This window comes from Scardinius erythrophthalmus, assembly GCF_964197995.2.
Source record: "Scardinius erythrophthalmus genome assembly, chromosome: 15".
Lineage (NCBI taxonomy): Eukaryota > Metazoa > Chordata > Actinopteri > Cypriniformes > Leuciscidae > Scardinius > Scardinius erythrophthalmus.
The window spans coordinates 23,573,615-23,712,519 of NC_138235.1; the positions used below are offsets into that span (position 1 = coordinate 23,573,615).

The 138,905-nt window shown below is 38.4% G+C and overlaps 4 protein-coding genes across 9 annotated transcripts; all 4 read left to right on the top strand.

Annotated features, from left to right (window-relative positions):
• Positions 1-5,543: 5,543 nt before the first annotated feature.
• On the top strand, positions 5,544-14,669 carry ttc34 (tetratricopeptide repeat domain 34). The gene is made up of 7 exons (XM_081387393.1): positions 5,544-5,738; positions 5,837-6,059; positions 6,171-6,363; positions 6,690-6,856; positions 11,706-11,979; positions 12,134-12,348; positions 13,827-14,669. The coding sequence occupies exons 1-7, from the start codon at positions 5,668-5,670 to the stop codon at positions 14,361-14,363; spliced, it is 1,680 nt and encodes a 559-aa protein (XP_081243519.1). The 5' UTR covers positions 5,544-5,667; the 3' UTR covers positions 14,364-14,669.
• A 1,038-nt stretch (positions 14,670-15,707) lies between these two features.
• On the top strand, positions 15,708-20,913 carry LOC308703663 (putative oxidoreductase YteT). Of its 5 annotated transcripts, none has more exons than XM_081387396.1 (15): positions 15,711-15,917; positions 16,157-16,223; positions 16,345-16,449; positions 16,540-16,624; positions 16,716-16,789; positions 16,935-16,994; positions 18,310-18,417; positions 18,507-18,563; positions 18,643-18,773; positions 19,082-19,136; positions 19,246-19,338; positions 19,767-19,901; positions 19,995-20,096; positions 20,185-20,346; positions 20,444-20,913. In XM_081387396.1, the coding sequence occupies exons 2-15, from the start codon at positions 16,221-16,223 to the stop codon at positions 20,579-20,581; spliced, it is 1,308 nt and encodes a 435-aa protein (XP_081243522.1). In that variant the 5' UTR covers positions 15,711-15,917; positions 16,157-16,220; the 3' UTR covers positions 20,582-20,913. The 5 variants fall into 5 exon arrangements, with proteins under 5 accessions (XP_081243521.1, XP_081243522.1, XP_081243523.1 ...); XM_081387397.1 differs by having other exon boundaries at positions 15,713-15,912; XM_081387395.1 differs by lacking the exon at positions 16,157-16,223 and having other exon boundaries at positions 15,708-15,917.
• An 11,094-nt stretch (positions 20,914-32,007) lies between these two features.
• On the top strand, positions 32,008-38,153 carry errfi1b (ERBB receptor feedback inhibitor 1b). Its single transcript, XM_081387235.1, has 4 exons — positions 32,008-32,182; positions 35,124-35,316; positions 35,407-35,489; positions 35,794-38,153. Exons 2-4 carry the CDS (start codon positions 35,261-35,263, stop codon positions 36,738-36,740), a joined length of 1,086 nt encoding a protein of 361 aa, XP_081243361.1. The 5' UTR covers positions 32,008-32,182; positions 35,124-35,260; the 3' UTR covers positions 36,741-38,153.
• A 13,730-nt stretch (positions 38,154-51,883) lies between these two features.
• pax7b (paired box 7b) lies at positions 51,884-111,668 on the top strand. Of its 2 annotated transcripts, none has more exons than XM_081387653.1 (9): positions 51,884-52,113; positions 53,055-53,290; positions 53,540-53,684; positions 53,909-54,037; positions 73,001-73,197; positions 83,881-84,046; positions 84,728-84,924; positions 104,976-105,225; positions 109,656-111,668. In XM_081387653.1, exons 1-9 carry the CDS (start codon positions 52,029-52,031, stop codon positions 109,769-109,771), a joined length of 1,521 nt encoding a protein of 506 aa, XP_081243779.1. In that variant the 5' UTR covers positions 51,884-52,028; the 3' UTR covers positions 109,772-111,668. The 2 variants fall into 2 exon arrangements, with proteins under 2 accessions (XP_081243779.1, XP_081243780.1); XM_081387654.1 differs by having other exon boundaries at positions 53,540-53,669.
• Positions 111,669-138,905: the final 27,237 nt, after the last annotated feature.

The window sequence follows — 138,905 nt, forward strand, 5'->3', positions numbered from 1 at the left end:
GCCTGTCGAGCCTGCAGGGTCGAGAGAGGCAAAGATTCGCACTCACGGCAGCCGCCCTCGGCGAGCGTGTGATCCGCGTGGTCCTTTACCAGGCAGGAAGCGCACAGCTCGTGGCGGTCCCCGTCGCTGAGAATGGCTCTGCACGAGCCGCAGGACATGATGGGCATTGAAAAATGCCTTTGCTCTTTTAGTGAAAGAGAAACGTGCGTGTCGCAGCGGCGAACACACACGGAGAGATTGAAAAGGATATGAGCGCCGGGAGCGCAGCAGGTACGGCGAGCGAAGGTGGCGAATATCCAGCCGGGTCTTTCGCTGAAGGAGACGAAATCACTTGTGCAACCCGTGCATTGGGGTTTTATAGGCGAAGCCGCACCCTGTTCTGGCGGGCTATGACGTCAGCGCGGGAAGGCTTCCCATTGGCGCTGGAGTCATGTCAAGACGCACTGATAGGTTGCAGCAGTTGCCGCAGAGCAGCCAATAGGCGCGCGAGCTGTCTCGCCTATGTCTGCCTGCTGCAGCAAATGCGTTTTACATTCTAAAAATTAAAAGGATAATTTTTGCTTCAGTATTCTCTAGAAAAGGAGTTTTCCCGTAGCGTAAGCTAAACTTACGCAACACGAGAGTACTCTCGTAAGAGAACCAGACAGCGCCTGTCAGGCGTTGTCAGAGTTTTGATGACTGGATTATCTTTGAGACATAAAGTTTGCTTAGATAAGAGTTGTGTCATAATGTATTAATATTATGATAAAGGTGCAGTAAGTGATTTCTGAGAAACGCTGTTGATATTTGAAATTACCAAAACAAACCCACCCCTACCCAAAAAGATCACGCTCCTGTCTTGACAGCTCCTCCGCCCCCAAATTCACAAGCACACTATCCACACGCTCCCCTCTCATGAGTTGACACACCCCTTATTGCTGGTTGGCAACAAGTGTGTTTTGGTGGCTGTTTGGTGTTTTTAGCCCCCAACGGCGCCTTCCAGGCAGCGAGGAGATGGGTAGGTTTAAGGTTGAGGTTAGGGTTAGCTGACTGAAAGGAGCCATTGGGGGCTAAAAACACCATCAAGCGTTTTTGCGCTTGGTCAGATCCACTTTCAACCGCATTTCTCAGAAATCGCTTACTGCACCTTTAACTAACATGCCTTGTGCCGCCTACTATTTCCTCAAGTATTGCAGGACACGCTCTACAATCAATCATTTGTCAGTGATGAAGAAATCTGACATTTGACTGATGGAGAAAAATATGGGGGAAAAACAGACATAGTAACATTTTGTTCATGTTTCTGAGTTTTATTTTGTCTGTAAGTATTATAAAGACAGCTATAGATAATCAGGTCTTGCTGATGCTTAAGTCCAGTGTTACATGATTTTTCCTGTTTGTCTCTATTTCATCAGCACCTCTCTACTCTCTCTGCAGCCTGAGGACCCATTCCCTGAATCTGACCCACCAAAGAGCATTATCGAGATACTATTATAGTTTTTATTAATATTTTGAATTAGTTTTTTATTTTTATATATTTTTATTTGATATAGCCTATACATTCTTAATTTAATCTAGAGTGTTCCATTATCTCTACTATTTTCATTATTTTATGTTCAGTTTTATAATTGCTTTTGTCTAATCCTCTTTAACTGTCGCAATTTCAGTCATAATCAAGTTTGTGTATTTTAAAAGTCAATTTAAAAAACACTTTTGTGGACAATTTCGGTGCATAAACAACATGAATATAAGCAAAGTTCGTGGGATAATACCAACAGGATGTAGGCTACATAATAAGAACGTTTTCGAGAATGAAATTCTAGAACGTTTGTATAACCAGAACGTTTTCAAAACATTAAAAAAAAAAGTTGTAAACATTCCCTGAGTTTTTGGAAATAACGGTTCTATAACGTAATGGTTAGGAAATTTTAACTTAGACCACACATTGGTTGATCGTTTCCATAGCAACCAGTGAACACATGCAGCGCGAAGCGTGTTTGCCTAGAGCCAAAGTTTTTGGAATTTAGATGTTACAAAGTCGCGCAACAGGTGACCGAATAAAGACCCTGAAGACTTCATTACATTTTTGCCCTATACGTTGCTAAGATATTAGAAGATAAGTAGTTAATGAAGAAGACTGACGCGTTGTGTCACAGTCGTAAGTAATTATTAGTAGGCTATTCTTACTAGAGAACACACGAGCACCTGCCCAAGCCTATTCCTTAACGTTTTACATTTTGTGTTTTCTCTGTGTTAAAGTGTTTTGTTTTTCTTTGTTTCGTCTTCCTATCGTCTTTCACTTATGGGGTCGGCATATTGAGTTTCAGCAAGATGTTTTTTCGGGACCAAGCTTTTCTTTAACCAGAAAGTCGCCTCTTTTGACAGTTATTTTGAAGGGGGGGGGGGAGTCTACAAAGAATATTATGTGGTCCATCTAAATAGTGTTTAATATGCGGTACATCTCAGAAAATAATGTTTAACTCGTTTAAAATAAGACAGGAGAAGCCGACCAAAAGTGCGTGGACTGTACCCTCTCTCTCAGACTCTCACAGACACAGAAAGGTGAGTAAATTGTAGTACCCTGCTCTTTTCAGAAAATTTGTAATCTGTTTTGCTTTGGTGTCTGCTGGAAGCCATGTTAAAATGTATTGCTTAGAACTGATAATCCATCATTGACTACTGACTAGTATCTGTTTCAAAAAAGTTTCAACAATTCATTAGATAGCCAGTGCTTATACATACATTTGTTTAGTGGATATTAGTTCTTCATTTGCTGCTAGTCACTATCCTAAATAGAACTAGTAATATTTTTAATAAGATTCCTACTTGAACTATAAAGTAGCCTGACTAGCCATTATACCACAAGGAAACAAGTTAAATGGGATAAATGTTAAATTGGACAGATATAGTTACAAGCTACTACTATCTAATAAATAAACTACTAACAAAAAGATACTTGTCACTGGAATACTAGTAACTAGGGAATAAGTACCTGGTACAAATGGACTATTAATAGGTACCCTAGTAAATATTGGAATAAATAAATACTATTGTCTATGAACAGTTACTAGTAAAATAGAAAATTATACTTATCACTCTACTTTAAAAAATAAACATAAAAAATATACTAGTTATATTTTAAAAGTAAGAAATTTAGTGTCATTTATTTATGCAATGCATATTTATAGTAACTCATTCCATGCATGATATTAATTAGAGCAAGAGAAAGATGCCTTTTAATAATGTGCTTTCAAATTCTTTCAAAGGTCTTTGAGGACCCTTGTGGAGGAAATGTCCAAATGTAAATAGCATTACAGAGAAGAGAGATGAATGGCATGCATAAAGGTGCAGCTGAACTGTGCAGAGAGGGGGACAAAATATTGCTCTCTGGGGACCCTGGCAGAGCTGCTGCTCTGTACACCCATGCTTTTGGAAATCATGCAGGATCCACTGTAGGACACATGCGTGGCCTTAACACAGGTTGCTTAGAGGAGGTGATCTCTACTCTGGAGGCCTGGCTCGATGGCGTCTCACACAACTCAATTGAGGGCCTGAGCAAAGGTCTTGTTGCTGTATTTCTGTCTACATTATGCCCCAATAATATTTCTGCTTCTCTTTATAAAATGGAGTCTGTCCTGCAGGGGACAGGTCATGCCTCGGACGAGATTTTCGCACGGTGTTCCGCTCTTCTAGGGGGAAAACAAATGCCCCAACCTGCGGGTCACACACGGTTAGTTCTGGAGTTAACTAGAGCTCTAGCCTGCTTGCTCTCAGACCCTCAAAATCCCAAAGGTCCTCAGCTTTATCTGCAGGCCTTTAATGGAAATAAATCAGAAACTATTAGACTTGTTAAAGAAAGGCAAACTAAACATGTGGAACTATTAATTAAAGCCTTTTACCAGCAAATGTCTCTGAGATATTCCATACTTCATGCTAAGGGGCAGATAGAGAAAGCGTCGAGTCCTACACAAGCAAGTGACGACATGGATCCCACCAAAACGGTTGAGTTTTTACTTGCCATTTCACCTAATGACATCCAGGTGAGAGAGCTTCAGGCTGCAGTCTTGTTTTCATCAGGAAAGTTCACAGAAAGTGCAGAAGCTTTGTCGCTGGCCCTTAAACTAGATGAATCACAGACTGAACATGTAATGGCACCAGAGAAAAGAGCTTGTTTACTGGTGGGCAGAGCAGCTGCTCATTTTTCAGCAGGAGGACGAGCGAGAGAAGTCTGCAAAGACCTGGGTGACGGCTTTGCACTTCATCCAGCGACAGCAAGACAGCAATTCCAGAGCCTTTTTTCAGACAATGTCATAGGCTTGGCTGCCCGCATCCAGCTGCGCCAACAGGCAGAGAAGGGTGTCTTGGAGTTCAGGGATGCAGTTCTCATAAGGCCTGACCTTCGGTCTTCAAAAGGAGTGGAGTTGTTGGATCCCGTTATTGCTCAGCTGCGAGCTCTCTGCCACTTGGAGTCAGATGGAGGAGGTAGGGAACTGCGGGTGCGTCTGGCAGATTGCCTCCTCTTGCGTGGGGAACATAAAGAAGCCCTTTCCATAAGTAGCCAGCTAGCCGCTGTTGCTCCAGCCCAGCAGAGCTACCAGAACACCGTGCAAGTGCTCAGAGGGTTTTCCCGACTCTTCACCGAGGACCATAAAGGTGCTCTGGAAGATTTCCAAGCGGTTATTGAGCATAATACTCCTCACCCACCCAGCTGTGTCCGTGCACTCTGTGGCAGGGGTGTCCTGCGTATGATGGGTGGCTCACACTACCTTACTGCTCTAGATTACGTTACGGCGAGCCGATTACAGCTGCAGGACACCGCTGTAACTGTTCGGTGCCTGGTGCCATGGAACTACCGTGGGTTGCTGTGCACTGTGTTGCTGGAACAGGGAAGGGTTATGCTTGAGGGGACTGAAGAACAAAAAGCTGACTCAAACCCTTCAGCAAAACAAGAGCATGAGGAAGGTCACACCAACAACAAACAGAGGTACATTTGCATTTTTCAGATTCTGAATGAAACTTAATTGTCTTATATGCACTATTCATACTGTGAATTGTAATATTGTCATGTCTAAATACACTTTGTAGCATTTAAAATTATTTTAGTTTTTGGTGTTGAATTTTTAATGTATTTAGACAAAATAGAATAGAATCAGGCTTTACATGAAAATAATTATCGGCTTATCGGTGTCGATAAGCACTCCTGGAGGGGCACCTGTCTGCAGAGTTTAGCTCCAACCTAACTGACTAGAAGTTTATAGTTGCTGTGTCTCATTTCGAAAGCTGCACCCTCCAGAGGTCACATTCCAGAAAAGTAAACATTAGATTCCGAGGTAAGAAGTAAATTACAGTAATTTACGTCTCACAAGCAATAACAATACATTTTAGAATGGTTACTTTTCTGAAATGAGACAGCCTTGGTGACTTATGTTTCCGACATATGCAACCTCCCTAGGGTGCAGTCTACGAAATGAGACATAGCAAAAGATCCTGAAGACCTTGATTAGCTGGTTCAGGTGTGTTTAATTTGTGTTTTAGCTGTGTTCACGGCACGCCATGTCATAATTACTGTAAATAAAGCTGTGTATGCTTTGAAATTCGCTCTCGCGGTACTTTGATGTCGTACACCGATCGGACACACTTTAAATCTGCAGTGGTCAAATCTGCACAAGTCATAGCTCTCAGAAAATCATGAGTTTACACATTTTAATTTTCAAGTTATTCAAGCACGTGAAGGCTTTTTACAGTTCAGAATCGTTACGGTAATTACGACATGACCTGAACGCACCTCAAGACCATTGGCCTTCCCGAAACAGGATTGGACATCACTGTCTTATTCATTTTCCTGTGCTTCCTTCAGGTCTTCCGTTGGAGTGCACGCTCTTGCTCTTCTACTAATGGAGTTACAGCCCGGTGCCGACGGACCCCAGATTCTCACAGCAGATGCTCTGTACCAGTTGGGTCGTGTTGAGGAGGCTTACCGTCTTCTTCTCAACATTGAGCACACAGCCCCACGTCCACCGATTCTCGCACGTCTTGCAATACTGCAGCTGCATCGAGGCTTCCTCTATGATGCCTATCAGGTGCCAGATTATATTTCTTAGTTTTATCATATTTAAATTATTAAATATTTCTATGATAATAGTTTATTTATTTTCTGCTTCATATCAAGTAATATCTCTGGTGTCTTACAGCTACTAAAAAAGCTGATTAATTCAGGAGACACCAGCTGTCTACATCCCCTTCTCTCTGTAACATCTTTACAAGACCGAGCACTTCTAGAAAAACATTGTCACACCGCTTCCAAACGTATACTGTGTGGCCAACAAGCGGAAAGTGCAATAAGGGAAGCTGTGGCCTATTTGTCCATTGCCATTATGGCTTCAGGTATGTTAAATTCAGACACATGCAGTAATATATTAATTTAAATTACAAAATATATATGGTTATTACGGTCAAATGGAGAGGAAAAAGTGCAAATGCAAAGAGGAATTCACACTTTTGATATCTGATTGATGCAGTTTCTACGTAAAAAAAAAAGTTTCCTTTACTTTCTTCTGTAATTGATTTCCATTATATGATCTTTGCTTTCATGTTTCATGTAACTCTCATAATCACTTACAGCAATTATATTGTAAAGAAAGAGATAAAGGTAACTCAGAACAGAACACTGCTATTTTCTTAATTGAGTTCTTCTTCCGATTATTCTTTAGGTGGTGGCGCAATAGATTCCCTGCTGGAGAGAGCAAAATGTTATGCTCTATTGGGCCAGTGGAAGACGGCTATCTTTGACTTCACTGCGATCCTTAAAGAGCACCCAGACCATGTGCAGGCTTTGTGTGGAAGAGGATTCACGTATCTTATGCTGAACCAGCAGAAGGTGTGGTAGCAAAAACAAAGACCTCCACCTATGCGAGCCAAAAAGTGTTTTTAAAGATGGGTTCATGATTCAATAACACATTACAATAAGGTTAACGCATAGTAAATGCAATAGATCACAAAAAAAAAACCTTTGAATAATCTACATATACTAATACATTTTCAGACATTTTAATTTATATTTATACATATGACATTATTTATATAAAAAATAACTGAAATGCTGTAAACTGTAATGCATTATTTAATGTATATGTCAAGTTGAACTTAATTGTAAAGTGTTACCAATATTTCAAGATCAGTGGCTGAAATAACAGACACTTAAAGTAATATTTCCTACTAGTGCAGCAGATTAGTAAAAAAATCGTTCACTTTGGTATAGAAGCATGAAATTTGGCACAGATACTCTCTAAGGGCCACTATTTTGGAAAAAGGCGTTGGCCACTCAAAAATTCAATATGGCGGCCATTTTTCAAAATGGCCGCCATTGCTATTCAATGCTCATTATATCAATTATTCAAACAGTGATCCAAGCATACAATTTGATACAAATACTCTATAAAGGACATGTTAATAGAAAAAGAAGCTTGTCCCTCAAAAATTCAAGATGGCCACCATTTTTAAAGATGGCCACCGTTCCTGTCGAATATTAATTATTTCAAGTGTTCAAATGGTGATGCAAGCATAAAATTATGCAGAAATACTCTTCAAGGAACACTCTTTTGGAAAAAGGTATGTGCCACTCAAAAATTCAGGATGGCCACCATTTTCAAGATGGCCACCATTTCTGTCAAATAGTCATAATGTCTGCTTTGTCTGCCTCCTCTCCTTTGACCTGTCCAGCTTAGTTAAACTTGCCAGGGATATAAAATTCCCGTCGGCATAGGTCTCAGGTTCATTGGAGTACACAAGCCTCTCCACCACGGCAAGGTGTAGTCCACAGAGAGGAAGTGCCACTGTTAGAAAAAGGATACGCTGCTGGTACAGGTTGCACATTCAGTGGGGAGAACAAGTATTTGATACACTGCTGATTTTGAAGGTTTTCCTACTTACAGCATGTAGAGGTCTGTAATTTTTATCATAGGTACATTTCAACTGTGAGTGACGGAATCTAAAACAAAAATCCAGAAAATCACATTGTATGATTTTTAAATAATTAATTTGCATTTTATTGCATGACATATGTATTTGATCACCTACCAACCAGTAAGAATTCCGGCTCTCACAGACCTGTTAGTTTTTCTTTAAGAAGCCCTCCTGTTCTCCACTCATTACCTGTATTAACTGCACCTGTTTGAACTTGTTACCTGTATAAAAGACACCTGTCCACACACTCAATCAAACAGACTCCAACCTCTCCACAATGGCCAAGACCAGAGAGCTGTGTAAGGACATCAGGGATAAAATTGTAGACCTGCACAAGGCTGGGATGGGCTACAGGACAATAGGCAAGCAGCTTGGTGAGAAGGCAACAACTGTTGGCGCAATTATTAGAAAATGGAAGAAGTTCAAGATGACGGTCAATCTCCCTCGGTCTGGGGCACCATGCAAGATCTCACCTCGTGGGGCATCAATGATCATGAGGAAGGTGAGGGATCAGCCCAGAACTACACATCAGGACCTGGTAAATGACCTGAAGAGAGCTGGGACCACAGTCTCAAAGAAAACCATTAGTAACACACTACGCCGTCATGGATTAAAATCCTGCAGCGCACACAAGGTCCCCCTGCTCAAGCCAGCGCATGTCCAGGCCCGTCTGAAGTTTGCCAATGACCATCTGGATGATCCAGAGGAGGAATGGGAGAAGGTCATGTGGTCTGATGAGACAAAAATAGAGCTTTTTGGTCTAAACTCCACTCGCCGTGTTTGGAGGAAGAAGAAGGATGAGTACAACCCCAAGAACACCATCCCAACTGTGAAGCATGGAGGTGGAAACATCATTCTTTGGGGATGCTTTTCTGCAAAGGGGACAGGACGACTGCACCGTATTGAGGGGAGGATGGATGGGGCCATGTATCGCGAGATCTTGGCCAACAACCTCCTTCCCTCAGTAAGAGCATTGAAGATGGGTCGTGGCTGGGTCTTCCAGCATGACAATGACCCGAAAAACACAGCCAGGGCAAATGACAGACTTCTACATGCTTTGTAGGTGGGAAAACCTGCAAAATCAGCAGTGGATCAAATACTTGTTCTCCCCACTGTATCTGCGAGACGGAAGGCGGAAGGACCATCAGAATTGAGACTGGTTTCAACAATACAGGTGACCAGTTCAGAAAGAGCCATAGGAAAGATGGCTGGTTGAATCGTTTCACTCTGTGACTCTTTCTCAAGCCTTCGGAGGTGGAGTTTCTCTCTGTTGTAAAGATGAATGAGACACAAAAGATGGTATTTCAGCTCCTGTGCAATGGCATCAGCACCACTTAGTTGAGACAATAATTAAGCATCATTCAGTGTTTGTGCACATTCATGTAGTCTGTCATTCAGTTGCAGTGTCATTACCTGACGTAGGTCAGATTCAAGAGATATGTTATCACAAAGAAAGCAAACCTGATCATCTAGACTTTTTTGCATCATGGTTCTGCGATGCTTTGTTTGGCCTTCATCTGTCTCATTACATTGAGCATCGAATTGTTGCTTCTGGGCATGAAGTAACTTTGTGTTGTTGAACCGAAGTCGACAATTGTAGTGATACTTCGCTTGGTTCCTTCTCAAAGTAGCTTCTATACCCCCACCTTCATCCAGTCGTTCCAGGTCCAGGGTCATTGGCATTTTGTTCATCTTGTGAAAGAGTGGAATGTTGGTGGCAATCATTTTATAGCCATCATGTTGAGAAACATGATGGGTAGGTGGTGATTGGAGGGGTTCCTTTGTGTCTGTCTGACAAAGACAACATTTCATCCAATCAGTTGGCCTCTTGGCTGACATGGGATTTTCATTTGCCATTTTGGGGGTTTGTTGTCTGATTAAGGCCGAGGGGTTATCCTTTTACCACCTCAATCATAGACATAGTACACATTCAGGTATGGGATACATCCAGTGCCATTTAAGTCCTGTGTGATCTGTACACCTTCCAGGTAAGCATACATGAACAAGTCATGTATTGCTCACCCTTGGCTCGGCTCTCCCGCGCTGGCACAACCTGTCAATTCAGGTGCGGCTATCTAACTGTAGTGTGTAGTAGCCTTTATTGTCACTTAGTCACAACTACCAGCGAAATTAGCCATCAACCTGTCCATACAAACATACATACAATATGACAAGGGGGTAGACAGGACAGGTGAGGAGAAAAAAAAAAGGCAACCCCCAGACTATGCTCCTGTAAGGAGTACAGTTTGGGAACAGTAAAAAAACACCTCAGCAACATTAGCACATATCAGTACACTCTACAACATGAACACACAAGACTTGCAACAGTGGAGGGGAGTGGGGGATGGAGGAAACCCAGCACAGGCAAGCAGCCATCCGGTCCTGCAGCCATTCTCGGCGCTGGTCACAGACCCGCCTGTCAGACTGGGGGTACAAAGCGTTGAAGGCGAGGGTTGGTGGGGGGGGGGTGATTGCATATCTGTATATATGTAAGAGTTCGTGTATGTGTAGGCCTGGAGAGTCGCTACTCCTGGCATCATAATCTAAGTGCCTCAGTCCGCAGGATTGTCGCAGGAATTTACACGGCTATTCTCCTGGTCCATTTTGGTCTCCGAAACGATCCATTTGTCTTTGCAAAGCTATGAGCTTCTCCATGATGTTATCCATATTGTGGTTCATAGTCACAGTCTGAGTGCTGACAGCTCTGCCCACTGCTTCAATCATGACGGGCAGCCCTGTGGGACTTTGGACAGCTGTCACCGTCTTCTTAATTCCTCGATAAATCAGGGCAATGCCTAATCCAATCAGTAGAAGACCTGTTATCATGGTTCCGAATAGGTAGATATCTTCAATGTCCTCCACAGAAAGAGCCACCAGACACACGACCCGTGCAGAGAGAGTCTCTCAAAGTACAAGACAGTGGACTAGACGAGACGAGAGGAGCAAAGCAGGGGAGGTAAGGGAGAGGAGGGGAAGAAAATGTGACCGCCTTCGTTGCGAGCCAAAGAAGTGGCTCTTTGGCTCTCTAACTACGTCTATTACTAGCTAATTGATGAGGGGCTGTTAGGCAGCATTTGGGACACTAAACTTAGCTATACTATTACTACTAGTCAAGAACTACAGTGTAAGTAAAACTAGATCAGCTGACACTGAACCCCATGCTGAGTTCCACAGCAGTGAAGTCACCAGTGTGCCCTGGTTGTGTAATGACGTTCACTCTATTAAACAAAACCTTCCTTAATACATTAAATTGAGCTCTGACAGAAATGGTGGCCATCTTGAAAATGGTCGCCATCTTGAATTTGAGCGGCACACACCTTTTTCCATGATAATGTTCCTTGAAGAATATTTGTACCAAATTTCATGATAGCATCACCATTTGAAAAAAAAGATGTAAGGATTCAAGAGAAATGGCGGCCATCTTGAAAAATGGTAGCCATCTTGAATTTTTGAGGGACAAGCACCGTTTTCCAAAAAAAACATTCTGAAGAGAGTATTTTCACAAAATGTTATGCCTACATCACTGTTTGAACAATTGACATAATGAGCATTTGACAGAAATAGCGGCCATCTTGAAAAAAATGGCTGCCATTTTGAATTTTTGGGTGGCCAACGCCATTTTCCCAAAAAGGGACTCTTAGAGAGTATCTGTGCCAAATTTCATGCTTTTATACCAATTTGAACGATTCTCTTGAAATATGCCATCAATCTGCTGCACTATACATGCTTGTAAACTGACACTATTAATATCAATAATTCACCAGGAATGCACACTAGACATACTAGTTGCCCTTCAGTGTGGTGCTGAGGAGGTCACTCAGAGCATGCTGTCACTTAAAGACAAAGCAAAGAGACTGGTCAGTGAATGGTTAGGTCAGCACTGTCGCAGCAGCCTGTCAGAGACTCTGTTGGCTAACCCTGTACCCTGCCGGGAGGAGCACCTCCGAGAAGCCTTTTTGATTGGTGGAGCACTAATGAACACTGACTGCAGGGAACCCAGGTGGCACCTCCTGTACATAGATACACTATTTGCCAAAGGTAAGGGAGCAGTATACAGCATAAAAGAGTCAAGTATGTGGGCCAGTAGGTTGTTTATTCCACATCAAATGTGTTAGACAAATTAAAAATATATACATTATGTCTATGCAAAATGTGTTTTATAAAGTTGGCGTTTGAAACTATGCTTTTAAAGGGGAAGTGAATGCTGCAGGAGCGCACCTGAAGCAGGTGTTTGGTCAAGAGCCTCGAGATGTCGCAGCTAAGGCCAGGTGGGGTGTCGTGAAGGCCTGGCAGCAGAACTACAAAGTGGCAACCAACTATTTGAGTGTGGTGGCTGAGAAAGATCCAGCAAACCTAGACTTTCTAATCAGTCTCATGCAGTCAGCTCAAAGAAAACGCTTGGCACAGGTAATCACTAGTCATGTGTGTGTGTGTGTTTGTGTTTGAACCCGGTATTCCCTTCGTTATGGGGAATAAATTTCCCCACAAGGATTGTAATACCAGTAAATTTGACCTTATGGGGACATTTGTTTTGGTCCCTATGAGGAAAACAGCTTATAAATCATACTAAATTAAGTGTTTTGAAAATCAAAAAATGCAGAAAGTTTTCTGTGATGGGTAGGTTTAGCATAGTGTAGTGTAGTGTAGTTTGTACAGTATAAAACATGGAAACCAGTGTGTGTGTGTGTGTGTGTGCGTGTGTGCGTGTCTGCATGCGTGTGTGTGTGTGTGTCAATGTGAAACCATGGGAACTTATACAAACACAGGAAACAGAACTAAAACACATGCAAATACCACCCACAGATAAAGATAACCCATTACAGTTAAATTGCACATAAATTACTCATTTTATACTTGAAAACGGAAATGATATTGTTATTGTGCAGCACTGGGTCCTACTCCATGAAGACGGTTTAGGTGACTAGCCAGATATGTTTCAGTTTAGTTTGCGCCAACCCTGGGTTTTAGGCACCATGAAAGTAGTTTGGCTTTTAGCAGTGTTCATCGCCATAGTGACTAACACTCCACGGCTAACCTGGTCCGGGGAAGGTTATGTTCCAGGTAAGAGGTTGCAAACCGAACTTGGACCAGTCAGCTGTGAGCAAACTGACACACGTCTGATGCGATAAAGTCACTCCACCTGTTTCTACTCCAAATTAAAGGTCACTACATAGCAAATGATTTTTAAAGAAGACAAAATCATCTGGCTTTTAGTAACCCTTATTTAGAATAATAATTTTGTATGATTTAGATGTTATTTATGTAATTATTAATAGATCACACATGTACAATTTTAGTTTACCAATTATTACGCACAGTTTAAAGGAATGAATATATAAAAGGTAATATAAATATACACTTTAGAATCAATAGCTAAATCTATAAAATGACTGCAATTCTCTCTATACCTTTATCAACTGTATAAACTAACTTCGCAACTTTTACTTGCACTGATATATGAAGACTTTCTTTTAGTTGTTGTGTTTTATAGACAGCTATTTTCTTCTTGTTTTCTAGTATTCCTAATGTTTTTCAATCTCGTAATATTCTGCAGGAGAGAAGTGAATCGCATGTTCACTCTTTCTCAGCATGTGATTAGCTGTTCGCTACTGATGTCACACCTAAACTCCTAAACTCAGGATCAAAGCCTGAATTGACAGAGAAAGTTGATGATCAGCATCATGGTACTAACAAAGCCTGGTTGGATTGGTTTGGTTTTGTCAACTCGAAACTAATCCTGTAACCCTGAGTTTGTTCAACTACCTTCATGGTATAGGGCCCTGGCCTTGTTCACAGCCCTAGTACTTCTGTTCTTTTTCTATTTTCTCTTCTGTATTGATGACTTTACTTAACTCTACAGTCTTAAAATGATTCTGTGCTTCCAGGCAGCATCCCAGCAGGCCGCCATTGTGTCTGAAAGTGGCCAGTGGGAGCACGCTTTAGCCCTCCTCACGCTAGCAGTGCGAGCGGTCAGTGAGATGAAGCTTCAGTACCTCAGGCAGCGTGCAGCCTGCCTGGCCCACCTGGGCCTCCACGACAGGGCTGTGTCTGACTTGAATAAGGTCATTCAGGGCCACAATGCAGATGGCAGCGAGGAGCCAAAGGTTTGGGCAGAGGACCTTTGCCGCCGAGGCCGTAGTCTGCTATTGTGTTCCCGTGAAGAGTCTGGCTTACAGGACATTTCTCAAGCCCTGGATCTGCATGAGGGACAGGCACTGTTGTGTGTTGAGGCTGGTCTGGGAACACAACGCCTTGCTGAAAAGTTCCTGCGCTTTGCCCTGCAGAACTATGGAGAGCAGAAACTTGACAAAGCTTGGCTTCTGACAGAGACCGGGCTTAAAGTGGACAGTGGCCACGTAGAACTGCGCAGACTGAGGGCTAGAATAAAACGAGAAGTCTCTGGACCATGTACTGTCCACTAGAGATGAAACATGCTCGAGATGTTTAACTGTGAACTGATGGTGACAGAATGGCTCATGTCTTTATATTGATTTGTTTAATTAGGCAAACATTATGGCAAGAATTTTTATAGGGTTTTGTCAAAATTTTACTTTGGTGTAGTCTTGTCAGACATGTATACTACTGTTTGTTTGGGGCAGTATGATTTTTATGAAATGAATTAATTTATTTAGCAGGGAGTGACAGTAAATACATTTACAAGACATTTACAATGTTCCAACACAAATAACATTCAAATAAATGCTTTTCTTTTGAACTTTCTATTTATCAAAGAATATCAGATTTTTGTCTTCATCTTCAGAAATCATTCTAATATGCTAATTTGCTGCAAAGACAAAGTCTACTCAAGTTGAGTCATTAACGCTTTCTATCTTGTCTTTCTTGGAAGACATTCCACCCTCTGTACACCACATCTGTCTCTCACCTCTTTGTACCTCTCTCGAATGATGACTCCCACCCCCACTGTCTCGTTAGCAAATTTTATAAAGTGTCTGCTAGGTGTCTAGTGAGTGACACACTTGTGGGTGAGTTGTGAACAGTTAAGAGCTAAAAGAAATCCAGTGTATGGCATAGACAGAGAGTACAAAATAAATGTGCAGTTTTTGTTAAATTATTGCACCTTTTGAGTGTGAATGGATTATGTTAAAAACTAAATTAAAAGTCAATATTATACATCACAGATTCAATTCGGAGAGCTGTATGTATCACTACGTCCACAAGAGGGAGTACTGGTGAACTTGATGCAAAACCCTACATCTCTTTCATAAAACCGATACATTCATCCAGTTCACAAATGAACAAAGTTAAGTAATGACATGGACTGAAAAAGAAGTGGAAAAAACCTCTAGTATCAGATATGCATTTCCTGAAAAACAGTATTACAATAATATTTTAAAGAATATTTTAAGAACATGTAAACCTAGATATAGTTCGAGGGAGAAAAGGAGAAATGTGAACTTGGACAGAACAACATAAATCAATGCAAATAGAGGTAAAAAAAAAAAAAAAACCTTCAGTGCAAACGTCATTTAAAAGACCCGACTCAAATAGCATTACTACATAAACATCAACATTTTTCTCCAGATTTCAGTATATCGGTCTGTTCCTAACACAATTGGATTGTTACAAAGACTCATAACATAGGCCACGAACCGTGTACCGAAAGTGCTTTTACGATGTTTTTGTTGTCATTTTAGGCCAGGTCCAGGATGTTCTTAAAATTGTATGTGTTCCGTTGAAAAAAATGACTTGGTACATTGCATGTTCTTTCGAGCGTTGCTCTTGCGTCATTTGAACGTCATCGCTCAAACGTAAACAAGGAAGTAACAAATCCATCGTGAATGAGCCGAGCGCTCTAGTCCAGACGCTGTCAGCCTAAACTGTCTTTGTATTTTGTTTTACATATATTCATATATGTAACCACATGCGTATTCATACACGTAATCAAGCACATATATGATTGTAATCCGATTAAGGACCAAGACGTCCGTTGTGAGTCGCTGAGAGCTCGATGTAAGGTAACGCATGAAAACACGACGGCCGCCCCTTATTTCTTCAGATAATATCACAAAGCGTTTGATCTGTTTACAAAAGACAAGTCTCTGCCATTCAGATTCACAGTCTATTGTTTGTCTCTGCAAAGATTTGATTGATCAATACCATGCAAAAATGCCTCTTTGGACTTAATAATTTACTGCAGTTTGGTAACCAGTATCTAACCTATCATAAAGTCACTGTATTTTATAACCCTGTGAAGTTAAAGGGAGACAAACCTATAAAGCAAAGTCCCAACCACAGATCTTCAGTCTTAGGAATTTTGCATGGTAAGATGTCAAATACTATGTAATATACAGATCAAATTATGTACTGCTTATTTGGTTGTAGGAAGAATGAAACTATGAAACTTTAAAAAAACATTAAGTCTATATGTTGTTAAACCTGCAGGGATCTGCTATAATGCCATCGCCTGTGGATGTTATCGTGGTTGGAGCTGGTAACAGAGGAGAAAATTATTCAGACTATGCTGTGATTTATCCTGACCGCATGCGGGTATTATTTGTGTTTTAATCTCATATGGACAGTCAGCAACTCTGTTATTTCATCACAACCAGAAAAAAAACTATAACTATTTCCTCATAGGTAGTAGGAATTGCTGACCCCAGAGATTTTGCTCGAAAGAAGCTTCAGGCACATCACAAAGTAGCTGATCAAAACACTTTTAATGGTACGTCCAGCTTTGTTTCCCAGCTTTATGTTACAATAAAAGTGTAGGATTTGTTTCTTTTTGGAAGTACATTTGTTTGCTTTTTACATAGATTGGCGTTCTATAGTAGAGAGAGAGAAATTTGCAGATGCTGTATTGATCTGCACTCCCGATCGTCTTCACAAGGTTCGTTTGGTCAATGTTCACATTTTTTAAATCAGCATGGTGTGCTTAGCTATTTTTTACTCATTAATGAATGACAAAACTTGCACTTCAAGTGTTCTGCTTTAAATGGGTTCAGAGAGTGTCCAATCATTGTTTTGTTCTTCAGGACCCTGCTGTGGCTTTAGCTAAGAAAGGCTACCATGTATTGCTGGAGAAACCAATGGCTGTAAGTGTATTTTTGCCAAAAGGCTCCATGACTGATTCATTCAAAACGGCTTATTCATTCAGGGACGAAGCAAGTGACTGACTATATGAATGGGTCATTGAATCATTCACTCAACCGATTCTTTCCAAACACAAATTCATTCATGAATGAAATACCACTGTGTGTTGCTCGGAAATGCACAAAGGTTCTGACATGGCTTTGTTTAGAACTATTTTCGTTGGCGAGATAGAGCAAAAAAAGACAATATTGTATCTAAAATGTTACTTGTTTATTGAACTATTGTATAAAGTCAGTATCACATTTGCAATTGTGCTGATATTCGGGAAAACAGCATTCTTGCTCGTGTAAACTATTCATTTGAAAAAAAACAGTAAGGGGCATTATTTTGAATTTTGGTGGCGTTTTTGCCCAAAGCCATCCATTCATTTCTACCCTGCATACCGGTAACGTAAGGATGGAAATGATCCACAACCATGGGTCTATATATAGGCAATAGTGTGCATTTTTGAGGAATGCAGCAGCCTGGGGCCCCTGGTAGTTAAATGCCAAGGGCCTCTGATTGGGTTAATTGTCCATGACAACATTATGATTTTTTTTATTTATTTTTTGACGGGATCTGTTGATTGATTAAAAAATGAAAAAGAATTTCATACACTACATACATTATTTGAATACACCTCTTCTAGTATGAGTTTTTAATTTCTGAATTAAATTAAAATTCATTTTGATATTTTTGGGGGGTATAAAGTAGAAAAATGGTACAACTGTCCTGCTATCATCATGAAGAAAAAAAAACTCTAAAAAAACTATTATCAGAGTTTATAATTTTATATTATACTATATTATTATTATTAAGTAGTTTTGTCATAAACTTGTATTTCTTTTTTGTAACAAGACATCCCCCCATTTTTTTTATAAATAATAAATAATATTAGATATATAAAGAAAGAAATAATTCACAATATTTGCACACAAAAAAAGTACTATGTGAAATATTTGTTATCTATAAAATGTTTATTATACATCATCTATATTAATAAGTTGGAATGCGAGGAAAATTTATTGATGTTACACCACATGACATTTTTTTATAATCGCTAAATTTAAACTTCTCGAAAATAGTATATTAGGTTTTCAAAAGCATATTAAACCACCATTAATAAAAAGAGTGCATAAACAAGATTTTTCACTCTTACTATATTTCATTGACACACAAACCTCTGTGGTATTGTTCGTAATTTGTGTATCATTTTATTTTGCTATTAAATAAAAAAACTATTAATATTTGTATGATTATATTATATTGGTGTCTAAGGTTACAGAGGAGGACTGCACAGAGATTGTAGAGACTTGCATTCAGAGTGGTGTCATGCTCACGGTGTGCCATGTTCTCCGATATGACCCTGTGATCCACAAAATAAAAGTAGTTACACTTTCCTTTGAATCCTAATAAACAATCATATTAGCTCTCAGGCACAAGACAACATGTACTTTTTCTTTTCTTTAATTCAGGTGCTGATTGACAGCGGAGTAATTGGAGATGTCATCCACATTCAACATTTTGAACCGGTAGGTTGTGTTTAAATAAACTTGCGGTGTGCGTGTGCTGCGTGCGGTTGTGTTGTGTCAGCCCTGTCTTCTCTGATAGGTGGGGTTCTATCACTTTGCTCACTCCTTTGTCAGAGGGAACTGGAGAAACGAGGCAGAAAGCTCTTTTGCTCTGTTAGCCAAATCCTGCCATGATTTGGATCTGATTCATCATTGGGCTGGCGGACGAAGGTACACTTAATCTAACGTGACTTGCACACGTGCACTGCTGAGCTGAAGACAAAGTAATAGTGAATTGGTAGAAAGAATGTATGGAATGTCTTATCTTCTTTTATCAGTGTTTCTCTATATGTTCAAACAGATTGCATGGGATGGGTCTTTTTTAACCTCATGTTAGTGGGTCACTAATATAGAAAAGGCTCTCTTTTTTTACACTTCTTTCCGCAAAACATATTTTTTTCAATATTCATGACGTTTTAAGGTAGATCTTAAGGTTTAGATGGATTTGAAATAATAGTTTTTGGGATTTTATTTTACAGGTGTTTAAAAGTTTCATCATTTGGGTCACTTAGCCACTTCACAAAAGAGAACAAGGTTGGACTTTTTATAATGTGTTGTTATTTTTTTTTAACTATTAAATGAAAAACATCGCCATTGTGAGATTTCTGAAAAAATATATATAATTATTTCTCAATTTTCCTAGCCAGCAAAGGCTGCAAATCGCTGTTTAGACTGTCCTGTTGAGGGGGATTGTGCGTACTCTGCAAAGAAAATCTACCTGGATCGAGTGAAAAGAGTAATGTGTTTATGTACACTACCATTCCAAAGTTTGGGGTCAGTATGATTTTTTAAAGAAATGAGTCCTTTGATTCAGCATGGACACATTAAATTGCTCAAAAGTAATGTAAGGACTTCAAATCATCATATTAGAATGATTTCTGAGGGATCATGTGACACTGAAGACTGGAGTAATGATGCTGAAAATTCAGCTTTGCCATCACAGGAATAAATTACATTTTAAATTGTAATAATATTTCAATATTACTATTTTAACTGTATTTCTGAACAAATAAATGCAGACTTTGTGAACATATAATACTTCCTTTATCCCATTAAAATATCTTACCAACTCCAAAACTTTATTTACTCTGCTTTTTGAAGCTTATGATGCATATAACACAAAATGAACATTTACTTTATTTATTTATGTTATTCATAAATCAGGGGAATGATGGGTGGCCGGTTTCAGTAATTTGCCGCAGCTCGGTTCCTGATATTGAATCTGTGACTGAAGCCCTCAGAACAGGACCTTACGGCCGCTGTGTCTACGAATGTGACAATGATGTGTGCTCAAACCAGGTTGGTGAATCTCATACAGTTTATATATGCTTGTAATGATGTTTCCTGTCATTAACAAAGAATATTGTTGTATTATTAAATCATTTATTGCAGGTAGTGACCATGGAATTTGAAGGAGGCTTGACTGCCGCATTCACCATGGTAGCATTTACAGAGGAAATATGTAAACGCAGAACATCTATCCATGGTAGTAAGGTGGGACTTCCTGCTCAGTTGTGTCAATATTCCAACACTTTGAAGACTGTAAGGGGGTTTAACACCTATTTGTTTATTCTCTCACAAGGGGGAACTGTCCTATGATGGAAATGAGATCAAAGTGTTCGACTTCCTCACTAATAGGACCACAAAGCACACCGCCGACACGAGAGTTCCAGGTAACTTTGGTAAAGGAGGTCACGGCTCTGCAGATTATCACCTGATCGACTCCTTCATTGCAGCTGTGATGGTAAGACGATAGATCTGTAAGATCATTTTTCTCTGTATTTATTGTAGAATCTTGAGTAATTTGATCACTCCCAATGCTTCTCTCTTTCTCAATATAGAATAAGGACCCAGCTCTGATTAGGTCAGGTCCTAAGGAGACGTTAGCAAGTCATAAACTAGTGTTTGCGGCTGAACGTGCCCGTTTGGAAAACAGAGTTATGATTTGTGGGAACCCATGTGATGGCGAGAGCGGATAAATGTATATGAGAGAACCAAATCTGCACATTGTCGACTTCTTATATATTCCGTTCTAGACGTCACTTATATTCTTTTGTGATTCATTCAGTGATTTTCGAAATAGACCAAATGTGCTTTTTTAACGTAATCATGTCTGTTTCATTTAGAAGATTTATTAAACTACTTGTTGAATCACATTTCATGCATTTTATGTACCTTAAACATACCCGTATTTATTAATGTAAAACCTAATGTTTCATATTAAAATTGATCTAGATGAAGTTATGTGACCATGTATTCAAACTAATAATGTGGAATTATGAATAACCTAAATAAAAATAATCATTTTTTGGCCATTTTGTTCAGTTTGCATGGAATTTTTATTTTATTTTATTGTTTTAACAGCCATTCAAAACTTGAGGAAACAAAATATGGATTTTACAGAATCAATGGCAATTAAAGTGGTTTCCTCCAATGGTCTTCTGTGTTTGTACAAGAACAAAAGATGCATAACGTAAAAAAAAAATCTGTATTTTTGATGAAATAAAAAGCGAATATTTCTTAATTCAAAACATTTAGCACCATATTTTAAATCAATGGCAATGACAAATAATCATTGAAATACATTGAAATGTAAACACTGGTGGTGTGATAGTGAAATTGTCTATAGTTATATAACAAACGCTCACTATATGTAAATGTAGTTTCAGACTGAGGAGAGGTGTAGTGTCACAGTGAGTTGTAGGGTGTCGTAACCTTGCGGTCTGTCCACACAGTTCCCAACCTTGTTAGTTTGGTGACTTTGTGGGCAGGTTATCTCACTTGAACAGATTACAAGAGCATTGCATTTGACGTTCACAAAGGTAAAAACCTTTATGACTGTCTTTATGAACACCACGTACCACCTTTAAAAATGCTTTGTAAATAGGTACATTGTGACTGTTTTACAAAACATTTAGTTTTCTTAAATATGGGCCTTGAAACACTGGCAGAATGAACTTCATTAATCATACACTACATTCAGCAATGATGCATTAAATTGATCAAAAGTGACCTATAATAAACGGTTTCTATTTCAAATATACTGTTCTTTTGAACTTTCTATTCAATGAAGAATCCTGAAATAAACAAAAAATGGCATGGTTTCCACTCACACTCACAAAAGTTTAAGAAGCACAACTTTTTTTTTTTTTAATTTATGATAATAAATGTTTCCTTAGCAGAAAATCAGCATATTAGAATGATTTCTTCTATCATTCTAATATGAGGATCATGTGACACTGAAGACTGAAAATTCACCTTTGCCATTACAGGAATAAATTACATTTAAAAAAATAAAAATAATAATCATTTAAATTGTAATAATATTTCATAATATTACTGTTTTACTGCATTTTTGCTGAATAAAAATGCAGCCATGGTGAACATAACAGACTTCTTAAAATCTTACCGACCCTACTTCATTTGAATGTAAAACCATTCGTAAGTAAATAGTTGATGTCAATTCAATGGATGTACGAATGATTTACATGGTTGAGGTATAACTGATGTCCATATGGTAGAGCTCATGAAACTTTATTATATCTCTTTCCTAAGCTTTGTGGTTAAGGCCCACTGTTGAAGTCATTATTTCATTCTCTTGTATAGCGAGCCAGGAGAATAATCTTAGTGCATTTTGATACCTCTGCCCTAACTGACTCACAAAACATCAAATTAATACTCTCAACCTTGCCACAATGTCTAAAATACAGGATATGCCACATTGCGTCACTCTGCTCAGTGGCCACTTTTCAACAAGCATAGTTTCGTTATGACTGTGAGGGAGGGTGAGCACTGAACTCACTGTTGTGTAATGAATCGGATGACGGCTAGCTCCCACCTCTTAACATGAGCATTGCACAGATGGATTTGATTATTTAGCCAACAGAAAATGTTCTTTTCGCTATGACCATCTGACAAGTGAGGCCAAAACGTAGAACAAATGATTTCCACTCGAAACCAGCATGCATCATCATGAGCTCAGCTTTGAGAACCTTGTGACTCATAAAATACAGCTGTTGACTCAGACAAAAGCAGGCTTTTTATCCTTTGGAAGTACAATCGCATTCTTACTGAGCTGTGATATGCTTAGCTAGTTATCAAGGTTTAGTGATGTCACTAGGACGTGTTGAGGTGCATAACTTTCAAAGTTGCACACCTGTTTTTTCATCTGGATTATGTTGATTCATGGTTTCTATCGAGTACAAAAGTCATTCAAAACTGTACTTTATTGTGAAATTCTGTTTTTAAACTGAAAATTGCTTGCTCATAACAGAGTTGAAACAGCAAATCATCCATCCAGAAGTATTGTTTTTCTTGCGGTCAGTTCGTGGAAGCAGTGTGTGTTTTCTGAATAATTGGTTAGTGGGAGTTAAAAGGTTAAAGTATGGCAAACTATAAGCCACAGAAAACCCAAGTAAAAAAGAAGTCTCTGAATGACACTCAGAATCCATTCTTTTGATGTATGTAGGTCACGCTGATGGAATCAGGAAAAAGCCATGTCAGGAACTAATGTTACTGTTCAACATGACTCTGATATGGTGAGTCACAGGATGTAGCTTGTGAGGTGAGTGTTGGCTGAAAAACGTGGAGGCAGCGGCAGCAGATTCCAAAACAAGTTCCTGGCTGGGACCTCAGAGGAAATCTGTAGGACGGCATAGGCAGACCGCTTCCGTATTTACAACCGGATGCTCCTTTCCACATATGACTAGTCAATGCCTCGCACTTTTTTAATCTCTTCCGGCCTTCAGTAAGGATAAAGCCATAAACGCTAGACGGTTTTGTCGTTATGCTTTTTTTGAAAGTTGAAATGTCTCATGCTCACCAAGGCTGCATTTATTTAATCAAAAATAGGAAAAACAGTTATATTGTATAATATTATTCAAATTTAAATATAATATAATGTAATTTATTCCTGTGTTGGCAAAACTGATTTTTCTGCATCATTACTCCAGTCTTCAGTGTCACATGATCCTTCAGGAATCATTCTGATATGCTAAAGAAACATTTATTATTATTATTATGTTGAAAACAGTTGAACTGTTTAATATTTTTAAGGAAACTAATCATTTCTGTAATAGAAAGTTAGGCTCCAATTCTCAATATTATAACTAACTATTAACTACAACTTTTACCTCAATAAACTCCTAATTACTGCTTATTAATAGTTAGTAAGGTAGTTGTTTAGGTATTAGGATTAAAGGATGTAGAATATCGTCATGCAGAATCAGGCATTAATATGTGCTTTATAATGTCTATTAAACAGCTAAAATCCTAGTAGTATCCCAGATAGCATACATATCCGGGCCTCATCTGGGCCAACTATGGCACATGACATATGGCTCAGTTCTGGCAGCGGCAAAAATCATATGGGCTGTATCTGGCCCACACACATCAAGCCGGTTTTAGTGTGAGTTGTGGCTTGCTGTGTGTGGCCCAGATGTGACCCATGTGAACTTTACCTCTAACTGAGCCATATGTGGCATAGTTGAATATGTATACCCGGATATGTATGGTATTGCCAACCACACTCAGGTTGAGTCATCGCCGTCATTCTATGCGGTCGTGGGTCACAAGAGTGTGGGAGATGTGGGCCACAACTGGGCCAGATGTCATCTGAGATGCATGCTAATAAGCAACAGTTAAATGTGAGAATTGGACTCTTAACTAAAGTGTTACCAAAGCCATGTTTTACAACTTTTGTCTTTACTGCCACTTGATCAGTTTCATGCATTCTTGCTGGATGTTATTAATTTCCTTTAAAAGTTAATTAAAATAAACACAAACGGCATGTGTTTCTTATTATTTCTGCCTTTTCAACATCAGATAGAACTTAGCTGAGTTGTTGCCCCACACTGGTCATGAAGGGTGACAATATATCAGGTCATTTGAATGTTTTCTGTGGTATTTTTTATTTTCTGTGCACATTTTTGAAGTGATGACGCATTGGTACTAATATAAACGTCCTTAAAAGCACAACATTAATCTCAGTGTTTTACACTATAAAACGAATGCTTTTTAGCAGTCAAAACACACGCCCCAAGTAACCAAATTCCTTATAAATGATCCAAGGGAGTTTGTTCTCTCTTCTTATTCCTCTAGATCTGCCTCTTTTGTATTCCTCTCTGAGTTTGAGTCTCTGGAGCTCAGCCTAAAGACAAAAGGCACTTTCCGAGGAGATTAATGTGCTGGTCTTTTCTTCACAATGCACTGCGGAAACCTCCCCTCTGGGTGAGCAAACCTCACGGCCCCTCTGTTGCCTAGGACCGTGGGTAATTGAGTGACCCGTCCTTCTATTGCCGTATCCCAGGCAAACAGCAGTAATTACCTCTTTCTTTTCTACGCTCATGCCTAAATGGCCTTTCATAGTTTCTGTTACCATGAAATCATTTGTTTTTTGTCCTCAAATCATTCGCTACTTCCTAGCACACTTATTCAATTAAATGACTCCCTTTGTCTCAGTTCCCTTAGCATCCTGGGAAAGTGTGCGTGACTTGAGAATGGACGCCCTTGTATTCCTGTGACTGGAGCTCAGTGTTTGTGTGTGTGTGTTTGTCCCAGACTCCTCTTGAGAGTGGCCGTTGTGATTTTTGCAAGCTAAAGTACTTTAATGAAAGGGGCAATAGATAAGCATTTTGCCTCATGTTTTTGTTATCTATAATACAACCACTTTTTTTGTATGAGCAGCTGCTTTGGTATAAAAATACACATCTATACTTCCGTTTGCTCTTTGGTCCTGCTTGCGGTTGATAGTGCCGCACTTACTGTCGCCGCAGCTGCTCTCGCTGATCAAGGTCACATTCGAGTGACTCAGAGGAAACTGATCCTCCTCGCAAGTAAACCTGCTCGTTTATTGCAGGGACTCCTGTGTAGATTTAAACTTCCTTTTCATTAAATATTACAAGCCTGACAATATGTTGTCATGTGTTTCACGTTTTTTGTTAGTCGTTGGAGTTGTGTGCGGCAGCCTGCCACATCCCATCAACCTTTGTTCAATACACAGAACATGATGAAATGCAAATATTTCCAAATCAACCTTTGGGACTATTTAAATGTCCAACTTTGGTACCATTTGTCTTACAACATATCCTAAAAGTGGGGCTGTTTTGTTCATTAATGAAATGAGTAATACTTTTACAGCATTGATCCTGGTTCATTTTATTTATACTGATACGGGTTTTTAACATTTCAAGTTATTTTCAACGAAAATGAATTAACAATCAACTGTATATGTATAAATAATAATATACATGTATGTTATTTATGTATACTTACTACTGTGCAAAAGTTTGGGTTTTGTAAAGTCTCTTGTATGCTCACCAAGGTACAATCAGTAATATTGTTAAATAACTGTTTTCTATTTATATTTTAAAGCTTCATTACTCCAGTCTTCAGTCACGTGATCTTTAAGAAATCATTCTAATATGATGATTTGCTGCAAGCAACATTTCTGATTATTATCAATGTTGAAAACAGCTGTGCTGCTTAAAGGGATAGTTCACTTTGAAATTACATTTTGGTATGTTTTAGCTTACCTCAAGGGCATCCAAGATGTAGGTGTCTTTTTTTTTCCGCAGTAGTTTCAATTTTGATATTTTTAGGTCAAACTGTTTTTGTCTGTCAGTCGTATAATGCAGGTCTATGGTCACTGTCTCAAAGAGCATGCACAGAGTCCAAATTAAAACAATTTCCCATCGTCCAAATTAAACAATTCCTCATCGTAAGTACACATTGATGGCCTAAGACACGAAACGAGCGGTTTATGTTAGAAAACGAACAGTATTTATATCGTTTTTACCTCTTATTCACAGCCACGTCCAAATGATCTGAGGGTGCGCGCGCATCCTGGTGTGTGACGTGTACGCAGACTGGTGCATAGATATATATATACACTAGATGTCGCCTTAAAGACATTCGTTCCAATGAACGAAGACAAGGCAACATCTAGTGTATATATCTATGCACCAGTCTGCGCACACGTCACACACCAGGATGCGCTCGCGCCCTCAGATCATTTGGACGTGGCTGTGTTACAAGAGGTAAAAACTATATAAATACTGTTCGTTTTCTCACACAAACTGCTCGTTTCGTGTCTTAGGCCATCAATGTGTGCTTACGATGGGGAATTGTTTAATTTGGATGATGGGGAATTGTTTAATTTAGACGATGGGGAATTGTTTTAATTTGGACTCTGACTTTGTCTCTTTGAGACAGTGACCATAGACCTGCATTATACGACTGACAGACAAAAACGGTTTGACCTAAAAATATCAAAATTGAAACTACTGCGGAAAAAAAGACACCTACATCTTGGATGCCCTTGAGGTAAGCTAAAACATACCAAAATTTAATTTCAAAGTGAATTATCCCTTTAATATTTTTGAGGAAACCATTATGCAATTTTTCAGGATTCTTCAATGAATAGAGTTAAAAATAACAAAAAAAAAAAATTAAAATAGAAATCTTTTGTGACTTTGTAAATGTCTTTACTGTCACTTTTGATAAACGTACTGCATCCTTGCTGATTAAAAGTATTAATTACTTTCTAATAATTCAAACTTTTGAACAGTTGCGTATAACACAATAAGGCTCTAAAGTCATGATCGTATTCTGAGTAGGAAATTGTGGATCCATCTAAGGGCATTATTGAATTTCTCAGTTATTCGACCTCCTTTCATTAGATTCTGTACATTGTGTAAGTGTGTCCATACACAGACGTGTAGCTGTACAGTGGTGCTATGGAGTGACAGGGGCAGCCAGTGTGTTTGCATGACCCTGCCTTTCCAGTGAAGCTCACTGGTGCACTTGGTTACAAAGAGACTTACTCATAAGAAAAAATGCAGTGGGTGATCTGAGCCTCTGTGACCCATTAAAACAACAAGAGAGAAAGCTACTCAACAGCCCTGTCAGGTTCCTCCACCTAAACTAACTCAAGTCGATCATGTAAAAGGGGTAAAAAAAAAAGAAAAAGAAAAGGTGATGGTATATTTGACAGACTGCCAAACAAAGTCTTTTGCAACCAACAACTAAGCATTAACAAAAAACAACAGCAATAAAACATTTATTTTGCACATCTCATTTCCAGAGATCTCCTCATGTGCTCTAATGTCATTTCCATTCAGTTGTTTTCCTCTATTGCTCTTAGAGGTAAAGAGTATCTCTAGAGCGCATAATCAGGACAGAGGAAATACTATCAGTCACCGGGCTGTTCCTTTTTCTATTGCTCTCTAGAGAACATGCAAAGGATTCTCAAGCTGCCATCATTCATGTTGTGGAGAACTCAGCCGGAACATCCACAGAGGGTGAAATGTATGTGTACGTCAAGGGAAGCACTCTGTGAATCGACAAAACATGCACCGAAAGCAATCATCCTTGTAAAACATTTGTCTTGCCTTGCATGTAATTCCTCCGTGTACACCAAATGTATGCAATATGATTCAGATAAGCATGGCTAAAATAGTGGAAACATTTGGTATTTTGCATCAGGAGATAGCATTCATATATAGAGTTCCTGTAGAAACACTTTGTGGTTTTCAGATATTACTCTGCACTGTTTTCGCCTACCTGGGAGCACTTCATTTTGACCACACACACCCACAACTCATTTCCAGAAAGGCCCAATATTCCAGATAAGCTGTTTCTCTGGGTTGTAAGAAGGCCCACGGGGTGCCTATTGTTCACGGCTTTCGCAGGAAGTTGGTTAAATCTCAAGACTATGATGTTGGATTCTGTTCACAATTGCTAGCAAGGTTATATTATGCGATTTCAGATTTAAATGCTTACATTACAGCCAGTGTTGTTATTGTTAACTTAAACTTAAACTATTAAATAACGTTTTCAGTAATTGAAATAAAGCTGAAATCAAAAAAATAAAGCTGTAAATATTAGATGAAAATCCTTGGCAACTATACTGTGATCCAAGTTATGCAAGTGACATATCAGTGGGATTTTAGTAAACATTCAGATGTGAGTTTTTCAAAGAAAGTGTTTTTTTGTTTGTTTTGTTTCTCATATCTTTTTAGATAACTATCAATCTCAGACAAGTTTGTTAAGTAGTTTGCCAGGTCTTCTTATGTAAATCCCTTAACAAGCCTTTATCTGACCAGGTTGTTCTGTGCATTCACAAATCGTTTGACAATCACAAATATTCAGTTTTTGCAAACTATAATTTTTTATGCCTTTTGCAAGACACTGCACCATTTCATGCTTTTCATCTTCAGAAAGTTCTTTTGCATGTGGCATGAGAACTGTGACTTGCTTAATAATGTGGAACAACCTCTTTCCATTTACACAAGACCTGACAAACTACTTAAACCTGTCTGAGATTGAAGTTATCTTAAAATTTAAGATAGAAATATATTAAAAATAAACGAGAAATAAAACAAAACAAACACTTTTTTGAAAAAAACTAAAATCTGAATGGTTATTGTAGTAAAATCCTACTGATATGTCACTTGCATCATAATTTGGAACACAGTGTAAATTTTAAGTCAAAGTACTAAAATTACTAAAACTAAAATAAAATTACTTAATCTACATGAAAATATATATTAAAAAAGTAATAAAAATGCACATAACAAAATTACTAAACCTAAAATTAGCTAAATATAAAAATAAAAACGAATTAAAAATATATTTCAAAATACTGCTACAGTATATAAATAGTACAAAAATAACACTGATTACAACATAGACATTATGGCAGTTCTATAATTTTACAGTTATAGTCACTGGTCCGTCCGAAATCGCATACTCTCTTGAGTGGGTACTTATTTTGAACAAGTAATTACTTGATGACCGCTAAAAAAGTATGTTCTATATAGTATGAATGTATGTAGTATGAATGCAATCCGGACATATTCGCCATGTTGTCATTATCATGTGACCTATACCAGCATCAGTTACGTCGCTTCACTGCCATTCATAAATGTAATAAATGGGTGAGGCCTCTCCCATGGCCTCGTGGGATTGTAAAGTGTCCATCGAATGCACACTTCAGAATCGTGCCGGAAGTTACTCTTTTATGAGTATTTTGATTTCAGACATACTTCTTTTGTCACATACTGTTTTTCGCCTACTATATGGAAGTATGCGATTTCGGATGCAGCCACTGATTTTAGCAATATTTTTAGTTTACTCCTTCCTGAGTGCCCACAATCTCCACCAGAGGGCACTCCTCCTGACTCCTGGGCTATTCTATCATGAACTGCATTTCCCAGAACCCATTGCCTGGACTTATTATGTTTGATTACTTACACCTGTGTCTCATTATCTTGTTAAATCTACACTGTGTAGGATTTACTCCCATCTAGCGGTGAAATTGTATATGACTACCAACTGAATATTACTTTCTAGCTCCTCCCATTCCGAAGGCGTTTTAACTACGGTGGCCGTATTATTTCAAATCTGCCGGCAAACGCGAGCAAATCTCCCTCTCGCATTCGTCACGGTGCCACTGCGGGTAAAAACGCGAAAGGCGAAGCTTGTATGTCCCTCTTTGTCTAATGTATTTTCAAGATGGATGCGCAACATGGCTTCCGCCATTCGAGCGACTCACTCGTATTCTAAATGGCAGATTATATACTTACGAGAATACTTAATTAGTTGGTTGAAGTGATTGAGTAGAACAATCAGTTCCCAATTAGATCATTTCAAAACATTCACAGTTCAAACTTCAGTGTGTTCATATCGAATTAAAAAAGAAATGGCATCACATACAATGAAACAACGAAAGAGTAAATATATTTTCTAGATTTCCTGTCACCTTCCTTATTTAAAATGTTATAAACTTCCTATCACAAAAGGCAGTGATGAATGATGTAATCTTTATAGAGATTGTCTGTAAACAATGATATTATTATACAGAAACATTCCTGGAGGAATTGTGGGTCAACTTTGATATAGTTATCTAAGGACGCTGTTCACATGGGATGTATGACACCAGCAGCTGCGTGGGACCAGGGACAGGAAATGAGTTGACCCTCTCCCTGGAGTTCAGTCCCCCTGTGGCTCCAGCCTCTCTCAACCATCATCACAGGCTTCAGGGACACAAACAGCACAGCATCAACATACTGGCTGCTGAGGGGGGTGTTTTTCCACAATCATTTACGCTTCAAACATTCGTCTGTTTAGTTAGCATGCTGTATTTCTTATTAGCAATGAATGTGACTGTTTCCCATACATGATTTGTCAGAATGAGTTAGGCTATTCATCCACACTTCAGAGTGAATATAGCCTATGTAGGCTATGTCTGAGTCTGAATGTTTTATTCAATCTTATGTAAAGCCTTCTGTGACTTCAGTGGACGTGATTCATCACACGTTAGTATAACCCTTTTCTGTAGCCTCAGACTCAAGAGTTGTTTGCGTTCTAGAGCAGTGATTCAAAACCACACATTTCAATGGAAAAGAGATCCAGCGGAAACGTGCAACCGAACCTCCACAGAATATTCCACCCTCACACTCCCACTCTCTACGCCCACATGCTATGACAGCTAGACATGCCCACGTGTTCCTCCCTACTGCAGCCTGTGCATGTGGAGAGCTTAAAGAAACATCCGTGCAGCGGTTTGGATGTGAGCAGTGTTTCCAGATCTTGCTAGAATAAGTGACGTGGTCTGACTAAATGTTTGCAAAATAAGCGGCTTGCCTCACCAAAAGTGACCCCGTTTTTGCATACCTCACATTTCTTAATATAATTGATCTGATTTATGTGAAGAACTGCATCTTTCTGGAAAGAAATGTTTATGACAGTTACATCCTTTTACAAACGTAACTAAAACGTTTCACAGTTTCATCGATGACAACGAGTAGAGATGAGTCGATCAATTCTGCAGAAAAATCTTTAAATTCATTCTTTAATGGTTATTCATCATGCCAGTTCATTTGAATCACAGGTTTAAAAAATGAACAAAAATGAACTATGTCTGCAAATAGTTGTAAATAGGAGCTGTTTATCTTGCTTAACACAACCCGAAATTACAGAGAGAAACATCTGATATTTCACACTGAATAATGACCAAGCGGTCATTTTGTGTTACGCAATTGTATTTCTGGAAATGATCCCACAAAAAAAAAAAAACTGCCCATATTTGGGCTTTATTAAATAAACAAGCTCAAAGTCGATGCATGCAACATGCAACAGAATGTGAATAGCAGGCCTATTAATGCTAGCTTATCTCAAAGACTATTTGGCAATTTATATTATTATCATGCGAGACTGAAATTTGTTTTTATAATAATTTTTCAATACAGGGAATCTTTCTAAGTATTAAATAATTTAGTACATATCTGAACCAGAGGTGTTGCATGTCACAAGGTCGCACTAAACGGCCCCTTTAAGACAGTGGGCGGCGCCTACGGTCTGACGTAAGCAGTCCTTATAAATAGTTCCCAGCTCTCAGCTTTCCATGATGAGAGCGATAAGTTATTGAGCGGCTGCATCTTCTACCACACGTGCGTTTTGTTTAATAATAAATTGTGGTGACTGTTTTACAAAGATACGCTTGGATTACGAACAGCACTCGTTTAGTTATACTGGACATAAGAGAGCAATAAACACACACCCTACGAAACATTTAACCGGTAAGTAGCTTTAAGTATTTTGAAGTTACTTATGTTTTGTTCACGTTACAGAAATTATGTCAAATTATTAAGTGTAATTCACAACTCCTTATAGGCTTATAGTTGTTCTTTGGACCGGGATATGAGATGAGTCGCACCTGAGTCAGAAAGGGTTTGTCAGAGGGTGTGTTGAAATAGATGTAGAAAACTGTCCATATATCAGAAGGATCTTATTAGCACTGTAATTTCGTACTTTACAAGCGGCCCTGCGTCACTCATAGAACTGTTTACAAGAACAACAACAACCTGAGTACGATCTGTGCCGTGTAGTAGTAACCTGGTTTATCATTTACAGATGTCTGAGCTCTTGCACGTCTTCTGTAGTAATCATCTCCTGTTCGCGAGTGCGCCTGACAACCTCGTGCTCCAGATGATCCTGCTCTTTCTGTAGGCTGGCCTGCATATATATTTTCTGTTCGTATTTTTATTCCCCCCGTAGGCGTTCATCTTTGTTGCTTATAGCCTGCCATGTAGCAGGCCTAATAATTTGGAGGGGATTAGGACCTCTAGTTAATAATTACTGAAGAGGGAGTGTTGTCTTATAGGCGTTAATGATATATTATTGCATATATTATTACGTAATTACAAAATTAAGAGAAAAAATTAATTAAGGTGAGGTAAGGTGATGTATCAAAATAATTGAATGGAAAAAATATGTATGTACAAACACCATTTAAAAAAAGTGTCTATGTGCAAACACCATTCAGGATGGAAGAATCAGTATGGATATAGTAGTCATACAGTAGTTAGTATACATTTATAACTATATATATATATATATATACACACACACACACACAATTATTAGTATTAAAATATTATATGTGTGTATATATTATTTTTATTTATTTTATTAAACCAAAGTAAATGCAGACTTTGTTTGGACAGCAAAACATGAATTTATCTCCTCAGGAATAACTACTTCTGTTCAAATAGGATCTTGTAGTGAAAGCTATATTTTTGTGTCCTTCTGTAGTGTTACTTTTTAAGATGTAATTTGCACCACTGTACTATTTGGCATGTTGATGGTGTTCCTCTGAGTAGTGGATCAGTGCGTCCTCTGGCTCCTCTCCCAGGCCCTGCTGGTGACGTCCTCCTGCCTCACACCTCTTTCATGCCTTTATGGCAGGGCTTTAACCTCACGGATAAGAGCTGCCTGATGTTGAAAATGCACAGGCACTCACCCCAACGCAAACGCACAAAGAACCATTTATGCTTTAGCGTCGCATCTGCATTGAGGTCTTTACTGGGAGAATTGACGATTGTTAGTTTCTGCCTTTCAAGGTTCTGACTGAGGCAAAGCAGAGGCAGAGCATGTGATAAGTTGCATAATGTAGCCTGCATGGGTATTTCATTGATTACATTCTGACTTGTGCCCAAGCATTCCAGCACATTTCTCACTGAATGGTTTTGTTTTCTAGCACAGATGCTTTATTGTGTTTTGGTGTAATGTCTTAAGGAACTGTTGCATCACCGCAGCTTCATAGCTGAGCTGTTTGTTATATGTGCCTTCACATGTAACAATGGAAAGACTGCATATTCATCTAAATGCACATGTGGCTTTTACAAGAAATTGCATTTCTTCCAATAATTTTTCTTTCTGTAATGATTTTGTCCTGTTTAAATGGGTGATTTAGATTGACATTAATTGCTTCGAGTGGAGATTCTTTTTGGCCGCACAAATGATTACTTGCTTGAAGAGTGATAGTTCCTTATTGCTATATTATTATTGCTAATAATAATAAAAAAATATATATATATTTTTATATATATTATATTTTTTCTTATATTATTAGTGCTGGGCAACGATTAATTTATATCATCATATATATATATATATATATATGAAGAGTTCAGATGCAAAAGCCTCTAAGTGCCATCTGAAATTTTCTTCTAGAATTATCATTTTTATCAAGCTTTTATATTTAAGGTCAGTAATTTCACTTAAATGGCATTGAAAATTACCTATTAATTGTCATTTAAGTGAAATTACTGAACTTAAATATACAAGCTTGATAAAAATGATCATTCTAGAAGAAAATTTCAGATGGCACTTAGAGGCTTTTGCATCTGAACTCTTCATATATATATATATATATATATATATATATATATATATATATATATATATATATATATATATAATGTTTCCATGTATACTGTATATATTTATACATTATTTGTAAATGTATTTTAAACAATTTTATATATATAAATAACACTTTTCTTAAATGTATACATGCATATGTGTGTATTTATATATACTGTACAAAATAATTACACAGTACACAAACATTTATTATGTAAACAGAAACTTTTATTTTGGATGCGATTAATCGTGATTTATCGTTACCCAGCACTAATTTTTATGTATTTTTAAATATCTTATGGTCACCAAGGCTGCATTTTTTTTTTAAATTAAAAACAATTACAATTTAAAATAAATAATTTTAATATGCTGATTAATCTTAATATGCAGAAATAATTTTGCTCATAAATCTCCTCTTTTTCTTCTACTTCATTTATTTATTTATTGTCGATGTTGAAAACAGTTGTCCTGTTTAATATTTTTGTAGAAACTGATCAATTTTTTAGAACTCTTTAAATAGAATGTTCAAAAGAACAAGTATTTGAAATAGAAATCTTTTGTAAATTAAAAATGTCTTCACTGTCACCTTTGATCGATTCAATGCAATCCTACTAACTCCAATCTTTTGTACAGTACTGTATATTAAACATCTTACATTTTATAGGAGGGCCAATGAAACATGTAACTAACTTTTAGTTTGTAATGGTCATTTTATGTCTGTGTCTTTCTTTCTCACCAAAAAGCTGTTGCATTAACAATAACCATTTTAAGATGACTGAAAAAGTGGCCTAATAATCCCCCTCCCCCATGCAGGTTTTCCCATTGCCGTCGGAAAAGTGGAGCGCAAAAAGTCCTGTCTTGGTTACCCATGGCTGGATTATGAGTTCTGCAGGATCAAGAATCGTGGAGACCCCCACAGGCCTGAACTAGCCTCCACTCTTCTAAACATTATGGCCACAGCCCAACCATACTGGGATCAACACCATGACCACGACACCATGGATAAGTGCGTGTGAAAGCAACCAACTCGTGTATTATGAGAGACCTTCTTCTCTAGCCACCAGATTTTGACGCTTTCCATTTTTGTGTTTTGCAGGCTGTTTTTTGGATTTGGTTCGGAGTCCATGGATCACAGCTTGAGAATGTATCAGCAAAACTCTGCAAATGTGGGCTTTGAAAGTGAGTGAGTAGTGATATTGAATTATATCAGCTATATCACAGTCTGGTCACCCTCTGTTCTTGGAGCGTGATGCGGATGTTTCTCAGGAAGCGCAGAAGGTTATAGGAAGTTGTATGAAAGTATGATAAGTGAAACATTTGATAAGCTCCCTATGTTGAGGCTGGTGATAGATCCATCTCAAGAGATAGAGCCATTGAAAAATAACAATTTAAATGATGTTTATGACACCATTGCGCACCATTGATATACGGTAGTTGATCTGAGCTTAAATCCTCATTTCTTTTCTGTATTTTTACTTCATAGGAAGGACGTCTGGCTCCTGTTCTCCTCCGTGTTTGTCTCCCAAGACTCCAAATCATACACAGCTGCTGTTTTCCTCCCAGTGCCATCCACCAGAGGGAGACCAGGTGGTTCCGTCCTTACAAAAACTGTCTGTTTATGAGCACATACCCCCTTGTTCGCCCAGGAGAACGACTAAGCCCCTCCCGCCCCTGCCGGACATAGGCGACCTGTCCTCTGATGAAGCAGAAGACAACGAGGTGGAGTTTTTCTCTAGCACCTCTGAGAGCCAGTGTCTGGTGCCTAAAACCTCATCCTTCCAGTACGGCTTGCCAGGGAGTCGCAGTTTTCGGCGAAACGGTCAGATAAACTTTGCGTATTACGAAGGGCTACAGGAACATCAGAAACTTCACGGGGTGAAGCCTCAGTGGGTGCAGGCGGTAACGCAGAACCAAGACAGACACCAACGCCGGCTACATCGCTCCCATTCTGGCCCTGCCGGATCCTTCAAGGCCACCAACTTAAGGCCAACCGGCCTTCACCATTCTCCCCACACCCTCCAGCAGGAGAAACCCGAAGTCCTACCTCGTGCTCCAATCCGCGCTCGCCTCAGCGAGAGCTCGGACAGCAGGCGGCCATCATCCGATGACTTCGATACGGACAAACCCCCTAAAGTTCCACCCAGGGAGCCCATCCTTCAGGTCATACCACGTGCCATTAGTCCAAAAAGTCTCCCGATCTACATCAACGGGGTAATGCCTCCTACTCAGAGCTTTGCTCCCTATCCGGAGTATGTCAGTAAGGCTCAACACAAGCAGAGTTGTGAGGGCTTACCGGCTCCTCGCAGCCCCTGTATTCTGCCCATCATGGAAGATGGGAAGAAAGTCAGCAGCACACATTACTTCCTCCTCCCTCATCGACCCGGGTACTTGGACAAGTTTGAGAGGTTTTTTAAAGAGTCAGACTCATAGTGATTATTAGGGATTGAGCAGTTAGAATCTGAAATTATTCCCTTGTTTAAAGTGGAAATAAGGGAGGCCGGATATAAACTGATATGTTGTTTGACTGAACTGATTCTTCAGTGTTATGAATTACTGGTCTGTTTAGGGGTTGGACAGTTATGTCCTCAGACTACACGCAGAGAAAAACAAAAATAATTGGTTTACCACTGCTGGAAATTGCAGAGCAACTCTGTTAAAAGTGTCCTTTTACTGTGGGGCTGCACGATTAATCAAAATAAAACCGAAATGGCGGAATGACTTGTCAACACAAGAGATTTAAGGTAACCTGCCATAAAAGCTAGATGGTTTAATTTGTATCCGAAAAATTGCAATTAGATTTTTCCCCCAAATCGTGCTGCCCTATGTATTGGTGTCAATGTTGTGTTTTTACTATTTCCTTACAGTATGTTAAATTAGAATGTACAGTATCCTTTTATGAAGAAATGGGATGAACTGTCTAACCTGAGTATAAGCTGGTCTTATGATTTTTTTTTCTTTTTTTTTCTCTTTCCATTCTGTAATATGGTTTGGGAAAGGTGCATGTTGGTTTTCTTTTTAAGAAATTATGCACCAACAGTATAAATTCAGATATTGCTGAAAAATGACAACTGACTAGTATTAGCTATAGGGATCACCTGAATTCCAAATAATTAAAAGAGCTGTCAACATTTATTGGATCATTTTAAAAGCCAAGACAAGGACTATGCCATGTGTTTTACAGCAATGAGAAGTGTGATGATCAAGTACTACTATAGTGATAAATGGAAGGGACTGGGCACAGGGGTTAGTATTCTAGTCTTCGTGAGAAGATGAATCCAAAAGTTTTGTTTTCCGTTGCTTGCTTTTTTCATTAATATGTGACCCAAATTAATCCATTAGTTTTATTTTTTTTTAAAGAATGGCACATGCAGTTTCATTTCTCTGTTACAAGGGTAGAAATGCCACTGCCTTGCCGTTTGGTGTCCAAATGCTAGACACTGGTTGTAGGTGGGTAGTTGGTGAATGGTATTCTGCTGTATCTTTGTACCATTTGTCATTAAGTTGCTTCATTGAAGCATTTATCACAAAGGAAAATTATGAAAGGAAGAAATGGAAGCTCATGACTGGTCCTGACCTTGTATTTCATGTATTTCTCACCAAAAGTTGAGCACACTTGTTGTTGGTTTTTGGTTAAACTTGTTATAATCTTGACATTTTTCAGACCAGTAACTGTTTACGTTTTCAGCTACTTATGTTTTGTTCATCCAACAAAATGACTGTTTTCTGTGAGTTCTAATGTTAACTGACTTTGTTTCATCTGCTGAGGAAACATGCACTTCTAAAATGTACAGTATTGGTGTAGTTTTTCACACCAGACTATTTAAATAAAGTAACTTATTTGTACACAGATTTCTTGGATCATTTCAATTGCAGTGTGTTGAGTTTATCATACCTTTGGTTTTTACATTCAAATTTACAGATCACAGCAAATCTTGTTTTATCAAAGGGCTGAACCCAGATGCCAACACACTCTATCTATCTATCTATCTATCTATCTATCTATCTATCTATCTATCTATCTATCTATCTATCTATCTATCTATCTATCTATCTATGTAAAATCAATGAATGATACAGGTATTTCTTTTTGTTCAAGTCAAGTCTGGCGCCTACATCTTATCGGTATGAAGGATATGTAGAGAGGTGATATCCGTTTCCTTGTGATTGCTGTGTCTATGTCTGCTGTTTGCTCAAAGCTGTTATAATGAGATGGGCAAACTTTTGGAACTTCAGCCTGAGTCACTTCCTTTAAAATACGACCACATCAATGTGCGAAATGTTACAGAGAAGTGGAAGATTTCTAATGAAAGCTGCCTTCAGTGAGTCACCGCAGTCGTCTAGGGTTTGTGGTGTGGCGTGGACTACTAAAATTAGTGCCATTTCCCTTATGTTATTGCCAGATCATGTGTGTGACCACATAATTATCAAATGATTCAAATTTTGTCTATGCACATGGATTTTTATAGCTAACTACCGGCCATCGCCTTCGTTTAAGTAGAAATAAAACTGTATATGAATTGAAAGCTAAACGTTTACCATTATATAGCAAGTTGCGCCATCTACAGCTCATCAGCAATAGAGTTTTGAATTCGGGGGAGCCTTATTGAAACAGTCGATCAGCGCCATCTCTTGTCCTAACGTGATGTGTGCACAAAAATGGGCTTCCTAATTTAGTTCACCCAAAAATGAAGATTATTCCATAATTTACTCACCCTCAAGCCATAGGTGTATATGACTTTCTTCTTTCAGCCACACACAAGTTATATTTAAAAAAAAAAAAAAAAAATCCTGACTCTTCCATCCATCCATCCATCCATCCATCATAAAAGTAATCCATACGGCTCCAAGGGGTTAATGAAGGCCTTTTGAAGAGAAGCAATGTGTTTTTGTATATATATATACAAAAAATCCATATTTCTAACTTTATAAATTATAATCACTGGCTTCCGGTAATGACCGTACGTGAGTCGAGTTAGTGACCTCTGACCTGGCGCATGACGTATCACGAAGATGGAGCAAAACAAAACAGCGGTCACAAATTAGAAGTCTAGAACGATAATTTGAAGAGAAGAGAAATGTCAGAGGAGCTTTAGTTTGTCGCCCAGCCCTGGTTGTTTGAACCGTTAGAGGTGTCTACTCTCACCTAAGCTTACCCTACTCCTACATCCTACACCCAACGACAGAGTTCAGTCATCTGCCGGAACTTGACTCGTGTGGCCATCACCGGAAGCAGTGATTTTAGTTAACGGATTTGCTCTTTTGGGTTTCAAAATATGGTACCATTCACTCCATTATAAAGCTTGGAATAGCCAGGATATTTATTATATAATTCAGATTGTGTTTGGCTAAAAGAAGAAAGTTGAAGGATGACTTGACGGTGAATAAATTATGAGATAATTAAAAAAAATTCTGAAACGAATTGACATTTGTCTAATGTTGCTAATGATCCATAATAGTCAGAGAACAATCAAAAGTAACATTCTCATAATGTGTGAATGATTAGGCTATAAAATGGAATGTTTCCTTAACGTTCGTGCAACCCAGACAGCAACCATAGACAGTAAAAGAAATGGACACAGCGACCCCATTGGATTCAACGGAGAAAAGTGAAGTCAATTAGAAGTACTCACTTCATGAAGTTTTATGTAACAAAGTTCGGGAGGAGCACGTTCAGGTAATCAACCAATCAGCACAAGAGGAAGCCGGTATAAATGAAGTCTTTCCTCACCTCTGTCTCATGACAAGTTTCACAGCATCCCTCCACCACCCCATCACCTCACTCTCGGCTGGTTTCTATCCCAGTAAAAAGGGGGAGTACTCTGGGTTCGGGCCAAATTCCGAGCTCGGAGACCTCCCCCGGACAGCATGCCAAATACGCTTAAAATACTACATCTGATTTCATGTACGTGTGAACTCGTGAACTGATGGCTAACCGTACTGCGCAGAGTCAAACTGAGCTTGACGACGTAGATGTGACGTGAGCAACCTGTCTGCCTTCTAGAAGCTGTGCCAAGAGAAATCTGAATCATTCCCTTCCGAAACTTGCAGAGACGGAGAGCGTGAGTAGGAGGTGTCCATGAGCTAGGAGCAGGAGAAACTTTTGCTAAGTATTCTGATTAATTATTTTGTCATTTTGCCTCCACGTCCCCCCGATTGCCCTCGAGCTTCTCCTGTCCATACGGTAATTTCTCTACTGTGCGACAGAGAGTCGCGTGGTTATGACGCAATTGTTAGCCTATTTATACAAAAACTGCTTCTACGGGGCCATAACGTAAGATACAAGGTATGGAGCCTTTTATACATTTTCGTGTTTCTTTAGAAATAAATAATGGACAAATTGGAGTCTTTAAACGCCTCAGATGTTAAGTTATTCGCTGTCAAAGTGACGCCAGAATGAATGGGAGTCAATGGAATGCTAACAGCAGGTGATGGTCTGCTAATCAATGGCGGCGCCCGGGGAAGCTTCAGTTTTTTCTGAAAGATTACCCCCTTGACAGCAACACATAGTGTCAGTCCAGATCCGGCCTACATCTGGTACGCGCGGAATCATACCAGATGTGGCCCGGATCTGTGCCGACACTATAGCTGTCTGGGAAGAAAAAAAAAAGTTTGTAAAAAAGAAAAACTGATGTTTTACAAGTTTAGAAAACAATCAGTAATGTTGTTTTCATGGGAATGTTAGCGAAACACTCTAAGAACATTTTAATTAACTGAGCTAGTTGTGTTGAAATCAGTAGGCTACGTTTACATGGACAACAATATTCCGATATTAAACCAATTAAGACAAATACTCTGATTAAGAAACTACCACGTAAACAGGGATTTCTGATTAACTTATTTAGGGTGACCATATTGTATAGTTTTCAGAAAAGAGAATTGGTTGCAGTGGGATTCGTCTAAGGCTAAACTATATCTTCGTAATTACAGTAATTGGACATTTTCACTTCTGAAATAAATCAAAACTCTGGGTGATAGCCTAAGTGAATTTCTACAACTGCTGCATCGATGACTGAAAATTTATTCCACGTGATTCTATCTACGCCGCTAGGTGTCAGCATAGAAAAACGAACTGAGTAAGTTTAGGTGTTGTCCTGCAGGTGCACGAGTTTGATTCACCATGCATTTATATTTGCTGTTGGTTTTCAAGTAGTCTAGCCTACTGAAGTTACGATGCTTTTGAAGGACTACGATCGAATTAGGCTCGTAGTGCTTTTGGGAAAGGCCACACTTAACGTAGCCTTCATGACATATGATAAGGTAGGAAAAACCGGGGGCTAGGGTGCCACACGGGAATATTGTTGAGTGTAGCCTTACTAGCCTATATAACCTTAGCTTAAATCAAACGTCTTGGTAGTACACAGATGTGACTTGTATGTAGTTGTAGTAAATGTCTTAAATTAGATTGTTTTTGTGAATGATATTATACCAAACTAAAGTTACAGACATATTTTTTCTTTAGCTTTTGGGCAAATAAAACATGATTATTATTAGACTAAGTGGTCGTTTTTTTTTTTTTGGCCAAACAATAGTTTGATTCTGATGAATTAATGAATAGATTTTTTTTTGTGTGACAATTTTCAGTCGAGTAATCAGTGAACTTATTCTCACACAATCCTCCTCCTCATTATTTTTAATGTTGCATGTCCACCTCTTGTGCTATCACATTATTTTTCTATATATTTGAGATGAACGGGCAAATAAAGCATACTTATTTAACTGTATTCAGTAATGTTTAATAAGATTCGCATCCTCTCGTCAACGTCACTGTGCTATGTATTTTTCCTTTATCCAGTAGATGGCGCTAAAACATTGTTTTATGTTCAAAATTATCATGCTGTAGAGCAGGGGTGTCCAACCCTGCTCCTGGATGCCCCTGTCCTGCAGAGTTTAGCTCCTCCAACCCCAGTAAACACGACTAAACCAGCTAATCAAGGGCTGCGTCCGAAATCGCATACACTCTTGAATAGGTATGCACACTTCAGAAGTAGTAGGACATTCGAGTACTTTTTGCCTACTCTTTTATGAGTAGGGTACTGTGTGGACATTGGGACATACTACTGTGGTCACATAGTATACTGTTTTTCGCCTACTATAGGGAAGTGTGTATGCAACCAAAGTCTTACTAAGTAGGCTATAGAAACTTCAAGGCATGTGTGTTGTTGAGGCAATTTGGGCACCTGGTATAGACAGTTAAAAAGAACAACTATTAATAAAGTTGAACTCTTCACAAAGCACGATTTGAAATAGCTTTGTTTACGTTTTATACAGAAATCTTTCTTCTTTAAAAAGTGGTGTAACATTTTAACCAATATTTGTCGGCCACAAATGAGAGTGAAAATCGGGTAGCAACTTGTCCATAAAGTTTGTAAATTAATTTGAAATGCAAAGCGTGCTGTTGATACAAATGTTATAGTTAGGCCCTATTTCATACCGTTGATCATTTCTAATTGGCCAAACTGATGGTATTAACTTAATACTCTGTGTTATGACTCTTTCTGTTCTCACATAATCAGACTTAAAACAGTTAAATCATAGCAAATGTAACTTAATTTATAGCTATATGGCCATGCAAGCTCCACACAATAAATACAAACACTTTTTAGCATTGATGGGATAGGCCTAGTTCACCCAAAAAGGGAAGAGAGAATATTTTTCTGCGGAAGATAAAATATATAGGAACCAGGTTTGGTTACATTGTATGTGGATTTTTTTTTCCTTCAAAAATATCATCTTTTGTTCTACAGAAAAAAAATATTTGGTTAAAAAATGGTTAAAATGACATGAGGGTGAGAATTTTTTTTTTCTTTTTTTTTTTTGGTGAACTATCCCTTTAAGGCACATACAACTCTTAGTCCATGTAACATGGATCTTTAAAAAATGACTAACATATTACATTTATATTTACATCACTGATGGCGGACCCTATAGACTCAGTGGCATAGTCACATTTGAATTGCCAATGCATCAATCATTTCAAACTTGTTAATACTTTAAAATATTTCTACATTGCACTCTTATTTAGTGGGAAATTGACATTAAGACATACAAATAAAGCAAAGCCAAAGCATGCAGTAAATAGAGAAGCACCAGAAGCCATCTCACTATGTTAATCACCTATTGTGCCAAATAAAGACTGAAGATGTTATTCAACCATACAACGTCATTATCATGCATTCTGTTTGTGTGTGAAAAATCTGCAAATGAATAGAGACTTCAGATAATTATTTAGCAAACAAAATGCATCTTGCATGGTGGATCTGCAGTTCTTGATCAACAAAATGCAGACATTGATCCCGGAGGTGGCTCAGCCCCACATGAAGGTCTCATGCTCTTCTGGATTCCAAGGCTGTCTGTTCCAGTCATAATCATCTATGAACAAACAACTTCGAGATGCTGGGATGACCTGATAACACCCTGAAAAGCGCAAAAAATACACCACCATACTAAATTAGCTATGTTTACAACGCCTGCGCAAACACAAGACTGTGTGTTTAGTTGGCTTGTTCGCAAAAGTTACACATGAGTCCTGTCTGATTGCTATATTCACATTGCATCTGGTGATTTCTGCCTTTACAATGTTACGAATATGATTGTGATTAGTTGTGAGTGCAAACAAATGAAAATTCACACTTTGTATTGAATGGTGGGATTATTCACTGTCTCGGAGCCAAATATCTCACATTTACAATTTTTAAGGTGAGTCAAGACTGTACATTTTTTATTTTATTTTACAATCCTGACTGATTTCTCAGAATTCAATTTAAGGTCATTCAAGATAGTAAAATATTTATTTATTAACTTAAAGTCATTTTTAGATATTTATAAATGCATCTACCATAACTCCCATCTCTAAAATATGAACTAAGGCCTTCTTGAGTTTTGGGGGATTTGGAAATGTTCTTCTTCAATTGGATTATCAATTGAACTAATATTTGTGTTTCAGTGTTTGGCTGTAACCTCCACGCTACTGAACAGTGAATGACACCAAATTGAGACAAATTTTGCAGAGTAATTTGATTGGATTCATTGTCTATGAGTGAGTTGGCATGCCTTAAACAGGTCAGACGAATTATGGTAAAAATGAGGATTAAATCAATGTTTAGGCTTTCTAGACATATTGATTTAGTTTAACAATCACTTTTTTCTTTTATCATTGTTACTGGCATGTTATGTGACTGAAATGACTCTTGAGTTCTACATGTTTAATCATAAAAAATATAACATTGACTAAAAAAAATCTGTGAAATGAATAGATTAAACATCAAGGTTCTTGTCTTTTCTGTCTTAGCCTTTTAGAAAGGAACTTGAGTGGTAAAGCTGAGGAATAGGTCGCATGTTTCAAACAGGAACTTACAAATCATTTGATAAAACTTGGACACTAGAATATCATACACCCTTTTAATGCCCTCGTTTTCTTTTTTTTCCATAAAAGTTTAAAAGAGCAAGTACACACGCAAGGGGCAAAAGTCACAGTTAGGAGAGCCACAAGGGGCATCAAATGATTCTCTGCATGCCCTAGTCTTTCAGATTGATTTAGTGAAACCAATTGGGGCAGCATGTAAAATTGGGGATGTTACTTTCATCTACATGAAACAGAGCTCTTTCTTCTCTGACATTTTCTGGGAAGGTCCAGACAAACTGATTACGGCAAAAAACAACCAGTCTATCACATGCTGATAAAGCTTGAGACATGTCTTGTTAGAGGAGGTATATCCTCCACTCTCATTCTACTGAGCGGCCCATTCAGGCCTAGATTCCCCTCACCGTACCGCTAAACACAGAAGAGACTCAGATCATATTGTACCATAACATTTTTCTCAGTATTTATTTAAGTCAATTAACATACTATTTTGACTATCAAGGTCAATAAGTCTCTTAATATACAGTGCTATGCATAAGTTTAGACACCCATACTAAAGTTGACTAAAAAGAGGAATAAAAAATCATCTTTTGGAAATTGAACTTAATGCCTTAATTAAAAAAATTAGGAAAAATCCAACCTTTAAGGATACCAATTTTCTTTGTGAATGAATAATGTGTCGTAAATAAATAAATGTTCTTCCTTAAAATACAGGGTGCATGAGTTTGGACACCCCTATGTTAAATTCCCATAGAGGCAGGCAGATTTTTTTTTTTTTAAGTATTTTTTTTTTTTTTTTTTTTTAGGATACTATGCATCCTGATAAAGTTCCCTTGGCCTTTGGAATTAAAATAGCCCCACATCATCACATAGACCTAGATTGGCATGGTTTTATTTCAGTTAGCCTAATAGCTGGTTTGATTTGCATTGAGAGATGATCTTATGGAAAGTACTCCATGCCAATCTCTAGGTATGGTGAAGGCTATGTGATGATTTTAATTTCAGAGGCCAAGGGAACTTTATCAGGATGCATAGTATCCTGGATCCATGAAGTAACTGGCCTTTAAAAATAAAAATCTGCCTGCCTCTATGGGAATTTAACATAGGGGTGTCCAGACTTATGCACCCTGTATTTTAAGGAAGAACATTTATTTATTTACGACACATTATTCATTCACAAAGAAAATTGGTGTCCTTAAAGGTTGGATTTTTCCTATTTTTTTAAATTAAGGCATTAAGTTCAATTTCCAAAAGAAGATTTTTTATTCCTCTTTTTCAACTTTAGCATGGGTGTCTAAACTTATGCATAGCACTGTAAAAGATAAATATAAAAAATCAAGGTTAGTTCAGGTGGCAAAATGTCATGTAGTGCAGGGTTATTATATCATTAACTAAATCTAAAAACATAAAGCGTTTTTGTGACTTAAATGTTAAATGAACAAAAAAGCTATTAAAGCTAGTCTACAGCGATATGGAGTATTCGTTCTATGTTTATTTCAAAGCCTTTTATTATTTATCTGTTTTTTCCTAAAAATATGTTTTATGACTATCACTACTGTTCATAAGTTTGGAGTCTGCAATTTGCTGCTCAAGAAATTTTTTTTTTATTATTATCAGTTGAAAACAACTAAATTACTAAAAGTGAAAAAAGAAATAATAAATAAAATCTATAAACTGATGGTATATCATGTGGTGTGACCCTAAAGCGTATTATAGATTTATGAATTAATAATTACTTTTTGCTTTAAACAAATGTTTTTTGAAAAATAAGATTGTTTCCTTGATTGTTAAGCCACATGACATTTTGAAACTTAAAAAGGTATAAAAGTTTTTTTATTTTTTTTATTCCATATTGATTTTTGTTTTGTTTCCTTTTGTGGATTATGTGTCACTGATGTGTCATTGACCCATAAACTTAAAGGTGCTCTATAAGCGATGTTGGGTGACGTCACTTCTTGTTGACGTTCAAAGTATTGTCAAACAAAATGGAGGCTAGCTCACTAACCCCCCAACCCCCACCCCCAAATAATTTTTGTCGGTTATTGGCTGGAACACTGTTTGTTATGTTTCATGGTCCAGTCTGGGCTTGTTTTTTTTCTTGCTGTTTATGGAGCATGGGCTGTCTACAGAGACCGCGTTTTTTTACAGTGTGTTCAGGGGACAGGCAACTAGCGGATAGTGAGGAGATGTCTGCTGTATGTTACAAAAAAAATTTGGCCTAAAAAACGCGTGACATCGCTTGGAGCACCTTTATTGTGCATTACAGTTTTAGGTGATTTTTCCTTTTTTTTACTTCTCCATGGACACTCAGATGAGTCATTGACCCAAATAAGCCTGTAACTTGTCCCAATTTACAATATATCTAGCAGGAGTCCAAAATATGTCAAATGCACTGATTGTTCATCTAGGGTCAATTACCTCAACATGATACCAATACCAACATGATATTATTTATAAAGTCATGAGTGACACAAAGTGATTCCAAATCAGCTGTGTTACTGAGCCTGCCCATGACCCCTGATTTGTATGTTGTTAATAGTCTCAGTGTATTCAGGTTTAATGGAGAAAGAAACTCTCCATGCAGCATGACCTTCCTGGTCACGACCTATTCACGCTCACACATGCCCCCCGTCAGACTTCACAGCACTCACCAGCACATGAAAGGGGAGCTGGGGAGGTATCATGGCAGAAGACGAGACACAAGAGTTCATAGTGCAGTGGTTTGGTGTTCCATGACAAGATCACATGCTTGGTATACGAGAGCCTTCATGGTGCATTTTATGTCTGAATAAAAGATGGAAGGATAAAGAAGAATAAATCTGCCATTGCACCAAACTTAAAATTCCATTATTTTATTGTAAGATGAGAGTTGTACCTGCAAGAGAATAAAACCACAGACAGTATTGTAGTATTCAAATACAGTGTAGACAGTATTGTAGTATTCAAATACAGTGTAATGTTTGAATTTTAAAGTAACAGTTCTTTTGGATTAAATGTGTGGTAGTTTGAAAATAGTGGCATTCTTCATTGTGTACCTCAATTTAACCGTACTTTACAGTATTCCAAAAATCGACTGACTGACATGCTTGTGATGAGGTATTAGTTCTGCTTATTTCAAAGCCTTTTATTTTCGTGTTTTTTTTATCTGATTTGTCTGTTTTTGCCTAAAAATATGTTTTATGACTTTCACTACCATTCAAATGTCTGTCTGTGAGATATTTAATGTTTTTATTATGCTTATGCTCACCAAGGCTGCATTTATTTGATCAATAGTACAGTAACATTGTGTACAGTTATGTGATATTCAACAATATTATTGATCTGACTGTACTGACGCTGTTGTATGAGAACTGAATTGAGCTGGACGCTGAAATATTTTTTTTTGCAGAACTGCTTTATGAAATTAACTAATTTAATAATTTATGATCTTTACAACGGAACTGAATCAACACCGAACTGACTTCAGCTCAACAACAATCGAAATGCATAATTTTCCTGTAATTACAGTAAAGCTGCTTTGAAACAATCTATATTGTATAAAGCACTCTATAAATAAATGTGACTTGACTTAATTTAAGATAACATTTCTATTTTAATATTTAAATGAAATGTATTCTTGTGATGGCTGAATTTTCAGCATCATTACTCCAGTCTTCAGAGTCACATGATCCTTCAGAAATCATTCTAATGTGCTGATTTGCTGATATACATACATATATATATATATATATATGAAGAGTTCAGATGCAAAAGCCTCTAAGTTCCATCTGAAATTTTCTTCTACAATGGTCATATTTATCAAGCTCGTATATTTAAATTCAATAATTTCACTTAAATGGCAATGAAAATTACCTATTAATTGTCATTTAAGTGAAGTGGATCAAAACCTTTCAACAAAGTTATACATCTATTTTGAAGAATACCCGTTCTTGTCTTAGGACAACCTTGATGAACTTTTGATCCACTTCAAATGTTGACTAACCATTTAACTTTTGAACAATTGAATGCATATTTTCAAAGTAGTAGCCAATTATATATATTGAATATTATTATACAATAAGGATTCATATATTTAAAAAAAAATCTTACTGACCCCATACAGTGCTGCATAATTTAGCCAATTATGGTTTAATAGTATACCTCTAAAGACTGGATTTGTTATTTGCAGCTGAGTAAAATAAAAAGGGTGTGAAAAGCTGCACCAGACCTCATCTGTTTTGCTAGTTATTTTGAAGTATCTCTACATTCATCTACACTACTGTGCTGTGGAAATGGGTAGGAATGCCTGTGAGAAAGACAGACATTCCTTCCCTCGCTTTCTGTGATGTATGGGGACAAAATGTCATTACCAAGCTAGTGATTTAACACTCTTAAATGCTTCCAGCTGGAATGCTATTCTGCCCCAATGCTAAAAGTGTCATATGGAACTCAACCTTAGTCTGCTGGGCTTTGTGTGCTCTGGTGCACCTGCTCTCTTTCCCTCAGCCTCTCTCTCTCATTCTCTTGTATTCACACTTTCACTTCCTTTGCTCTTCTTCTCACTGTACATATAGGGCAACAAAACAAAACTTGTGAGATATATTTATGATTAAAGAATTTAACTATAAAATGAATGGTTAACTATGATTACAGAACCATATACAGTATATGTTATGAAGTCAGCACTTTTTGCTTGACTGTGTATGCTGAACATCATAGGACATTTAAACTAAAACTGAGTGTAATCCAAGTGAAAATCTGAGAAAATCCTGAGGAATTATATTTGGTCATTTATCGCCATCTAGTGGTAAACTTTATGTCATTCGATGACGAAGACAATGGCCACGTGTGAATCTACATACATTTGTATGTACATGTCGTGTGGATATGGTATGATTGGAGAAAGAAGGGTCTAGAGGAAATATAGTTTTCAGCAAGTGGTGTTTCCTTACTGTAAAAAAGTTGCTGCCTTAAATTTTGAAGTAGCCTACAGTCAACCTGGATGTTTAAGTAATTTCACCTTAAACTGTTGAGTTGAATCTTGTATAACTTATAAAAAAAGTTGAAAATTTCTTAACTTATGTTGATGAATTAAAGTAATTTAAAAACATATGTTGTCATCACTTATTGATCATATAATTTTTTTTACAGTGTTGTATATCTGTTGCAGACCATTTTTATATTATATTTAATGCTGGCACATGGAACGTAATTGGAAAAAACTAAAGTGAGACTTTTTCAATCTATTTTGTAGTCTAGGTTTGTATTCCATTCATAGCTACACGTTGTTCACTAAACTGATAACTGTGTTGGTAAACCAAATGTGTGTTTTTTTAATGGCATTTGTATTTTTTTTTTTATTTTTTTTTCACATTTTAATTAATAACATAAAACATGTTGACATGGGCCATGCAGGCCATAGAAGCGATGTAAAAAATGAAGGGACACGTTAAAGCAAGTGTCTAGTGATGATGATCCCAGACAGTATAGGCTATGTCTTCTATACACCTCTGCCACAATTAAAGTAGTAGACACTAGATTAATCTCCTCACTCTTCATAGACTGATATGGTGAAGATAACTCCTGGCAACAGGAGTTCTTGCTTTACTCCCATGTCTGTTTAAGAGACCACAAAGGCATTACTGGTCCCTTGGGATGTGACATGCTTAGTCATGTGGAACTATACCTATATATTAACAGCAATGCACACAAATGAACGATACCATTGTTGACATCAAAGCAAAGTTCTCAAGTCATTACTGCATGTTTGTTCTTTATGTTGAATTATAATGTTCCTGCACACACATGGGACGCCTAAACACTCACTGCTAATTGGCAGAGGTTAATCACAGGGACATTAAACGTTATAATTCAATGCTATTCTCCCTGATTTGAGGAAGAAGAAGAAGGCTGAACTGTCAATGTATGTGCATAGACATGGAAGAATTTATGATAATGAATCATATCTGATTCAAGGACTTAAGAACTTTCAGGAGACACTTGATATAACTTTCAAAGATACCATTAACACATTTATGCAATTATATAAACAGTAGGCCTATATAAAATGTAATGGAATGTTTGTTGCTATTTGACTGTAAATTACTAATGTTAAGCATCATAATGTGGTTATGATTTATTATTGAAAAATCTTACACGTTTTAAAAAAACAATTGCTTTGTTTTCTTTTTCATCGTTTAATCGGAACACTATTTAGTTGATAATTTTGCCATTTAAAAGAGGTTCACGATAATTTTTTTCTTGTCCGCAATACGAATTATTGGCCTGTCTTATTTTTGTAAATTGTCGTTTTCGTTTAGTGTTGTTGTGTTCAGTTTCTGCTCATTGTTTTTAAACTATAATACGTTTTTCCTTGGGTTTTCTATCAGTCGTGATGTCTAATGTAAAACGATTAAAAACGACTCATATGCTGCAGTGCTTATAGGCAATTCCCGGTTTGAACGTTCAAGTCCTACCGGGAACATTATTAGCTTATCTGTAGGCTACTTTAATTAAAGGTTTTATGTTACAGTAAAACAGAACAATTCAATTAGCACAGACACAAGATTTATTTTATTCGACGGACTGGGTAAACTAACATGAGCCTAATGAAAACCTAGAATGAAAGGCCAAGTAGGCTGTAAATATACTGACACTATGAATGAACAAAACACACTTATCTATATATTTTTTTAAAGTATCTAAACAAGTGCTGCTTTATTAGCTTATGACTTTTAGCCCTTGTCAACAAATGGCAGGCGATCAATCAAATGTTTGCATTGTTTTCTGCTCAAAGGCAATCTGATGGAGTAAATGAAAAGCTGGGCACTCCGCGTGTTCGTGCGTGTTTGTCTTACCCTGTGCTTTTTGTGATTGGTCGAAAAAAACTTGCTTGTTCCCCTCCATGCCCACATGAATAAAAGAAGACTGCGAGAGCCTATCGGCGCGCGCGACACCCCTCCTACACCGCGCGCTAAAGTTATCCACTTCAACTACTCCCAACCCCTAAGCAGACTTTGTCATCCAAAACTATCAGACCTTTTAAGAAAACACTGCAAAGAATTAAGTAACCTTTGTTCACTCGAGAGCGTTTGGAGTACCCCCTCCCTGGCGCGCGCTGCATCTTGTTCTTGCGGTAGTTATTTGGCTCATGACCCCCTCCGCACGAAACGACAGTGTTTATCTTTGTTTGATTTTTTGGAGGTTTCACAAACCCATCGATAGTCTGGCTGGATATCATTTTTTTTTTTTTTTCCTTTTTTGAAAAGAGGACTTAAGTGCATTTCTAGTTATTAAGGAAACATTCATCAACAAGTCTGGACTTGCTTTCGCAGTTTAATCATCAGCCTTACTGTGCCTCGTCATTTGTTAATAGTAGAATGTCATCTTTACCGGGAACAGTACCGCGAATGATGCGACCGGCTCCGGGACAGAACTATCCCCGCACTGGATTCCCCTTGGAAGGTTGGTTGGACAGGTGTAGGGTAGCATACCTTCTTTTGTTGTAATTAATTGTTGCAAACAATATCAGAGCTGCAAGATACAGATTTAGGCCTATTCTAGTCAAAATTTCTTTTTTTTTAAATACTTTAAAGTGTAGCCTAGGCCTATATTTTCACTTGCGAGTGTACCAAATGATCGAATGTATTGAGATGCTGAACGCAAATGTCCGAGATTTCGCTTCTGAAAGTTTTTTTCCCCCTTTTTTGTGGCTTTTTTACATTTTGATGATCAGCGTGCGATTCAGTGCTTCAGAATAATTTTTTTTTTTCCTCAGGGCCATTTTCTTACTGGCAAAGATCGTATTAAAGTGGTTCAAATAAAACTTTAAAATCTAAGCCATACCCGTCACTGTATTTGTTGACGTGATCTATAGTGGCGCAAGTGAATCCAGAATGCACAAAGAATTATAGCCTATACTAATAATTTGAACAACATGCGAATAATGATGCAGGTCGAGAGGACCACTCAAGAGAAATTACATAAAATGCAAAATTCTCTAGTAGATTTTCTTTCAGTAATTGACAGAAAACACCATTTACAATTTAAAACAACTGCGAATTTTAAACAGCTTGTCAAGAAATAGCAAGAGCATTAAGTTGATTCAATTTATTTTTATTTGCATTTTTTTTAATTAGAAGAATAAAAAAAATAATTATTTGTTATTGTATTTTTGTAAGACAGATTTCAACAAAAAAATTTGATTCCATTATAGTACAAAGTGCTTCTCGTGCAGGCTATTTGATATATTTGTATAGCCTATCAAATATACAAGTACACTATTTATTATATATAACCAGCCTATTATTTGACGCATTTTGACGAAAAAAAGAGAGGAAAATGTATGTCTGGATTCTTAGTCATAGCTAGCCAAAGTTAGATTAATTCCCATTTCTCTACTGCAGTTTCAACTCCTCTGGGTCAAGGTCGAGTGAATCAGCTTGGCGGAGTTTTCATCAATGGCAGGCCTTTGCCAAATCATATCCGTCACAAAATAGTTGAAATGGCTCACCACGGCATCCGTCCCTGCGTGATCTCCAGACAACTTCGCGTTTCCCACGGTTGTGTGTCCAAAATCCTCTGCCGGTATCAAGAAACTGGTTCGATCCGTCCTGGAGCAATAGGAGGAAGTAAACCCAGAGTAAGTTTATTATTATTATTATTAGCTGCATATTTTGTATTTTGTGCATTTTATTTGTCTAGCTTATGAATAATTTCATTTTAAAACCTACGTTTGAGAAGGAAGGAAGAAAAGGATATTTACACTGAGCACGTTTATGTAGGCTAGGCTACAATTTGTTCTAAAATTTGTTCTTTTTTCCTCTTCACCCACACTTTCTATTTTTCCATTCTCTTTGTATCTCCTCTCCTTTTCTATCAAACATAAAAGCAGGTGGCAACACCTGACGTGGAAAAACGAATCGAAGAATACAAGCGCGAAAATCCCGGCATGTTTAGTTGGGAGATTCGGGATAAACTGTTGAAGGACGGTGTGTGTGACAGAAGTACAGTTCCCTCAGGTGAGGCCTCATCTGGTAAGCAACCCCCCTTTTTTTCATGTCCTCCAGCGTAATTTCAATCACAATCATTTTGTACATAATTTAACAAATTGAACAGAAAATAAAAATAGATTATTTTATTATTATTTGTAGGCTATAATAGTTTATAAATTACAAGTATGGGTAATGTTGACGTTATTATTATTATTATTATTATTTCCCTACTATAATAATTATTATTATTTTAATTATCCCATCAGTAAGTTCTATCAGCCGGGTTCTACGTGCGCGTTTCGGCAAAAAAGACGATGAGGACGATTGCGACAAAAAAGATGACAGTGGGGAGAAAAAAACCAAGCACAGCATTGACGGCATACTGGGAGAGAAAGGTAAATCATTTAAATTGTCTTCTGATTGTAGGCTATATGCAGAAGAAGAAAAAAAAAAAAAAAAAAAAAAACCCACACCTGACTACTTGTTTAAATAAATTTTGCGCTTGAGTTTATTGGGCATCTGTTAAATCTGCACAATAAATCGGTGTGTGCTTTTTGTGTCAGTGCTCAGCGTCTTTCCCATCGCTTGAGATTTCTCTGCTTGTTCAACTGTCATTTAGTAATTTGATTTAGTGTGTATTTATACTGGCTCTGACGGATGGTATTTAGGCCTTGATCTATTTGTATAACAGACTCATTTGATTTGACGCCGAGGAAACGGTAACTGACAGATGACCGATGTGGCAATCAATATCAATTACAGCCCATAAGTTCAGCATTGCCCGCTGGTTCTCGCGATAATTCGGCACGCTTATTCGCACGTTAACAGACCTTGCGTCTGGCAAAGAGTAATGAGCATTTACACTATAACACTGTAATAATATGAATAATTTTTAGGTGGTTTCGATTTTATTTAATTTTTTCACTATTATGAAATAACACAATAGTTTATTTTTTGAGCTGTTATAGGCTATAGCCGTGTCCATTGTTTTATCTCGGTAGAATAATTAACCACAAAAAGACAAGTCGTATTGTTTGCTTAAAATAATAGCGCTAAAAAACATTTTCGTTTTGAGACAGTCGCTTTTCTTTACACTTGAAGATGAACCTCAGTCCAAAGATCTCTGCTTCACTGAAGGTCTTTTGGAGCGAGGAATCTAAATCAAGGCTTCGAAAGAAGGAATGAAGCCTTCCTTTCACATTCAAAAACCCGTAAAGGGGGGAAAAACTTTTAACAAAAGGCCAAGAGGAGGACTATAGAGAGATGAATTATTCAATACACCCTGCTGGTAGATAGTTTTGTAATATTATGGAATCGTCTGTTGGAATAGAATGAGATTTGGAGGGTGCAAAATGTTTTATTCTTGTTTGGAAATGCCCACTGCTCTTTTTGGAATCACTATTGTGTTTCTATAGCTGACGTTTAGAGAGGTGGTTTAGATAGGAGGTGCTCGGCCCGTCATTACGCTATTACGTTACTTCAACATTAAAATTAATGCAACATTAATCGGTAATTGGTAGGCTATAGGAAATGCGTCGGTTTTATTCGTATTCAGTAAATTTTTACATGGAATAATAATGTTTTCAATTGTAAAATATGGCAAAGGTTTTTTTTTTAATTCAGAGGATGCGTTCTGCACTATTTAAAATGGCCTTTAACATGACTGTGTGCTCGATTGATCTCAAATTTGTATCGTTTTAGAACCCACGTTTGTGTTTACGAGTATGTGTGCGTGCGCGCGCAAACTCAAAACCCTCATACAACCTCTGTGGACTTTATTCAGAGGCCAGCGGGAGCCACAGCTATTGGATTACGGATATGCGAAGTGACAATCCGTGATTAGAAATTTTTGCTATTGCCTTAAACGCTGTGGGTTGAGAAAATGAATAGGCCTATTTGAAACTTATGAATGCATGCATTTCTGCTAGGATTCATGAATAATTTGTGTAGCCTAAATATCAGTAGCCTAATGTTTATTTACATCTCCCAATTTACTCCACATTTGTCTTACATTTTGTGAAATGTCTTTTCACATTTAGCTTTATCCAGTGTCATACAAGAGAGATGGGGCTAAAGTGCAATATTTTTCAAGACTTAAAAAGATTTCTTCTCAGGGCTTGTTTCACTTGATCATCCAACTGGCATTTAATAATGTTAAGACTTATTAGAGTTCGTAATGAAAACGTGTCTTTTGAACAAGCGGCTGTGTTGGAGATGGGTGTAATAGCTCACAGGCATAGCAAGAAACTTATTTATCCCCAATCAGCTCTCACTGCCTGAGTTCCAAGCACAACGTTATTTTGAAAGGTTTTAAAGCAGATTAAATTGAGCCTTTTCTTTCTCTTCGCTTTCATCTTTTCAAACGGCCCTCACTGGCTAGCCTTCGGCACAATTTCTTGAGATTTTTTTCCTTTTTCTCACACTTGTTCGTATATTTGTTTTATTGTATTTTTTGGTCTATTTTAGTTGATTTGACGCACAAATACATGGCAAATGAATGAGACCCCAAGCAGACTATTTGTGGACAAATTGGGCAGTTTTGTATTACTATGGGTGTGAAATTATTGAACAAAGAGAAGTGAGTCCTGGCTTCATAACCAAGCCAAAACTCCACTCTTTGTCTATAAATGGGTCTAACCATGCTGGTTTAAAACATAAGTCTGTCTATTTAGTAACTTCTGAAATGAGCTGCCCCAAAAGCATACCTGTCATTTTGTATTTAACGAATTTTCACAGTTGTTGTGCTCCTATTTTTCACGTTCTGACATTCACATAACCCTTACATCAGTGTTTGAATCTGAGTATGAAAGGCGGCGCACATGTGGTGCTTTAGCCTTCTCGACCAATAAAATGTCATTTGACCCATAGAAAAATGTGTCGGCCAATTAATGGAGATTGACTGATTTGCCCATTTGACATCAGTTGGTTAAACCAATTGGCGTTTAGGGACTAATCCCACAAGAACGAAAAAAAAAATATCGTTTAAACAAATCGGTGAATTACGTGCATTTCTTACTTTTTTTTTTTTTGCTGTGTGGCGGATAGGCCTATTTGCCTTCACGTGCTATAAGAAATTTCATACTTCCCACTTCTGAAGTCGTGATTACGAGCTCATCGCATTCAAATTTTGACTTGAGAGGGCGTTCATGTCCAATTTTTTAACTAGGAAACTAGTAGCCTAGGTTATTTACGATAATTCCGATAGCAGATGAAGGCGGCATTGATGAATGTTTAATTAGCATTCGTCATTCCTTTCGAGAATGCTGCAAAAGACCAATTACATCGAAAGAATGCAAAGTGTTGGCAAGCGGGTAGTTCCCAGATATTTGTAGAGAAACCGAAGTTACTGTATACTTGAGACTTTGAAATAAGCTTCGTTTGAAGAAAGAAGACCATGGGATGAGTCGAGAGACCACTTCAAACAAATCCATCTGGAATGGGGGGGAGAGAGAGAGAAAGAGAGAGAGATTTAGTGAAAGTATGGGGAAGTTATTTAGCTATTAATATTTTTTCCTCAGGCATCGAGAGTCACTCCATCTGCACTTTCTCGCAGCTATTTGGCTGGGCTGAAATTGAGGGAGACCCAAATGTTGGGAAGAGATAACACAATCATCACTGCCGCGGTCCTGCGCTGTGCATCAATGTATTAAACTCGGATTAACCTCCCCTTTCCCCTACACTGCTATACCCAACACATTTCATTGGAAGTTTGAGATGGGGGGCGTTTTGTAATAATAATAATAATAATAATAAAATAACTATTAATATTTATATTATTATTATTATTATTATTATTATTATTATTATTATTACAGTATTCAAATAAATATGTATTCACAGAATTATAGTTCAATACAAAATACGTTAGAATAAGTTCATGTGCAAGTATTATGTGTAGCTTCTGGTAATTCTATTTTTTTCTTTTCACTGTTAGTAGACATAATTTATCAAAGTAAAATGTAGGTATGTTGTAGCGTGGACACTGCTATAAACGTTTCCTGCTATTCGAATGCCAGCAGATGTTATTAAAATGCACATATATGCCTAATATGATAAAACTGTTGTTGGACAGTAATGAGAGACAGTAAGAATTCTCCCGAATAATAGAACAAGTCTGGCGTTTGTATAAGCAATCTCTTTGCAAGATCATCGTCTAATGATGAGACTATGCTGTGAAATATGCTAATCCAGAGATCATGACACCAGAGCGCCTGTTTAGTGTCAACGGCATTGCCTCGTGAAACATTTGCAGTGTAACTGAATTACATGCTAGCAGGGCCGGTTCTAGACATTAGGAGGCCCTAGGCAAAATTCATGTTGGAGGCCCCCCACCCCCAATAAAAAAACACTTGAAACAAATATGATTCCTAACCTTTTTATACAACATTTAATTTTAAAAGCAGTATATTTTTACTTACACAGTACTACATAAGTTTGGACACATTACTATTTTTAATGTTTTTGAAAGAAGTCTCTTATGCTCATCACGCCTGGATTTATTTGATCAAAAATACAGAAAAAATAATATAGTGAAATATTATTAAAATTTAAAATAATGGTTTTCTATTTTACTATACGTTATATTTCTGTGATGCAAAGCTGAATTTAGTGTCACGTGATCCTTCAGAAAACTTTATAATATTCTGATTTATTATCAAATGTTAGAAATGGTGCTTAATATTTATTTTATAACCTGTGATACTTTTTTTCAGGATTTTTGATTATTAAAAAGTTGTTTTAAAAAAGTCTTCACTATCACTTTTTATATATTTAACACATCCTTGCTGAATATTCCTGTTTCTTTTTTTTCTGTATTTTTGATCAAATAAATGCAGGCTTGTAGAGCATAATAATCAAAAACATTAAAAATAGTAATGGGTCCAGACTTTTACCGGTACTGTATGTACATATTAATCAAACTTTATCTAAGGTAATCTCTTTTTTGTTTAATGAAGATGTTATTGTTGTTGTTGTTGTTGTTATTTTGCTGTTTTGTTCAATTTATTCACAGTTCCAGAATCACACTTCAGTAGATGAGCATATGTGCTTTATATTGCATTGCTACCTTAAATATGTTATACACAAATCAAGTGGAAGAGAAAAACACGATCGCTACTGAGCAGAAAAAAAATATATAAACTGATATTATTGGCGTAATGTCAGGAATCTAATCAGCAGCAGAATTTAGAAGATAGACCCATAGATATGAGATCCTTTATTTGAAACATTTAAAAATATTGTAGTGTGTTGGCTTTTTAACTTAGAATACAGACGTCTTGTCTTTTAATTTTGTAGCTTTTTTACTAGTCAGCTATGTTATTCATTGTACGCGCAAATTCAAAGCGTCGCGTCTGGGCACGTTAATGACGCTCGCGCTCTTTTAAACTCGTAATAAAGCGGTGAATGATTTTTCCAGAAATGACGCTGATCTACAGTACAAGTTTATATTTAGAATACATTGCAATCACTCCAAAATAGATGACGACAACTCACACACCTGCATTTTGAGCAGTGCTTCTTTGTGTGCTTATTAGGCTTTTGCCTCGCAGCACCTGATGGATGCGTTCGTTACACATACCTGTACTTTCAGAAGCCGGCACCCGCTTTGTAACGGACACATTCATTGGTTTAACTGCAGTAATGTAACAGTCTATGGTTAAGATAAACATCGTCACTATTTTTAGTTAACTAATAAATATTGAAATAAATTGTAGATAGGACTTTTTTTTTTTTTGTCCCTCTGTCTGGGCCCCATCCCGCCAATCGGGCCCTAGGCACGTGCCTAGTTTGCCTTTGCGTTAATCCGGCTCTGCATGCTAGTTAACTTCAGTCCTGCACTTTGCTGAGGAAATTATTTTCCAAACGTACACCCAGGATGAGTTCATACAAAAACTAGGCCTGCGCCAAATCCGGGTCTTTAATTCGTGGAACGAATCGAATGTCGTAAAATGTCGAATACAGTTTCTGTTTTCCTCACATCTTTTGATAGCTTTTAAAAATCATCTCTTACACCTCTCTCCTTGAATTTGTTTTGGGATCGTTTTGATAGATTATTTCCGTCTATCATTGATTAAATAGCATGTTGTATGTGGATTGTTTAATAAATATTTCTAAATATTGTGTACGGCAAAAATAGTCGAAAATATTCGAGTCAAAGTGTCTGGATAGCGTCATATCACAGCCAGTCGTTAAGAATATAAATTTGACGTTAATCATTTAGAAAATGTCAAAATATTGCGTAAGTCCCCTTGAACAGAATATTAATATGCAATTATTTTCAACAGCTTTGCTGACCTGTTAACCTGGGGCGGATCCTATAGATGCAATGAAGAGGATTTGGTGTGTTTCAGATGTTTAAGGGAGAGAGGAAGAAAAAAAAAAATAGAAAGTAGGTGCAGAAAAGTCGAGGCGTCTGGAGGAAATTGAGAGGCTTATAGTCTTTGATCCTTGGGTGCTTTTTCTTATCGGAAACATTGGTGGTGACACCACGACAATGGGAGTTCATCATATTACAGACTGCCAGTGCTGCTTTCAAGACGGCCTGTCTATTAATTAAAATATTTCTTGCCATGTGGGACAAGGACTATCTCAGTGCACATAGGCGAATGGCTTTTGGATATCAGCTGTTTTTTCTCTTTATTATTATTATTTTGTAAAAGGGACAATCTTACATTTCGGCATACTTAGTGAAATTCATATGTCCACTGTAGAAGACATGGCGATTTTCCCCCCTTCTCATAAAAAGTAAGCGCACAATCCTTTCCCACTCAATAACAATCAAAACTAATAAAAATGAAACCATTACGTTTTCATTTAGGAAGTCCTGACATACCTGCAACCTATAGGATGTTTTGGGCAATCATACAATTAGATGTCAGAGATTTGCACTGTGCTAGAGAGTTGAGGGGGCTGGCATCCTGTTAGAGCAGAAGAACAAAACGAACAAACGACTAGGGAAAACTCCTGCTGACACTAATAAATGTATTGGCCTCCGGGCTTCCTATGTAATGTCACAAAAGTGTTTTTGATGCCCTGGACTCGCCATCGCTTTTGCGCTGTTGTATACGGTGCCCTGTATAAGTGGAAGAGCACGGGACTCTTGGTGACCCCATATAAAAACCTAGATGTTTCATTCATTAGTCCAAGACATTTAAATACCATTTCGAAATCAACAACGCGGATCGGTTGAGAACTAATTAAGCCAATTGTTACTTTATTTCTGAAACTACGTGAATGTAGCATGACATAATATTTTATATAATATTTTATACATCATATTTTATAGCAGGCTGTAGCTGCAAAATATTAGGAATATATTGAGTAGCCGCGAGTAAAAATAACACGACTACATTGTAAAATAAACGCATTTCAACAATATTGGATATGCGTAAAAATCAGACGGAATTATTGGCAAAAAGGCAATTAATATATGTATGCTTTAATTGTCTCTTATGGGTGTTCAAATTAAGGAAACAAGCAAAGACTTGCAAACGTTCAACATTCGACTCGACTTGTTGATTTTGATCTTATTGTTCGTATCGCTTTCAAACCAGCTTTAATGGCCTCTTTGGGAATACAAATATACGAAAAGAGGAGTTACCAAAGTGGAAGAGGGGGGGTTGAATCGGGGGAATTGCTGCCCACTCCTTTACCATGGAGTGTTCAGTAGCCATTCCTTAATCCTTCTTTCATTTTTGCCGACAAATGCCAAGAATCCTGTCTGGAGACCCAATGGGAGACTGATCATCTAACAAAAGGGAATCCTTCCACAAAGAAGGAGTGCCAAACGTGGTTCAGGGCACTCATAAACAGACCAAAGGAAAAGTAACCATTTGTCGATAACTTTTTGAGGACAAATGTTGAAACGTATAGGTCCACGTAGGCCTATGTGTTTTGGGCAAATGAGAATTTGCTCCGACATTTTTTATCCACTGCAGGTGTCCGTGTACAAATGCGCTAAATAAACACTATTAATGTAGGGTCATTGAATAGACAAAAATAACGGGATTGGCTCTGTTTGAAAATGGAAGTCGAAATAGCCTTTTGGCCATAATGTGTATTTATTTATTTTTAATAAAAAAAAAAAAAAGTAAGATAAAAAGTATGGCTCTGTTATTTTCTAAATAAAATTTAAATAAGCAAAAATTAAAAAGCGAACATTTTTGTCCATTTCAGTGTTGTTGTTTTTCTGGCCTGAAGTTTAGACTAATTTGTAGTAAACGTTTTTACTTGACCTATAAGACAAAAGGTTTTAAATAAAGTAGCCTACTTGAATTCAAGCTGCTCTGACTAAAATCCCATCAAGATTTGCATAATGGAGGCCATTAATTATCATTTAGCTCATTAATTAATGTAGGAACAAATCGACCATGTGATGTTAGAGAGTTTAAACCATGTTTCAAGGTGCACCTCTATCAGTTTCATTAAAAAAGTCAAGTCCTCCATTCTTCTGTGAATTAACTTTTGTTCCTTCTGCGGTTTGCTTTTTTGTTTGACCAAAAATTATTCTGGTGTCTGACAGCCCTCTTTCCTGATTTAAAGACAGTCACTTCAAAAGGGAGAAAGAAAAGGGGAAAGCCAACCGTCTGTTATTTTGTGTCTTTGGCCTCTCTGCGTAGGCTATTCAGGCAAGTTGATGAACTCCTCCAAAAGTTTATTAAGAGGAGCAAAACAATGGTGTCTAAAGCCTTTAGGCAGCCAAAAGAGACAGTTTATAAACTAGCTGCCATTGTTCCTCAAAAGCAGATGCATGAATACCTTTGAATGGGCTCCCTCAAACTGACACGATCAAGCTAGACAACAGCATGTTAAAAGGAACTGCCTTTCTTTCTGCTGCCCAGATTTGTATTTCTCCTGCATTAATGTACATCTGCGGTAGGAGGGGTCCAAGCTGGACGAGCTCAGTCCCAGTCAATACCCAAACCCACAGCCCTTTGGGCTGTTTGAAGTAAAGTCCTATGTTCTGCACGCCCTCAGTGGGCTGCAGGTGTCACAAGCCTGAGAGAAATATGGTAATCTAAGAGCACAAGAAAAGAGTCACCCTCCTTTTGACATTTTAAACAGAGCATTTTCCAAGTGAATGACTTGAAATTGCCTGTTTGTAGGATTTGAATTTTGTCTTAATGCAGGCAATGGGATTTATAGGGCTTCCATGTAAAGGTTTAAGGTTTCAAAATGTAGACACGCGGTGTGTTTAATTTTTCAACTTTAATGTCATATCTGGTTAAATAGCACTGTTTGAATGAATTAGGAATCTACCAAATAATTTAATCGATTTTATTGCTTTATTTTCAAATGCTTGTTTGCAATTAAAAGAGCACAGGATTATTGGCAATGTTTGTCTTTAGCTTGAGTTTATTGCGATGTGCTACAACTAAATATTTCAGCTGTGAGTTTACAGATCAGGTTGAGGCAGTTTGATGTTGAAAACAAATATAGGGCCAGAAACTTTTTTTCTTTCTGTAACTTCTTTGTATTCATTTATACCCTCTGGCTGTCTTCTCTGTGTTATTTTCAAGCAGCCTTGTTTACTTGTCCCTTTACACAAACATCATATCTATATTGGGCTATTTTTTGAGGACCCATAAAGAGGCCAGTGAAAGCAGAGGAAGCATGCATTGCTTTCTGTCTGGCACAAGAAGTATAATTGCATTCTCCTCCGGTCCACAATGTTGACTCTTGTTTAGACATGAATCAAAGCAATTTAGTTTTGGCTAAAAAATGAGAATACTTCGAGAATGGCTTTCACATTGCCAGCTCCAAAAACAAGTCTTTCAGAAACAGAGCGATGCGTACAAACAAGTGATTTATGTGTTTTCCTCATTACAGTTGTTTTGTGTAATTGTAAATCGTTTTTCGCGTGCAGACGACAACGTTGTCGAAACGATCCTCGTTCACACGGATCCGCGAAAACGACTAAAAACGCTGTATTATGCATGCTAGGCCAGTAGGTGGTGATGCCATGCATAATAAAGTAAAATAAGTGTTTGTAAAGAAACACTATGCGCCTATATACTGAACACGTAATATGCATGCGGATTACTTCACCGTTTTGAAAAATTTATGTTTTTGTAGTTTGCACGGAAACGATAACTGAATAATTTTTAAAAATGTGCACTTTGAACCCCGTTTTCAAAAGTTTGCGTTTTTTCAGGCCCCCAAAATTACGCTAGTTTGTAGGCTAAATGAACGGCCAAAACAGATGAAAAGTTTTCTGTTTTTAGTTGAAAACGGTGTTATGTAAAGCCATTTAAAAGATCTTTTAACTCTAAAATTCTCATTGTGGAAGTTAGATTTTCAATCTAAAGACCATGATTACGAATAACTGTTGGTACTTCCATAATAATATGTATGGTAACAAAAAAACCCGTAGAAATCTGTCCAGTTAAAGAAGCATGGCCCATTTTATAGGTAACAGTAATTAAGTGAGGAGGGCAATTGCGCTGCATCAGTCCTGTGATTAGTGCCGAACCACATGGTCCAATGGCTTAAAAATCAGCGTCAGCCCACGCTACTTATGGCCATAAAATTTCTCATTTTATGCTCTTTAGCGGCTTCACCCCGAGATTCTTCATTAGCTTTATTTATATGTGTGTTTTGCACTCACACAAAGACAATAAACATGTTCCTAGAGTGTTGCAAATCAGAAATTTGCTCAGATTTTTCCACCAACTTAAATGGTGAATGTGCTGGGCAGTGTGAGAGCAGCAGAGGGGCCGGGCAGCTGTGAGGGAGTCTAGCCCGCTCCCTTCTCCCCATGCTGGCTTCAAACAAGGCACTTGTCGTACATTTTTAACTAATGGGCTTATTTATGCAGCCATTGTCAGTTTTTCTTCAGGCTACTCTTTCCACATGGACTTTTTTCTCTCACCCTGCAGTATACAAAAGCAAGTACTGCTCACAGTTTTTTGCATCTCTTGATATGAGATTTGTCATTTCAAAACTGTTCTGGGTGCAGCGTTGAGTTATTATGGCCCCCCCATTGAATTGTATTTAGCGGGTCTGCACGTAAAGACATCAGAGCCCCTTATTTATGTTATAGGGTCTGTGTTTTGACAGACCGCTCAAAGAAAAGCTTACCTCTTCTTTAAGATGCAATATATAGATGCATTTCAAATCACTTTTTCTTCATCTCTGACTATTTATTTGCTTTTCTTTAGGAAATATGATTATGCCTTTTTATTTATTTTCACTTTTGGCATTTGTATTTAAGCCCTAGGCTGTCCACTTAAAGCTCACATTGATATATTAAGATTTATTTCCTATAAGCTAAGTCAGTGGTAAAATTGACATTCAGCATTTTTTTTGTTTATGCAACTGTTTTATCTCAAGAAGAGACACACGCCACCGCTGTGGGAAAAGCGGATGAAGGCTTTGCATTTAATAAATGGTAGTTTGCTAAGACATAAAGCCATGATAACACACACATCTTTGTGAGGATGGAATTAAGTTCAGCTGCAGTTTTACTGTAAGTATTTACAGGGAAGGCCTCACATGGAGAAGCATAAAGTTTTCTGCAAATTTACTTTATTGCAGTAATGCAAGGAAACTTTTATCTGAGGCCAATGGATATTAACAATGGCATTTTGTGTCAGAGCTGGTTCTAATATTTATGACCGGGGAACAGAAAATGTACAGTATTTATTCACTCTCATGTCATTCCACCTGTATGACTTTCTTTTTTCTTCTGCAATGAAAGAAAATGGGCCCAAAATGACATTGTACCACATTAACTTTTATTGTACGGACAAAAATGAAATTTTTCAATATATATATATATTTTGAACTTGAGAATAAAGTAAAGATTATTAGAGTATACGTTTTACAAGAAAATACTATCTTTCTACTTCAATTTCAAGATTAATTTACTGTTACTTGCTATTTCTTTGTAATTATTTGTGGGTATTTACTAGCAATTTCTGGGTGAAAATTGTTTTAAAGTAAATCCTACACCACATATTTCTTTTTCAGTTCGAAACAATATGAAGATGAGTAAATTAATTTTCTGCTTATGATGTATCATGTGGGGCAGTTAAAATCTTACATGGTGTACAGATTCCTATTCCAACTGAAATGTGCTGAAGGATGAATTATGCTCATTTTTCAGTCCTCTCTGACACACACACACACACACACACACACACACACACACACTGTAGTTTAATAAGCTATAGGCACGGTAGGTTAAATGGCTGATTTTGTCGTCTTTCTCACCTTTTAGATATTTGATTAAGTTCCACAGTGCTGATTGCTTTTGACCTCAATTAGCGGGATCTCAATCCCAGGAAATGAAAACTCAATATGAAAAAGAAAGAATGAGATGGGAAGTAAACGGACACCTGCCTTTCAGTTTCTCGCAGCTAGAAACTAAATTAGAGCTCTCTACGGCTTCCATTGACCAAGTTAAGTCAGCACTTCCCACCAAATTGACAGCGCTGCACATATCTATAAAGAACACCCCCCCCCCCGCCTCCCAATTGCCTAAAGATATTTTAAGAACCATTTCAGAGTTGTTCTTAAATAGCAGTGTAGCGAAATACAGCAGAACAGAATCTTCACATTGATGTTCTGTGTGGATCTGATAACTAAAAGCAAAACATGATTTCTTTAACATGATATCCAAAGTAGGTCTTATTATCCTAACATATTCCATGTTCCACATTCTTTATCCTATCTGTCAATAGTTATAGTTTCATTGTCAAAACTCCCTTTCAGTCACCACATTCCAGAACGTTCAAAACCCAAGAGACACAAGCCATCCTTAGAGTCTCCCTCTCGCTGTCTCTCTGCACTGCCACCCCCTTTTCCCTGCTCCTAAATGGATTCATATTCAGGCAGCATTTTCCAGTGGCGCTTGGGCACAGAGAGTCAATATGTCAGCATTTATTGATGCCCTCAGAGCTGCACAGGGTTGTCAGGCCTCTTTTCAGGCTTAAATGGCCCCCTAAGGTGCGTCTTCTATTGGGCCTGAAAGGCCACGGAGGCCCCCGAGTCTCTCTGTTGTTTAAGGTGAGCACACTCTCACACAGGCATGCTGGACAAAAAGCCCACTGAGCCTTCATACACATGACAGGACCTATAAAAGAGCATCACCCATCACCTCTCCTTCACATCTTCCCTCTCTTTCTCTCAAATGTTTTTGAATGCTAAAAAAAAGAAAAGAGGGCTAATTGTTTGTTGTGGGAGCCAAAATTACGCCGCTTTCCCTCTTTTATTCCATGGAAAGAAATTAATGAATGTGAAGCAGAAAGCAAATCTGAACTGAGCAGGACTATTGTGTTTTGTAGCATTCAGTTAAAAAAAAAACAAAAAAAAAAACTATTCATTATGGTTAACGGTGTTATAGTTTTTAGTGTTGAATAATAAATGCTATTAAGTTTGACCATCATCAGTTTTTCAGCATTGTCATGTATTTAATTTGATTCATCTTTGGAATAACCCAAATTAATTAGTAACATCACCATTACTTTACCTTTGCTCATACCTTTACTATGTAAATTCCTAACCATATAGGTATTAAACTGTGGCACATAACATCCTACACTGTGCTGCAAACATAAATGATTCATCAAACTGTGTGGCTTTTTAAATCAAATTTATGATTATTGGACAATAAGGTAGTGAAACAATCCCTTTGACTGACACTGAAGAAGGGTCCTCAGTCATATGTATGGCCCACAATATCATAGAGACTATGGGATGGCATCTTTTGACTTGGGCCAGTAAGTATACCACATAGCAACCAACTTACAGCAAAATGAATACACCAAAATTGCACACAAAAAAAAGTCTGCACTCTAAAAATCTTTTATTAGACAGGAGATAAAGTTGACAAACGTTTCGGCTCTAGCCAAAAACTGGAAATACATTTTCTGTATTTAATTTTGGGTGATTGGGTTATTGTACTCCTTATGCTGTTCAGGGTGTCGTGTTTATAGATGATAAACCTAGTACAATTTTTCAGCAATGAGCCGTCTCTCGAAATGTTACTTATTATAAGAATTATTAATCAGAATTTTTGGTCACTGTGTAATGCATCTACTCTGCTAACATGCTTAATTTTAGTCCATGTTGTGTGTACGAAATAGACACTGATAAAGTCCAAACGTGTCATTGATCACTGTTTCGATCAATGATTTTGGCTAAACGGAAAATCATTTTTTGTTGTTGCAGTCAAATTGGTTTTTGGTTATCAAAATGTAGGTGTATCACTAATGGTAACTACCTAGAACCTCCTTGCATTGTGGAGATTGGCAAACACCACAGACATTTTCTTTAGAAGTTATGGTTTTTATAACCTTAAATCACAGAGATTGTTTGGAAGCAAGAGCAAACGAATGTTTAAGCGGCTGCAAGAATATATCTATACAGTATTTTATTTATATAGCCCGAGAGTGCAGATATGTTTGGATGACAGTTTGAATGAAACAGTAGTTGTAAATAGATCCACATATGAATGTATAAGTGTAATAATTTAGAAATAAATGGGACAATCATTGGTGTGATTTACCCAGTTGGACTCTTAAAGATGAGTACATATGTGTCGGAAACAAGGAGGCCAGTTGTGTGCCTCAGAAATACCGGACCAACCTGAGTACAATATTGTTTTGAGAGCCAACTCTGATGAAGACAAATGTGTAAATGTGTGCTACCATGCTAAGCTTAGTGGAATGTGCAGCTGTGGACGAACACTTTACCCGAGGCCCTTTAGTTCTTTACATAGAAACTGTGGCAGGAAAGGTTAGGGCGAGAGAGAGCGAGAACGAGGGAATGAAAATAAAAAGACAACAGAGAGGAGAAAGAGGTCTGAGTGTGGCCGTGATGATGAATATCCCATCTGCTCACAGGCTCATCGGTGATGGAAGTGGTCTGAAGGCTTATGTTGGGTGGTCATGACTTCTCTTTGGCCTTAGTCACTCCTCACCCGTAGCGGTTAATCACTGTCCGCCGTGTAGCCTCTCGGGGAGTTTTATGCCCAGCTGTCAACAAAAAAAGCTCAGTCAGGTTGGCTGTATGAAGCAAATCTACGTGAATCAGTTTGAAAGTGTTGCAGCCACTCTTCTGGTTCAGTTTCACCAAAGGGCTTTTAATCGAATTCCTATTCAAGATATATTAGGCCAATTCTCCTCTGATTAACTGCCTTTGATGTGTAAGTGCTTCAAATCAGGTTGATCCCATGGGGCACGTTCACTCTTAATAACTGAGGGGATGCAAAGAGACAATTTTAAGTTCGTAAAATAATAGGATTTGGGTTCTTGTCAGAGCTTGTTTGAATGAAAACATCGCTCATTTGCTGTCAGATTATCTTGTTCGTTTCGAAAATCATGCTGTGTTTTTGCATCCTTTTGCTTGAAACATATTGAGTTGAACAATATCCTGGGAACCCTGGAGGACTACATGGATAAAGGAGTAATATTCACAGGGAATTTTTAATTAAGCCCACATTTTAAGATAAAAACATTTTATCAGCATTCCTTCAACTTTTTAATAGATTTAAGAGTGTTGTCTTATTGTAATTAAATGTTCCTGTTCTTTTCCGATTAGAGGTTTGGCCAAAGCGTTCTTTTTATTTTTAAAACCCAGTTTTTGCTCTATTTACCTTTATTCAAAAGCTTTCGCTGCTGTCTGCTCCAGGCCATCAGAGACAAAAATTTTCATACTCCGTTATATTTATGCCGCAGCACATTCGACAGATCTGGGTACTAGCCATGGTCTCATTCGTGTGATGGGACCCAGCATGTCAATCGCGGGATCTCGCAGAGACAAAGATGAGGTCCAGGTTTAGACGCATATCTGCATCAGCGTCTGTTTCATTTCCATAATCCTGTCCTCATTATACTACGAGTAGGAGAGCGATAGATGCTGACCTTTAGCAGGAGAGTGCTGTCAAACTTATTCTGGTTTTATCTGTCTCTGCAGGGCTGGCTGAGGAGCAGCTTGTGGGTTTTCTGTTATGGCAGCTAAATGACATCGTAATTGTTGTGACAAGGGCAGAATGAGATGTGGCAGAATACATAGTCATCAGTCATGCAGGGACCAATGCATCAAGCTTGTAGACTTTCAAATTGGGTTTCTTAGATTTGTCCCCCTGATTTTCATTCATCTGTCTGAAGGTAAAAATGTGGGGAAACCGAGAAGCTGATGGCTTGTCTCGAAACAAATCTACTTTGGTAATTGTGGCTGGATATACACTGTTTAAAAGTTTTGGGTATGTAAGATAAAAAAATATATATATTTTTTAGAAATCATTGTAAAAGGCTGATTTGCTGCTCAAGAAAAAATTCTTAACAATGTTGAAAACAGTTGTAATAATATTTTTGCGAAAATTTGACGAATTGAAAGTTCAAAAGTTCAAGTCTTTTGTAACCTAAATGTCTTCACTGCCACTTTTGGTCAATTGAATTCAATTCTGAATAAAAGTAATAATTTCTTGAAATAAAAAAAATTGTCCCCAAACTTTTAAACGGTAGTCAAGTTTGATTTTCTACCACAAGTAGAGGGATTGTTCACTGGATTATTTATTCACCCTCATGACTTTTTCATCTGTTGAAATTAAATTAAGATATGTTTTTTTTTTTTTTGGTCTATATGGCAGTTTTGTTTTGGACCCCATTGACTTTCATTGCATGGACAAAAACATTCTTCACAATTTCTTCTTTTGTGGTCCATAGAAGAAAAGAAATGCAGGTTTGAAACGGCATGCTGGTTTTTATTTCTGGGTAGTTACTAGTGCTAGCAGCATGTAGGGAAGACAAATAAATTCCATGTTGTGTCTTCAATAAAAGCGGTGGCTACCTTTTGGAAAAAACAATCAGTATAGATCACTGCACCAGCCTTAAGTGGTCGTCATGGCGAGTCAAAACCAAATCACTTTGTCACAATTTCTCCAAAACCAACAAAGGGATTTAAAGAACATGAGTTCCAATATATATGTATACTTGAGTATGTTTTTAGCTGAGTGTTTGGATGAGGGGAGAATTCTGGCAAAATGAATCTTAAAAGAAAAGGCAAAGGAATTGATTTAATTAATGCGGCCTCATGTCCTACGGCCATGTGTAATCCGTCGAGAATTCCTGAGCGTGAGCTCTGGGAGACAAAAAGACATCTACCAGAGGACTCCTCAAGTGGCCTGTAATGAGAACCTCCCTGTAATCCCATAATTCCTTGTTTAATTAAAAGACAGAGCTGGCCTAGAGTCGAAGCCACTTTGATGGCTCTTTCATTGTTGGGCTTTTGTTTGGAGGCTATTTTTGGGACTTTCTGTCCAATCATCCAACAAACAAATATAGTGACTTGCAAACATATTCATTCTGTAATCTGGTGGTGCCCTTGGTTAGCATTTGTTGTTGTAACCAAACCAATGTCAGGTGACACTGGCAAAGAAAAAACATGACATTTTCATATAAAAAAGTAGAAATGTAAAATCATTCAGAATCATTTGAACTCATATCTGGGGAATAAAAAAAACTTTTTTGGTTAAATGAATAAAACCAATTTTTAAATTTTTCAAACATTATGATTTTTTGAAAGAATTTATATTTCTCTAACTTGCCTCAAGGTGCCAAATGGTGTAGAATCAGAATGAACAGATCTGCTGTAATCTAAAAGTTTTACTGTCATTGAATTGCTTCTCAAATCCCACTTGTGTTTCACCTAGCCTGAAAAACCAGTTCTTACTGTACTGAGTCTTTCCAATGACCCTGGTAAAAAACGAATGTTTAGGGTGTAAAATATATGTTTTGAAGCTCACTGTTAAATTGTGTAGGGCTGGGCTTTGATATAGATTTCCTGATTCAATTAAATTTTGATTAGATTCCAGATTCATTTCAGTTATAATGTCCATTTTGTTAAAAAAAATTGAAGGAATACTCATTCTGCTAATGCTATAAAGTACACAGAGAACAGTTTTAGCCAACATACACTCTCAAACAAAAGGTTACAAAAGGGAATTTTCACAGCAAAGCCATAGAATAGCAATTTTCAGTACCCAAAAGAACCTTTCACGGAACAGTTCTTAAAACATTTTTTTTCCTAGTGTAAAGAATTTAATAATCTGAAGAACCTTTTTCCACTATAAAGAACCTTTTGTATATTGAAACAGTTCAATGAATGTCAAATGTTCATTTTAAGAGATTTTTTTCAAATTTGTACAAATCAATATCAGATTCATTTAGATGAATTGCGATTATTTGGGCAAAAAAACATCCCTAACGTATAAGGAAAGGCAGAGCGCAGCCCACTCGGCTCCTATATAATCAACCATATTCACAGGGGCCAGTCTTGGAAGCCCACACCAGCATTAGCCAATAAGAAGCTAGGGTTCAGCCATCACTAATGTAGAATTGCTTCAATTTAGCGGGAAGTCATGGCCTGGATTAAGGCCAGTGTCTGCCGAGCTAGGCCCCCAATGCTGCTGAAGGGATTTTCAAGGATCAGCCCAGTGCCAGCCAAACTAGAAATAAATAAGGAATCAACTCAAATGAAATGATAAAAACAGGCTGTAAGATCTTCCCTGTTATATGTGGAAATGTTCTTGATGTGACTAAAGAATGGGATGAAGGAAACTCTGTTGTTAGTGAGGTTTTTTTTTGCCAGCATACTTAATCTGGACCTATTAATATTAATGCCGGCTGCAAAAAAGTTAGCAATGAAATTCACACACCTGCATAAAGGTCACTGTTTTGCACAGCACGGATAAACTAATGTGTCATTTTTGTTTCATCACTAAGCTACTCAGCTTGAATTGCCACCCACACACCTCTGGTTAGCATTAGATCAGATTTGGGCTTATTGTTTCTCATCTTTTCTCCAGCTAACCACTAAACAGAAATGCTATAGTTGACATGGCTGCATTTGACAGATAATCCACCGCTCGTATTTTAAAGACTGCAAGAATATATTGCGGATGGCATTTAGTGAAATGTTCTCAATCGTATACTTGAGTTATTTGCAAAGTGCCAGTTTTGTTTCATTTTTAGCACAGAATACCGGTACAAGGATCGCTAAGGTGGTCTGTGGAGATTAACTCCCCCCTTTCCCTCTATGGCCTCGGGGCGAACTGGGATGCGCACTGATGTGGGATTGTATTTACAAGAGCTTCGCTTTTATAAATAGCTGTGCATTGAAATAATATTCGCTCGAAAGCCACATGAATCCATTACATTTCACCATACCGCCATCCATCTGTTTTTTTGGGGGGGTCTACATTCATTCACACATCAAAATTAGTATGATCATGGCAGTGTTCATGAGCAGAGAGCTTTCTGGGAAGTGCATCTCTATGGAAAGTAGATGCCTTATACTCCTATAGTGGCGTTCACATCGCACTCAGTTCTTTCGTTCTCTATCCTCTCTGATAGGTCGAATGGACGAAGGCTCGGAAGTGGAGTCTGAACCGGACCTGCCCCTGAAGAGGAAGCAGAGGCGCAGTCGGACCACTTTTACAGCCGAGCAGCTGGAAGAACTGGAGAAGGCCTTCGAAAGGACACACTACCCAGACATCTACACCAGAGAGGAACTAGCCCAGAGAACCAAGCTCACCGAGGCCAGAGTACAGGTATGACACTATCAAATACTAAAGTAGTGTCTGCAGTTGCTAGAGATACACATGGTTTGACTGAAATGCAGTTCAAAATGTGTTTTATTGAATCAAGAGCCATTATTGTCATTCTGTATATAAAACTTAAAGGGATAGTTCACCTTAAATTAAATAATTTACTCATGTCATTCCAAACATGTATGACCCACATGGTAATTTTCACCAAGTGCAACATGTTCAAGTAATGGGTATAGAAATTATACTGTTAACTGCATGTATTGTTTAGTATAAATCACACAAAATTGTTCATTTACATATTCCTGATGTAGCTGCCCGAAATGAGTGCTTTCTCCTTTAATTGATGTGATGTCAAGAATCAACTTCCTGTTCTGTCTCCGCCTCTTCCCTTTTGCATTGTAACTGAATGGGAGAGTTTGTTTCAGGCTCCTCTTTTTCTGGCCCTTCTGTATTGTACTTGCATGGGAGAGGGAATTAAAGATCCAGAGAAACTGCTGCCTGCTATCCCTTGTCCAACAACTCCACAAGCTACACAATGCAGAACTAAAGTGTTTGTAACTGGTGTCGCGAGCCAGTGGTTACACGTGGTGTGTGACCCGGACTCGAATCGGGGTTGCTGTGGAGTGGGAGGTGGGCAGCCTCTAGCGTCAGTTGCTAGCGCGTTTCTTGAGGTTTACCTTACTGGCCTACACTGTAAAAACTAAAGGAGCCTCAAATACCCTGTCGGATACTCAAGGAACTTCAAAATGTAATTTTGGTGCCTCAAAGCTCTTTCTCCTATAGTAGGGTTACTGGAGGAGCATTGACAATCTTTGAGGTTCTTGCTGGAACTTATGGGATCCTTTAAGCACTTTGTATTTAGTTCAGAGGTTCTGGAGTCACCTTTTCATTACCATGAGACCTCGAAGTGCTTTGGGGGAAAATAGAGGAACTTAAATGCGATAAAAGGGTTATTGGAAGATCTTTTAACATTTAAGTGGTTCCTGGAAGATCTCTTATGTTAAAGCCAGCATCTGGAGGAACCCAATGGTTCAGTGAGGCCCGAATTAGATTATTATTCTATTATTATTATTATTATCCTATTATTATTTGATTCAGTTTGATTCAGTATACATACCCAGGTGAAAAAGACGTACTATTAAATGTATTAAAAATGTACTTGAGTGTGTTTTTAGTAGACCTACAATACAAATATACTTTAATGCATTTTTATTATTATTATTATAGGCAAGTTTGATTCAGTATACATACCCAGGTGAAAAAGATGTACTATTAAATGTATTAAAAATGTACTTGAGTGTGTTTTTAGTAGACCTACAATACAAATATTTAATGCATTTTTAATACATTTAACAGTAACCTAGTCTTTTTCACTTGGGTAGCTTACATATATTTAGTATAGGCCTATTTTATTAAGTAATTTAAACTTTAAACAACAACACTAAATAATAATAATATTATATGAAGAAGAAGAAGCAGGAGGAGAAAAGTTTTATTCTGTCACGAAACTGCTGCTATTCCTCTGCTGTCGTCGCTTCAGTGATCCTCGCGCTGCTCGCGCGCAACAAAGCTCAGCTGATCGTCATCAGGAAACTAACGGCTCCTCTCATCAAAGCTTCCGCCGTTTGTTCTGCTCTCCATTACCAGGTTTGTAAACTCGCCAAATAAATATAAATACAGAGTTTACTCACTATATATTTAAACACACACACATATATAAACTAAATTTATTATACATTACTACGTTTTTACAGCGTTTACCACTCGTTTATTGCACAGTATCTGGTATGAAGGTTTTAGCCCCGCGCGGATGCTAACTTCGTTGATCTAATGAACAAATGGAAATGATTGACTTATTGTCTTAGATAGATTTAGTCATTCAATTTAACATATTTTGTACAACTGTCTTCAAATTGCTGATATAGCCTAACTAATTTAGAAAATTCTCCGATTCTTGCGTTTGTTATGAATAACAAAAACAGGTTATAGTTTGGTCTTTTTTTGTTTAGCCTAACTTTACTTACTACAGGTGCCCTCATTCTCTCAAATACCATTTTAAAGCCATTTACTGGTCAATAAATATTATGTTGTGAATAATCAGCTTTGTTCTTTTGTTTCCCCAGAACAACCATTACATTTCTAAAATAATCTGAACATTTCAGTGGCAACATTGAATTACAGTAAGTTACCTGCACCACATGCTGTACTTTATTACTATGAACTTTCTCTGTGTGCAATTGTATTGTTTGACTGTGTAGCAGCTACTTGTGTTTTTAATCAGTTATTCTCTGAAAATATTTTCTCATGATCTCAAATCTCATTCATGTTACTCAGAAAAATAATATCACAGGTTTGGTTCACAAATAATGCTATGCATTTTTTTCTGATATCTTTATCATTTGCATTTGAATATAAGACATTTTTAACTCTGAATTATAACTTCAAGTTTAGTCTTTTTCGACAAAAAAAAAAAAAAAAGGAAAAAGCTATTATATGGCCTCAGAAGACTTACAACACAACCCAATCTTTTCTGGGACATTTTTGGAGCTTAGCCATTTTTACATAAATTGTTGCATTGAATTGAACTAGACAAGTGTACATAAGAATGGTTTCATGAATGATTTACACATTTGTTTTCTGCTTGTGTTTCATGCAGTGAAATTGAATGGTGACTGGGGTTGCATTATGCCTGAGATCTGCTTTTGGGTTCCACAGACAGAAAGTCAAACAGGTTTGGAACGTCACAAGTCTGAGGAAATTATTTAAATTTCACAACTATCACTTTAATAACATTACTAACTGTAAATTTTGTACTTTGTAGGGATCTCGGTAAGCTGAAATACAAGTTTGAACAAGAATAAAAATCCTCCTGTAGACCTGAAAATCACTGAAGTGCCTGGACCATCCACCAGAGAAGAGGAAAAACAAACGGAAAACGATGCTGTACCTTTTCACTTTTCTAACTCTTTAAGTACCTCACACCAACTTGGTCCCATAGTGACATTTTTGACCACAAACGAAATTGCTGATCGTGTGGATTCTTATTGAAATGACTGGAATTCACCAGTGAACATTCACAGAACAACAGATAATTTTACTGCACCTTAATACTGTTTCCGGGTCGAAGCCTCTACTGCTACTTCCTCTATCTTGTTTCATGAGAATACTCAACAACCATTTATGAACACTGTTGATTCAAGTCACACATTTAAGCTTTTCAAAAGCCATAGTATACATTACAGTCTCCAGTCTAACAGCATCCCAGACTTCAACATTTTATGATTCAAAATAGCTGAATAACTAATCATCAGAGATTTCAGTATAGAGATAAAGGTTACAGCACAATGAGTGTATATTAGCACTGTTGTTTGTTTTTGGCATCTGATAGAGCTTTTGGACTTGGAAACAGTGATGTCAGACTCACCATCGGACTGAAACACAAATGTTTAAAGTTAAGTAAAGATGGACATTTTTAATTAGTTCAAATGTAATTACATTGATTTATTTCGTGGAACATATGTGTTTCCATGCATTTTGTTGAGATGTCTTTTCTTGTTTATCTATTGTATATACATGGTTGATTATTCATGTTGCTTATGTATTATACTATTTTTTTGTGTATTCATTGATATTAAGCTATAGTTAGCTTTTTTCCCCATGTGCATGGAAGTGTATGTATAAAAATGAATATCAAATATGTAATAAACAATTCTTATTTTGTATTTGGTTCAATTTGTTTATTATAATAGAAGTCAAAGGTAACCATAGTAACAACATGAAATTAAATATTTAAAAAAAATGAAATTTGGTTCCTGGAGGCACCCAAAGTGGTTCCACACAGTGCCTAATATAAGAGTTCCTCAGGAAACTTGTGTGGTTCCTCAGAGAACCGGCCCTTTTTAAAGGGTGCCTAGAGGATCTACAGACGGTTCCGCCGGTGTGGCAAAGTGAAGAACCCCAAAAGGTTCCTCCAGGCACCTTTAATTTTTACAGTGTACGTCTGTTACACTCACCCCCCTAAACCTCCCTCCCATCCGGGTCACAACACCAAATGTCACCGGTCCTACTCTACCTGCTCAGAGCAGGATTCGAACCGGGGTCTCTAGCGTGGGAGGCGGGTGCGCTAACAAGGACACAATAGACCACAGCCTCTTGCCGCTGGGGCGCCACTTGAGGCCAAGGGAGTGAGGTTTACACGCACAGCTCTTACTGGCCTACGTCTGTTATGCCAGGATTAATATCATTTCAATTAATCAGTCAGATTTGAGGGGACAAGTTTACAGTTTATGTCTAGTTTAGGTTTACAACCAGGGTTAGATGCTTCTACATCAGTGTTATTTACCTATCATTTCCCTCTGATTTTAGGGATAAGTTATGGGTAAGTTTAGGCTTAGGGGTAGGGTTAGGACTACATTTTCTGAAAGGAATGTTGTTCCAGGATCAACAAAAATCTTACTTGGCAAAATCATGGTGACCATGAAAGCATACATACAATCAAAGTCAATGGGGTCCAATGTTGTCCATTTAGTTTTGAAATATCTTCTTTTGAAAAAAGAAAGTCATTGGAACGACACAAGGGTGAGTAACTGACAGAATTTTAATTCTTTTGGGTGCATTATTCTTTTAATTGTGCTCATCTATGAAGTTTAATATGGTACTCATAAGACTGATGCTCTCAGTTGGAGATGTAGATGGCACAATGAGAGCTCAGTAAGAGTTCAGCTATGTGCTCTGAGGTCTATAGAGCTCTAAAGTGTCACTGGATCTGTTGGACTAAGGTTCTCTGATTGATGATGCGTGTAACAATGCAACTGCTCATCTCAAAGAAAGTGCTAAAAAACACAGCGGGTCTCTTCCTGTCAGCCATATCAGAGAGAAACCCAATCAGGTGGCTAACATGGCACTGCGTCTGTTAAAGTTGGCATGAAAGGAAAATTCACCTGATCTATATTCTAAATGCATGTAATTGATGTTAGTGTGAACGATTCATCCATGCATGTTTCGTTTAAATTTTTTCTTCAAAATGTCATAACTCGATCCTCCAGTGAAACAACAGACTTCTCTGGTGATGTTTGCTGAACTTCTCCAATCATTTAGTTTGCGTAAACTCCGCCTATTTCTTGCAATCAACTGTAAGTTCGCATTCACGTGCCCCCATCCGACTGATAAATTGAACCATGTCCTGCCCTACATTTCTTTTCTTTTTGATGACCCGTTTCACTCTGATATACGTCACGATATGGAGGAAAAGATCTTTTGGTTCTTCCATTTTTCTATTTATAGAAATAGAAATTTATAGAAAAAAATACACATTAGAGGAACCTAAACACTTGTAGACAAAATTACAAAACTACTTTTTTGAAGATTATCTGAGGGATAAAAGTGCATTGAACTTTGGCTCCTCCCACCACTGGTCCTGACAGCTTGTCAACCATGTGGATAGTTGAAACAATGAGAGGGGGAAAATACAGTAGAGTTATGGCAGCAGCTGTTGGGAGCAAAGGGAGGGGGATAAAAAGAGCGAGAGTGCATTCCTGATGGATTTCTCACTTCAGCTTTTGGCTGAGATCTTTTCTTCCCACCACTTTCAAGCCCACCACCGCTCCTTGTAAAATTTGCTGCATATCAGAGAGCATCCCACACACTCTCTTGGGAACCCTTCTCCACCAGTTACATTAATCAATCAAGAGCTTGTAAAAAATATGACCGCTCGCCATGCCCTTGCTGCCTGCTTCACCTCTGCAATGGTACAGGATTGGGCTCTTCAAATGCTAATGCTCTGGACATTACATTAATGTTGTAATGTATAATGAAATACCATGTAAGGTCAGTCTGACTTGGTTATTCGATTTTGTGATACAATATTATATGTTTTAATATGTTAACACTGTATGCCAGATCTTTGCAAGCTGCCTAAATGACATCATTGCATAATTGAAATGCAGCTGTCTCTCTCTCTTTCCCTCTCAGCCACGTTTGGCAAAATTGGCGTCACCACCTTTCAAGTTGCCAAATATCTTACTCTTTCTGTGATTAGCTGCAGACGCTTTATATTGCTTTGTTTTAATAGCAGCATTTGGATTTATGAATTGTGTTCCAAACAATCAAATCCATCAAAACAAATGTTGGTATAAAAAGGATCTAATCTATCAATTTTGGAAGAAGTTGACCCATAGTAGCCTCGTGGCAGGTTTTTTGGTAGAGAGAACATCTCTCGCTGGCCATGTCAGTGATTCAGCTCTCCCTGAAAGGAGCCCCATGGGACATTTGGCCCTTTTGTGTGTTTATAGTGACTGATGCTAATTAGACAAGTGAATAAACATTATATCACTTCTGACCTGCGTATATCAGACCTGAGTTATATTTGTAAAAACTGATAATCCAATCATGAATGTGAATTCAAATGCTCTTTTGCACCATTTTGACTGGAATGTTCAGATCATTCAAAGATCATATGAGACCACCACATCCTTGATATATTGGCCCAACAGCGCATGTTTTGTTTTCTCAATCCTGTCACAGCCCAGCAGTTGGTTCTTGAGAGGCCAAGCAGAGGATGTGTGAGGATTTCTGGCTCGAGATAGCTCGCAAGGAGATGCCAGGGCTCTGGGATCATTGCTTTTGTGGAGGGGAAGGTGTCTGACCCTGTTGGCTTTTGGCAGACCCCGCGGCCTCAGTGTCAACCCACTTGAGTGCAGCTGCGCTGACACAGTATCCAGATGTCTGAGAGAGAGAGGGAGAAACAGGGAGAGAGGGAGGGAGTGTTTCTGCTGCCAAAGAGAGGAAGTCAGACATGGATCAGTAATGATGTCAAAGGTGTTAATTTATGTTTTTGGGGCTTTTCTATTAGATGTCATCTGTCTTCATTGAGCACTGTCACTGTGGTTATTCTTAACCACAGACACGTTACTCATGCTTCCACTGTTTTACTGCTCCGTATGACAAATCAGAGGAAGTGATCCATATCTGACTAAGCAAAGGGATAAGTGCTTCCAGGTCTCACTGCACTGCTGCCTGTCTGTCTGGTTTACTGCAATCTGTAAGGCCAGAGGAAGAAACAAGATGAATTATCTGAGATTTACAGGAAATTTCATAGGCAGTGGCAGTTATGTCACTATAAACTCAGTTAGACATGAAATCTTTGTGATGTGCTGAAGTATCAGGTTTGGGGTTGTGTGTATGACAACTCATGGAGGATCGACAGATGGAGGGAAGAACTTAGTCGTGCTACGTTATCGCAATGAAAACTTCCTCTTTATATTATATTATAAATAATGAATTAAACTAGATACTATGGCTTAGGTTTGACCGTTCAAAAGGTCGGCAAGATATTTTATAAAAATACAGCTAAAAATGATTTGATAAATTCAATAAAACAGTAATATTGTGAAATATTATTATAAAAAATAAATAAAAAATTGGTAGTGTATACTTGTCAGGCACGGAGTGAGGAGAGTTAGTCCTTCCACGTGTTACTCAGGTTTGAAGATGTCTCCACTTCCCCTCTATAATCCAGCCCCCTTTGATCCAATCTGGACTTCCAGGGCACAAGTGTCAGCCGCCTGATGTGAAGTCATATCACGTGCGTTTTGATTGATCCTTGCAAAATCTGGAGCCAATAATTTTGTTCTTATGCTCCTGACCTACGAAAAAATGTGGGATTTCAATGAATAGATAAAATAAATATACGTATATACGTATGTATATTTATGATTACAAAAGGAAGAAAGAGGATGTGCATGTACTGAACAGTCTTCTACAATTCAACCAAGGCATCTGGATGTAGTAAAAGTTGAATTGTTGAAAAAGTCGCAGATGTTTCTGCTGAAGAGACGTGCCATTTTATAAAGTCTTGCTACATTGTTACCTTCAGGACCCAGTCCAGCCAGTCTCAACCCTTTATCCCAACCCATCCTGTCCCACTGCCCATCCAGATTCCCTAAACCCCTGGATGGAGCCCTGCACTGAGATTGATGTCGGCCTTTTTTACGCTTCTCAGCCACTGTTATGTTCTTTTTTGCTGTGAAATTCAATCACGTTATCCAGGTTTTACTCCTCGTCTTCCAGTCTGTCCACCAACCGCCCTGTGCATGGCAAACGGTAATCCTAGGAAGACATATAACCATCGTCGTCTGAGAGAGACGGCAAAAGAAAAAGAAAGCAAGAGGAACTGATAGGGTGGCCCGGGTGATTGATATTGGATGAGAGCATGAGATGCTGGCCGAATGTGGAATGTGAAATCGTGACACAGTCCACAATCAGATTTGTCTTCCATTTACCTCCCTTCCTTTTGTCTCTTCCACTCCCCCTGTACACTCGGAGATTGAGAGTATATTGAATTGAATTTTTCGACTTCCATTCCCTCCGAACCGAATGCAATCAGACAACAGCTCCTTCAGCCACACTCCAAGAAATCTCCTCTCTTAAATGTTTCGCCAAGTGACTCCGTTCACTTTTAAGGAAATTATTTTGAACTCTTTCAGAAATACGAAATGAGTTGGCCATCTCAGTTGGGCAGTGTGCTTTGTGTCTCGGCTTGAGCAGGGAAATGAGAAGAGTGGGGAATTAGAAGGAGCGGCAGAGAGAAAATCCCCGCTCAAGGTGCCTTTGCCATCGGGTTCCAGAATGGCGCATTCAGAAGCCCCAGCTCGCAGCAAGCCTCTTAGGAGATCCATTGAGTGCGGGGCGGCAGGCGCTCTAGCCTCTAACACTGAGATACACGTTTTCTAATGCCTTGTGCTACTCTCCAGTTCTCACTAATACCAGAAGCCATCCTAACCTAAGACATGTAAAGTAATGGGGCTTGTGTCAGCGGGACTTGTGGTTTTATGGGAAGGGTCATTGATGCACGGCATTGTTGAAGGAGCAGTGTGGGATAGTTGAGTACTACTGACTTTTATTTGATTTAAACTGTTTTTATTGATTAATACTGAAAAAGAAAACCTATCTTGAAAAATTCCAGTAGACTAACGTTGAGGTAAGGATGGGTGTTGGGAACAGGTTTACTCAAAGCAGTCGCTAACCATGTGTGTAATTAGTCCCCCGGTGTGTTAATAATTATATAGGTCTTATAGGTGTTTCCCCAAGTCTTATAGGTGTTTCCTAGTTTTTGTTTTGAAATGGGAATGCAACAGGAAGTTTTTAAAGGAATGCCAAAAAAATTGCTTTTTATGGGTGGGGCTTTATTTTATTTATTTATCTTATTTTATTATTTTATTTAAGTTCATTTATTGTATCCAGGTACCATAAAGACATATTTTTGAGAATCAATTGAATTTATCAAAAATATATTGCTGTAAACAGCTCTCTATGCCTGCATTAGCTACCATATGAATTTCAGATTTTATGAAAAATAATCAGAATTTTTGTCTTTCTTTGTCACGTTGTATACAAAGAGTGAAGGGCAGCCTGGGAGGATAAAAGAGAGAGAGACAGAGAAAGAGTGTGTACTCATACAGTATGTCTATGCCAGCCCCTTGATCAATGCCCGGGCTGAAAGCGTCATTCTTGAGGAGCTGTTTAAAAAGGGACGCCCTCTCTTTGTGGTCCGATTCATTGAAGGGCCATTGTCCCCCTCTTTCACTTCCACTCACAATGGAGGGGACCATTTGAAAAACAACAGTAGATTAACTGCACTGCCAGTGTATTAAAGTCTGAAGAATGGCCCCTCTGAGGCATAGATCAATGTCATTCACTCTTTTGCATACACAGGGGCAGCGCCTCGGCCCCAGAGAGGTGCAGGTTACTGGCCGTGCTCCCCCTTTCAATGACTCACATTAGAATAAAACTTTGAAAATGTGTCTTAATGTGGCAGAGGCATTTCTTTCTTTCTTTCTTTCTTTCTTTCTTTCTTTCTTTCTTTCTTTCTTTCTTTCTTTCTTTCTTTCTTTCTTTCTTTCTTTCTTTCTTTCTTTCTTTCTTTCTTTCTTTCTATAAAGAATGGCTTTTTGTTCATTAAATATCTCAAACACGTCAAATCCAGAGATATTTTCATTTGATTTTTACTTTTAGTTGGCACCATATTGGTTCTCGGCCAATGTTAGCAAGGCTTAATTCATCATTCTCTGTCATTGTTGGATATTTATTATAAGATTTTTAGGTTTAGATAACCTTGCACTAAATTAATGGGATACTAATAGATTTTGGCAAAGATTTTACCCATTTTACGGGTTACCTCTTGAGGGTGCAGAGTGAGGTGCATAACAATGCAATGCATGTAACCCTGTTATATCTCTCCTCTAATATAAGGACTTTTGTTTTAGCTTTTTCCTGATCAGTGTTATTTTAGTAACACTGTATTATAGTTTTATAGTTTGTGTTAATATTTTGATTTTATTCTTTACATTTTTAGTAATTATTGTTTTTTTAAAATGTCTCTATATATCTTATCACGTTTTATGACACATGTTGCCTTTTGTCAACTAAAACTAATTGATCTTAATAATCTGGTTTCTACAGATTTTAAAAGAAAATATTGTGGTGCCTAAATTCCCTTTTAGCAAACAATCCATTTAATTTTTCAGTGTTTTCATTTTCATTCTTTTTTCAAAAATCAAGTAGAATAAATGTGTAATATCGCCCATTTATTGGTAATCGAACATGAAAATAATTCGCTTATCATATCGGCCAGAATTCAGTGCACTTATTATTATTATTATTGATTTTTTTACTTTTTAATTTTAGGTTTGGTTCAGTAATAGACGAGCCAGGTGGCGTAAACAAGCTGGAGCTAATCAACTGGCGGCATTTAACCACCTGTTACCTGGAGGATTCCCACCCACAGGCATGGGCACTCTACCAACATACCAGCTTCCTGAGTCCAGCTACCCTTCATCAACATTACAACAAGGTAAGCTAATCACTGTTTTTGGGCCCGTTTACACCTGGCCACTTCATGCGTTTTCTCTGATCAGATAGCTATCAGATCGTGAAAAGACCAAGTGTAAATGCCCTCTGAAATGGATTTAAATCTGATAACTCAAACCACTTCAGGAGGCGGTTTGAGATGCATTCCAGATAAAACTGGGCAAGTGTAAATGCATCTGGTTGTTGAAGACACATATGTAAATGTTACTCCTCCCAAAATGGCAAAAATAAATAAAAATAAACTTGCGAGAAGCATCCAGAAGCTCAACACACAATCATCTTCATCAAAAGTATAGTGAGACTTCATTGTCTTCCCATCTATCTCTCCTAATGCGGTCTTGATTTTGAAATTAGCTGCTGATGAATAAAATGCAGCTAATTTCTGACGTAAATTTGCATATAGCATGGGAACTGAAGATCGGATTTTTATTCGTTTAGCGGAATGCATTTATTGTGGCTGAGTGTAAATGGACCAGTTTTTACAAACTTGATAGCTATCCAGTCAGTAAAAATGCATGAAGTGACCAGGTGTAAACAGGCCCTTTGTGAAGAATTTGACCTTTTTTATGTTTATTTAATACTCAGACTTATCTAATACAGGAAAGCTCCCATGATGCACTTGAGAATAGTTTTCTGAACTAATTAAATATGCTGTTCTATCCAGATGTCAGTGGCACAGTGCATCGACCCCAGCCCTTGCCTCCTTCCACCATGCATCAGGGCGGGCTCTCGAGCGACAGCGGCTCCGCCTATGGCCTCTCGTCCAACCGCCACGGTTTCTCCAGCTACACCGACACCTTCATGAGCCAGTCAACGACCAGTAATCACATGAATCCCGTGAGCAATGGACTATCTCCACAGGTCAGTAAGGGTCACTGGCCACAGTGTTTAAATACTCTTCTCTATAGCCACGTCAAGGAGTCTTTCAAGTGGAATTATGAGACCTCTCTGAAGATAAAACAGCATATTCTTTGTGCGCTACCGTGTTCGTTTGGTGATTAGATGCGTCTCATGTGTACTGAGCAGACATGTTTTGGAGAAATCGTCTTCTAGTTGTTGATGCCTCCCTTGTGCTCGTGAAGTGTTCATAAGATAATGTTTTCTAATTAATATTCCTTTGTTTTACTCACTCTCCTAATTAAAAGAAAGATTTAATTGTTTGATTCTAAGAAAATTAGTTTCAGACAATACAGGATACCCTAAAGAGAAGAAATCCCAAATGCAGTCAAAGAGCTGCCAGCACTGCGCCTCGTTCAGAAAAGAGCATAATCTCACCAAACTAATGGATCTGTATGTTTAATTGTCTGGAAGTAATTTTCAAGAGTTAACAGATGTTTAACTAAGTGTAGATGTTTTAATTAACCGGAACAGAGCAAAAAAGTATTGCCTTGTGAGGCTCTGATACATCTTTGAATCCTATTCAATTTCAGTATGCCATAGAGGAAAGTATAAAATGGGAAACCAGTGAATTCAATTTAAGGCATGTGGCCTTTTTTTGTGTTTGTTTCATATAATTTAAATAGACAGGTTTTGTTTCAGTTTGACAGTGTTTCTGTGTGAAGGTTCTTGTTATAGACATTATATAGCATTGTTACCTGCTACCTTGAACAATGCGTGTAAAAATAAGACTCTTTGCTCAGGGTTGATCCTACACTGAGCTAAATAATAGGAAAATGGCTGCTATTGATGCACATCATTGGTGAAGAGTATATTACAAGCAATTATTCACCATTAGTGGGCAGTTCTGCCCACCATAACCAAGAAGATCTGACTAACAGGCAGAAAATAAGATTGAAATGGTGTGTAAGGAGTTGAAGATGAAATTCAATACTGCATTTGTCCACAATTACCCCCTTGTTCACATGTTTTATGGCCATTTTCCCCCCTCCTCACCAAATATTTCTCAAAGCAGATTGGAAACTGGTATTACTCCATTTTTTCCAAAAGAGAGGAAAGAATTAGGGATTTGATGACAAAAAAGAGATTTTCTCTTGTACTGTGGAGTTGGGGATAACATAAGCGTTTCTCAGCATGTTTGATTGTTAATCGTGGTGGAGGGGCTTTAAGTACTAATGCTCTCGCTGCAAACCTGCATAAATAACTGAACATGGCTGGAGAATTTTTGTACATTTTTTGGGGGAGTACTTGCAGCCAGAAATGGATAAAATATAAAATAATAGCTTTCTGTTGTTTTGCACTATAGATTATGTAAGTAATTAGTTTTATTCTGAATAAATACAAATTTCATCTGTAAATATACTATTTTATCTTATTTACTTTATTTTATTGCGACAGCACAGGAAATTAATAAAAAAAATATATATATGGTGCACTTTTATTAATCAAATTATGGTGCACTGCTTCCTCGTTTAATTTTCTATCCGTTTGAGGATAAAAGAGCAATTATACCTGTGAAAATTATATTTTTCTTCAAGAATTTTTCACTAAGATGAAGATGGTTCACCCTCCATGTGACCCCTCCTCAGCCCCCTAACCTCCCCACCCTTGTCCAGCCCCTCTCACCCATCTCCACATGTCACATGTGGCTATTCCATCAGGCCCTTATTGTAGGAAAAATTAATGTTCTTTTTGACAGGAGTATCATAGTTCAACCCAAGCATCACACTGTGCCTCAATGTCCATGAAAGGGCCGCCAGTGCCCCACAAGCCAAAACCCCCCCATTCTTCTCAGCTACAGGGAGTCCACATGGCAGTCCTAACACAAGCTTGTTTTTGTACATGACGATTTTCTCCATCATTTGTCTATTCTACTGTCTTTCTTTTACTTATAAGCCCCTTCGACTAATTTATTTTAACACATTAATTTAGCCTTCAACGAAGACAGTTCATGCAAATCAATGCAAATAAGCTAGTGTGTGCAAGATTCTGTAGAGTCTAATGTAGTGTAGTTTGAATACTGAGAGTACAGTTGTCAGTTATTTTTTCTAACGCTTGTCAAATAGTAGAGGATTGTGGGATTGCACAGAGAGCTTTTTGTTTGGTTTTGTTTGCTTGGGAAATCTTATCAGCCATTTTTAAAAGCTTTATAGCCTAAAGTTGTTGTCATAGTAGTGTAATTCTCTAGAGGCCTTCTCTCATTTGTCTGGACAAACCCTTCTTTGACGCTGGTTCACTGATTCTTTGAGGCACATCTAACTGACAGTTTCAGAATAATCCTGCTTATTCTATTCCATTTACCTCAATTTCCGTCTGATTTATGTTTTATTTTATTTAGTATCCTGACTTCTGAAGTGCCTGACTCCTTTGTAAAATCACTGTCCCATGCTTAGAAATGGGCAGAAATAAAACAAATAATACTGCTATGCCACTGGTTTAATCTTATTATGCAGAAACTTTTTTTGTTTTGTTGACATTTTTCAAAATATTCTCATGCACATTTTATTTGGAGAAATTACATAAGACAAATACGATGCAAAGTAAAAGTGAGGAACTTACACACCGATTAACTATTAAGACAATATTTCCAAGACAAAAAAATATGTAGAAACAACTAGAAAATTTGACCTTTTTTTTCATTTTATAAGTTAGAGCACAAAGCCTGCAAGGGTCATATAGCAAAAATGGCAAAATTCACTCAAAGACGGTGTTAAAATGCTTTAAAATATACCACTATTATCAGTACGTTTAATATTTGATCCATTGTACTACATTAAAAAAGGCACTGCATGATAGAAATGACCTGGCTTTAAGTTTACGAAAATGTGAGAGAGGTATGCTCATTTTTAGATGCGCTTTTGCACAATTGTGTGGATGGACTGCTTTACAGCCTCCATCGAGTGGAGAAAATGTGCTGTGAATCAGTAAATGTGCTATGATGGCTGTGTGCCAGAATGAAATGCAACCCTGCTGGGTTCACAACACCAACAGGTGCACACCCCGCTCTCACTCTTCTCATGTGCCAGCAGAACCAGAGCGCTTTCTCACTGCAACCTCTGGAAAACACATTAAACAGCACTGCAGCTTAGTTCGGATGAAAATTATGCAATGCCAGACCTAATCTCCATTAAGCCCGCTTTTGGACCGGGTCAGAGCTATGGACAGATTTCTATGGCCTTGAATGCATGTCTTTTCAGTGTTTCATCCTCTGGTGGACATTGAGACCAGTCCAAACATTGGACACGTGGAGAAGGAATGAATGCGGTAATAAAGCTGTAGCCTGCTTTACTACTACAGTCATTCCTCCTCCTACAACAGATGCTTTGTGCAGGCGGGTGATTGGGTTTTACAACGGGAGACGTTCTGCTTTGGTGTGTCTGATATGTGCAGGTTTGTTTTGTTGTTGTTCGATGTCGTAACTGGAGAGGAACACAACACACACCCATTTTAATGAACAGGTTTTACTAAAACCAACCATTCAGTATAATCAGTCATGCTTTTTGTTTTGAGCCTCGTAGCAACAACGCCAGCCCTCAAGGCACTCGAGTCATCTAGTAAAGCTTCTAGTGTGTCTCATTATTATTATTATTATTATTATTATTATTATTATTATGAGCATTACTGCAATGGCTCTCTGAAACATTAGTGTCAGGTTGATTAGGCCCCTAGTAATGATGTCTGAGTGCAATATTGACAAAATTAACAAACTACGTTGTTATTTTAGTCATATCTGTTTATTCTTTTTGAAGATTTATAAACATTTAAATGTTATTATAATACATTTTATATTTATGCTTGCATTTTATATTTATTCTTTTAGACTTTTTATATTTGTATTTAATCTTTTATAAAAAAAATTCATATTTATATGTATTTTTTATTTTATATTTATTCTCATACAAGATTTTTATATTTATTATTAACATTTATATTTATATATTTTTATATAAATTCTTTTTAGTTCCAAAGGGACTAAAACTGTTAAATGAAACAATATAAGTGATTCATCATAAACAGACAGTAAAAAAAAAAAAAAAATAGGCTACTATAAATGTAAAAAAGATAAAAAAAAAAAATTCTAGTAATACTGTTCATTGCTCCAGTGAGTGTGCATTTACAAGACAAGGATGTACTAAAAACAGCAGATGTGAAGTTTTTCCTTCACATTTTTTGCGCACAACAACAACGTTGCGATCCCTGTTTACACGGATCCAGGAAAACAACTAAAAACACTGTATTCTGCTGCCAGGCCAGTAGGTTTCAACAAAAGTTTTCATTTTCATGCCCCCAAAACCCTGTTGTCGTGTAAATGAACGTACGATGGCTGAGAGAGCTCAACACGCTGCAACTGAAGAAAACACATACAAATAGAAAAACACCCGCAAATTAAGAAAACATCTTCCTCAGTTTTACAACACACAAGTGCTCCAAATACTCACTACACAACCAAATAGAAACACGCTGCAAATAGAACAGAAAACAATGGAAATGTTTCCAGGGGACACCAATAATGACGAACCCGGCTGGGACGTGCTTGTAGCTCAAAGTCTACTTTTTATTTTTTTTTGCAAAACATACAGAGATGACATGTTTATGACATATAACTTTGTATAGCCTACAATATGTTCAATGTCACCAGAATACAAATGAGAAAAGAAGAGTTAACAATGAGCTGAAAACTAAAAAAAAAAAAAAAAAAAAAAAGATAGAGAAAAAGAGGGTAAGATTTTAATCTATACATCTGTTTCACAAATTTTGTCATGTTATGTTTAAATAAGTTTCATAAGAAATGTTAGGTAATGCAGGGTCCAAAGATGAGATGGCAAGTTTTAAAGTTGAGACACACACACAGATACATAACGCATATTTTAAAAACTTTTTTTTTTTAAATATATATATTTATTTGCAACAGATATGTTAACTAGCTTGGGTTTTTCCTATGCTGCCTTGCGCGCAGCACGATTTTATTCACGCTGCTAGGCAGCCTGGATTCCATGGACCAGATTTTCCCCTCAAAAAGGGAACCAATCACAGAGCGGGGAGGGAGCAGCAAGACGATGATGACGTCTATGCGACACACCGAAGCAGTTTGTTTATATCTATGGATCCAACATGGCATCAGATGCGAAGTTACCTTTCGATGCAGCCTTAGATAGTGTTATAAGTAGTTTAGAACGCAAGTTTATTTCGTCTTCTTCCTCGTCGAATTTCTGTCGCTCTACATACGTCATCTGGTATAATTGAAACGATTGGCTATGAGCTACGTACAGGCACATTTGATAGACATTCGTAGCGCCCAATAAACGGCTCTTGGCATTCGTAAACCACGCCTCAAATACGAAAAAATAAATGTGGTTCCCAGACCACGTCTCAATGAGAAAGAGGTCTGACGTTAGCCAGGCTATATGTTAACAGCAATAATACGAAATTTCTGTCGTAAAAACAGCTATTCAGCTGATGGACACTGTGCTGCGTTGTCATGGTAACATTCCAGGTGGAAATAATGAGGAAATTACGTTGTTTTTTGTTGCTCCCTTCACCAAGAGCGATCCAAACGGCTACAGTACATAATGGCACACGAGTGCCCTGCTCACTCCAAAGTCCCCACTTCAAGGGCTCTGCCCTACGAAGGGAGTAGGGCATGCTCACGAGCAATAAGCACGTCACTTATTTGGGTCCTCTGGAAACATTTTCGGTGTATTCTGTGCTATTTGCAGCGCGTTTCTGTATTTGGTGGTGTTGTGAACTTTTGCGGCACGTTTTTTGTATTTGGTGGTGTTGTGAACTTTGCGGCACGTTTCTGTATTTGTTTGTGTAGTGAGTATTTGTGGCACACGTGTTGTAAAACTGATGAAGATGTTTTCTTAATTTGATGTTGATGTTTTTCTATTTGCATGTGTTTTCTTCAGTTGCAGCGCGTTTAGCTCTCTCGGCCACCGTATGAATGGCCAAAATGCATATACATTTTGAAAATGGTGTCGTGAAAATGGCCCCTGAATCAAGTGAACTTTATTTTATTTATATATATACAGTATGTATAATGAGCTATGATTTTTGGCTTAATGTGTTTTAAGTGTTATTCCATTTAATTCATTTTGCCTATTTTTAAAGAGGCTATATGCAACTTTTTCCTCAAAATAAACGTAACAATAGCCTTTTTATTTGACCATTTATGACTCAAACATCTCCTGATGAGCATACTGACACCTTGTCAGCTCACAGTGGGTGCACCTATAAGCCTGTATCCTATTTTTCCTATTTTCTGTCGGGTCGGATTTTTCGCACGCTGTCTGCGGATGTGACGTCAAGCACGTTCATGTTAAACGTTTCAGATCACTCTGCCACCACCGCTAGTCAGCAAACAAACTTAGTTTCTCAAACAATATATGTATTTGACTGTTCTTACCTCTGTAAACATAATGTTGACTTCTTTGCAGCGGATGACTTGTGAAGTGTGCACGTACGAGAGCGAGCAGAAAGGAAGAGCATTTCCGTTTTTTGGCCACAGGTGTCAGTCGCGAGTTTAAATTTCAGAAAATCGCATGTAGCCTCTTTAAGCATTTAAAATGAAGGGGGTGGGAGGGGGGGGTTGTTGATTGTTACTCTATCAAACAAATACATCCACACACTTGTAACAAAATTAAAAGAAAAATGGCAAAGGTATCTTTTTTTTTTGTGCGCCTCTCCATTGCAGTTGGAAGATTTGTGTTTTGGAATGAAGGAACTTTGGCTAGCATTTGATGTTAGGAAGGGAGAGCGAATAGGCTGGGTTTCAGCACTGGGGGATCAGAGGCAGAGCAGTGCTCACCAGCACTCCCTTTGATCCGTATCCCCAGGCCTCCCTGCCTGAGCCACGCGCAAAACTCAGGCCTCACCAGTGATTCCTGACAACTGTCTGCTAGAGATAAGGGAGGGGGGACTCCAACCTCTCTCCTCTCCCCCATTAGCACAGCAGCCACTTTAAACTGGATGAATTATATTTAAGAAGCCTGCACAGGGGTTGCCAAAAAAAAAAAAAATTATATGAGTGAGAGAGAGGGGGTGAGAAAGAGAGCGAGAGAGAGGAAGAAGAAGATTGAGGTTTGGTGCACTCCTTTTCCCTTCTTTTTTTTTTTTTTTTGACTAGACTTTGTGCACCTGAATGTCAGCGAGTGCCGTCTCTGCTATTATTACGACTGCGGCATTAAGCCGCCCACCGGGCACGGTGTCAGCTGGCATGTGTCACCATCGACAAATCAAAAGACTAAATAAATGCATATTTACATCACCCCCTGTGCTCCGAGAGCAGAGGAGAAATACTTGTTAATTAGAACCCGTCTTAAATACAGATGCTGTTTCAATTTGGCAAGAGTTTAAAAGTAAGAGGCTTTAAAAAAAAAAATGAGACCTGCTCAAAAGCTGCCAAGAAAATCAGGGGAATTTAAATCATATCCACTGGCAGAATGTTTTCTGCATGAATTTATTTAGTCTCTCTCTCTCTCTCTCTCTCTCTCTCTCTCTCTCTCTCTCTCTCTCTCTCTCTCTCTCTCTCTCTCTCTCATCCTATCTTTTTTCTTTTTCTAGCACAAGCTGAGTGAAATTGGAGTTTTGTGCATGCGTTAATGAAACATAGCAGGTTTCTCAGGTCACTCAAATACATATGTAAATTTCACGTTCAACATCCAATGGCTCTAGATGGAAAATAGTTTTTCAGAGGGTCTGTCGTTGAACCGTATGTGGGGAAAAACAGGAAAAAAAAATATTAGGGATGATTTAATTATGATCTCCACAACATAGGCAAGTTTCAGCACTGGGAGTCAGAGAATTTGAATATCTGGAATGCATGAGTCTTATTATTTTGATAGCACATGCCTTTTGTAATTTTTCGTGAAAGGCTGTAATGTTGTAACGTTTTTAACTTTGCTGTCTATCTCTTGTTTTTCTCTTGTTTTCATTCATTTTACAATACATGGCGTGTATAGTATGGTCCAAACAGTCTAATTTCTCAGCATCGTTTCTTTCCTTTGTTTATTTTCTTCATTTACAGCATCTATTTCACTCTCTCTTCTCTTTTACACAGAGAGGGATTCCTATTCTCTTATATAGATAAAAGGCTGCAGAAGACAATAAAAGCACAATATAAATTCAAGAGTGTTTGTGTGTGTGAGAGAAAGTGAGCTGCTGCATCCTGAAAAATACGGGATATAAGAGAACATGATTTACATTTATCTCACGGAGGCAGCGCAGGAGATGAGGATTTAAGGCCAATACTCTCATTGCATTGTGGGTGAATTAACTGTTAGATGGAAAAATAATATTACCTTTTAGTATTAGCTCAGCATTTACTAAGTAAAAAAAAAAAAAAAACCACACACACACAAAAAAACCCAAAGCTGTTTGCATGTATGAATGAGGAAATCCTATTTATATATTTATTTATATCTATTAAAAGTGCTTGAACAATATGAACGTAAATTTCTACAACTATTATTTTCATACAACTTTATTTAAGTAAATTATTTGGTTTGTTTTGATAAAAAATAAAAGGCATACTTTTCTCAGTGTTTACATGTTTCTAAACAAGGAACAATACAGTTGACAGTTGGGAAGGAACACTTTGGTGTGGATGGATTTAAACATTGTAAAATATTTCATAAACAGAAATGTAAAGGGTAGACTGATGGATTTTTTTTTTCTGAATGATAACCTAATTCTTCAGAAATCTTTCTGAGGTGATTTTTTTTTTTTTTTTGTCACTTTGAACACATGCACCTTTGTGTGAGACCACTTTTCTTTAAAATGAGCAATCTAGCTATTTTATTTTATTTTATTGTCATACAGTGAGTGTGTGTGCAGGGTCACTGGGTATGAACAGAGAAAACTTCCAACAATTATGAACCTGCTCAAAACACCATGGATCGGTGCGGTCAGCTTTGAGCACATGCTTCCTGTTAGCTCCAGATGCCAGTCTGACAGGTGTGAAGTTATGATTAATACTACAGCCTCGCAAAAACTACAACTGCCACTCACCCTGCCCACTCCACAGATTATGACAGGCTTTTGTACGCTTGTCTCATTGTTTAGGATTTTGTATGTAAAGCTACAATAGTTTTACAGTTTCTGTGATGTGGGTTTTATAACATCAGAGGTTTTTTCACCTCTGTATCCTTCCCTCCCCCTCCCTAACCATCCTTAGCGATGGAGTCCCCAGCTGGCTGACACTAACTGCCCCGCTCTCTCCCCTCAGACTCCAGCTGAGAGCTATTTCACTATTTATTTACATGTAATTATCCCTATGAGGTGCAGATATTAACTCTGTCAAGAACAATTTGACTTGACATTCTTCACTAGGCCTGCTCCCTGCTGTTTTTAGCAAACAAACACCCCCTTCCTCCCGCCTCCTATGCCAACTCTCCACCTTGCATTATTCTTGGACGGCGTTAGCTGCTGCCGAGCCGATCCTTGTGAAATCATTTAAAGCAGACGTTTCATTTGGCAGAAGCGGAGGCGGCGGCAACGCGAGGCGTGAAAAGATCGGCGGGTGGGATGAGAGGTCAGAGGGGGATGTTTCTTTCCTTGTGACTGAATCTATCTCACACATCCGCAAACACTGAATAAAATAATCAGATTGCACCTCACACTTTTTCCTATATCAGCTCATTAACCTTTGGTTAACTCCAGGCCTTGTAGCACTTTGGGACATTTAGGGTCCAGTGGTACTGAAAAGCCTTGTCCGTATTACACTAGAGCCGCTTAACAGTGATTGTAATGCAAGATATTTCAACAAAATAAAATAAAAAATAAAACTAAGGGTTGTAGCCTATAGTGACACTGGGCAGAGAACCAGACAGGGCTCTCTATTCCTTCCTTTTAAAAGAAATATATAGAATCTGCAGACTTCTTCCAAGTTTTCTGTGCTGATTTGAGTGGAGAATATGTGAAATTTTGTAATAATTATTATATTATTACATATGATGTAATAATATAATAATTTAGTTTGGACCTATTTGCCACGTGATAACACTTTACAATAAGGTTCTATTGGTTAACATTAGTTAACTACATTAGTTAAAGGGATAGTTCACTTTGAAATGAAATTTTGGTATGTTTTAGCTTACCTCAAGGGCATCCAAGATGTAGGTGTCTTTTTTTCCGCAGTAGTTTAAATTTTGATATTTTTAGGTCAAACCGTTCTTCAAACCGGTCTGTCAGTCATATAATGCAGGTCTATGGTCACTGTCTCAAAGAGCATGCACAGAGTCCAAATTAAAACAATTCCCCGTCGTCCAAATTAAACAATTCCCCATCGTAAGTACACATTGATGGCCTAAGACACGAAACGAGCGGTTTGTGTGAGAAAACGAACAGTATTTATATCGTTACCTCTTGAACACAACCACGTCCAAGTGATCTGAGGGTGCGGGCGGGTATAGATATATACACTAGATGTCGCCTTGGCTACTGCAGTTCATTGGAACGAAACCGTAGCCAAGGCGACATCTAGTGTATATATCTATATCTATTTAATTTGGACGACGGGGAATTGTTTTAATTTGGACTCTGTGCATGCTCTTTGAGACAGTGACCATAGACCTGCATTAAATGACTGACAGACAAGAACGGTTTGACCTAAAAATATCAAAATTGAAACTACTGCGGAAAAAAAGACACCTACATCTTGGATGCCCTTGAGGTAAGCAAAAATATACCAAAATTTCATTTCAAAGTGAACTATCCCTTTAACATTAACTTACAATGAAAAATACTTCTTATTAATTTTAGATATTAATTTCAACATTTATTATAAAATCAAAAGCTGTATCTGTTAATGTTATTTAATGGACCTGAGCAGACATGAACTAACAAAGATCATTTTATATGAACCAACATTAACATTATGAATAAATACTGTAACAAATGTATTGCTCATTGTTAGTTGATATTAGTTAATGCATTAACTATCGTTAACAAATGGGGCGTCATTGTAAAGTTTTACCCACCATGTTTGTTTTTCATGCTTGTTTTATGTAACTGTCAGTGTAAGTGATTTATCGTATTGGTTCCAATCATGTACTCTCAGAGCCCTGGGTTACTATACAGGGTTAAAAGAGCCATATGCCTAATATTTCCTACAGATAACATGTTGCGAGAAGTGACAGCTTGTCTGGTCGCACGCTAATCGTTCTCATCTGGGCCCAGCTTGTCAATGCCCACTTTCTGTCACTGTCAATCACATGCCTAATTTGAAACAATTAAAGACTCCCCAGCCACTTCACCCTCCGCTTCCACTCTATATCACAGTCTCTCACAGTCAAACGCCCACCCCCACCCTCTCCGCTTTTGGCCGACTCTTCTTTTCACTTTCAATTAATGTGCTGTGGCCAATTAACGCAGTGACATCGAGCCAGGACAGGAAATCATCTATGTCATCTGCTCCCTGCCACTAGGGGAGAGAGAGATCCCACAAAGGTCCCGCCTGTAAATAGACGGGTCTTCTAATTACCCACCTCTGCCTCCAGCCGTGACAAAACCACTAATTGATTTTATGCAGTAGTGTTTATTTCAGAAATGGCCATTTTGTCTCTCAGGTGGGGGTCTTGCGTTGTGTCTCAGGCTGCTCATCTTTGTCTGCATTGATGTCATGATGGTCTGATTCTGCTGTGTGAGTGCATGTATGTTTAGAAGTCTTCCCTATTAATGGTGCCAGCTAATGTTGGGGATGATATGTGGAAACAAATGTATATTGCATGATTAGCCCCTTGCATTCTTGATATCTTGAGGCTTTACAGTGAACAATATCACAGAAGATACTTTATATAAAGTATTTATAATGGTTAAAGCATGTTTAAAAGTGATTGGTGTAATTTCTGGAATTGCAATCTGTTGCAATCTGAGTGTCCTGAATGGATTTGACATACACTACCACTTAAAAAAAAAGAAACTTTTAAATGGATCAAAAGTGACAATAAGACATTTATTATATTACAAAATATTTCTATTTCAAATAAATGCTGTTCTTTTGAACATTTTATACATAAAAAAAAATCCTAAAAAAATGTATCATTGTTGCCACAAAAATATTAAACCGTTTTCAACTTTAAGATATTAAGAAATGTTTCTTGAACAGTAAATCATCATATTAGAATGATTTCTGAAGGATCATGTGACACTGAAGACTGGAGTAATGATGCTGAAAATTCAGCTTTACATCACAGGAATAAATTACATTTTGAAATGTACTAAGATGGAAAACTGTTATTTTAAATTGTAATAATATTTCACAATATTACTGTTTTACTGTATTTTTGATCAAATAAATGCAGATACTTTTTTCAAAGACATTATAAAAATTGTACTGACCCCAAACTTTTGAACAATAGTGTAACAATATTGTCCTCTGGCGTGAATTTGGAGAAAAGACATATTTATAAACTAGAGATTACTTTTAAATTGTTATATTTTGTGTATAACTATTATTATTATTATTTGTAACAAATTGTTTTTACAATTCTGTATGGTTTCACTTTCACAAAGAAAGGCACACTTTACCTTTAACTAATCAGCACTGAGTCATGATTGTGTTGCCCATATCTGGGTGGAATTGCATCACTCATCACAGCATTCTGGAACTACCACGCTCAAATGTCCACATTTCCATTTATGCATTTGCCTGTTTGCTTTCTTGCCTCTTGGCATTGTTTGCTAGTTGATTCTGGCATTGTGGGTGTTGGGATGTTTAAGGATTATGGTTTCTCTCTGGAAAGAGACTTCCCGACAAAGAATGGCAGTGCTTCTTTAATTACGGTGGCATTGCATCATATTGCCCCTGAAATGTAATGCCGAAGTCACTGAGTGTTTTTATAGTCGTGTCACTCAAGAGAGCATTGTGCTCTGTTTCCTAATCCTCAAATCCAATATCATTTTTGGAAGCAATGCCTTTTTTTATGTATTTACTGTATTCATACTGCATACATCCCCCTTAAACCAGTTTATTTACTACAGCTGATCTATGTAAGTATGATATTAAGACTTGGGGTCTAGAAGGGTAGGACATGTAACCTTTAGCTGTACAAGATAGCCTTATGACATCAACCCTTGTAATTCCAGCTTCCTGTACAGGTGACATCTTCCCAACATGCCTGTGTATATTCCAGTAAAATGAGAGCTGCTCTCTTAGACACCAGCAAATCCAGTCTTGGACAGATTAAGCTGAGAGTGAATGTGTGTAAAAAGAGAGATTTTGTGTGTGCGCAGAAACAGGGCTGAGTTAGCTGGAACATAGACACACACTGTCCTCCTAGAGTCTCCACCCACATTTGTCCTTCTGTGCTCTCTCTCTCTCTCTCTCTCTCTCTCTCTCTCTCTCTCTCTCTCTCTCTCTCTCTCTCTCTCTCTCTCTCTCTCTCTGAGCAGGTGGACAGGCCAGATTCAGAGCACTCACCTATAAAAAACCTACAGCATAACACTTGTTATTCTCTGACAAATCATGTTACGAGTGTATTTTCGTTTAAATACAACATATAATCTATTGACATAATAATTGGAAGCAGATATTTTATATAAATTATATTACTGTTATATTAATATATTTTATAATCTATACATGTAAAATATATGACACACTTTATATTAGTATAATATATAATGAAATGTATACACAGATTTGAACAAACAAAAATGGGGCAGGATACAGAAAATTGCTTGTAAATATCACAAATAATTAGAGTAAAAATTTAAATAGCAAAAAAAACTAAAAAAAAAACTTGAATCACAAGTTTTGAAGTAGAAAGAATGAAATAGTATTTTCTTGTAAAATGTATACTCCAATAATTTTGGATTTATTTAACATCAAAAAGTATATCTATATATATATCTATATATATATATATATATATATATTTTTTTTTACAATGTACATTTTTTATATATATATTTTAAGTATTCATTTATAGATTTTGAGTCAGTTATTTTCTATGGCTTTTATTTAACCTTTATTTAACATCAGGGGGTTGAAATCCCGTAACCCCCAAATTTACTTTAACATTGTATTGTACCATTTTTCCAGCAAGCCCTAAAACTCTGTTTTTTTTTTAAATTCCCCAAATTACAGTGGTTTATGTAGTGATTTAGTGATTATTGATATATCACATTGTTAACAGTGTACTGTTATTAAGCCGTCTTCTGTGGAAGTGTTTAGTTCCAGTTTTGTTAAACTAGCCTCTCTGTTTTCCCCCTTTTAGAGACCAAAATCACTGTCATCACACTTCAGTTTTGTTCCAGCTAAGCATGAGCCTGGTTCCATTTCGGCACAAAAAAAAAACAAAAAAATCCAACAAAGAACCAAGTCACGTCAAACATTGACTCAGACAAAAAACTATAATTTGACAGTTAAGGAAATTATGGTAGTGTGAAAAGCTTTCCTTTTTATTGCCTCTGCACTGTTTGTTTATCTGAAAGGATGCACATTGTATCAATTTCCAGTTTTACATTTACACTGCTCCAGGCTAGAGGGCTCTGAAGTTGAGAGAATTAATTACTTTTCATTATTATTTATAAAGTAATCTATCTGTGGAGAGACAGAAAGTGAAGAGGAGCAAGGGAAAGGAGAAATGCCTGCAGCTATGTCCTTTAAACTGGATCCTGCCTGGCATTATCTGCACTAGCAGCTCTCACACAGACCGACAACAAATGAAAGCCTAGCTACTGGGGGGATGCTTCACAGAATGAAAGAGAGCGCACGAGTGAGAGAAAGAGGAAATAGTTGGGTGGGGTGGGGGGGTTGAGGGTTGTGGGGGTGAGGGGTTCCTTTGAAAGGGCTCAAGAAAGTTAAGTGTGTCTCAGCCAGGGTGTACGTACTGTGTGCTTGTGTGTGCCGGGCTGGATTTGTCCTCTGGTGTTTGTTGGCCTGGAGAGTCGCACTGCCTGGGGATGTTGTTTGTCAGCCAGATTGATTGGCAAATATTCCAGCTTCCTCCCACCAGCCCTATCAGATACAAAAAAAGGTTACACATGTGGAAAGGATATTGATTTTTACTTAGCAATGGTAGTATGGCAGGAAATAATAGATTACAACTCTGCATCTGGCTGGGCTGTCGACTCCACTCGGTTATAGTCTTAGGTTCTAACTGCAGGCAAGGTCATCCAAGTTATTATTTATAATTTTTGCCCTTTAACAGAATCTTCGACTGATACTCAGTTTATTTACACAATATAAAAAATGAATACAGATAAATATGACAAATGAATACCACATTTGGCATATTTATCATTTTCCCAAACCCTGATACACATGGTATCCCAATACATAATCATGTCTATGGGGGCAAATGTACAATTTTATATATTTTTATTTTATTATTTTTACCATTTTATTTTATTTTATTTTCCAACTGAGGGCCAACGTTGTTTTCTATATATGCTAATCATCCAACTTGTATTTAGCCTGGAACATTTAATTTCATCCACTTCTAAAAAACAGGGTTCGTACAAGGTGCTTAAAGTAGCCTACTTGAATTTGACTGTTTGAAAATTAAGTCCTGGAAAACCCTTAAAAACAGCCACATTCATGAAGAGGTACTTGAAAAGTGCTTGACTTATTTAAATACAAGATATATGAAATTTTTATTTTTTCGAAAAAACACAAATACAATCTTTACACGCAAAACTAACACTGCGGCCCCCCATCAGACCTTTCTCGATACGGAGTACTGTATGCCAACATTATAATATAAAATATTATTTAATGAACAATAATAGCCATTATAAACTTTGTATTTAAAACATATTATTAAATGCGTTGTAAGTTGTATTTTGGATACCTTAAATCTGTAATTTGAGTTTTAAAAAATACTAAAGATATTGTTTGATAAGTGCAATCTCTGATTTTAGTCCATGAAAACCAAAAAAGCAGTGCTTAAAGTCCTGGAATTTCATTTTACAGTATCTGTACAAACCCTGAAAAAAAGCTGTCTTTAAATTGAGCACAACGATTCCCGTGACAGAATTGTGGCTGAGAAATGAGCCCTTTCTAAAACAGAGCCAGACTGTCGTTTCTAGCCCTTCTGTTTTGCAGTTGTCCCACTGTGAGTGCAGTAGCCCATGTAAAGAGTTCACAGGCAGTCCTGCTGTTTGTTAGTGTTTGTGTTGTGGCTCCATGTGCACTTTAAGTTGAATGTCCTAATTACAGCTGGCTGGGCGCAGCGGTTTAAGGCAGGCCTCTCTCCGCGGTGCACTGTGCGGCGAGAGGATTGAGCTGACAATAGCCTCACCACGTGCTGCCTCTCGTGATAAAAGCCAGGCTCTACCTCTCACCGGGCTGGAATATTCTCCGTTTGCCACTTTAATTGATGTCAATAAGGTTATGCTAAATTTGAAGATTTAAATAATTTGTCTTCCAGCACAATAATGGCATCACCCAGGCTACAGGCTGCTTAAGCGAAGGGCTGAATGGAGGTGTCAGGCACCCGGCGCTCTCCCACCTCTCTGCCCACATTCTGGGCTGACACCCCTTGTGTTAGCGTCCCCTGCTCATCTGATTAAAACTCCACTCCTGGGGAGATGCTGAACTTACACAGGCTCAAGCTTTACTATTAGCTCAAATTACCTCATATTACAGTGAAACGTCAGTATTTGGGGAATATAGAGGATTAGAGAATTTCACGACTTCATTGCGGATTGCTGGAAATTCTTGTTATTCCTAGTTTAAATGAGAGCAGAGGTATAAAATATTAAGATAAAGATGTCATTATTTACTCTATTTTCTTGATCTAATCTCTTTCAAAACCCATTTGCTGTTATTTTCCCATCAAAACACAAAATGAAGAATCTTCATGCAGCACTTTCCCATACAGCTACAGTCACACTAGACTTTAAGCACACAACATTTCTATGGACATGGTAACGGTCGTGATATGATGTCACACTTTTTTTATAAACATGAATTCAACATAAACAAATAGTAATATATTCAAAATGTACAAATATATTTAATCTACTCGATTTTTAATTCAGCCAAGAGGTCACGGCGTGAAGTATCGATCTTCTACTGGTCACACATATTCTTGTGATGCGAATTCACAGGTCAGAGTTCACCACACTTGAACTTTGGAATGCAGCAAATTGCGACACTTTTCGCGGGAGCTTGCGTTTCCAATCTGACGCATTCGCATGTGTATGAATGGAAGTCGATGGAACAAAATGTGTAGTGTGACCGCCCCAGTGTGTTTAAAGTGACCACATCTGTCAATCAGACTGTGTTCATCACATTTAAATTTCACAATTTAAAAGCCATTATATGATTTCAAAAGACTTGGAATATAGTGTCTGAGTCATATGAACACCTTTATGATGCTTTTGTGGTGTTTTTTCTTTTCTTTTTTTGGAAGCTCCAAAAGCATAATATGTCCATGTCCCAAGTCATTTTGTGATGAACACAATTTGTGATAATTTGTTAAATCAGACATGGCACCTATGGTGAAGGTTGGATGTCATTGATGTTAGATGACATATTATAAAGACAAATAAGACATTACTCTGTTATTTAAAGTCGTGATAAAACAGAAGTAGAGACATCTTTTCTTTCATATTATGATGTATTTCTGAATGAAATGGATTCTAAGAAAAGTGAAAAATGTGGTGACATACAGTAGTTCAATCCATTGGTTGTTGATTGGATGGAGGCAGATCTGAAAGCGAGCTTGCAGTTGGCTGTAAGAAAGGGGCGGGTTTAAACAATGGGTTTACTGTAAGATCTATGACATTTTGATTAAAAATTACGAGAAAAATGTGAAAAATATAAGAAACCTGCATTGATGAAATGTTCACAATAAGATCAAAAGCATGCATATAGAAAATATACAGGTTGAATTTCATTTCATACCGACTTTTAAAACTGCATCCAACACAATAGCGCTGCATTCAGACCTGAGCATTTCATTTAACGGCTAGAGCTGAATATAATCAGACCTCAATTAAGCGCCTGTTAAGTCTGTCTCCCCTCCATCTGCCCATTCAGCCCCCTGTCGGGCAGGCGGTTTGCCCCTGACCCATCGCCCCGTGTCCAGGGTCAAACACCAGTGCTCAGCGGTGTGACAGCCCGCCATGTGCTGCCCCGTTAATTAACACATTTCCTTCTCTCTCTCCACTACCTTCATCACAGGAAGTCTTCTTGGCCAGCTCATATCATATATCACATGCGCCACAACTGAGAAGAGGGACTTTCCGCACTCAAATAGTCCAACATGCACTGTTTCAAGTGCCCTTTTATGTATTTAATATGTTTCAAGTGCTCCATATTTTCCTGGAAGCTTTGGGAGGATATTAGACTAAATTCACTTATCTGTTTAGGCCATGCGTCTGAGCATGTATGCACACTGGTGGGTTGTTTCCTTGCGTTAGTACATTGGTTTATTTCCCAATGTGCAGCTGACTATTCTGGAGTCCTCTGTCAACTCCTGGGTTGTATCAGACTTCAACAAATAGCCCATGGATGTTGTTTTGAGCAGTGCATGTGGGCTTGATTTCGCTCGCAGCAGCTCTGTGATGGGCTAATTGGTTTAGCAGGTTGGGTCCTGAGACGGCCAAAGGGCAGCGGGGCGTAGCGAGCCACAACGTGAACCTGATGTTCAGGAGGATGCTTTGTTTCAGTCTGCGGATGGGGAGCATGTGGCAGGCAGAGCAACCTCCTTTCACACACTTTTTCCCCCCTCTGTCTCCACCCCTTCTATCCGGTTGTTTCACATTGGTTTTCAAACAGGTTTTTTTTTTTTTTTTTTTTTTTGAATAGGTGCGTGTGAATAGGTGTGCGTGTGTGTCGGTGTGTGTTTGTATGTATGAATATATAAATGTGATATATGTAGTTTAGTTAGTTTAGTTGGTTAGTTAGTTTATCCTTTATTGTCTCCCTTAGGAGAAATTTGTCTCAAACACCAGAGAGCAGGACACTCGAGAGAGCAGGTCAACAATCCACAATACAGTAACACTTCATCCATACAACACACATAACATTTCCAAATGGCATATCAGTCATTTCACAATTTTAATATTGCACTATACCTACAAATAGACATTACACATTGCCCAACACACTACACATCTACCCACACACACCAATATTTACTTATTGCACAATAATTTAATTGATAATGGGTTAAGAGAGAATTTATACCCATTCAACTAACAGGTCGTATATCTCCTATCCAAGGCCATCAGCTCATACTCTTTATAAAGAATATGTTTTGGATCACCAATAGTTTTAAGGCCAAGCGTCAACATGTGACGAGTTAGGAGTGAGAATGTGTTGCTGAAAATTCAGCTTTGCCACCACAGGAAATTACATTTTAAAATATATTAAAATAGAGAAATCATTTTAAATTGTAATAATATTAGAAAATATGACTATTTTTACAATATTTTTTATCAAATAAATGCAGCCTTGGTGAGCATAAGAGGCTTCTTAAAAAAAACCTTAATGATTCCAAAATTTGGGATGGTGGTAGAAAATATTAAAATATTACTATAGTTATTATACAGTACTATTGCACAGTTTACTGGGTTACATTTGCTGTAAACAATATTACATGAAACAAGGACAGACCTTGTCAAGTGTCTAATCTCCCAATCTCTGGGGGCATCTACTGTAATATGAGTGTTTATTATTTTAATCATTCATGAGGGTTGAGACTGTGGGATGGCTGAAGGCTCCAGATTAAACTCACCCTGGGAGCTTGTTATAAAGAAAAGCCTTAGGACAGACAATCCTGGCACTCTCTGAACACCCCCCTCTACCACCAAGCCCTACACTGGTCCCTTCTGTCTCTGTTATTTAGACTGACACTGTTTTCAGGCTGGTAAATGCTCCCTTGGGATGCAGGAAAAGGGTCGTTGTGAAGATGTTTAACCCCTATCAGGGATGAGGCCTTGAACTTTGAGTGACATGCAGTGATCAACAATGATTTGTGACACAGATTTACTGCCTATATAAAGTGTTTTCCATGTGTTTTTGCTGATCCTGCCTCTCATTCCTTTCTCCCCACAAGGTGATGAGCATCCTCAGCAACCCCAGTGCTGTGGCCCCTCAGTCCCAGCATGAGTTCTCCATATCCCCCCTGCACAGCGGCCTGGAGGCCTCCAACCCCATCTCAGCCAGCTGTAGCCAGCGCTCCGAGCCTATCAAGACCGCCGACAGCCTCACCTCCACCCAGTCCTACTGCCACCCTACGTACAGCACCACCAGCTACAGCGTGGACCCCGTCACTGCAGGCTACCAATACAGTCAGTACGGCCAGAGTAAGTGCCTCTCTACTTAAATTGCTTTTTTTGTCATATTTACCCCCACAGCTCCATCGGTAGGACTTGTAGTCCTCATTTGTAAGTCACTTTAGATCAAATAAGCATCAACTAAATGAATAAATGTAAATTACCCCTTCATTGACACCAAACCTAAAATGTGTTCCTTTAAACTCCTAGTAGTAACTTCTTTTTAATATTATACTGCAGTGATTTCTCAACCAGGGTGCCGAAACCCACTATCGGGCCAAGGCAAACTTCTAAATGGGTTTTAAGATGACTTGATCAAGACAACATCTAAAAATCAAGATGTAAACTGAAATTATATTGTTGTTCCTTTAACAATTGGGGTTAAATTTATTTGGGTTGGTTTAACTTAAAAAGTGAGTTAATTGGTTGCCTTAAAATGTTTCGTTTCAGAGAACTCAAAATGTTAATACAAAGACAGAGATTGATTTAATCAACAAAAACTCAAAATATTATGTTATATGAACAATATTAGTTCATTTAAGTTGATTTGACAAAAGAAAAAAGAATAATGAAAGTATTTTTTGCAGTGCCAGGTCTTGGATATAAGCTGGATATACAGTATGAGGGAATTTTAAAAGTGTGATTTCCTGCAAAAGTCATGGAAATCTTTATAATAAATATAACTTTTTCTAGTCACTTCAAGCTCAAAATAATTTATCGGATAGTTTGTCTATAAAAAAATAATTAGGAAAAAAAAAAAACAGTTACGAATTACTAGAAACGTTATGTTAATTCACTGGTTATAAAAAGTGTGTACCCTGAAGAACATGCAGTTATTTTCGGTACTTTTAGTTTCTGTAAATAAAAACATTTGAAAAAGCATAAGTACCAAGAATATCTTGGGGTCTTTTGAATATTGTCTTTGACAGTGGACGTCAAAAAGGTTGAGAACTGCAGTTATACTGGATTTACTTCCATAAAAGAACTGAATGTGTTAAGGTTAAACAAGAAAGAAATAAGAAATAATAATAATAATTATTATAAACTTTTGACCCCGGGACCATTTTTAAGATATAGCTCATTCTATGGAACGCAAAAGGACAATTTTTAGTTAAATATCTTAGCTGTAAAGCTCCAAAATCTACAAAAACAATTCTAAATATAAGTGGTCCATACAACTTGTGCACTATAGTGTACTATATCTTAAGTATTTTAAAGCCAAACAATAGCTTTGTTTGAGAAATAGAACTTTAAGTCAAATGAAATCATGAGAGTTCATGAGAAAAGTAACAGATTTTTTCAATGAATCAGTTGATCAGTTACGAAACTGACGTGAATGATTCGTTCATTAAATAAGCAGATCTGGTTCTCGAGTTCAACTCAACTGACTTCAAATTTAGGTCTGTTCCTATAGACAAAGCTAACATTTAAAATAAGAAGACTTGCAGTATAATGTGTCATGAACCACTTTTATGGTTTCGCTTTCTATTACATGGAAAAGTGTACCTAGTAAGTTATTCATTAAATCATTTACAATCAGTTATTTTATATTCAGTTATACAATTTATTTGAGTCAAGTACAGAAATTTGGTTTAACTGTTCCTTTAAATGCTCCATGGGGTGCGAAATCACTGATTTAGCCCAACCTGTCTAATATTTCATTGAAATTCGTGAGACAGCTTAGGGGCGCACTTTGTAGAGGCGCGTGTTTGCGTGTGTTCGCTGTGACCGTGAGTGTCAGAGAGCAGATTCTGTGCTTCTCTTAGGGAAGGTAAAGATTCAGTCTGAGAGGGATTTAAGCAGTAAACGGTGCTGACAGGAAAGGAAGGCTTCCTGAGGGAGAGAGGTTAAATGAGCTGTGATTACTCTCTCTGCTAGCTGTCAGCACCAGTGTCTCCAGTACAGACAGCTAGCCCACCCACAGGTATGCGGCAGCTACCGTACGCGCCGCCGTTCCCTGACAGCTTCCTTTTTTGCTCTTGCTTACAGACGCTAACGTGCGGCGCTTACTGTCACACTGACAGATGTCTGGCACCGTCCGCTCGCACCCCTCGCTCTGCCCCGCCTCGACACTTCTGCTAATGATGAATAAAGGAAGTAGAGGTTCAAATAACACCTCCTCGACTGGGGTAATCAAAGGGCCTCCGACCAAAAAACATCAGAGAGACTTGACATCCCAGAAGCTAATGCCAGTGAGCTAATGCTCACCTTCAGAAGCCTTTTTATATCCATTAGTCATAGACGTCTCTGTCGTGATGCATTTTGTCATTGTTGTTGACATTTTGATCAAATGATCACTGTGTTTACCGCTTGTCGGAAAAGGAGTGGCTGTGTTCGCAATGCCAACTCCAAAAAAAAACAAAAAAAAGTAGTGAAAAGTCAATCCTGTCAGTTTCAAAATGCAAAGCCCTCAGGTTTAACCTCCTCCGCTCGACAGTTTCCACTTTTCATTTTTTCCATTTCGGCTTTGAGGATGTAGGTGGGAAACGTCTATGCAAATAATTACCTGAAGGTTACAGCTTGCGCTGTGCTAACTTAATAAGTTAGCCAATTCCAGTTGGACTCAGCGAGGGTTGCTTTTCTGTTTTAAAAGGGAAGTGGCTAGAGGGGATAATTGGAGCTTCCTCGGTTTTTGCGCCGCACCACTTCCATCCTGTCCTTGGTATGTCCTCGCAACCCCAAACCCGATTCACTTGTCTTTTTCCACCAATCAAATGTCCCTAATGTCTTTAGCTTGTGTATTTAAATTGAAGCAGTGTGAGATGGGAGACAGATCAATGCTGAGGTCCTGGGTTGCGAGCGGGACTTGGGGTGCCCTCTGACCCTGGATTAGCCCGCGGGATAGAGTCGACACGTGCTCCTGATAAAGATCTCCCAGTAAAGCCAGACTCCAGATCAATCCAATGAGAGTCATGCCCTCAGGTGATATGTTAGTCACACCATTTTGTGTGCTACACCTATCTGGTGGGAATCTCTTCACTTTTTCTGCCGTCTCTCCCCTCTCTATTGCATTTTGCGTAGCCGTACAGATACTAATCTTGATCAACAGAAACCGTTTTCACAGGCGTAGAAAATCGAGTGGACTTATTATCTAAATCTACTCAGTACAGCTGAAAAAGTTTTAGCTACATCAACTAAACAGAACTTTGAAATGCATGGCTTCTTTTTTTTTTTTTTTTTGCATTTATTTATTTACGCTTTGTTTTGGGTGGCATTTTTAAAAGAAAGATGGATAGATGGAATAGACTGGCATGTCACAATATGATGTTATATGATAGAAAGTGTGGAATTCTGAGAACAGGGATGACAGACATAATGAGGAATGTGCTGAGGAATACTCACTATGACCGGAATGAGTGACAGTGGGGAACAGGTGCTCTGGAACCAGCAGTGTATTCATGAGTGCTCAGTGATGTGAAGTGTCTGCTCTGAAACTCAACCCCAAAACTAAACCCATCCTAGTTTGCTTATATGGATCAGTGACAAATAAAGATGTCCGAGATTAAAATGTTAAAATGTCCCCTTTCTATTTGGATTTAATACATTTTGGGTAAGATTCAGAGACACTAAAATGTGAAGTGGTGTAACCCTGAAGTAAAAGTGGTATAATATTTTCCTAAATGTAATCATTATTTTCAAAAATGTTTTTAAAAGATGTAAAAATAAAAATATTAGTTTGCTCATATGAAACACTGACAAATAATGATGTCTGACAGAAATGCAACATTTGTTTTAATGGTTTCATTTTAATTTAGATTCAAAGGCTCTAAAAAATGTCCAGTGGTACAACCCTACATTTAACAGTAATATAATATTTTCTTAACCTTAATCATAATATTTTTTAATATTTTTTATTCATTAAAATTTTAAAAGGTGAAAAATAAAAATATATCTATTAAAAAAAGGAAATCTATTTATATTAATATAATTGTTTTCTCTGATTTACTCCATTTGACTTTCAACTAAACGTCCATTCCAACTTCCATTAAGAGCATCATCTCTCCGTTTTATGGTTTTCCTGTCATGTTGCCTATACCACACTAATTTTTTTCAAGCAAAAAAAAAAAATATGGATTTTTTTTTAAATATATATAATATTATATAAATTCATAACAATTTTAGATGCGCCACAAACAAAACTGAATTTAAACAGGTGCATTCAAGTATTTGACTGTATAAATTGTGTGTACTTTAGATTTGATTGACTGATTGTTTATGGCAACAACAAAAAAATCAAGACTTTTAGCCTTTTAATGAGATCAGACATTTTAATAACTTACACATTCTATATTATATAAGTCACAAAAAATAAACAGAATTGTAATGTGTTCATCTCAGAACGTGTATTCAGGTAATTATCTGTATGAATTGCGTGCACTTACAGATCCAGGCAAAAACTGTCACTTCATGAGTTTCATATCTCTGAGAAATGAATGTGTTGTTTTGGTCTCTGTGTGCAGCTGCGGTGGATTACCTGGCTAAGAATGTGAGCTTGTCCACGCAGAGAAGGATGAAGCTCGGAGAGCACTCGGCTGTGCTCGGACTGCTACAGGTGGAGACGGGACAGGCGTATTGATGGCTCTCGAACTGAACATCCACCCACGTGCTTCACCAGCATCCCTCCATTCTTTCTGCAGCGCCCACACGTGGACCATCTGACTAGGAGTGAACGAGACCAAGAGAAATTATAAAAACACAGGCAGTCCTAGACTTTCTACCTATAGCAGTGTGAATACAAAAGCCATTCCACATTTAAAAAAAAGACACTATTGTGCCGCATCTCCTTATTTGTCCCGATCCTTTCTCTCTTTCACAACAAAGAGACCCTTTCAGGGCTTCAGAAAGAAGCTGAGGGAAAAATGAGCATCAGTTGTCTGATCCCAAATCACTAAAGCCCTGCCTGTCGGCATCCAGTGTTAGCACACATAGGTTACTGCTTGCCCATTCCAAACTGTTCGGACCATGTTGTTTATAGAACTGAAAATGATGGTATTATAATTATATTTGTTATTATAAATGTGGTTGTTCCTATTGCTGTTGCATTTACTATTGTAATTAATTACTCTTTGTTTACATGTTTCATTTTTATTTTTTCTCATGTTTAGTTCCTGTTTCTATTTTAACCACAAGGCCTTGCTCTGCAACATTACATTTCTGATGGATATACACAGGCAGGCTGTTGGCAAAGCTACAACGAACGTCTACGATTGGTTTATTTCGATCTTAAACCTTACATTCCACAAAACTTGGGCTTGATATGGGGTTAAACAGCAGTCTGTGACCTGCTCTATATGGGTAAATTATCAGTGTTATTTATGATCATTTCATCTTAAAAACATACATTGTTCTGGAATATGATGACCAAATGACAAAAATAGGATACATGGTTTTGATTAATTTTTGCAATGAACACAGACTAAATTATTCTCTGTGGTCACTATAATTACCATTATAATGAGCCCTGATGGGCAAATGGCATTTTTAGCATTTTATGTCTTTTTATATACTTTCCCATATGCTTCTTGGCTATTCATGGAAAGTATTGATATAGCTTGCAACTTATCAAAGAACTTAAAAGCAATCTGATATTAGCCATCTAAAGGCTGAAGGGCGATTTGTAAATTCATGTCTCGGATATTTTGAAGGGGGATGTACTAAATTGGTAGCACTTTTTTTTTTATTCACGAGGAACTTAATTTGTCTCTGTGGTCACTGTAAAAGAATGGACTGAAACTGTACAATGGGAATCTGATTTGTAGAGAAAAAAGTCTTATGCCAGGTTACATTTCAAAAGTGTGATGGCCTCTGAATAACTGTCTTAAAAATTTCCAAGCTATTATACTGAGAGATGACCACATTTATGGATCTGTGTTTACATTTAATGTTTGCCACAATGGCTCCTTATTCCACCTTTTCTCAGCTGTGTTTTAAACCTCAGAGACGATTTCTGTGGCTAAGATGAACTGAAACTGAACTGTGCTCCGGTGTCACTACAGACGTGCCCTAAAATGCCATATATATTCAGGAGAATAACTGAAACATGAACACATGACCATGTGCCAACAGGACATTTCCATTTTAACACTTAAAATATTTTTAGTAAATAAAAAAGACAAAAAAGAAATGTGAAAAAAAAAAATCATGTTTTTAGTGTGTAGCACTCATTTCTACTGCAATCATTAATCTATCTTTGGGATATATAAAGCACTATCTGACTAGGCGATACACATTTCCAAATCGTTTCAAACTCAGTTGCTCTTTATTCTTTCGTTGTTTACCTTTTTGCTCATATGTATTTTCCTTTGATATATTTCCGTTCAGCATGTGTGTATATTATCATGGCATAATTTATTCAGCTGTATGAAATACTAGCGTAGTGGGAACTTGTATTGGCATTTACTACCTTCAGCCTGTTGGTGTCTTTACTGTAGCACTGGCATATCTGTTATGGATTAAAGCTCAAAAAAGTGGACAAAGAAACACAGACTGCTTCTTTCTTTCTCATCACTCACTAAATGTATCATACAATAGTCAAATATATGCTCACAATATCTGTTAATGTTTTTATTTTTATTTAAAACACTTATTTAAAGCATTTAGTTCACTCAATGATGATATAGATGGCAAGAAGTATCTTGTACACTTGCTTTACCATCTACTAAATTTATGTAGAGCTTTTTAATCTGTAATGTTCATTTTCTGTAATACTTAAAACATGAAAATCTATTGGCATTTATCATATACACTCTTTTCATTGCTTTGATGTCGCTGTCAGCTATAATCATGATTTAATCCCCATCTTAACAATGCTGTATTTTTATAGCCACTTTGAAGTCAAGAGCATCATGACAGTTGTGGTGATTTAAGATACTAAAAATATCAGTTTCCAGTAATTGAGTTGCGCTGGAAGTGAATAGAGTGAAGTGTTGCAGACAGTGTCACGACAGAGACTCTCAGAGCAGTGCATTCACAGAAGAGCTGCAGGGCCTGAGGGAATTTACTGCACTTCTTCTGGGGGCACAGGCTGGGCACTCAATACCAGCCAATGTGTAACGGCATTAATGCCTCAAGATGGGGAAGATGCGTTGCACCTCCAATCCGAATGAGCTCCTCTCTGATGATGGATTTTAAATATCTTGTGTTTAATTAAGAATTTTAAAGGAATATTTATTGTAAACAAGTTTGAGTGTGGCCATCTGGGTTCACTTAAAGGATTCACACAGCGAGGGAATGTCTCTGGAATGTGATTTTGCACTGAGGAATCCTCTTTATGATTCAGCTGTCCTCAATGTAATGTGATGTCATAAAATGTCATTTCAGATATTTCCAATATTACTATTATGGGAGCAGCTGCTCGGATGATCTGATAAACTTGCTTTTTGGATGGTCATGATTATTTTTTTAATATTATATTATTTTATATTTATTCTATTCAATTCTATTAATCTATTTTTATTTAACTATAAAGACCTTAAAAAGAATAAAGACCTTAAAATACAGAAGACAGAACATTTATTGATACATTTGGACTACAGTATATTTATATTCAGTAATCTGATCAGTACTTGATGTCTAAAATTATATATATAGAGAGAGAGAGAGAGAGAGAGATTTTCCCAATATTATTGTGAACAAAAACTGATAAATCTGATATCTAAAATAATTTGCAACAAGAAAATAATTAATTACATAATTACTAAATAAATGGCCAATATCATCAATTGAATGAAAGAATTGACTATCCAACTGAGGGAGTTTTTAAAGAATTTCTGGGACGTGGTTCTTTCATGATAATGAGTATTTTGGGTCACTCACACGTTGTTATTTTGAGGTAAGAACATGCCATGAGGTACAGACTGATTAAAACATGTCTGAAGAATTTCACCACGAGACCCCCCTGCCCCCTCCTTTGGCTGTTATTATTATGTTTTAGAAACTCTGCGGTGTCAACCTCTTGAAAACGTAACAAAGAAAGCACTTACAAAGCCTAACATCTCCTTAAATCCCATAATTATTCCAGGATACATTATGTACCTGAGCCCGGGTGTCTGATCTTCACCGAAGGGATTCCACATTCCTACAATCAGCTTACACCGACAGATCGCATGATTGCCTAATAACCTGGATGGGTAAGTAGAGCGCTTAGCAGAAGATTGTTACAGAGAGAAGAATGTATCCCTTTGACAGACTCCATTGTTCGACATATTCTGCTTCTCCGAAGCATTATACTCTTCTGAAATGGATTTTTTTTAGTACAGATGTCAATAGGGTAAGACAATTTTATTTCTCCTTGCAATTCACATGAACTTTCCCTTTTTAAACCCAGTCTTTCATTTGCTGTTTCCAGGCACCTAATACAAGATTATAGTCCCCCATAGTAACCCTGGCATCCCTCACCCAAGCCTCCGTGTGCCCCTCCTTGCCCCCAGACTCTAATCTCCACACTCCAGCATCACTGCAAAATTAAGCTGTGAGAGAGCTGGGAGTCGCTTTAACCCCGCTCGATCTAAAAGGCTCTCAATACACCCTATTGAAAAAAGTCTCAGAGCAGTCAACACTTTTCCCCCCCTACAGTCTGTCTCATATCTCCCTTTACTGTCGTATGGCGTCTATTTCTTTCTGTCCTCCGTGCCATCTCACCTCAGTGAGGAAAAAAGGCGGGATTTCAAGGTGAACATGCAGGTATACATCCAAGAGATAGCCTAAGTCATGGAGCCTGCTTACAGGTTGCTCGCGAAATCTACAGTCAGCTTGCAGACTTATTCATAGTAATAATCCAAAATGGAGGTGAAGAATGAAAATAATGAGCACAAGCTTCTGCATTCTGTGGGAGACACATTCATAAACCTTTTTGAAAACAGTCAGCTCTTAACAAGCGTGACGCCTGGGTATAGACTCTGATACACAAAGACAATTTTTCTAGATAATAGCCTATCACGCAGGATACAATTTGAATTAAAAAAATGCAATTTTCACCTTGAAATGAACAAATGATTACAATTTCTATACAAATTAAGGCATCCAGGCAGCGCCTCAGTGCACAGCTCAGGCCATGAAACCTGACATAATTACCATGAAATACATTCTCAAATATTTGTATTTTGTCCATCGCTTTAAAACACGCCAGTCAGCCTTCTTCTGATCTCACCTTCTGGGGCAAACGCAGAAAAAAAAGAGTGGAAATCATCTAAGATGAAAAGCCCTTTAACAGGCCAGATAAAAATGTGTAAAAAAGGGATGGGGAAAAAAAATAAAACAAACAGTAAATTGCTGCCGTTCAGCCTGACAGCCCCTGGAGTTATCTCTAAAAGCCAAATTACAGAGTCTTATCATGGGAATCATATCTAATGGTTATCTATACTCAGATGTTTCTCTCTCTCCCTCCTCTCTGCACCCCCTGTTCTTTCCCAGAGATTGCATTTACTTATGATTAGGAATATCTTTAGAAGAAAAGATGTTAACTTGAGCATTTCGTTTGGAAAGTTATGGTGAATTGCAAGTGGCACAAAAGAACAAGGCATGTAATTCAGAGGTGAGTGCAGCCTCCAAGGATGATGAGAGAGATGCATGCCAATGACCAGGTGGCATCTATATGCAAATACAGTCTCAGGAAACTTTATATCACCAAGTGTAGAATTCTGAGATTATTGTGGATAAAATAATATAATATAAAACGGTTAGTTCCACTCATTGATTCACGATAAAACACGGCTTTGACCGCTTCACCCAACGGTCCTATCTATGTATCACTACTTAACACCCCTAGCAACCACTCTTTGCAATGTAAACAAATGTGATGCGATGTGGGAAAACCCACCACATGGGTGAAATTTTACCTATTACAGGTTTTGATGGCATATTAAAGCTTGTTTCAAGCCCTTTCCAAATTTGTTTTTATTTCAAGTTATGGTTATCTTAAGTCGGCTGATCGCTATGATTTTCAGGAACAGAATTTTGAGAAAAACAGGTTTAATTAACTGTCGCGTCCAGGTACCGGGACGATTGGCGCTATTTTTTATTGCCTTTTTTACACATCACATATTTTAGTAATCATCATAGATTAGGTTTCATTCAAAAACTTGCGAACTCAAAATTCATCCTGTGAAAACCGTTACAGGACTGGCGGGAAATGCACAATTGATAGGCCTAACTTACCTTTATTCTGTTGTGTGGTTTATTTTGATAGGTGAACTGTCTTTGTAGTGTTAAGAGAAGGAGAGCTATGGGCGACTTTTAAAATAAGAATTTAGAATTTAATTAAGAATATAATTAAGAATAATCATTTTATGAAAACCCAATTTTGACACACACACAGCACACACACACAAAAAAATTATCTACAGTATTTAGGCCTTACTGAAAACGTACCAGCGTGACATCCGACGGTTTTTCCCAGATCGCATCACAAATGTTTGTTCTCATTGATATTATTTATTAAAAGTAGAGAATTGTGAGAGACCGAATAAGCGAGTGCAGGCTACCTGAATTTACAGTAGATGTAGCATTTTCCCTCAGGTCAGTCCTCCTATTCGTAATGAAAATCCGTTTGAATGTCCGCTGCGAGCCTGCGACATCTTTTCCAACTGTTAAGGGGTTTTCCCGATTGTCAGTTACGTCATGCTTCTCAGTGTTCACAAAAAGTTACAGTCCTTTCAATATAAAAGTCTTTTCTACTGACTTTTAGAAGTCAACTTTTAGTGAGTCACACTCGAAGACAGTCTTTGCCGACATCTAAGGCGAAATAATGTAACTTCTGTTGTTGCTGTTGTGTTCACGGCCAGCCAGGGACTATTTTTTTTTTTCAAGCGGAAGGAAAGCTTTTAGTGATTTTACTTCATGAAAGTTGCATTGATACATGTATTTATATTTTTGGCTTTAATATCAGTATTGTGTGGTAACCGTTTTATAAAATAAATAGGCTACAGTATGTACTCAAGTGTAGTGCTGTAACATGAATAAGTCACGAAACATAATAGGCTACATCTAATAATATAATAAACAGTGACCAACCTAAAACAGAGTGAGTGTGCTGCTGTATTGTATGACAGTATTTCTTCTCCAAGCAAATTGAGACATATATTACAACACCACTTTACAAACAACATATGGCCTTGCTGACCTTTTCTTTGATAGATTTTCATCTCACACAGTTTTGAATATTGCAGAAGGAGAACAGCAGCAGTTGTCTTGGAATGATGGAGGGTTTTGTGGATTTGCTCTCTCTCTCTTCTTCACATGTGAAGGCTTGCTTCATGCCCAATGAAGCCTTTAACAATGCTGGAGAGAACTTGTAAAGACTTTTCCCTTCCTTACCTCCCCTCCCACTCCCCTATCTATCTCTGTGCACTGTCTGCCTGAGAGGCGCACATCAGATTTCAACACTTGACCTCATAATGCTGGGGGTCAGCGCCACACCAGCAGCAATTTCACACACAAGATGAAAGGGAAATTAACATTGAAGTTGTTTGAGGCGGCAGCTCTGGGCTCTGGCCAGCTCAGGCGGCAGTCTCCTAACCCCACCACACTGTGAGCCACAAAGAGGACGAGTGAAGAACAGGGCTGCTGGAAGCTGGAGGAATGCAGACGTCCTCCCGCTGGAGGCTTAGCCCCTGACCACCTCAACTCAAGGACCAGAAGGCTAAAGAGAGCGAAGGAGAACACAGCGCTGCGGCATATCAGAAACAAGGTATTAAAAACAGGGCTTTGTGACCTTCAATTTCAACCGAGCCGTGTTTTTGATGGTCTCCTGTGGAAATTCAATTTTAGTTTTATACTTTGACGAAGTGCATGTGGAAAAAAAGAGAGAGAAAAACATGCACGATATGTTTTTGTAAATGTATTTTATAAAAATCCTCATGGATGTAAGGAGTAAAAAATATTTAAAAGAAAAAACACTTGTGATTAACATAAAATTCTATTACTGAACCATCTCAAAAATATTCCTCTTCTCTCCTCCATTCACATCATGCAGGTGGATCTTTTTACAGGAAGATGGATAAACTAAAAAGTTCATTACATTGTTAAAGTGTTACTAATCCCATGTACCTGCCGCTGAGCACCTCCGAAAATCTAATGTGACACACTGAGATGGAAAATCTATTCTTTTCGTCGGTGTCCCTGACTGTGTTACCGCTGCTCAATGGTAATTTCCCTCACCTTAACCAACCCTCCCCCAAAAACAATTTACCATTCTGTTGCCATTATGTCCTACCAAGACCAGTGCAGATTCAGTCACGACCTTCATATTATGTGAAAATTGGACTTTGCAAACTTGACACAAGCAGGAGAGAGCAGGCAAAATTGCTTTTCGCTCAAAAAGCCCAGCATGAGTTCTTCAAAATTCAGCTTCCTATACTGCAGTGCACACTAATGTCACCATCCACTCACAAAACCCTTAAATTAAATATAGAAATATGTAGAACAGATTATTTTAAATTACTTACATTTAAAATAATTTTAAGTCTTATTTTAATTTTGGAAAAAAAGGTTCCAGGGGTTTTCACAGCAATGCCAATAAAGAACCTTGAAAGAACAGTTCTTAAAATAACCATTTATATTCTAAAGAACCAATATATATATTTATTGCCATAACAACCTAGTTGTCTGGTGAGCTCATCAACAATAATAACATTAAGAGACAATATGAAACATATAAATACAACAAAAAAAGGATAAAAACATACATACATTTTCACTATAAAGTTTACCTTTTGTGGAATGGAAAGGTTCCATGGATGTTAAGGATTCTTCGTGGAACCATCAATGCCAGTTCATTTATCATCCAATGAATTTGATGGTAATTTAATTCATTTCCTAAAAGGAAACACATCACCACTGATTAATTCAGGTTTGTTTTGTCTATCACAAAGAAAAGTAGACAAAAATATTACTTGAAGCAACTGATGTGGACATATGCATATTGAAAAGTATGAAATACTCAACAACGATTTGTCCACTTATTATCTGAGTATAATGTTTCTGATTCACACATTGTGAGAGGATCCATTTACCTTTTGCAGTGTGAGGTGGACATTTCCCGTTTACATATATATTTTGTGTGACATGCTCAGCGTTGACCCAGCTGGGGCTCAAGAATTGTGTCAAACATCATTGAATGTTTCTGAGTTTCATTTTGTTTTGCCCCCTACAGCGCACTAGCGTTGTTGATTGTCGCTTCTTCAGCTTTCTAATTTAATCAGTAGTCCCATCGGGCTGGAGAAATGAATCAAGCGTTTGTTTATCCGACATGTCTGTGCGTTTGACTGATGTTCAGCCTTGTTTGTGTCATCAGAGCTGTGCCCACTTTGTTATTAATTGAGCTCTTTTTGGCTGCCGTTTTGCCTTTTCTAATTCCCTTTAAGGAAACTGGCTTCTTTTCAGATCTGCGGCACTGTGGGTCATTAATTATGACGGTAATAAAAGGTGCTTGTGTTGTGCCAGTCAGCCTCTGCCAGTGCAAGGAATCTTTCTCTGTTAACCGGAGGCTTGTCTTTCTTTGCATTCAGGCTGGAGGGACAGTATTGTATGTAGCACCAACAGGCTTTTGGACACTGAGGCCAATTGCTACGTCTTAATGCAGTTTACAATACGTGCAGCGACATTTCTCCAAGCCGCACAAGTGCGTTTTTCTTTTGTGGAGGACAAGTTTGAATGGAAGGAAGAATAATTATGAAGAGGGGTCCCATACGTCGTGTAAAGCCTGCGGTCTTGAGAGATGAAGAGTCTTAAGTATGGTTTTATTCTGGATAGATCTTCATTCCACATTTCTTGCTGAGCCACATTGTTTTGATGTTCTCACAAGTTTTGATTGTGTAAATATTAGATAAAGAATAGAGGCTTACAAGTAATCTTAAGAACGTGAAGTCTCACACACATAAATACTCCGGAAGACTTTCTTGTTGAGCATTTAAAGGCTTTAATCTTCATTATTTGTGGATGCAGTGATGGGCGATACTATGTATCTTTCTATACAGCATTGCCATGGACCACAGAGATATTTTAGCAAATAGCTGAATGCCATGATTGGCCAGTCAGTATCAAGTATTTCAGAGAGTCCAGGCATTTGAAACTGCCCCAGTCTGCGCTCTATTTTTGAGACAGGTGAAAGTATTAAATCATTTATAAATTTAAATCATTTATAATAGGCCTATTAATCCCCTTGCCAGAGTTGATTGATTGTGACCGAATGACAAATACATTAGCTTTATACCTTAAAGTCGTCATGAAACAGATATTGCGATAAAAAAAAGTAGGGCAGGACTTGATTTTGTTCATCAGGAATTGATCTGATTGTTGGTTTGTTGTGGTTTGCTATTGCTGTGATGTCATGTGAGTGACAGGTTGTCCCGCCCTCACGCCAGTAAACACATCAACAGAGAAGAGATGTTGCTGTTTAATCAAAGTTAGGCTACTTTGGCGCATCTGTTGCGTGTGCAATTTTTTTTCAAAAATATTATTTCCATGGTTTGAAAGGCCAAGACCACTGTCTTTAAAAATGGTTTACAGTTTATATATGCAAGTTTTTTCTCTGATTGTCATATACTCCCTCTGTGCTACTTCTTTTTACCCCTGAGCAAAGAATGAAAAGAACATCGTAATGAATATATTGGGGCCTTTAGCATAATGACTCTTCAGTATGAAAACATATTCAGAATGTCTTGTGGGACTGTCCTTCACTTCTTGAGAATATGTTAATCCCTGAGACGGCAAATCAGTTGCCGTCTGTCTCGTGCTCAACACCTGTATTAAATCTTTTATGCTCTCTGGAGTCTCATTGGGATGAAAATAAGAAATCCCCCTCTCATTGTCCCCGCATGCAGTCAGGGGAATAGTGAACGTCTGCAACAGACCTGTGTTTGGGAAAAGGGCAATTACAAATGAATTTAACATCTAGACGAGAGTGGGATTACAAGGCCTTATATCAGTTATAGAATTCTCCACCCTCATTACAATTGCACACACAGGCATTTGGTACTGATCTAAGAATAGCACAGAAGGGAGAGAACATTTTAATTTGAAGGATTAGAGCAATTCAGATCAACCTGATCGTACAGACATGATGCCGTCAAATGTTTCAGAACACAGTGGGATGACTGAGATTTAGGTACTTATTTTTAAAGAAGGAGCTCAAACCTACAGCTCTTTGATGAAGAATATCCTAAAATGTCTATACATTTTGAAGGAGAGGCACAGCTGAACTGCTTAGTAACTCGACCCAGTGAACCATCAAAATTATTTAGTCACATTACATCATAGGCGCATTACACCACTTTTGTCTATAATCAGCGCAACAATATTTTAACCTCTTTTTTCACATTAATATCATTCACATTTCCTTCACATTCAAATGTATTTTAGTTACAGTATATACTTAAGCTACAACTAGAAATATACTTCTGGTTTCACAGACGAGGCTTAAAGGAGAACTCCGGCAAAGAGTATAGAAGTAACAAGAGGCGAAACTCAATAGAACGTTCCATTGCAACAAACTCACCCATGCGCAGAGCTGCAGCTCCGCCATCTTGGACTGAACGCAACACAGCTGTCATAGAATTGAACGATACCGGGTTCAAATTCAAAAGCGGTTAAATTAACTAAAAAATTAGTTTATAGTTTTTAATATCTCTAGAGCAGACATCCCATGTCTCCCGGAAGAACCGGGAGTCTCCCGCATATTGATAGCGGCTTTCTGATGCCCGCAAATTAGCTAAAACCACCCGGAATCTAGAGCGAGCGAGCAAGAGCGCGCAGCTCCAAACCGTGTAACGTTAGAGCACACGGCAGAAAGGGTGAGGGAGCGAGATATCAACATATCAACCTAAAATGTGGAACACAACTTGTTCAGATTTTTTGCTTTCATTTTCTTGCAGTTCTAGAGTAAAATATATTTTGTATAAAATATAAATAATTATATTTTTTAAATGTGTACATTTTAATAAACTCAAACTTATATAACTTTTTTCTGTTTCACTTTCATAATTTATTTCACTTCAACAATAATCTGACAAATTAAAACAAGACCAACCATATGTCTAAATTCCAAAGCATTCTTAAATTACAACCATTTAAGTTTGGATAGTGATTTTCATGTTTATGCGAAAAAAAGGTGACAGTTAATTTCGTGATAACAATGAATTAATAAAGCGGTCATTTGCCAGGTTAGGTGTTCATATATCTCTGAAAGTATGCGATTTAAAAAGCCCATTTCGAGTCTTGACAATTTCGACCAAATACATTAGCAAACTGTTACTGCTGTTATGGGATAGCTTACATTAACGTTACAGCACCTGTTATCGTTGACGTTAGCTCACTTTAAAGTTCATAAAACCTTTTCTACTTTACCTCTCTGGATCTTTAGGGAATCTATGAAATGCTAGTTGATTGGTTGTACACTGGTAGTTGTTGCAGTTGATGGCAGAACACGGTTTTCTTTGTTTCCAATTATTTCCAGACATATTGTTAATGCTGTACAGTAGTTGTGCTAACGGTAAAATCGTTGGTTCAGTCCAAAATGGCGGCCGCGCTACCGAAGCACCACCTAGTGGCTGTTGTCAAAACTGCAACGGAGTTTCGCCTCTTGTTACTTCTATACTCTTTGACTCCGGTCAATTTTAACATTGAGCTCATTTTTTTGGTAAATTTGGAGTGCTGTCAACACAGAAAACAATGACAAAAATCGGTGTTGCCTACACTGTGTTATACTCTTTTTTTAAATTTACATCCTGTTGACACCCTGCTTTTAGCCTCTTAACATCCTTGATGTGTCATTACAAGTGCACAGCTAATGTGAGTGATTCCTTCAGAGTGATCACGGGGGAATCTGACTGCAGTAGATGTGAAAGATATGAATAAAAATGATGTTATTTCAGCCAGCGCACATACCTGTATTTACATCCTGTTTTCGGTCGAAGTCCACAGTAATCGATTGTCGAGTTCACGTGCATAAGTTTATCACGCGTGTGAACTCGACAATCGATTACTGTGGACTTCGACCGAAAACAGAGCAGATCTCGGTTGAAATGTGGCTTGGGATTGGGAAAGGGTAAAAAATACACACCGTCACCCAGCCTCTGTGTATATGTGTATACTATCCATCCTAAATAGTATGTGACATTAGTAATTGTCAATACTATTTAGGGCAGATAGGGTGGATAGTATGCACATTGGGACGCAGGGCCTAGTGTCAGAGTTGCATGTACCCCATGCACACCGTTTGACCATCATTTTAAACTTAAAATGACAAGAAAAAACATATAAAAACGAATGAAAACTGACTAACTGCAATGCATTTCAATGGACGTGGAAGCAGAGAATGTCCGAGTGTATGGGTTAGCTATGCGCACTGTGATTGGCTCATCGCGTTTGGGGGCGTGGCTTAGCCATAGGTAAATTCAAACGGGACCAGAAAATATTTTTTTTCTCACATTCACTTGCATTGACGATTTTTCAACCTAGAGGTCCACTTGGGGTTCCCTTTCAAGGGAACTCCCGTTGCGTCGAGAATGACGCTATGGGGAACGCTTTGCGTGATGACGTCTTGAAGCACATGTAAAATCAGTCCAATGGTGTGGCGGAACGTCAGAGGCGGGTGACGTCACGTACCAGGAAGCTATAAAAGCCGGCCCGAAACAGAAAACGAAAGCTTTCTGAGTCTTCAGTTGCGCTCTGTGTTGAAATCTGTCCTTGTTATTTGGTGTTGTCTGTCTATATATATATATATATATTATTCAGTATGGCGAGCAAGCAGCAGTATCGAGTGTGTGTCCATCCCTGCCCGCGTTATTTAACGGGAGGTGACACACACACTCTTTGTGTTGTTTGTTTGGGAGAGGAGCATGCCCAGTCAGCACTCGAGGGTGGTGACTGTGTGCATTGCTGTGCGCTTCCATTGCGTACGCTCCAATCCCGTTTGGCTCGGTTCAATCCCGACCACGTTCCCCAGGGCTCGGGTCCCGCCGCGGCTGAGGCTCGGCGGCGATCTCAGACCTGGGGTTCGCAAATGGATCTGTCAGTGGATGTTGAGACGGGCTCTGCCTTATCTCAGCCTCTTACTGACAGATCCAGTGCCTCTCATCAGGGTGTGGAAGCACGCGCTGCGGTTTCTTCCCCCCCGATGGAGGCACCAGTACTGCAACTATCCAGCTCTGAGGAGTTGGATGTTGTGAGTATTGAAGCTGAGTCTGAGGATTCGCCACCTCAGTCTCACGCGTTTGAGGAACTGCTCGATGTGATTACTAGAGCCGTTGACAGACTGTCTATTGAGTGGCCAGAGGATAGGCAGGACGTTCGTTCGAAAAGCAAACTCGACGAGCGCTTCCTGCCATCTCGTGCGCAGCCCCAGCGCAGGAGTCTTCCGTTTTTCCCCGATCTCCACACCGAGGTGTCGAGATCGTGGGGGAAACCAGTTTCATATAGAGTTTTTACACCAAACACATCCCACTACTCTTCTATTCACAAATATAAAGAGCATGGTTATGGGGAGATGCCGAAGGTGGAAGAGACGCTTGCGAGCTATCTCTCTCCAGCAACGGCATCTTCCCTAAAGACTCCTACACTTCCTTCTAAACCAGTGAAAATGACATCTTCACTGGTTCATAAATCGTATGCAGCCGCTGGTCAAGCAGCAGCGTGTCTGCATACGATGTCCATTATGCAGGCCTATCAGGCTGAATTGCTGGGTGATTTAGAGGAGGGCGGGGGAATTGGTCCAGATACGGTGGCTGAACTACGCGGAGCCACAGACCTGTCTCTCAGGGCCACCAAGGAGACCGCTAAATCAATCGGGCGGTCTATGGCAGCCCTGGTGGCCACTGAGAGGCATCTGTGGCTCAATCTGAGTGACATAAAGGATAAAGAAAAGCATGTTCTCTTAGATGCTCCGGTCTCCACTGTTGGTCTGTTTGGCGATGCTGTTAACAGTGCGGTTGCTAAATCTCAAGAAGCTTCTAAACAGGCAGTTGCGCTTCAAAAACTTCTCCCCCGCCGTTCATTCTTTGAGGCTGCTGAGCGGGAGCAGCCTCACTCCTCTAAAAAGAGCACTGAACATCGTGCCACTCAAAAACAGAGCGTGTCCTCCCGTGCTCCCCCACAAAAATCACGGGGACACGGAGGGCGCGCTCAAACCCAGCAGTCTTCGAGGGGTAGGACGGATCTGCGGACCGTCATTACCGCCAAGAAGGCTGCTGGGAAAAAGTCCTGACGTCCGAGGGCTCAGGACAAATGAGGGTAGTCCCCCCCGAAGCAGAGCGGTTAACACCTCTTTTTACGGTGCCCGTCTCTCTTCGGTACCCTCAGGGGACCGTTCTGCCAACCCTGCCGCCTCCGGTGTTACAGGGCGCAGCGGTCTCCGGCGAGCACATATCTCAAGGACCACCCGGAAACGTAGTGGCCTCGGGATGCCCGCCCCCTCCAAGGAGGGTGTTAGAGCAGTCTGTTCGGTCGTTCCCTGCCGGTGCGCCATTACAGGGCGACGAATTGACTACTCAACAACAACGAAATCCAGAAACCAGTCTCGAGAGGCTGGTACCTCTAGTAGAATCTTTGACAGCGTGGAAGCTACTGTCGAATGTTTCTCGTTGGGTCCTGCAGACCGTGGAAAAAGGGTATCAGATACAATTCAAAAAACGCCCACCTCGGTTTATGGGGGTCCTGCCCACAGTGGTGGGCCCCGAGCAGGTTCTGGTTATGGAACAGGAAGTAAACACTCTGTTAGAGAAAGGGGCCATAGAATATGTACCTCCCTCCAACAGGGAAACCGGATTTTACAGCCGGTATTTCATAGTTCCGAAAAAGGACGGGGGATTGCGTCCCATTTTAGATCTTCGAGTTCTGAACGAGTCAGTCATGCAGCTCAAGTTCAAAATGTTAACATTGAGACAGATCGTGCCACAGATCAGGTCCGAGGACTGGTTTGTCACGATTGACCTCAAGGACGCATATTTCCATATTTCCATCCGTCCGTGTCATTGGAAGTTCCTGAGGTTTGCTTTCGGGGGCAAAGCATACCAATATCGTGTTCTTCCATTCGGCCTAGCTTTATCACCCCGCACTTTCACCAAATGCATGGATGCAGCTCTGGCGCCGCTGCGCCTCCAAGGTATTCGCATCATGAACTACATCGACGATTGGTTGATTTTAGCTCAGTCGCATCAGTTGGCGGTTCAACATCGAGATGTTGTTCTCGCCCACATGAAAGAGTTGGGGTTACGGCTGAACGCCAAGAAGAGTGTGCTTTCTCCACTCCAGAGGACCACTTTTTTAGGCGTAGTTTGGGATTCAGTGTCGATGCAGGCGCGCCTGTCACCGCCACGTATAGAGTCCATCCTTGCAGCTGTGAAAAGTGTAAAGCTAGGCCAGCTACTCACTGTCAAACAGTTCCAGAGACTGTTGGGTCTCATGGCAGCAGCGTCCAACGTGATACCTTTTGGACTGCTACACATGAGGCCCCTGCAGTGGTGGCTCAGGACCAGGGGGTTTTCCCCGAGGGGCAACCCATTTCGCACAATCAGGGTCACGCGGCGATGCTTACGTGCCCTGGTTATGTGGAAGAAACCTTGGTTCCTGTCCCAGGGCCCAGTGTTGGGAGCTCCTTGTCGTCGCAAACTGCTAACGACGGATGCTTCCCTCACGGGTTGGGGAGCGATCCTGGAGGGTCGCTCAGCTCAAGGTCTGTGGGAAGACCATCATCGTTCCTGGCATATCAATCGCCTAGAGATGTTAGCTGTCTTCCGGGCTCTGAGGAGCTTTATCACAGATCTCAGGGGACACCAAGTGCTAGTACATACGGACAACACGTCGGTAGTCGCCTATATCAACCACCAAGGGGGTTTGCGCTCGCGCCCGTTATCCAACTTGGCACGCCATATCCTCTTGTGGTCCCAGGGGAAGTTACTGTCACTCAGGGCAGCTTACATCCCCGGGGTCCAGAATTTAGGAGCAGACACTCTGTCGAGGCAGGGGCCGAGGCCCGGGGAATGGAGGCTCCACCCCGAGGTGGTGGAGCTGATATGGAGGGAGTTCGGCCAAGCACAAGTGGATCTGTTTGCGTCTCGAGAGACTTCTCACTGTCCACTTTGGTTCTCCCTCACGCATCCAGCTCCTCTGGGACTGGATGCTATGGTTCAGACGTGGCCGAGGCTACGTCTGTACGCCTTTCCCCCAGTGGCTCTGCTCCCGGGAGTTCTGGAGAGAGTTCGCAGGGACCGGGTTTGCCTGCTTCTGATAGCCCCGCGCTGGCCGGGCAGAGTATGGTTTCCCGATCTGGTCTCCCTCCTCGACGGGCATCCTCTGGAGTTACCCGTCAGGAGAGACCTTCTGTCCCAGGCAGGGGGCTCAATATATCACCCCCGCCCAGAACTGTGGAACCTGTGGGCTTGGCCTCTGAGGGGGCCCAGCTCATAGAGTCAGGTCTCTCAACTGAGGTTGTTGAGACCATTCTACAGTCCAGAGCTCCCTCCACGAGGAAACTTTATGCCCTGAAGTGGAGAGTCTTCACTTCTTGGTGTAGTGACCGTCGGTTGGACCCAGTTAACTGCCCAATTGGTACAGTGCTGGAGTTCCTGCAAGACCGGTTCACGGCAGGTCTGACCCCGTCCACTTTAAAGGTTTATGTGGCGGCCATAGGTGCTTACCACATTCCTTTGGGTGGAATGTCTGTGGGGAAAGACCCTTTGATATCTCGTTTCCTTCGTGGCACTTGGAGGCTGAGGCCTGCAGTTCGCTCTAGGGTTCCGCCTTGGGACCTGTCCATTGCATTACAAGGCTTGTCCCTGGCCCCCTTTGAGCCCATTGAGGAGGTTCCTGAGAAGTTTTTAACTCTGAAAGCTCTTTTTCTCCTTGCTATTTCTTCTCTCAAGAGAATAGGGGATCTTCAAGCATTGTCAGTTGCTCCGTCATGCTTAGAGTTTGCTCCGGGTATGGTTAAAGCGTTTCTTCATCCAAGACCGGGTTATATCCCCAAGGTCCCCACTAATGTGGTCAGACCTGTTGTTCTGCAGGCCTTCTGTCCTCCTCCCTTTCAAAATGCTGACCAGGAGGCTAATAATTTGCTTTGCCCTGTGCGGGCGTTAGACGCATATGTCCACAGAGCTGCCCTGTGGCGTAAAAGTGATCAATTATTTGTGTGCTTTGGGTCCCCTAACAAAGGAGGTCCAGTGTCTAAGCAAAGGATGAGCAAGTGGGTGGTCGAGGCTATCTCACTTGCTTATGAGGCGGCTGGGCAGCCTTCTCCTTTGGCTGTCCGGTCGCACTCGACGAGGAGTATGGCGGCCTCTAAGGCCCTTATTTCAGGAGTTTCTTTACAGGACGTCTGTGATGCGGCAGGCTGGTCCTCACCGCACACTTTCGTCAGGTTTTACTCTCTGGATCTAGACTCTGCTCCAGGGTCTCATGTTTTGTCTTCCTAATGCTGCTCTCTAGATTTCACACAGGACAGACATTCGTAGCTATGGAGGCGTTGGTATAGACGTTCCCCATAGCGTCATTCTCGACGCAACGGGAGTTCCCTTGAAAGGGAACGCCTCGGTTACGACTGTAACCTCGGTTCCCTGAAGAGGGAACGAGCGTTGCGTCGCCTTGCCATATCTCCTTCATGCCTGTCAGCTCGACTTCAGACTTTTACGAAGCTTTCGTTTTCTGTTTCGGGCCGGCTTTTATAGCTTCCTGGTACGTGACGTCACCCGCCTCTGACGTTCCGCCACACCATTGGACTGATTTTACATGTGCTTCAAGACGTCATCACGCAAAGCGTTCCCCATAGCGTCATTCTCGACGCAACGCTCGTTCCCTCTTCAGGGAACCGAGGTTACAGTCGTAACCGAGGCGTTTTACGGATGGGCGGGACTTACCAGCTCTATATCACTCCTATTATTCTGGAAGAATAGATTTGCCAGTAGGACAGTTGACTTCCTTTATGAGTGCGTCATTTAAATCATTCTCTCAACCGATTAATTTAAAAACACTGACATTCAGGAACAAAACACCACTGTGCGTGGCCGAAAATGAACTGTAAACACTACTAAATACTACTAAATCTCCAACTTTTTTGTGCAACATTAATCTTGCACAAAAAACATTAAATAACACTTAATTTGAACATTTACTCTCCCTTTCGAGTGTCACGGCAAAGCATACTGTGAAGTTCAGTTTCAGTTAAATTAAAAGAAAAGAAGAAAGTTAATAAAATTCAAAACAATGAAACAATTCAGATGACTTAAAATGTGTTAGTTTTGTGAATTCAAAAGAAAAGGAAAGAGCTATACTCATAAAAGTTCATTTGATTGAACTAATTTGTTTAATTTAAGTTTACGCTACTCAAACCATTTAATTATTTTGAGCATTTGGGTTGACAGATGTGGGAGGGTTAAGGCAGCTGTGACTTTGTTTAAAACAATATTTATTTGAGGAGCCAAGCTTTAAATATATAGGAATACTGCTTTTAAACTCACCATGAAATCAGATTTGACAAGTTTTTATGGAAAATTATGGTGTTTATTATAAATATGCCTACTTTAACAAACAAAACAATAAACATTAACCTCGCCTTCTCGCAACCTGCCACTCATATGAGATCGCAGCTGTTAGCAACCAACAACAATCCAATCCATTCGCGATTAACAAAATCAAATACTACTCTACATTTTTTTTCTTGTTCAAGAAGCTGTTTCACTTGGATGTACAGAGAAAAGACCATCACAATTTCCGCTTAAGGACAACTTTACAATGTAAGTTAACTTAAAAAGTTGCCATTTCAGTGATTATTTAAGCTATAGCACTGTGTGGATTTTTTCCTTTCTCTTTGTACCTCTCTTACTTTTTTTAGTGTAAAGACAAATCAAGTATAACTCTAGCTCTCCACCTCAGTTGGTTTTGCTGACCAGTACATGTGCAGGCTATATAAGACAACGGCACTGACAAAATGTGTATAGCTGTAGCAACCATCAAACAGATCCGCCTGTTCAATTTGAGGTGAGGTGGGATCAACATCACAACTCAAAGCAGAACCAGCAATCAATCAAATCTAAAGGGATCTCGTGCCTCAGTATAAATGTTCCTCTAAGCCTTTTGGTACCTCTCTCTTTTCCCTCACTGGGTCTTACTTAAAATTATGATCAAGGGCTCAGTCCTCAGGTTTCAGGGCATCAAATATGAGGCAGGGGGGAAGGGAAGAGAGAAGAGAAATAGGGAGAGAGGGCATAGAAAGAGGGAGCAAGAGAGGAGAGAACACTTTCCCAGGGTTCTGACAACTAGAACAGCTGAGATTCCGTCCTCCCCCATCCTTTAGGCCAGAGACAGCTCATTGTGCCCACAGATGTGTGTGAGGGAAGGTTGTGATGTTGTGCCAGAACGGGGAAAGTTGTGTAATGAGAAAAGTGGGGAGAATGCCCATTCCTGCTTAATGTTTTTTCTCCCACATGCATAAAGAGAGATTGGCTGAACAGCTGCGGCCCTTCCATGTGTCGGTGAGGGTACCCAAGCAGCCGGGCTGAAGCTCCGTTCTCTGAGGTTTCAGTGTTCCCAGTTTTTTTTTTTTTTTTTTTTTTTTATGACCGACATGTTAAGAATTAGTATTTTATACACAAGAGAAGCAACTGATTATATTTCATAATCATTTATCTCTTGCTTGAGTTTCATTACAAGGCCCAGAACAGTCTGTGGTGCCAATCAGGACTCTTGCTAACATTTTTTATGGGTGTACCCTTGACAATGCTTTATTTTTATTTTATTTTTTAAATAAAATATCTATAAAATAAATTATTTTTGAAAAATAACTTTAGTGTGGTCCCTCGTCACAGGACCCAGGACGACATTCCTAGTTTTCCCCTTTCACTGACGGCGCTCAACAACAGTGATTTTGTTTCAATGGCAGGGTTAAAAGAGGATACAAAAGGTCATCTGCTGCTATCATTTGTTTAATGTAATTTTAGTTCACCCAAAGCAGGTCATTATCAAACCTTGGAACCCAAATAAATCCTCCTGTCCTGTTTTCTTAATATGGATAATACGATTCATATGCTCAGTTTACCTACAATATCAGTTTGGGCCATGTGACTCCTGGCAGTTTGAATGCCCTGACTATTTTAAATGCATTTTTGGATGCATCATGAGAACAAACTTAACTTCATAGTGCCATCAAAAATGAAATGCATTGGACGTGGCAAGCTGGAGGGTGGTTTCCCACAAATTTAGTCCGGGCCAAAGGCTTTATTATGAGTGAAATGCTGAGAGCAGATGTCAACAGTACTCTTGGCCCTGTAACTGGAGGTGGGTAGTGGTTGTCAGAGGACACAGGCCCCCCCCCCAAAAGCCAACATCTGTTCCTATCACCATCAGTACTGCAGCTGGAAGGGTGTGTGATGTCATCAGAGGGCAGCTGGCCCCCAGTAGACGACACAGTGAGAGGCTGCGAGTGTGAGAGCGTGAGAGAGATCTGGATGTCAGGAAAGGTGAGGTGTCTGGATTTGACTTTGCTACTGATAATGTCATGATGCTCTTTTTTTTTTCCTATAAATTTAATTATTAAAAAAATAGATACATCCCTGAAGATCCTCATGACTGTGTCATTATAAAATATATAAAATGATACCAGACCTTTTTAAGACAAGACACTTAGCTTTTCCTTTTGAAAAATACAACACTGTGAAAATTATATAGATTACTTAAGATCACTTAATATTTGTAGAAGACATACTTAAATATATCTTAGCCATATAACAAAAAGTGTGTTAGCTTTTCAATGATAAAACAGTAGATGTAATACTACTAGGGATGCACAGATATGAAATTTTGGCCGATACAGATCGATAATACTTGAAAGCCGATAACCTATATATATATATATATATATATATATATATATATATATATATATATATATATATATATATATATATATATATATATATATATATATATATATTATATATAAGTCCATAATCCAATTTTTTATATACTTTTTGAGAGCCTGATTACAAAAACAAAATCCTCACCATTAAAATCCATTTCCCAAGCACACAATTATAATGATGTTCTCATAATTTTATGTATCTTATATGCTGCACATGTTGCACTTAACTGTATTTTCCTTTTTTGAAGGGATTCCAATCACATTTCAAGCAATTCATAACCATCATGGCGAACAGTGCATATCTGAAGTGTCTCAGCATATTTATTGGCTTTAATATATCTTTTTTTTTTTACCGATAATAACATTAAAAATGAACATTTATCGGCCGATACCGATATGGTGGCCGATATATCGTGCATCCCTAAATACTACCCATTTGCTAATTAGATGTTTTTATGGAGTAGCTACACCTTAATGATCATCATACTAGTTCCCATCCAAAAGTAGTGGCTTTATAGCTTATTCAGGAAATTGAGAAATTCAAGTAAAGAGTGGGCTTTACCTTAAACATTAAGCCTTCATTTGCAAAGAGAGTCCATAGATCTATATCACATATATGTTAGCAGAGGAGATGTGATGTCTGATAGGGCCCCACTGTGATGTGAGCACTGAGAAGGGGCCCTCTGTTTGAGAGAGACTCGAAGGCTTCGTTATGGAGCTTAGATCACCGTCCATGCTAATATGAACCACGTAAACCAAACATCTCCCTTTCTGTGCCTGTGTATATAGACCATACCGAGCCACCTCAGGGACCCCAGCATTGCTTTTTAATAAGTGGGGCATTACAAAGCAGCTTCCTGAGACTGCGAACTACCCTTCGGTCCTTAACAGGGAGAGAGGGGTTTTACTGCAATCAAATAGGAGGGATGAGACTCTCACTGGAGCTAAAGAGAAAAGGCATTACTTTCTATGAATACTGACTTACAGAGCCATAGAGCTTTTGTTTATTTTCATAGATTAAATTTTCAGTAACATAACACTTTGAAACCCCTTGACCCCATCACATCCAAACATATTTGCGTGTCCACGTGAAGCATTTGAATATTAGAATGATTTGTGTAGGACCATGTGACACTAAAGACTGGAGTGATAATGTCTTTATAGTGATAAAACTCATTTTCATCTAATTCATTTCAGATGTAGTCCTTATACTGAGGTGGTGTGCAATTTCTTTGTTTTTGTTTTTACCTGACCTTCATCTCACACCATCTAAGTCTCAAACAATTTGTTGTATCACGTTTGAGGAAACTTGGTCTGTTTATTCTGTTTCATATTGGCGCTTAAGGTTACGACACCATCAAAAGAAAAGTTGTAAGTACTCCAGATACGCTTTTAGATGCCGCCAGCCCTTTTGGGGGCTTTGTTTGTACAAATTGGGTTTTTACACTATTTGTCAATCTGTTCTGGGATGGCTGGTTAAAAAGTTTTGTTGTACTTCAAGACTTTTCATTTTAAAAAAATTTCCACTGTCCTCCCTCGTCCTTAAATCATTTATCTTCTTCAATCTCCACCTCAGCTTTCCTGTGTTAAAGGTTTACTGGAGCACTACACTGTAAAGAAAATCCTGTCATTTTTAACTGATGGCTGTGGTTGCCAGAATAATTCTGTAAAAAAATGTAAAGATATTTACATAAGAACCTGTAAATCAAAGTTGATCAATTATAGCCTTTCCACAAGATGATATTTATATTAATAGAAGGTACACACAGTGTCATGCACACAAATACAAAACACCATCATGGTAAAACTAATGACACTAAAATAATGCAATAAACATTAATTTAACAACAAAAGAAACCAAGGCCCAATGGGAAGCAGAAACACATTTTCACTGTCAATTATAAGATGTTCTTTTTACTTCCGAAAACAGTATTTAGGAGTATTTTACTATTAAATTACATGAAATATAAGGTTAGATTTATTAGTTTTTCCCCATAAGGGAACTTACTGTTATGCAGTTAACAGGTTTTTACTGTAGCAATTTTTTTTTTACATTTAAAATGATTACAATATTTTTGTCTTTACAGTGTACAGTATGTCTGGTAAAAGAACTACTGTAAGTGAACCACTGACATACAACGCCAATCTCCCTTCAGCTAATTTTTTTGGACCGTGTCTGTCTGTAAACATCATATCTAGCATCTATTTGTGTCCCACAATTATTTGACATGACCTTGCTCACATGGCCGTCTCTCCAAACTACCACTCAAAACGTGGTGTCTCACATTGAGGAGTCTGAAAACAAGTTGTTGTATCTATAATAGGACTAGTGCTTTGTGGCAGACTGCTCTTGCCCCAGGAGATATTTTCCCCTCGGACACTGGGCTCACAAAAGCAGCCAGTGTACTGCGGCAATTCCCTTCCTAATCTTCAGTATCCTCTTAACCCCCCACCCTCCTCACCCGAACCCTCCCATCTCGCCCTCCTTCATCTTCTCCATCAATATAATAAGTCTACAGTGCCCATAATTTGGTGTCATGTCTCTGACCTCTGGCTCATGAGCAGCCACAGTACGCACCACGCTGATAAGCAGAGGGATCCATTTTTCTGCATTGGATTTGGCTAATAAAGATATACAAGCAGCTTGTCGATAGCCCTCCGCTCATGACGTCGAGCCCGCAAGGCTGTGCAGGGTATCTGCGCAGGGTTTCTCATGTCACTTAAACACAGACGGCTGGGGGTGTTTGTGACAGTGCGTTTGGTGTGAGGATAATCTCATAGCAAAATATCAATGAAAATTTACTGTGCGATTTGACCAAACACCTGCTTGAAGTGCAGCTGTTTCTACCAGTTAACTAGCATTGTAAAATCCCCGTGATCAGCCAGTAACTTATTTTATATCTGGAAAATGTGTACCACACATCATTTTGTGAAATGAGTCGAAGTGTCCAGAGGAAGGTTTGAGGTGAGCGGTGAATAGAGGATTAAGCCTGAAGACATTTTATAGCTTGAAAACATGTGAATAGAATGCTGTAGATTCTGTCTTGAACTACAGGAAGCATATTTTAAACATTTTTAGTGCAGGATGAACTCTTCAGTCCTAGCTGAACATATTTGGGTCATATCCACTGCACTAGCATAAATCTTTGGAGCCCTCTATAATTGATAAGGGTGCCCTCTGTTGACTTGATATTGTATTGCACCCGTTTAGGGATAAGAATTGTTTTTAAAGGAGAACTCCGGTCAATTTTAACATTGAGCTCATTTTTTTGTAAATTTGGAGTGCTGTCAATACAGAGAACAACGACAAAAATCGGTGTTGCCTACACCGTGTTATCCTCTTTTTAAAATTTGCACCCTGTTGACTTCAATGGGGCAAGTTTTAAACCAGCTTTTAGCCTCTTAACATCCTTGATGTGTCATTACAAGTGCACAGCCAATGTGAGTGATTCCTTCAGAGTGATAACGGGTGAATCTGACTGCAGTAGATGTGAAAGATATGAATAAATATGATGTTATTTCAGCCAGCGCACATACCTGTATTTTCTTCCTGTTTTCGGTCGAAGTCCATAGTAATCGATTGTCGAGTTCACACGCGTGATCATAGGTAACTAAACCTATGCGTGTGAACTCGACAATCGATTACTATGGACTTCGACTGAAAACAGGATGTAAATACAGGTATGTGCGCTGGCTGAAATAACATCATTTTTATTAATATCTTTCACATCTACTACAGTCAGATTCAACCCAGATCACTCTGAAGGAATCACTCACATGACCTGTGCACTTGTAATGACACATCAAGGATGTTAAGAGGCTAAAAGCAGGTTTAAAACTTGCCCCATTGAAGTCAACAGGGTGCAAATTTTAAAATGAGGATAACACGGTGTAGGCAACACCGATTTTTGTCGTTGTTCTCTGTATTGACAGCACTCCAAATTTACAAAAAAATGAGCTCAATGTTAAAATTGACTGGAGTTCTCCTTTAATGACATTATTCTTAAAGGTTCCATTAACGATTCTTAAAACAAGAAATATTTGGAAAAAGGAAAAGCCATTCCATTGCCAAATGATGAGAATTCCAACAATAAATATGCTACACGTAAAACAAATCTGTGTTTACACGGCTATAGAAGCATAAGTTGAATTTGGAGCTTTAATATTAACGACGATAGTAAACAAACAGAAAATGGGGTAACATTTATTTCATTTATAAAAACCCACTTTACACGCTTTCATATGAACTGCTACATGCAACTACATTTGTTTTTGACTTGAATCGGCTCAATCATTCAGGATACACTGGTTGCGAGGTAGGCTATGGCTGCATCCGAAATCGCATAGGCTACTACCCTACTATATAAAAGGTGAAAAACAGTATGTGATAAGAGTAGTATGTGCAAATTCACAGTAGGAAGTACCTGGATGACCTTCTTCTTCTGATTCTGAAGTGAGCATATGATCATTATCTATGATGGACACTTACTATCCCATCAGGACACGTGAGAGGATTTGTGAATACACAACTGACGCTGGTAGGTCACATGATAATGACAACATGGTGAATGTAGAATGTCTGGATTGCATCAATACTACACACACTCTTTTAGCAGTCATGAATTAGGCAGCAATTTCAGACGCAACCTGTGTTATTCATTCACTAAAAAGAACTGGCTCGTAAAGGTCATTTGTTTGTTAACCGAACTACACTGATCACTATAGGCGTGTTCGACTTAAATCGGCGCAGAGAGGATTTATGATTGGTAAAGTAAAGTGACATAACTGACGCTGGTAGGCCAAGTAACAGTAATAACATGGCTGAACTAGTAGCCTATGTCTGAATTTCATAAACACGATACTTTTTTAACGGTCGCAAAGTAAGTTCAAATTCGAATGTACCTCCTCAGACAGTATGTAATTTCGGACACAGCATTGGTGTGTTCGACTTAAAGCGGCGCTGCGCAGTCTAATCGATGTATGACATCAAACCATAAGAGCGATTAGAGAGCAAACGGCTCGTACTTTGATGTCATACATCGGTTAGACTACTACTTTTTTGTCATTCTGTTTTTCCAATACTTACTAGTAGGGAAGTATTCGATTTCAGACGCAGTGCTACTGTCTGTTTCATGCTGTTAATTACCAGTGTTTTCAGTGCTGTTGTTCGGTACTAAGTATTTCATGAAATTCTCTTAAAGTGCCTGTTTTATTACAATATTCCATCCGAACAGGCGGAAGAATGCGTATGCGCAATCTGTTTACTGAACGTGATTCAGATGTGTTTTTTATTTATTTGTTTGTTCATTTAAAATGGATTTAATTCAGTATAATCCGGTTCTCTGTTCCTAACGCTACTCTTTAATCTTCCCATAATCACATTTATAGACACAGCACAGCCATGTAATGGTTAAATCACTGACAGTAGCCCACAGCAGACATCAGGGAGCAACTGGGTGAGCAAATCCTGTGGAAGCGGAGGCGCCATGCACAGCACAAGCCTGAGATAGCAGCTGAATTCCACTGTCCTTCCAGCGCATCCCACAATGCACATTGTATAGCTGGCTACCGACACGGTGTGCTTTGCACGTTGAGTGAGAGAGGCCTATAAAGATGGACACACAGCTCCACTGACCTGCATTAGAAAAGTTCAGCCAGCCTCTCCAGCTGTGACGCATGGACAGTGACTGGATGTCTTCATTGGTCAATTGGCTGAAACATCAATTTTCACCCTTTAAAGAGGGACAAATAGCCGTTCAAAATTAAAACAAACTGAATCAGCGTGAATCATCTTCTGAGTTCTTTTTTGGAGGCCTTTCCAACTGTGATTAGAGCAAAAATCATGAGATATTTTCAAACATAGACAGTGAGCTGTAGCTATTTTTGATATGTGTATACTGTATATTGAATTTCCTCTGTATTCCATGACTAACACTATACTGTTTAGAAGAAAATAGCAAAAGTCTGTCCATTCAATTCTGTGATTTTGGAGAGCATTTCAGAGTCACAGTTAAATGTGTAGGCTGCACATACAATCTGCAAATTGTAAATAGCATTTTCTGGATCATCCCACTGACATCCATCTTTATGATGCAACTCGCTGGACAGCTAGAGAACAAAATATGTTTGTTTGCACTCAGCTCACTGTGATGTTTGTGACTCACTGAAGGCACACAGTTGACACAGTTGACTTTAATGACATGCGGGCAAAAGAAGCATGTGGATAAAGAAACATCTTTTCATGTTCTTGAACTGTTCTCCTCTCCCATATGGAAAAACCTGTTTCTCTGTGCACATTTGTTTCCAATTCCAAAAGTGAAAAAACTGCTTCTTTTTTTTTTTTTAAGGAAGAGAGTCTGGGGTTCAGCCTGATCTCTTGATTTCTTGATTGGACATTGATGTTTGTTTTATGCATACTTTTATCCAAAGCAAGCGGGGGATGTTGTTGTGTGTTGTTATCGAGAATTTGATAGGAGTGTTATATGTTGAAATTTACTTTTTTCGTGACTCCCCATTGTAACATGAAATTCCCAGTGTAAAGTGAAAAGCTTTCTTTTTCTTTCCCCTTTTGAATTTTGTCCAAATTGCAGGTTTCCCCCAGTGTATTTTATTTTTATTTTTCGTTATTTTGGCAAGGTGTTGCCCCTTTTTTTTTTGGAAATATTGTAAATACTTTTTTCCTTTACGCTTGTAGTTGTAGGGGTTGGGTGCCACTTTTTCTTTTTGTAAATTTTTTTATGCTGTTTTTTTTTTTCTTCTTCATGTAATTAGGGAGTGAGGTAAGACCACTGTATTTATATTTTCTGTCTTTTGATAAGCTTATTCAGTTACAATTGGGTTTAGACAGTGGCAACTTTTTGTTTGTTATTTTTGGCTAAGCCCACCGCAAAGTTTTGTTCCCACACCTGTTGCTTTCAGTCCAGTGTCAGTGTCAGTGTTCCTTGAGAATTTAACGTTTGACCTTAGAATCGGTAGCACCATGCTTAACCAGGAATGTTAAACATTATTTATTGTGATTTTTTTTAATCATTAATTATATTAAAATAATATTATTTAATAAAGTTGTTTATTATGAATTATATTCAATTGTTACCCTGTTTTGTCTTTGCATTCCAATGCATCCACACAGGCTTTATGGACTGCAGGTCACTTGTGCTAAAATTTGATTCATCATCTATCAGAGGTTCCTCTTCAGTCGGTCAGTCAACGCCATGTCAAGACAGACGAATAGGAATCTCGCTAGAGAGGCCAATCTACTTTGAGTGAAACTAAACAAGCCAATGCACATTGGTGTGCAATCATTTGCATCAGCTGTTCAGCCATGCAGCGCAGGTTTATAATGAGCAGAAGGTGCGATTGCACTTCAGCTTTTTGCTTCAGAGCCGATCGTTTCAATGCTGTTCTCTTCAGTGTAGCTGTTTATATTAAACGAGCAAGCTCTCCAGGAGGATCTCTCACGTCTGGTGCGGGCGATACAGCGTGGTCGGCTTCTTTCTCTCTCTCTCTCTTTCTGTCTTTTTGTGTTTGTGTTTTTTGTAAACTGTTCTTACAGCTGGTACAGTGCGCCAAGAGCGCTGAAAGGCCGTTCTTACGGCTGGTAAGATCGCAGCGAGAGAGAGACAGCGCACGACAGGCTGCACACTTCCCTGTCTGTGTTCGCTGCGACCGTTCCCCTGCGTGCTTCAGCACCAAAGAGAGCAGTTCCCTGAAAGAGCTTACACGGGTAGAGCGTGTCTTTTTAAAGATGTCACTCTACCTGTGCGTTTCTGGATGCGGTCATTACCTGGGATCGCGGGATGGTCACGAATGCTGCGTCGTGTGTCTAGGCATTGAACATGCTGATGCAGCGTTCGTGGATGAGTCATGT

Excerpts from the sequence above, each read along its gene's own strand:
- pax7b (XM_081387653.1), top strand. The coding sequence starts at position 52,029 with ATGTCATCTTTACCGGGAACAGTACCGCGAATGATGCGACCGGCTCCG. Across the intron at positions 53,685-53,908 it reads CTCAGGTGAGGCCTCATCTG|TAAGTTCTATCAGCCGGGTT; the intron begins GTAAGCAACCCC and ends TTATCCCATCAG. Across the intron at positions 73,198-83,880 it reads TCACCGAGGCCAGAGTACAG|GTTTGGTTCAGTAATAGACG; the intron begins GTATGACACTAT and ends TTTTAATTTTAG.
- errfi1b (XM_081387235.1), top strand. The coding sequence starts at position 35,261 with ATGGCCACAGCCCAACCATACTGGGATCAACACCATGACCACGACACC. Across the intron at positions 35,317-35,406 it reads GACCACGACACCATGGATAA|GCTGTTTTTTGGATTTGGTT; the intron begins GTGCGTGTGAAA and ends TGTGTTTTGCAG. Across the intron at positions 35,490-35,793 it reads TGCAAATGTGGGCTTTGAAA|GAAGGACGTCTGGCTCCTGT; the intron begins GTGAGTGAGTAG and ends TTTACTTCATAG.
- ttc34 (XM_081387393.1), top strand. The coding sequence starts at position 5,668 with ATGAGTTTACACATTTTAATTTTCAAGTTATTCAAGCACGTGAAGGCT. Across the intron at positions 6,857-11,705 it reads TTATGCTGAACCAGCAGAAG|GAATGCACACTAGACATACT; the intron begins GTGTGGTAGCAA and ends ATAATTCACCAG. Across the intron at positions 11,980-12,133 it reads AGATACACTATTTGCCAAAG|GGGAAGTGAATGCTGCAGGA; the intron begins GTAAGGGAGCAG and ends ATGCTTTTAAAG.
- LOC308703663 (XM_081387396.1), top strand. Across the intron at positions 18,564-18,642 it reads ACATTCAACATTTTGAACCG|GTGGGGTTCTATCACTTTGC; the intron begins GTAGGTTGTGTT and ends CTTCTCTGATAG. Across the intron at positions 19,137-19,245 it reads ACTTCACAAAAGAGAACAAG|CCAGCAAAGGCTGCAAATCG; the intron begins GTTGGACTTTTT and ends CAATTTTCCTAG.